The sequence below is a fragment of the Ranitomeya imitator genome, chromosome 3 (assembly GCF_032444005.1).
Source record: "Ranitomeya imitator isolate aRanImi1 chromosome 3, aRanImi1.pri, whole genome shotgun sequence".
In the NCBI taxonomy this organism is placed as follows: domain Eukaryota; kingdom Metazoa; phylum Chordata; class Amphibia; order Anura; family Dendrobatidae; genus Ranitomeya; species Ranitomeya imitator.
In genome coordinates this window covers 814,092,134-814,236,312 of record NC_091284.1, presented here as the reverse complement: position 1 = coordinate 814,236,312, position 144,179 = coordinate 814,092,134, and the positions used below count along the sequence as shown (strand labels likewise).

The 144,179-nt window shown below is 47.0% G+C and overlaps 2 protein-coding genes across 2 annotated transcripts; one reads left to right on the top strand and one right to left on the bottom strand.

Annotated features, from left to right (window-relative positions):
- Nucleotides 1–26,020: 26,020 nt before the first annotated feature.
- Nucleotides 26,021–54,298, top strand: ANKRD42 (ankyrin repeat domain 42). Its single transcript, XM_069759335.1, has 12 exons — nt 26,021–26,121; nt 30,797–30,963; nt 42,132–42,239; nt 42,368–42,487; nt 42,586–42,721; nt 45,291–45,491; nt 47,204–47,329; nt 47,430–47,535; nt 47,619–47,788; nt 47,989–48,115; nt 49,014–49,155; nt 54,042–54,298. Exons 1-12 carry the CDS (start codon nt 26,100–26,102, stop codon nt 54,141–54,143), a joined length of 1,527 nt encoding a protein of 508 aa, XP_069615436.1. The 5' UTR covers nt 26,021–26,099; the 3' UTR covers nt 54,144–54,298.
- CCDC90B (coiled-coil domain containing 90B) lies at nt 54,245–117,220 on the bottom strand. Its single transcript, XM_069759336.1, has 9 exons — nt 117,077–117,220; nt 111,829–111,951; nt 82,686–82,789; nt 71,520–71,621; nt 70,251–70,292; nt 68,880–68,951; nt 66,011–66,064; nt 63,386–63,500; nt 54,245–54,792 (listed from the first exon to the last, which is right to left on the bottom strand). Exons 1-9 carry the CDS (start codon nt 117,141–117,143, stop codon nt 54,737–54,739), a joined length of 735 nt encoding a protein of 244 aa, XP_069615437.1. The 5' UTR covers nt 117,144–117,220; the 3' UTR covers nt 54,245–54,736.
- Nucleotides 117,221–144,179: the final 26,959 nt, after the last annotated feature.

Sequence of the window (144,179 nt, the reverse complement as noted above, 5' to 3'; positions counted from 1 at the left end):
TACTAGCAGTATTCCTCTGCGTATCGTCATTTCTCTACCAGTATCATGACCTCATTATATAATAGCTCTTGCATATTTTATTTTGACATATTCTTGTATATACCTTTGTTCTTTTTTCTTTTTTTGTTGTATACTTATATGTTATTATATTTTTTTGTGTTCACGGTTTGTAGTTACTGATGAAGGTCCTGCTATATTGGACCGAAACGTTTATGAGTACTACATTAAAATTTCACCAGAGCATCTAAGTTGAGTGCAAGGTTTTTTTCTTTATATACTCCAAAGGTGTGGGAGCCTACCTTAGCACCTCTCACAGCTGTGCACACGCGCTTTATTGGTTACCCTAAATAATCGCAGACCTCAGACCAGACCCCTAAATAAACACAGACCTCAGACCAGACTCCTAAATAAACGCAGACCTCAGACCAGACCCCTAAATAAACGCAGACCTCAGACCAAACCCCTAAATAAACGCAGGCCTCAGACCAGACCCCTAAATAAACGCAGGCCTCAGACCAGACCCCTAAATAAACACAGACCTCAGACCAGACCCCTAAATAAACGCAGGCCTCAGACCAGACCCCTAAATAAACACAGACCTCAGACCAGACCCCTAAATAAATGCAGACCTCAGACCAGGCCCCTAAATAAACGCAGACCTCAGACCAGACCCCTAAATAAACACAGACCTAATACTAGACCCCTAAATAAACGCAGACCTCAGACCAGACCCCTAAATAAACGCAGGCCTCAGACCAGACCCCTAAATAAATACAGACCTCAGACCAGACCCCTAAATAAACGCAGGCCTCAGACCGGACCCCTAAATAAACGCAGGCCTCAGACCAGACCCCTAAATAAACACAGACCTCAGACCAGACCCCTAAATAAACGCAGACCTCAGAGCAGACCCCCTAAATAAATGCAGACCTCAGACCAGACCCCCTTCGTATAAGGGAGCTGTGGGTACATCATACTATGTATAAGGGAGCTGTATATGGAGGGACTCAAGGGACATTTGCTCTGACCAAACTTTCTAATGACTTTCAGACAATTCTCTGTGCGGCTCCTAGACCTGTCCTCTGCCCTCCACACAGTAGATCACGTCCGCCGACTACAGATCCGCTCTTCCCATGTCGTCAGAGCCCTCACCGTCTCCTGGATCTCCTCAAACCTCAGGACCGGAGCGTGCGGTACATGTATTTGTATGTAGGTGAACGCTCCGGTCCCGAGGGCCGGCGGCAGTGCCAGGTATTGAGGCGCGAGTTTCTCGCATTGCACTCACAAGTGTGACACCGGCCTAACCGCACAGTTACCGTCCTCCACGCTCACCCTACTGCCCCATCCTGCCCTCACTGTTCATGTGCCTCAAGACTCTGTCCTAGGACCCTCCTCTCCTGGATATAGATATACCTTCGGCCTGGGACAACTCATAAGGTCCTATGTCTTCCAGAACCATCTATATGCTGATGACACTCAGATCTCCCCCTCCGGCCCAGACGTCACCTCTCTGTCCAGAGTCCCTGAGTACCATCAGCCATGTCCTCCTTCTCATCACACTTCCTAAACGGAACTCCTCATCTTTCCTCCTTCTCCTCTAACCCCCTACCTGATCTATCACAGTATTGGAGCCCCTGACTCTGCCTTCTCCTTCACACTGACATTCTCGCTCTCGCCACTCCCTGCCGACAACAACTCAACCATATCTCCAGAATCCGTCCTTAGAAAACCTCAATCTGCTAAACTATTAGTGTGTTCCCTCATCATCTCCCGCCTCGAATACTGTAACCTCCTTTTCTGTGGCCTCCCCTCTAAGGCCGACGTCACACTCAGCGTAGGGAAATACGGTCCATATTTTATAGGCGTCATACGCAGAAATGATCCCAAAACAGTGTTCCGTATGTCATCCGTAGGGCTCATACTCACTTGCGAGCAAAACGGACGAGTGCAATATGATAAAAAATCGGATTGCACTTGGACCAATAATAGTCAATAGGGGACATCTCATTTTTTTTCTCAGCCGAAATCTGGCTGAGAAAAAAATCACATCATGCTGCGATCTGCTGTGAGTCTCGGACGAGACTCGCCAATGTAAGTCAATGGGTGCAAGAAAAAAATTGCACGGAATACGGACCATGCGAGTGCTGTCCGATTTTTACACATTGGTGTTCATTGAAAAGCCGTTAATTCAGTGCGGTGTACAGTAAAATAACACTGACAGGTTAGAATAGAATAGGTAGAATAAATGTCTACACATAGTATAGGGGTATACTGTATATATATATATATATATATATATATATATATATATATATATGTATTTATATGTCAGTGGGACACACAATATATATATATTAACCCCTTCATGACCCAGCCTATTTTGACCTTAATGACCTGGCCGTTTTTTGCAATTCTGACCAGTGTCCCTTTATGAGGTAATAACTCAGGAACGCTTCAACGGATCCTAGCAGTTCTGAGATTGTTTTTTCGTGACATATTGGGCTTCATGTTAGTGGTAAATTTAGGTCAATAAATTCTGCGTTTATTTGTGATAAAAATGGAAATTTGGCGAAAATTTTGAAAATTTTGCAATTTTCACATTTTGAATTTTTATTCTGTTAAACCAGAGAGATATGTGACACAAAATAGTTAATAAATAACATTTCCCACATGTTTACTTTACATCAGCACAATTTTGGAAACAAACCACTGTTTGGGCACATGGTAAGGCTCGGAAGGGAAGGAGCGCCATTTGACTTTTTGAATGAAAAATTATTTCCATCGTTAGCGGACACCATGTCACGTTTGGATAGCTCCCGTGTGCCTAAACATTGGCGCTCCCCCACAAGTGACCCCATTTTGGAAACTAGACCCCCCAAGGAACTTATCTAGATGCATAGTGAGCACTTTAAACCCTCAGGTGCTTCACAAATTGATCTGTAAAAATGAAAAAGCACTTTTTTTTCACAAAAAAATTCTTTTCGCCTCAATTTTTTCATTTTCACATGGGCAGTAGGATAAAATGGATCATAAAATTTGTTGGGCAATTTCTCCCGAGTACACTGATATCTCATATGTGGGGGTAAACCACTGTTTGGGCACTCGGCAGGGCTCGGAAGGGAAGGCGCGCCATTTGACTTTTTGAATGGAAAATTAGCTCCAATTGTTAGCGGACACCATGTCGCATTTGGAGAGCCCCTGTGTGCCTAAACATTGGAGGTCCCCCACAAGTGACCCCATTTTGGAAACTAGACCCCCCAAGGAACTTATCTAGATGCATATTGAGCACTTTAAACCCCCAGGTGCATCACAGAAGTTTATAGCGCAGAGCCATGAAAATAAAAAATAATTTTTCTTTCCTCAAAAATGATTTTTTAGCCTGGAATTTCCTATTTTGCCAAGGATAATAGGAGAAATTGGACCCCAAATATTGTTGTCCAGTTTGTCCTGAGTACGCTGATACCCCATATGTGGGGGTAAACCACTGTTTGGGCGCACGGCAGGGCTCGGAAGGGATGGCACGCCATTTGGCTTTTTAAATGGAAAATTAGCTCCAATCATTAGCGGACACCATGTCACGTTTGGAGAGCCCCTGTGTGCCTAAACATTGGAGATCCCTCAGAAATGACCCCATTTTGGAAACTAGACCCCCAAAGGAACTAATCTAGATGTGTGGTGAGGACTTTGAACCCCCAAGTGCTTCACAGAAGTTTATAACGCAGAGCCATGAAAATAAAAAAAAAAATTATTTTCTCAAAAATGATCTTTTAGCCTGCAATTTTTTATTTTCCCAAGGGTAACAGGAGAAATTTGACCCCAAAAGTTGTTGTCCAGTTTCTCCTGAGTACGGTGATACCCCATATGTGGGGGTAAACCACTGTTTGGGCACATGCCGGGGCTCGGAAGTGAAGTAGTGACGTTTTGAAATGCAGACTTTGATGGAATGCTCTGTGGGCGTCACGTTGCGTTTGCAGAGCTCCTGATGTGGCTTAACAGTAGAAACCCCCCACAAGTGACCCCATTTTGGAAACTAGACCCCGAAAGGAACTTATCTAGATGTATGGTGAGCACTTTGAACCCCCAAGTGCTTCATAGAAGTTTATAATGCAGAGCCATGAAAATAATAAATACATTTTCTTTCCTCAAAAATAATTATTTAGCCCAGAATTTTTTAATTTTCCCAAGGGTAACAGGAGAAATTTGACCCCAATATTTGTTGTCCAGTTTCTCCTGAGTACGCTGATACCCCATGTGTGGGGGTAAACCACTGTTTGGGCACACGTCGGGGCTCAGAAGGGAAGTAGTGACTTTTGAAATGCAGACTTTGATGGAATGGTCTGCGGGCGTCACATTGCGTTTGCAGAGCCCCTGGTGTGCCTAAACAGTAGAAACCCCCCACAAGTGACCCCATTTTAGAAACTAGACCCCCAAGGAACTTATCTAGATATGTGGTGAGCACTTTGAACCCCCAAGTGCTTCACAGACGTTTACAACGCAGAGCCGTGAAAAGAAAAAATCATTTTTCTTTCCTCAAAAATGATGTTTTAGCAAGCATTTTTTTAGATTCACAAGGGTAACAGGAGAAATTGGACCCCAGTAATTGTTGCGCAGTTTATCCTGAGTATGCTGGTACCCCATATGTGGGGGTAAACCACTGTTTGGGCACACGTCAGGGCTCGGAATTGAGGGAGCACCATTTGACTTTTTGAATACGAGATTGGCTGGAATCAATGGTGGCGCCATGTTGCGTTTGGAGACCCCTGATGTGCCTAAACAGTGGTAACCCCTCAATTCTACCTCCAACACTAACCCCAACACACCCCTAACCCTAATCCCAACTGTAGCCATAACCCTAATCACAACCCTAACCGCAACACACCCCTAACCACAACCCTAACCCCAACACACCCCTAACCATAACCACAACCCTAATTCCAACCCAACCCTAGCCCTAAGGCTATGTGCCCACGTTGCGGATTCGTGTGAGATTTTTCAGCATCATTTTAGAAAATTTTCCAGTTTTCCAGTGTTTTTTGTGCGGATTTCACCTGCGGATTCCTATTGAGGAACAGGTGTAAAACGCTGCGGAATCCGCACAAAGAATTGACATGCTGCGGAAAATACAACGCAGCGTTTCCGCGCGGTATTTTCCGCACCATGGGCACAGCGGATTTGGTTTTTCATATGTTTACATGGTACTGTAAACCTGATGGAACACTGCTGCGAATCCGCAGCCAAATCCGCACCGTGTGCACATAGCCTAATTCTAAAGGTATGTGCACACGCTGCGGAAAACGCTGCGGATCCGCAGCAGTTTCCCATGAGTTTACAGTTCAATGTAAACCTGCGGGAAACAAAAATCGCTGTACACACGCTGCGGAAAAACTGCACGGAAACGCAGCGGTTTACATTCCGCAGCATGTCACTTCTTTCTGCGGATTCCACAGCGGTTTTACAACTGCTCCAATAGAAAATCGCAATTGTAAAACCGCAGTAAAATGCGCAGAAAAAAACGCGGTAAATCCGCCATAAATCCGCAGCGGTTTAGCACTGCGGATTTATCAAATCCGCAGCGGAAAAATCCGCAGAGGACCAGAATACGTGTGCACATACCGAAACCCTAACCCTAGCCCTAACCCTAACCCTAGCCCTAACCTTACCCCTAACCCTACCCCTAACCACCCTAACCCTACCTCTACCCCTAACCCTAACCCTACTCCTAACCCTACCCCTAACCCTACCCCTACCCCTAACCCTACCCCTACCCCTAACCCTACCCCTAGCCCTAACCCTAACCCTACCCCTAACCCTACCCCTAACCCTACCCCTACCCCTAACCCTAACCCTACCCCTAACCCTATTCTAACATTAGTGGAAAAAAAAAAATTCTTTATTTTTTTATTGTCCCTACCTATGGGGGTGACAAAGGGGGGGGGGGTCATTTATTATTTTTTTTTATTTTGATCACTGAGATATAATCTATCTCAGTGATCAAAATGCACTTTGGAACGAATCTGCCGGCCGGCAGATTCGGCGGGCGCACTACGCATGCGCCCGCCATTTTGGAAGATGGCGGCGCCCAGGGAGAAGACGGACGGAGCCCGGCAGGATCGGTAAGTATGATGGGGTGGGGGGGAGCACGGGGGGGGATCGGAGCACGGGGGGGGGATCGGAGCATGGGGGTGGAATCGGAGCGCGGCAGGCGTGGAACGGAGCACGGGGGGCGTGGAACGGAGCACGGGGGGGCTGGAACGGAGCACGGGGGGGTGGAACGGAGCACGGGGGGGGGTGGATCGGAGTGCAGGGGGGGTGATTGGAGCACGGGGGGGTGATTGGAGCACGGGGGGAGCGGACAAGAGCACGGGGGGGAGCGGAGCACTGGACGGAGGGGAGCCGGAGCAGTGTACCGGCCTGATCGGGGGGCTGGGGGTGGCGATCGGTGGGGTGGGGTGGGGTCACATTAGTGTTTCCAGCCATGGCCGATGATATTGCAGCATTGGCCATGGCTGGATTGTAATATTTCACCAGTTATAATAGGTGAAATATTACAAATCGCTCTGATTGGCAGTTTCACTTTCAACAGCCAATCAGAGCGATCGTAGCCACGAGGGGGTGAAGCCACCCCCCCTGGGCTAAACTACCACTCCCCCTGTCCCTGCAGATCGGGTGAAATGGGAGTTAACCCTTTCACCCGATCTGCAGGGACGCGATCTTTCCATGACGCCACATAGGCGTCATGGGTCGGATTGGCACCGACTCTCATGACGCCTACGTGGCGTCATGGGTTGGGAAGGGGTTAATATTTCATACAGCGCTAGATAGTAATTCAATTGTTGGCTTTTCCTATCTCCTTATCAAACCCGACATGATATGAGACATGGTTTACATACAGTAAATCAATTCATATTCCTTATTTTTTTTACATATTCCTCACTAATAATGTTACAAGTGTCTGTGTGTAAAAGTTGGGGGCTCTAGCTGTTAAAATAAAGGGTTAATTCACAGAAAAAACTGGCGTGGGCTCCTGTGCAATTTTATCCACCAGAATGGTAAAGCCGGTGACTGAGGGCAGATATTAATAGCCTGGAGAGGGTCCATGGTTATTGCCCTCCCCCCGGCTAAAAACATCTGCCCCCAGCCACCCCAGAAAAGGCACATCTGGAAGATGCGCCTATTCTGGCACTTGGCCACTCTCTTCCCACACCCCTGTACTGGTGGGATATGGGGTAATAATGGGTTAATGTCACCTTGCTATTGTAAGGTGACATTAAGCCTGGTTAATAATGGAGAGGGTCAATTATGACACCTATCCATTATTAATCCAATAGTAATAAAAGGTTAATAATACACACACTCAATAAGAAACAAGTATGTTAATGAAATAAATACACAGGGTGTTGTAATATGTTTATTATACGCTCAATCCAAATGACAACAATAGTCTTCTGTAAAAAAGGTAAAAAAACAAACAAACAAACAACAATATCCCATACCTCTCTGCCACTACAGTCTTGTCCCACGCTGTAAATCCATCTGAAGGGGTTAAATATGAACTCTAGCGTGGGAATTTTTCAGAATATTTTCTCACGCTAGAGTTCATATGAGGTTATGCCAGCAGGGGGTGCAGCACCGCAAGTCTATGATGCTACGTTCCCCTGCTTTCCATTCATTCCCCAGTTTTTACAGGCAGGAGCACAGCTGCATCAGCACCGCTCCTGACTGTAAAATTATTTAACCCCTTCAGATGGATTTACAGTGTGGGACATAACTGCACGCCAGAGAGGCATGGGATATTGTTGCTTTTTTATTTTTATTCTTTTACAGAACGAGGGTCTTCAGGTGGATTAAGTGTATAATAAAGATTTTACAACCCCATGTGCTTTTATTTCAATAAAATACTTTATTCATAATGTGTGTGTATTATTAACCCTTTAATATTATTGGAATAATAATGGACAGGTGTCTTATTGACACCTCTTCATTATTAACCAGGCTTAATGTCACCTTACAATAGCAAGGTGACATTAACCCTTTATTACCCCATATCCCACCGCTACACGGGAGTGGGAAGAGAGGCTAAGTGCCAGAATAGGCGCATCTTCCAGATGTGCCTTTTCTGGGGTGGCTGGGGGCAGATGTTTTTGGCCGGGGGGGGGGGTGGGCAATAACCATGGACGCTCTCCAGGCTATTAATATCTGCCCTCAGTCACTGGCTTTACCATTCTGGTGGAGAAAATTGCGCGGGAGCCCGGTGTGATGAGGGAGCCGCCGCCATCTTGGACGGGCATACTAACAGATTGGCGTGACTCCATTTTGTCTCCTGGTCACAGGTCTGCAGAGAGGAACGCTCCTGGCCCCCCCCCCTTTTCTCATGAATAAAGTTCCTTTTAGCATGGTAATGAAGTTAAGCTCAGTGTAGCAGGCAGAAGGTACTTCAAAGCCAATGGGGAAGCCACACCAGCAGGGGACAAGAAGGTGCCTGGGGCCTTAATTAAAGCACGCATGTCAAGTGGCCACAGGATATACGTCTATTGTGGCCTTCCAGTCGAACCGTCTCCAACATGGAATCATGAATTATGGACGCATCGTCCGAGGTACAGGCTCATAAAAAATATCCCCCTCACCCTAAAGAAATTGCGCATCTGTCAGTGCAATTCCCGAGTCTGTGGGAGTTCTGAAACCTGAGATATGGAGATCAGCCTCCCACAGCGAACGAATGGGTCCGGGTTTGGTCCCTGGGCGACCGGCAGAACCAACCTTGTGCGCTGGTACCGCCCGTGTACTGATCCGACCACCATGAGAGCAGTTATCCCATTTATTAGATATTGGAATAAATCTTGCAGGGAGGCGGAGGTGTGGAGAATGCTAGCCCACCCAGTTTTAGGGGGGGAGGGACATGGAAGGTTTAAGAGCAGAGGACACTTGGAGAGAGGGAGAACAGAAGAAGATGATGATAAACTAAGGAACAGGGTATGCCAGCCAGAGGGGAGCAAGCACACGCTTTCTGGGGGCTGCCCGGCAACTAAGTCTTGGACCTGCGGAACGCTGAGCCCCCCGGCTTCCACAAGCGACCTTCAACCTGGTAAATTGACCTCCAGCTGTATACCTTTAAGCCCTGTATTGTGATTGTTATATTTTACTCTGACTGTAATTCTTGATATATTTTGTCTGTATATTACCTGTAATTACCTAGTGCGCCCTTAAGGCAATTAAATCATAAATTAATTTTGGGCTGATCCTTTTACTCTGATTGCGAATCTTAGAATACCCAGCGTGGGTAACAGGGCAGTCTCCCCGACGGTCATTTGCTCTAGGTGCAGTTCCCTTATTGACCTGAGAGACAAAGGGGGCGCCGGAGAGCTGTGCCTGTGTAGTGACATCACGGATTTGTGACGTGGGAGGAACCAGGGTTTCCTTCACATTGGTGGCAGCGGTGGGATCAGAGTAATAGTGTGCGTGGGACCTCTACTCTCAGACACTAAATACTACCAGCGGTAACTTTCACTGCTGGGGTCTTAAAGGGACTCTGTCACCTGAATTTGGAGGGAACAATCTTCAGCCATAGAGGCGGCGTTTTCGGGTGTTTGATTCACCCTTTCCTTACTCGCTGGCTGCATGCTGGCTGCAATATTGGATTGAAGTTCATTCTCTGTCTTCCATAGTACACGCCTGCGCAAGGCAAGATTACCTTGCGCAGGCGTGTACTACGGAGGACAGAGAATGAACTTCAATTCAATATTGCAGCCAGCATGCAGCCAGCGGGTAAGGAAAGGGTGAATCAAACACCCGAAAACCCCGCCTCCATGGCTGAAAATTGTTCCCTCCAAATTCAGGTGACAGAGTCCCTTTAAGGTCAGCACTATTCGGTCAGAGTGTAGATATAATAAGTTGTGTGCAAGGTCAGGTTTACAGCTGTGTCAGTAACCAGAGGTTCCAAAGATGGCGGATGGCACCAGGAGTGCAGTGAGGGCGCAGGCCAGTGCTATGGTCTATGAGGAGGTGGTGGTGGACGGTACTGTTCAAGGCGAGGGGGAGCTCAGCCCGGACTCCCCAAGGAGCCAGCCACCCATCCTTAGTCCGGCAAGGGACTACCCACCACCTACCCTCCCCAGCCTGTCCACATCAGAGGCCCTTGTTGCAGCGGCAGTGGCACGTCTCAAGGCGGGTAATGAAGACGCCTATCCGTGACGTTACTACACAGGCACAGCTCTCCGGCGCCCCCTTTGTCTCTCAGGTCAATAAGGGAACTGCACCTAGAGCAAATGGCCGCCGGGGAGACTGCCCTGTTACCCACGCTGGGTATTCTAAGATTCGCAATCAGAGTAAAAGGATCAGCCCAAAATTTATTTATGATTTAATTGCCTTAAGGGCGCACTAGGTAATTACAGGTAATATACAGACAAAATATATCAAAAATTACAGTCAGAGTAAAATATAACAATCACAATACAGGGCTTAATGGTATACAGCTGGAGGTCAATTTACCAGGTTGAAGGTCGCTTGTGAAAGTCGGGGGGCTCAGCGTTCCGCAGGTCCAAGACTTAGTTGCCGGGCAGCCCCCAGAAAGCGTGTGCTTGCTCCCCTCTGGCTGGCATACCCTGTGTTAAGGACCGGCGGAACGCACCAAGTATAGATGATATGAAACTAGGTGCGTTTGCAGTCCGAGGTCCACGACCCTGCTGCTAGTAAGACGGACTATATGGCGGTACTAAGTATACACACATGGGTTAACTTCACCCTGCGTGAACAAAGCGATACTGTTGCGTCACAGGAGCGCAGTACCGCACATAGAGCGCAAGAAGTCAGCGAACTCAACCCCTACACAGGATTGAAGTCCGATTAGACACTTGCTGGCACAACACTGCAACTGGGTGTGTAAAGAAACTAATAAATAGAATTTATAGGCACGAGAGTGCGTGCGGTGCCGCACTGACGGACGCCACTAACCACCCAGGCTTGGGTAAGGAAAGCGCAGAGGAAGCGCACGGCGCCGTACTGGCGGACACAGCAACAGGACGCTGTGATGTGTGTTACGTGCAGATGGCTAGTCGGGCGCTAGATAGCTACCATCATCCGCGAGCAGTCAACAACTCTAGGGAGGGATACTTAGGAGCTTTCATCCATCGACATACATCCATCTACACACACACATAATATCAAGACAATACTAGCGCATGGCCGTGCGGTCATGCGCAGTTTATATAGTTGCTGCACAGGAAGCAGCTACAGAAGTTTTGCCCTTTCAGGACCTGCCAAGAGGACCAATGGGATGTGCTGCAGTGCCTGAGCATGTGACCCTCGATCTCCAACGGGAGATCTTGCCCTGGGCATGCTCAGTGTGTGCAAATAAGGACTTAGTCCCAGAGAAGCCCGCTCGCCGCAGATCAGTGCAGGGTACAACAGGAGAGCCAGAAAAGGCAGCAGTAACCCCCTGCACAGAATCAGTCCCAGCAAGACGCTGGGAGCGACGCCTCCGCTGAGCAGAGCCCACTGCGGCCGAAGCAGAATGGGAGACCGCAGCAGACACAGATCAAGATTCCCCCTGTGCAGCAGAGGAAACTCGACTCCTAACATTACCCCCCCTCCTAGGGCCCCCCCCTCCTTGGGCCTCGCTACGCTCGAAGGCAGCAATAAGCTGCGGAGCCCGAATGTGCTCAGCAGGCTCCCAGGACCTATCCTCAAGACCGCAACCCTTCCAGTCCACCCAAAAATTTTTTTTCACACGTACCACCTTGCACCCCAAGATAGCGTTCACCTCGTAATCGTCCGTAGACGAACCCGATGTCTCGGCAGATGACTCAGAAAACCGGGACATGTATACGGGCTTAAGAAGGGACACATGAAAGGTGTCGGTGATACCAAGGCGTGGAGGAAGGGCCAGACGGTAGACCACAGGATTAACCTGTTCGAGGACCTTGAAGGGGCCCAAGTAGCGAGGAGCAAACTTAGTGGACTCAACACGCAGCCTGATGTTGCGGGCGGAGAGCCACACTAAGTCGCCAGGAGCAAAGGTCGGAGCGGGGCGCCGATGAGCATCGGCGGAGGACCTCATTCTCTCCTTAGAGGCCCGAATGGCATCCTGAGTGCGGTCCCAAATATCCCGTGCCTCCACAGCCCAGTCTGCCACCCTGGAGTCTGCGGAAGACACGGGCATAGGCACAGGTACCCGTGGATGCTGACCATAGTTGAGGAGGAATGGGGTTTGTCCAGTGGAGTCGGCAACGGCGTTGTTCAGCGCAAACTCTGCCCATGATAGCAAGGATGCCCAGTCATCCTGCCTGGCTGAAACAAAATGTCGCAGGTATGTGACCAAGGTCTGGTTGGCCCTCTCTACCAACCCATTCGTCTCGGGATGATAAGCGGAAGAGAGATTCAACTCAATACTGAGAAGACGACACAGCTCTCTCCAGAACCGAGACGCAAACTGGGGACCCCGGTCACTGACAATTTTGTCTGGCATACCATGTAGGCGGAAGATGTGTTTTATGAACAACGCTGCCAAGGCCCGTGCAGAAGGTAATCGTGGTAGCGGCACCAAATGCACCATTTTTGAGAAATGATCGGTGATAACCCAAATGATGGTACAGCCGCGAGACTTGGGTAAACCCACGACAAAGTCCATCCCGACCATCTCCCAGGGCCTATCTGCCACCGGCAAGGGATAGAGCAACCCAGCTGGCCTTTGACGCGGAGATTTATTTTTGGTGCAGGAGACACACGCCAGAATATAATCCCTGACATCCCGGACCATATGCGGCCACCAGTACGTCCTCGCCAGTAGCTCAGATGTCCTTTTTGTCCCAAAGTGTCCACCCACCCTGGACGAATGAGCCCAAGAGAGAACCTCCGGTCGCAAATTAATGGGCACAAAAGTCTTGCCCGGAGGCACAGACTCTAGCGAAACCGGCGCGACGGTTCTCAGGCTCTCAGAAGGGACAATAAGCCGAGGCTCCTCTTCCTCCTCCTCAGTTGACATAAGGGAGCGAGAGAGAGCGTCGGCACGAATATTCTTCTCCCCGGCGAGATAATGCAGAGTAAAATGGAACCGGGAGAAAAATAAGGACCATCTGGCCTGACGAGAATTCAGCCGCTGGGCTGTGTGTAAATACACCAAATTTTTGTGGTCCGTGAAAACCTGGAAGGGAAACCGTGCACCTTCCAGAAGATGTCTCCACTCTGAAAAGGCCAACTTCATTGCTAGCAACTCCCTATCCCCGATGGAGTAATTTCTCTCCGCTGATATGAAGGTGTGAAGGATTACCCCTTCCTACCACGTCACCAATCCGTGACGTCACTACACAGGCACAGCTCTCCGGCGCCCCCTTTGTCTCTCAGGCCAGTAAAGGGACTGCACCTAGAGCAAATGGCCGCCGGGGAGACTGCCCTGTTACCCACCCTGGGTATTCTAAGATTCGCAATCAGAGTAAAAGGATCAGCCCAAAATTAATTTATGATTTAATTGCCTTAAGGGCGCACTAGATAATTACAAGAAATATACAATCACAATATATCAAGAGTTACAGTCAGAGTACAATATAACAACAATAATACAAGGCTTAAAGGTATAAAGCTGGAGGTCAATTTACCAGGTCGAAGGTCGCTTGTGGAAGCCGGGGGCATAGCATTCCGCAGGTCCAAAAACTTAGTTGCCGGGCAGCCCCCAGAAAGCATGTGCTTGCTCCCCTCTGGCTGGCATACCCTGTTCCTTAAGATGTCATCATCATCATCTTCTTCTGTGGAGTGAGACCCTCCCAGTGACCTCAGCTTCTTCTTGTACCTGGCTGAGCCCCCCTGCCTGCAGCTGGGTGGGCTTAGCAATCTCCACCCCCTCTGTCTCCCTGCAAGATTTATTCCAATATCTAATAAATGGGATAACTTCTCTCAGGATGATCGGATCAGCACACGGGCAGTACCAGCGCCTGTGGTTTGTTCTGCCGGTCGTACTGGGATCAAACCTGGACCCATTCGGTCCCTGTGGGAGGCTGATCCCTATATCTCGGGTTTCAGACCTCCCACCGCCACGGGAATCGCACTATTAGATGCACCATTTCTTTAGGGTAAGGAGAATATTTTTTATGAGCCTGTACCTCGGACGATGCGTCCATAATTCACAATTCCATGTTGGAGACGGTTTGGCTGGGCTGCCATAATAGATGTGTATCCAGTGGCCACTTGGCATGCGTGTTTTAATTAAGCCCCCAAGCATTTCCAAGCCCCCTGGTGGCGTGGTTTCCTCATGGGGCTTTGAACTACCGTCTACAGTTTACCCTGAGCTCAGCCCGTTAGCATACTAATAGGAACTCTATTCATTAGCAAAGGTGGGGGTCCAGGAGCACTCCTGTGTCCAGGAGACAAAATGGAGTCACGCCAATCTGATAGCATGCCTGTTCCAAGATGGCGGCTGTTCCCTCATCACACCTCCCTGCTTTAGAGGGCGCTAGGGGGCATCACATTCCTGTGTTCCCCCATGCGCCCTTCCACACCTTCTCCTTGCCGGGACAACCCATCAGCATTACCATGGTCTCTGCCACTTCTGTGGCGGATGCTGAAGTGATACTGCTGGAGAGCCAGGCTCCAGCGTAGCAACCTCCCATTCGTCCCAGAGACCGAGTGTAACCAGCTGAGGGGGTTGTGGTCTGTTTCCACGGTGAAGTGGCGTCCGTACAAGTATGGCTGCAGACGTTGCAGGGCCCATACAATTGCCAGACATTCCTTCTCCATCGTGGAATAGGCCACTTCCCTCGGCAGGAGCTTCCGGCTCAGGTACAAAACGGGGTGTTCATGTCCCGTAGTGTCGACCTGGCTGAGCACAGCACCGAGGCCAAAGTCACTGGCGTCGGTCTGTACTACGAACGGCCGCGTGAAGTCGGCTGCCTGTAGTACAGGAGAGCTAGACAAGGCGGTTTTGAGCGCCTGGAAAGCTGTCTCGCAGGCGACTGTCCAGTCGACTGCGACGGGCAGCTTCTTCTTGGTGAGGTCCGTCAGGGGCTTGGCCAGGGTGCTATAGTGTGGAACAAACCTCCTATAGTACCCGGCCGTCCCCAAGAAGGACATCACCTGCTTCTTGGTCCTGGGGGAGGGCCAGGAGGTGATGGCATCCACCTTCCCGGGCTCTGGCTTCAGAGCTCCCCCACCTACCCGGTGTCCCAGGTACTGGACCTCACTCATACCCAGCTGGCACTTTTCCGGCTTAATGGTCAACCCTGCCCTCTGGATCCTCCCCAACACCTGCGCCAGGTGCTGTAGGTGATCTTCCCAGGTGGGACTGAAGATGGCAATGTCATCCAGGTACGCAGTCGCATACCCTTCCAGACCCTTGAGCAGCGTGTTGACCATCCGCTGAAAAGTGGCAGGGGCATTCTTCATGCCGAAGGGCATCACCGTGGACTCGTACAGTCCAAATGGGGTGATAAAGGCAGAGCGTTCCCGTGCCTTAGGGGTCAGGGGAATCTGCCAATATCCCCTGCTCAGATCCATGATGGTCAGGTACTTGGCCCCGGCCAGCTGATCGAGCAGGTCATCGATGCGCGGCATTGGGTACGCATCGGTGACCGTCACAGCGTTGAGCCCCCGGTAGTCCACGCAGAACCGCGTAGTCCGGTCCTTTTTAGGGACGAGGACTACCGGCGAAGCCCACGCGCTGTTGGATGCTTGGATCACCCCCAGCTTCAGCATCTCGTCTATCTCTTGGCGCATGTGCTGCTGCACCTCGAGAGAGACCCGATATGCTGAACGCCGGATCGGGGGGTGATTGCCGGTGTCCACATCGTGGACGGCTGCCTCAGTCCTTCCGGGCAGGCTGCTAAACAGCTCCCGAAAGGGGTGTAGGGTGACCCCCAGCTGGGAACGTTGGTCCTCCGAAAGCTGGTGGCCAACCTCCACATCCTCGATGGATCCACCCGCCTTGACTTGGGTAAGCAGATCCAGGAGGGTTTCTACCTCCCCTTCCTCCGGGAGGTTGCACACTGGGTGGGCACAAGCCTCCCGCTCATGATGTGCTTTCATCATGTTCACGTGGAAGGCCTTCCTCCTTCCACGGGCGTGGTCCAGGGTGACCAGATAGGTGACGGCGTTGAGCTGCTGGTGCACGAGGTATGGACCCTCCCAGGCTGCCTGAAGCTTGTTTTGTGGGACGGGGACCAGTACCCACACCTTTTGACCCACCTGGTAGGTCCTCTCACAAGCATTCTGGTCGTACCACCGCTTCTGGTCAGCTTGGGCCTGGGCCATATTGTCATGCACCAGCTGCGTCAAGGCCGTCATTCTGTCCCGGAAGCGCACAACATACTCAATGGCCGACACTCCAGGGGTGGCCAAATCTCCTTCCCACGCTTCCTTCACCAGAGCAAGGGGCCCCCGTACACGTCGCCCATACAGGAGCTCAAAGGGGGAGAACCCCGTTGAGGCCTGTGGAACCTCCCGGTAGGCAAATAGAAGGTGTGGGAGATACCGCTCCCAATCTCTCCCGTGGGAGTCGACCAACATCTTAAGCATCTGCTTTAAGGTGCCGTTGAACCGCTCACACAGGCCATTGGTCTGTGGGTGATACGGGCTGGCTACCAGATGTTGCACCTGGATCTGCTTACAGAGAGACTCCATCAGCTGGGACATGAACTGGGTCCCTCGGTCGGTGAGCATTTCCTGGGGAAACCCCACTCTGGAGAAGATCTCCAGTAAGGCAGTGGCCACTTTGTCAGCCCGAATGGATGACAAAGCGACCGCCTCCGGGTACCGAGTGGCATAGTCCACTACCGTTAATATGAAGCATTTCCCGGAGCGACTGGGAGTGGACAGAGGTCCAATGAGATCCACAGCCACCCTCGAGAAAGGCTCTTCAATGATGGGCAGAGTTACCAGTGGGGCTTTGGGGCGCCGCCCCGCCTTCCCCACCCTCTGGCAGGTGTCACACGAACGGCAGTAGGCAATTACCTCGGTCCTCATTCCAGGCCAGTAGAAATGCTGCGCTAGCCTGGCCCTGGTCTTAGCGATCCCTAGGTGTCCGGCCATGGGAATCTCGTGGGCTATCCGCAACAATTCCGCCCTGAACGGATAGGGTACCACTAACTGTCGGTCCCTGGGCCACGCCTCCGGTGAACCCTGCTGGACCGATACCCGGTACAGCCGTCCCTGGTCCCAGACCACCCGCTCGCGGTCCGACTCCCCAGGAGGCTGTGCCGCCTGCTCCTTGAGAGCTTTCAGGCTAGCATCGGCTTCCAACGCTGCCTGAAATCCCTGACTCGATGTGGCGAGAATGGACGACACCGCCACATCCGCTGTCAGCTCCCCGGGATCTGTCTCCTGGCCGCTGTCTGACTCGGCAGCCACTTGGTCAGAGAGGGGGAAGCCGTCGGACCTCTGCAAGGCTCCTTGGGCTCCGGCGCTCCCACTCCGGGTGACAGCGGCCACGACCGCTGTGCCCATGGGTAGCACCTGCTTCCCCCCGGCCCCTGACCAAGTCGCCGGGTCAGGCAGACTTTCCTGCCCTCCTGACATCCCGGGGGTGGGGAACTCCTGCCCTGGGGTCTTACCTGGTGGCTCCTCTCCCGGGACGCCTCCTCCCCCCATGGCCTGTTCCTCTTCCTGCAGGGGCCCTAGACTCAGCAGGCTGGATTCACTTAGGGGCCCTACACTGCCCGTAGCAGCCCCTCCCTCCACCTCTGAGCTCTCCCCTACAGTCTCCTCACCTGTCCTCCCCGTGAGCCCCGTGTGTGTGGTGTCAGTGTATGGAGTACCCTCAGGTTTCACTCCCTCCCCCACTGTTGGAGGCACATTCAACACATCAACATTCACAGTAGAGTCATGACATTCTTGGGGAGCCGAACTTGGGGGTTCAGTGCCACATACTGAGACACTAGCCGCCCCAAATCGGTCCCAAGTAATACATTAGCAGGAATATTTGACGTTACTCCCACCTCCCGCATTCCCCTCCCGGCGCCCCAGTCCAAAAACACCTTTGCGACAGGCAGCGCCGGTTCCACGCCTCCAATTCCGGAGACGGAAAGGGTTTTCCCCGGTACCAAGTCTTGAGGGGACACCACCTCAGGACGTACTAGGGTTCGTTCAGCGCCTGTGTCCCGCAGTCCCATGACCGCTGAGCGGCCGATAGTGACGGGTTGGTAATTGTCCAGGGACCTCCCACCACCCCCTCCCACACATAAAACAGTGGACGGTTTCGGGGACATGGATGGGGCCTTAAGACGCTGGGGACATGCTGTCTTGAAGTGCCCCAGCTGGTTGCAGTGATGACAACGTCTGGGTTCTGCGCCTGGCCTGGAGAGGGCAGCAGGGGGGTACACCCCTTGCACTCTGGGGGCTGGGGAAACAGGGGCAGGATTGGGCTTACCCCCTCTCCAGGTGCTGCTGGCAGGCTTCTTCGGCTCAGGCGCCCTGTTATTGGCATACTCATCTGCCAGGGCGGCTGTAGCAGAAGCCCCCTTCGGTTTCCGGTCACGGAGGAACTGCTGGAGGTCCTCTGGGCAGTTCCACAAGAACTGCTCCATGACGAACAGTTCCTGGACCTCCTGGCGGGTGGTGAGCGCTAGACCCGAGGTCCAGTGCTCTGCAGCTCTCAGCAACGCCCGCATGTGGTCGGTCCAGGTGTCCTTTGGGCCCCGCTGCAGGCTCCGGAACTTCTTGCGGTAGGACTCTGGGGTGAGGTTGTAGTGCTGGATCAGCGCCCGCTTGATGCTGCTGTAGTCCTGCTCCGCCCCGGCAGGTAAGTCCCCCAAAACTTCCAGGGACTTACCCCTCAAACGGGGGGTCAGGTATCTTGCCCACTGATCCGGGGCCAGATGGTGTTGAAGGCAGGTCCTTTCAAAGGCCAGCAAGAAGGAATCCAGGTCTCCATCCTTCTCAAGCAGAGGGAAGTCCTCGGCCCGGACTTTGGAAACCCTGGACTCTGGCGGTGCTGGGGCGTCCAGCGGGAGCCCGCGTTGAGCCATCTCCAGTCGGTGCTGGCGCTCCGCTGCTCTCTCTGCCGCTGCCCGCTCAGCAGCTCTCTCTGCCCGCTCCGCTGCCTCACGGCGTTCTGCACGCTCGGCCTCCGCTGCTTTCTCTGCAGCTGCCATGAGTCTCATATAGGCGTCTTCATTACCCGCCTCGAGACGTGCTACTGCCGCTGCAACAAGGGCCGCTGATGTGGACAGGCTGGGGCGGGTAGGTGGTGGGTAGTCCCTTGCCGGACTAAGCACGGGTGGCTGGCTCCTTGGGGAGTCTGGGCTGAGCTCCCCCTCGCCTGGAACAGTACCGTCCACCACCACCTCCTCATAAGCCATAGCACTGGCCTGCGCCCTCACTGCACTCCTGGTGCCCTCCGCCATCTTTGAAACCTCTGGTTACTGACACAGCTGTACCCCTGACCTTGCACACAACTTATTATATCTACACTCTGACCGTCTAGTGCTGGGCTGACCTTAAGACCCCAGCAGTGAAAGTTACCACTGGTAGTCTTTAGTGTCTGGGAGTAGGGGTCCCATGCACACTATTACTCTGATCCCACGTACGCTGCCACCACTGTGAAGGATTACCCCTTCCTACCACGTCACCAATCCGTGACGTCACTACACAGGCACAGCTCTCCGGCGCCCCCTTTGTCTCTCAGGCCAGTAAAGGGACTGCACCTAGAGCAAATGGCCGCCGGGGAGACTGCCCTGTTACCCACCCTGGGTATTCTAAGATTCGCAATCAGAGTAAAAGGATCAGCCCAAAATTAATTTATGATTTAATTGCCTTAAGGGCGCACTAGATAATTACAAGAAATATACAATCACAATATATCAAGAGTTACAGTCAGAGTACAATATAACAACAATAATACAAGGCTTAAAGGTATAAAGCTGGAGGTCAATTTACCAGGTCGAAGGTCGCTTGTGGAAGCCGGGGGCATAGCATTCCGCAGGTCCAAAAACTTAGTTGCCGGGCAGCCCCCAGAAAGCATGTGCTTGCTCCCCTCTGGCTGGCATACCCTGTTCCTTAAGATGTCATCATCATCATCTTCTTCTGTGGAGTGAGACCCTCCCAGTGACCTCAGCTTCTTCTTGTACCTGGCTGAGCCCCCCTGCCTGCAGCTGGGTGGGCTTAGCAATCTCCACCCCCTCTGTCTCCCTGCAAGATTTATTCCAATATCTAATAAATGGGATAACTTCTCTCAGGATGATCGGATCAGCACACGGGCAGTACCAGCGCCTGTGGTTTGTTCTGCCGGTCGTACTGGGATCAAACCTGGACCCATTCGGTCCCTGTGGGAGGCTGATCCCTATATCTCGGGTTTCAGACCTCCCACCGCCACGGGAATCGCACTATTAGATGCACCATTTCTTTAGGGTAAGGAGAATATTTTTTATGAGCCTGTACCTCGGACGATGCGTCCATAATTCACAATTCCATGTTGGAGACGGTTTGGCTGGGCTGCCATAATAGATGTGTATCCAGTGGCCACTTGGCATGCGTGTTTTAATTAAGCCCCCAAGCATTTCCAAGCCCCCTGGTGGCGTGGTTTCCTCATGGGGCTTTGAACTACCGTCTACAGTTTACCCTGAGCTCAGCCCGTTAGCATACTAATAGGAACTCTATTCATTAGCAAAGGTGGGGGTCCAGGAGCACTCCTGTGTCCAGGAGACAAAATGGAGTCACGCCAATCTGATAGCATGCCTGTTCCAAGATGGCGGCTGTTCCCTCATCACAGAAGGTCTTAGAGAAGAAGAAGCATGGATGCTTTCGACCTTGAGCGTCCTTTTGATAGAGGACTGCTCCAGCACCAACGGACGAGGCATCCACCTCCATTAGGAATGGCTTATCCACATCGGGGCGATGTAAGATGGGAGCGCTAGCAAAATGAGACTTAACAGAAGTGAAGGCCTTGGAGACCTCTTCCGACCACAATTTGGGATTCGCTCCCTTCTTGGTGAGGGCCACCAAGGGAGCTACCAGAGTTGAGAAGTGGGGAATGAACTGGCGGTAATAATTAATGAACCCCATAAAGCGCTGCACCGCCTTAAGAGAATGGGGTTCTTGCCAGTCCATCACAGCCTGTAGTTTGGCAGGATCCATAGCCAATCCCTGGGCGGAGATGATATAGCCCAGGAACGGTAAAGACTCCTGCTCAAACATACACTTCTCCAACTTTGCATAGAGAGAGTTTGCCCGTAAGAGGTCGAAGACTCTGCCAACATCTCTCCGGTGGGAGTCAATATCTGGAGAAAAGATGAGAATATCATCCAGATAGACTACAACCGAGGAGGAAAGCATATCCCGGAAGATGTCGTTGACAAAGTCTTGGAAAACGGCTGGGGCATTACAGAGCCCGAAGGGCATCACCAGATACTCATAGTGCCCATCTCTGGTGTTAAACGCCGCTTTCCATTCGTCCCCCTCACGGATGCGAATCAGGTTGTAAGCACCCCGCAGATCTAATTTAGTAAACACTCTAGCTCCCCGAAGCCTATCGAAAAGCTCAGATATCAAGGGCAAAGGGTACTTATTCTTAACGGTGATGGCGTTAAGACCCCTGTAGTCTATGCATGGACGTAGTTCCCCATTCTTCTTCTGCACGAAAAAGAACCCTGCCCCAGCAGGTGACACTGACTTCCTGATGAACCCTCTTGCCAGATTCTCTTGTATGTACTGAGACATTTCCTCCGTTTCCGGGAGAGATAATGGATAGACTCGACCCCGGGGAGGCTCAGCACCAGGCAAGAGATCAATAGGACAGTCATAGGGGCGATGGGGCGGAAGGGTCTCCGCCGCCTTTTTGGAGAACACGTCTGCATAAGACCAGTATTGCTTGGGGAGAGAGGATAGATCTGCGGGTACCTCAGTAGTAGCAACCTGAACACACTCTCGGTGACACCTACCCCCACATGATTCACCCCATCCCAGAATTCTGCCTGAGGACCACTCGATATGAGGAGAGTGGTACCGTAGCCAAGGTATTCCCAACAGGACCTCATCAATTCCCTCAGGAATGACGAGCAGAGATATAATCTCCTGATGAGATGGCGACATGAACAAAGTAAAAGGGATGGTCTGGTGTGTTATCTGTGAGGGCAGTGTCGACCCATTCACCACTCGTACCGTTACTGGTTGAGGTAGCATAACCAGGGGTATTGCGTGACGTTGGGCGAAGGCAGAAGACATAAAATTGCCTTCCGCCCCAGAATCCACGCAGAGCTCTACTGAGTGGGAGGATGAGCCAAAAGTTATTGTCCCCTTAAAGGACAATTTGGAGGCAAACATCGCCGTGTCTAGTGCACCTCCACCTACTACCACTAGACGCTGACGTTTCCTCGACCGCTGGAGACATCTGGAGGCAAGATGTCCTGACTGTTGGCAAACATGGCAAATCTGGAGTGCACAAGCGGTCCGGGACTTAGATCCTGCTCGAGACTCTACCACAGGTTCATGGGACTCAGGAGCCTGGACTGGAGATTCCAAAGGTTTGGCGAAGGTGGGAGCCAGCCGAAACCTCTGCCTACACTGGGCTCGCTCTAACCTCCGCTCGTGAAAACGGAGGTCAATACGAGTAGACACTGTTATTAATTCTTCCAGTGTGGCGGGAATCTCCCTAGTGGCCAGGGCGTCCTTAACGTGGTCAGCCAGCCCCCTCCAAAATATAGGAATAAGAGGTTTATCCGACCACTCCAGCTCAGATGCTAGAGTGCGGAAGCGGACGGCAAAATGGCTGACCAAGGACGAGCCCTGAGTCAATGCCAACAGTTGGAGCGCCGTATCATGGGTGACACGAGGTCCTAAAAAGACCTGTTTCAGAGTGCTCAGGAATAACGGAGCACTCTGCACCACATGATCGCCACGCTCCCACAGCGGCGTAGCCCACTGCAACGCCCTGTCCGACAGTAAAGATACGATAAAGCCCACCTTAGCCCGCTCTGTAGGGAAACGAGAGGCCAGAAGCTCGAGATGTATTGAGCACTGACTCACGAAAACCCCTACAGGACTTACTGTCACCAGAAAATTTCTCTGGTAGCGGGAGGCGAGATAGCGTCGGTACAGGGGCGGCAGTGGACAAGGTAGCTGCAGCCACACTTGCAGCCTGAACAGCGACAGCAGTAACATCCACAGCTGAACGCTCTAGAGCCGCCAACCTTCCCTCCAGCTGCTGGATGTACCGCTGTAAACGCTGATCGTCCGTCATTACTAGCCAGACCTTGGCGCTAGTATTATATTAAGGACCGGCGGAACGCACCAAGTATAGATGATATGAAACTAGGTGCGTTCGCAGTCCGAGGTCCACCGTGCAGGTAAAAGACCCTGCTGCTAGTAAGACGGACTATATGGCGGTACTAAGTATACACACATGGGTTAACTTCACCCTGCATGAACGAAGCGATCCTGTTGCGTCACAGGACCGCGGTACCGCACATAGAGCGCGAGCAAGAAGTCAGCGAACTCAACACTTACACAGGATTGAAGTCCGATTAGACACTTGCTGGCACAACACCGCAACTGGGTGTATAAGGAAACTTATTAAATAGAATTTATAGGCACGAGAGTGCGTGCAGTGCCGCACTGATGGACGCCACTAACCACCCAGGCTTGGGTAAGGAAAGCGCAGAGGAAGCGCACGGCGCCGTACTGGCGGACACAGCAACAGGACGCTGTGATGTGTGTTACGTGCAGATGGCTAGTCGGGCGCTAGATAGCTACCAACATCTGCGAGCAGTCAACAACTCTAGGGAGGGATACTTAGGAGCTTTCATCCATCGACATACATCCATCTACACACACACATTATCAAGACAATACTAGCGCATGGCCGTGCGGTCATGCGCAGTTTATATAGTTGCTGCACAGGAAGCAGCTACAGAAGTTTAGCCCTTTCAGGATCTGCCAAAAGGACCAATGGGATGTGCTGCAGCACCTGAGTATGTGACCCTCGATCTCCAACGGGAGATCTTGCCCTGGGCATGCTCAGTGTGTGCAAATAAGGACTTAGTCCCAGAGAAGCCAGCTCGCCGCAGATCAGTGCAGGGTACAACAGGAGAGCCAGAAAAGGCAGCAGTAACCCCCTGCACAGAATCAGTCCCAGCAAGACGCTGGGAGCGACGCCTCCGCTGAGCAGAACCCACTGCGGCCGAAGCAGAATGGGAGACCACAGCAGACACGGATCGAGATTCCCCCTGTGCAGCAGAGGAAACTCGACTCCTAACACCCTGTTCCTTAGTTCATCATCTTCTTCTGTTCTCCCTCTCTCCAAGTGTCCTCTGCTCTTAAACCTTCCATGTCCCTCCCCCCTAAAACTGGGTGGGCTAGCATTCTCCACACCTCCCTGCAAGATTTATTCCAATATCTAATAAATGGAATAACTGCTCTCAGGGTGGTCGGATCAGTACACGGGCGGTACCAGCGCACAAGGTTGGTTCTGCCGGTCGCCCAGGGACCAAACCTGGACCCATTCGGTCGCTGTGGGAGACTGATCTCCATATCTCAGATTTCAGAACTCCCACAGACTCGGGAATTGCACTGACAGATGCGCAATTTCTTTAGGGCGAGGGGGATATTTTTTATTAGCCTGTACCTCGGACGATGCGTCCATAATTCACGATTCAATGTTGGAGACGGTTCGACTGGAAGGCCACAATAGACGTATATCCTGTGGCCACTTGACATGCGTGCTTTAATTAAGGCCCCAGGCACCTTCTTGTCCCCTGCTGGTGTGGCTTCCCCATTGGCTTTGAAGTACCTTCCGCCTGCTACACTGAGCTTAACTTCATTACCATGCTAAAAGGAACTTTATTCATGAGAAAAGGTGGGGGCCAGGAGCGTTCCTCTCTGCAGACCTGTGACCAGGAGACAAAATGGAGTCACGCCAATCTCTGTTAGTATGCCCGTCCAAGATGGCGGCGGCTCCCTCATCACACCCAGGCCAGTTTTCTACATGATTTAACCCTTTATTTTCATAGCTAGAGCCCCCAAAATTTGACACAAAGACACTTCTTACATTACTAAAGAGGAATATGTAATAAAAGAAGGGATATGAGATGTACTGTATGTAAACCATGTCTCATATCATGTCGGGTTTGATAAGGAGATGGGAAAAGCCGGCAATTCAATTACTGGCTTTTAAGCTATCTCGCGCTGTATGAAATATAAATACTGTATATATATATATATATATATGTGTCTCACTGACATATATATATATATATATATATATATATATATATAGACTGTATATATGTTTTCATGACTATTTGAGACCATGGATCCATTCTATGTCCATTTTACAAACGGGTGAGAAAATCTCGCAGTACGGATGCCATACGGATTACATACGGAGGTTTACATGCGTAAAATACGCTGACACACCCTGCCTACGGAGGAGATACGGACCACTGTTTTGGGATCATTTCTGCGTATTACAGCCGTAAAAAACGGACCGTATTTCCCTACGCTGAGTGTGACCCCGGCCAAAGAGTTAAAACACTGGCTGTAATAATGAGGTCACTGATGGATCCTCAGTTAACTCATTCCGTGGCCAGCAATGGATAATAAGACGGCAAACACAGAGGATAAATAAGACAGGAAACAGTGTAAAAAAATGTAATGAACCCCGACTACAAAAATGATTTTTTAGCCAAGAATACAAGTTACAAAGAAAAAGTCGTCCCCCCTTTAAAGAGTGGATGAACCCTTTGGTTCTGGTTATCGGCATCCTTAGTGATCGTTTTATATGTTTTCAGAAAGGCTAAAGTAAATAATAGAAAATAAATAAGCCCAAGAGCGCCCCCTATGGCCTCAGAGTGGGACATTTCAGCCTCTGTAACCTATAAACTAAAAGTCCCAGCATTCCCTGCAGCATCACAGACTGCAGCCTCTCCCACACGCTGAGCAGCCCGTCCCTCCCTCCCTCCGTCCTTCCCTGCGGCTGCCAGATGCCCTTTATTATCAAGGTCGCAACAGACTGGAAGCCACAGATCTGTGCAACGTCTCTGCCAGCTTCCAAGATGGCGTCATCCCGCCATGTCTTTACGTCGTAGTGGAAGTGACGTCACCGCCTCCGCCTGCAGTTTCCATAGGAACCACCTCGCTTCCCGGAAGTTGCTGGTAACATCGCCAAATTGTTGATTCACAGAAATTGAACTATGCCGGCGGTGTCCTCAGAAGGTGAGAGGCCTAATGGTGGAGAACCACAAGTGCCAGCGGGCCCACCCCTTTTAGGCTGTATTAAATGTCTTTTTTTCCATTTTTCTTGCTCTGGTTTTCAGCCTTTTTTAGATGGATGCAGCAAAATAAGTAGGGAAAAGTAAAATAACCTGGGTTTAGAGTTTTCACTCCTGTTTTCTGCACAGGATTTCAAGGATTTTTTATACTATGTTTCTTAAAGGGGTTGTCACACTGCAGAAATCCCCTTTAATATGAGACCCTGTTCTAATGATTTTTTTGAGCAAAAAGTTTCTGACTTGATTTATATTATTTATTGCCATTTTTCGATGAGTGTAAATGGCTTTTCCCAGACTTTAAAGGCAATGGACACCATCAACACCGGGAAATAAATCTGCACCGAGCTTCAGTCTGTAATCTTTATTCCTTCATTTCACACCCCCTCATTTATACAGATTATAGCCTAATTCACATTTCAGATTTTTTTTTTCCTGCTGGAGTGTCTCTCCCAGTAATATAGGCTGGATATGAGGTCTGTGTGTCTCTCCCAGTAATATAGACTGGATGTGAGGTCTGTGTCTCTCCCAGTAATATAGGCTGGATGTGAGATCAATGTGTCTCTCCCAGTAATATAGGCTGGATGTGAGGTCTGTGTGTCTCTCCCAGTAATATAGGCTGGATGTGAGGTCTGTGTGTCTCTCCCAGTAATATAGGCTGGTTGTGAGGTCTGTGTGTCTCTCCCAGTAATATAGGCTGGATATGAGGTCTGTGTGTCTCTCCCAGTAATATAGACTGGATGTGAGGTCTGTGTCTCTCCCAGTAATATAGGCTGGATGTGAGATCAATGTGTCTCTCCCAGTAATATAGGCTGGATGTGAGGTCTGTGTGTCTCTCCCAGTAATATAGGCTGGATGTGAGATCAATGTGTCTCTCCCAGTAATATAGGCTGGATGTGAGGTCTGTGTGTCTCTCCTAGTAATATAGGCTGGATATGAGCTCTGTGTGTCTCTCCTAGTAATATAGGCTGGATGTGAGGTCTGTGTGTCTCTCCCAGTAATATAGGCTGGATGTGAGGTCTGTGTGTCTCTCCCAGTAATATAGGCTGGATATGAGGTCTGTGTGTCTCTCCCAGTAATATAGACTGGATGTGAGGTCTGTGTCTCTCCCAGTAATATAGGCTGGATGTGAGATCAATGTGTCTCTCCCAGTAATATAGGCTGGATGTGAGGTCTGTGTGTCTCTCCCAGTAATATAGGCTGGATGTGAGGTCTGTGTGTCTCTCCCAGTAATATAGGCTGGTTGTGAGGTCTGTGTGTCTCTCCCAGTAATATAGGCTGGATGTGAGATCAATGTGTCTCCCAGTAATATAGGCTGGATGTGAGGTCTGTGTGTCTCTCCCAGTAATATAGGCTGGATGTGAGATCAATGTGTCTCCCAGTAATATAGGCTGGATGTGAGGTTTGTGTGTCTCTCACAGTAATATAGGCTGGATGTGAGCTCTGTGTGTCTCTCCCAGTAATATAGGCTGGATGTGAGATCTCCCAGTAATATAGGCTGGATGTGAGGTCTGTGTCTCTCCCAGTAATATAGGCTGGATGTGAGATCTCCCAGTAATATAGGCTGGATGTGAGGTCTGTGTCTCTCCCAGTAATATAGGCTGGATGTGAGGTCTGTGTGTCTCTCCCAGTAATATAGGCTGGATGTGAGATCAATGTGTCTCCCAGTAATATAGGCTGGATGTGAGGTCTGTGTGTCTCTCCCAGTAATATAGGCTGGATGTGAGGTTTGTGTGTCTCTCACAGTAATATAGGCTGGATGTGAGCTCTGTGTGTCTCTCCCAGTAATATAGGCTGGATGTGAGGTCTGTGTGTCTCTCCCAGTAATATAGGCTGGATGTGAGCTCTGTGTGTGTGCCCCAGAAATATAGGCTGGATGTGAGGTCTGGGTGTCTCTCCTAGTAATATAGGCTGGATGTGAGCTCTGTGTGTCTCTCCTAGTAATATAGGCTGGATGTGAGGTCTGTGTGTCTCTCCCTGTAATATAGGCTGGATGTGAGGTCTGTGTGTCTCTCCCAGTAATATAGGCTGGATGTGAGCTCTGTGTGTCTCTCCCAGTAATATAGGCTGGATGTGAGGTCTGTGTGTCTCTCCCAGTAATATAGGCTGGATGTGAGCTCTGTGTGTCTCTCCCAGTAATATAGGCTGGATGTGAGGTCTGTGTGTCTCTCCCAGTAATATAGGCTGGATGTGAGATCTGTGTGTCTCTCCAAGTAATATAGCCTGGATGTGAGGTATGTGTCTCTCCCAGTAACATAGGCTGGATGTGAGGTTTCTGTGTCTCTCCCAGTAATATAGGCTGGATGTGAGGTCTGTGTCTCTCCCAGTAATATCAGTAATATAGCCTGGATGTGAGGTCTGTGTGTCTCTCCCAGTAATATACGCTGGATGTGAGGTCTGTGTCTCTCCCAGTAATATAGGCTGGATGTGAGGTCTGTGTGTCTCTCCCAGTAATATAGGCTGGATGTGAGGTCTGTGTGTCTCTCCCAGTAATATAGGCTGGATGTGAGGTCTGTGTCTCTCTCCCAGTAATATAGGCTGGATGTGAGCTCTGTGTGTGTGCCCCAGAAATATAGGCTGGATGTGAGGTCTGGGTGTCTCTCCTAGTAATATAGGCTGGATGTGAGCTCTGTGTGTCTCTCCTAGTAATATAGGCTGGATATGAGCTCTGTGTGTCTCTCCTAGTAATATAGGCTGGATGTGAGGTCTGTGTGTCTCTCCCAGTAATATAGGCTGGATGTGAGGTCTGTGTGTCTCTCCCAGTAATATAGGCTGGATGTGAGGTCTGTGTGTCTCTCCCAGTAATATAGGCTGGATGTGAGCTCTGTGTGTCTCTCCCAGTAATATAGGCTGGATGTGAGCTCTGTGTGTCTCTCCCAGTAATATAGGCTGGATGTGAGCTCTGTGTGTCTCTCCCAGTAATATAGGCTGGATGTGAGCTCTGTGTGTCTCTCCCAGTAATATAGGCTGGATGTGAGGTCTGTGTGTGTGCCCCAGAAATATAGGCTGGATGTGAGGTCTGGGTGTCTCTCCCAGTAATATAGGCTGGATGTGAGATCTGGGTGTCTCTCCCAGTAATATAGGCTGGATGTGAGCTCTGTGTGTCTCTCCCAGTAATATAGGCTGGATGTGAGGTCTGTGTGTCTCTCTCAGTAATATAGGCTGGATGTGAGATCTGGTGTGTCTCTCCCAGTAATATAGGCTGGATGTGAGATCTGTGTGTCTCTCCAAGTAATATAGCCTGGATGTGAGGTCTGGGTGTCTCTCCCAGTAATATAGGCTGGATGTGAGGTCTGTGTGTCTCTCCCAGTAACATAGGCTGGATGTGAGGTCTCTGTGTCTCTCCCAGTAATATAGCCTGGATGTGAGGTCTGTGTGTCTCTCCCAGTAATATACGCTGGATGTGAGGTCTGTGTCTCTCCCAGTAATATAGGCTGGATGTGAGGTCTGTGTGTCTCTCCCAGTAATATAGGCTGGATGTGAGGTCTGTGTGTCTCTCCCAGTAATATAGGCTGGATGTGAGGTCTGTGTGTCTCTCCCAGTATTATAGGCTGGATGTGAGGTCTGTGTGTCTCTCCCAGTAATATAGGCTGGATGTGAGGTCTGTGTGTCTCTCCCAGTAATATAGGCTGGATGTGAGGTCTGTGTGTCTCTCCCAGTAATATAGGCTGGATGTGAGCTCTGTGTGTCTCTCCCAGTAATATAGGCTGGATGGGAGATCTGTGTGTCTCTACCAGTAATATAGGCTGGATATGAGCTCTGTGTCTCTCCCAGTAATATAGGCTGGATGTGAGGTCTGTGTGTCTCTCCCAGTAATATAGCCTGGATGTGAGGTCTGGGTGTCTCTCCCAGTAATATAGGCTGGATGTGAGGTCTGTGTGTCTCTCCCAGTAATATAGCCTGGATGTGAGGTCTGGGTGTCTCTCCCAGTAATATAGGCTGGATGTGAGCTCTTCAACAACTAGATCCCACAAAATATATATGTGAGAACAAGAAGAGATCCCAAAATCATTAAAAACCAGTATTTATTGGTAATTAGTTTAAAATACATACATATAAAAGACAAAAACACATATGCAACAATACAGGTATGTTGTATCGCTAAACACAGCAAATGGTGCATATAAAGCAATTAAACAAGGGATGCCAAAAAGTGTAAAGTTTGTCTTCTGTGCCTTCTAAGTCTCATGGATTAGTCTGGAGACGGCTTGCAGTACCGTTCACGACCATTCCACAATGTACGGCGCTGTGCTGATTCCAGTGCTTAGCAGCAAATTTAACCGCTGGCCAATTTTTGTTTTTTTTGTTCCCCTTCTTACAAGAGCCATAACTTTTTTTTACTGTTTCCGTCCACACAGCCGTGTGAGGGCTTGTTTTTTGCAGGATGAATTGTACTTTTGAACAACACCATTTATTTTATCATGCGATGCCCTGGAAAGCGTAAAAAAAAAAAGTCCAAGTGCATTTTACTTAAATCAGCCTTTGTCTGGTAGGAAAGATGCAACATTTGACGTATCTGTATTTCTTGTGTCGTTAAGGGGTTAAGACCCCGATCCTGTCAACCCCTTTATGACGCTGTAACCTTAAGTAACCCGTGTGTTTGATGTGACCGTCTGCCGTAGCCGCGCTGCAGAGGAGGAGGGATCACGGCACCATCCACGAGGCAGTGAGGTGCGGACATGTCGAAGAGCTGGCCGCCATCGTGAAGAACGGGACCGGTGTGAACGATGTGGATCCCGTGCATAAGTTTACACCCCTGCACTGGGCGGCACATTCTGGGAGTCTGGAGGTAACTGACCAATGACCACCACTGGTCAAATACTGGGGGGATGGGGGGTGGTAAAAATGAGGCTTAGTCTGCACCATGTGCCAAATTATTATGCAAATTGGATTTAAGTGTCATAAAGATTTAATTGTTTTGTTTTTCAAATAAACTCGTGGATGGTATTGTGTCTCAGGGCTCAATGGATCACTGAAATCAATCTTAAACACATGTGATAATTAGTTTTCCAGGTGATTCTAATTAAAGGAAAACTACTTAGAAATTATGTTCCACATTATTAAGCAGGCCACAGGTTTCAAGCAATATGGGAAATAAAAAGGATCTCTCTGCTGCTGAAAAGCGTTAAATAGTGCAATGCCTTGGCCAAGGGATGAAAACATTAGATATTTCATGAAAACTTAAGAGTGATCATCATACTGTGAAGAGATTTGTGGCCGATTCTGAGCACAGACAGAGTTCATGCAGATAAAGGCATAATGAGGAAGGTTTCTGCCACACAAATTAATTGGATTAAGAGAGCAGCTGTTAAAATACCATTACAAAGCAGCAAACAGTTATTTGAAGCTGCTGGTGCCTCTGGAGTCCCTAGAACCTCAAGGTGTATGATACTTCAAAGGCTTGCTGTGGTGCATAAACCTACTATTTGGCCACCCCTAAACAGTGTTCACAAGCAGAAACGGTTGCAGTGGGCCCAGACATACATGAAGACTAATTTCCAAACAGTCTTGTTTACTGATGAGTGTCGAGCAACCCTGGATGGTCCACATGGATGGATTAGTGGATGGTTGGAGGATGGCCACCATGTCCCAACAAGGCTGCGACGCCAGCAAGGAGGTGGATGAGTCATGTTTTGGGCCGGAATCATGGAGAAACAGCTGGTAGGACGCTTTAAGGTTTCTGAAGTTGTGAAAATGACCTCTGCAAAGTATTTAGAGTTTCTGACTGACAACTTTCTTCCATGGTATATAAAGCAGAAACGTGCCTTCAGGAGCAAAATCATCTTCATGCTGACAATGCCCCATCTCATGCTGCAAAGAAACCTCTGAGTCATTGGCTGCTATGGGCATAAAAGGAGATAAACTCATGGTGCGGCCGCCATCTTCCCCTGACCTCAACCCTATAGAGAACCTTTGGAGGATCATCCAGCACAAAATCTATGAGGGTGGGAGGCCATTCACATCAAAACAGCAGCTCTGGGAGGGAAGAAATACAAGCAGAAACTCTCCAGAAACTCAAGAATGCAAGAATTGTGAAGGTGATATCAAAGAAGGCTCCTATGTTACCATGTAACTTGGCCTGTTAGGAGGCTTTGGAGTTAAATAGCTTTTTTGTTCAGTGAATGTGACCTAATGCTGCAAATTCCACAAATTAGACTTTTCAGTTCTTTAAAACGGATCAAATGTTTAGAAATTCTACTGTGCCTAATAATTTGGAACAGCGCATTGTGAAGTTTTATTCATGTTGGAGATTATACTGTTGCCATTGGGAGGTTTCTTCAATAAAATTCGATGTATAATCTAACGGGTGATGACTTTTATTAGACTGACTGTCAATTGCACCGACCATTTAGGAAAATCCGAGAAAAATACCATTTGCATAATAATTTGGAACACGGTGTATGTATAAAGGATAAGTTTTACAACTTTCTTCTTAGTTTCAAGATCTCTGCTTGCTGTCAGTGATGGAGAACAATCGTATCCAGTGTGGACAATGCTCTGCGAGCGGCACAGATCCCTCTGCTGGGTTGTTACACTGTATCAGCTCACAGAGCATTGTCTAGACCAGATACAATTCTTTCCACTTCTTCTTGCCTGACGGGATCCCTCCACTTGGCACTTTAGTGGTTAAGCAGAGCTGCTGTAAGAGGCAGATGCTTGCTGTATGATACTTGGCCGCTCCATACACCCGCACCTATATATACATGAAAAATGGCAGGATGGGGTTAATTACCCTGGAGTTTTCGTCCTGGTTTCTCTCCAGTGAAACAAATGGAATTAAATAGGATATAGAACACAAGATCCAGGACTCTGAAAGGGTGAATTGTAGCGCATTCTCACCGCCACTAGAGGGAGCTCACCGCATACAGGATTACTATTGTGTTACAAAGATAAACCGTATGCTCTGAACTCTCTCTAGTGGTGACTGCAGGAAGCCAGAATTGTGTTACATTCATGTAGAGGATTCTCAGCTCTGTATCAGGAAAAAAAACAACTGATGTAAAGATTTATTAAGAGATTAATGGGAATATATCTGTTTACCAATTATATATTTCTTGATATGCACGGACAGATAGGATCCCTGTGCCTTTCATGACCAAGATGCTGCTGCCACTTTTTATACACCACAATAGCAGCGACACTCGACTCGGCCGCCCCCCCCTCATTAATAGCAAAACTTGTACAATCAACAGGCAGCCTTGGCTGACCGGCCTGACCAAAGAACAGAGACGGGCTTCCAGGGTCGCTGAGCGGAGATGGAAGTGACCCCGTTCTGCTGACCACTTTATCACATACAAGGAGTCCCTCGCCAGCTTCAAGTCCACGCTCACTGCCGCAAAACAAACTTATTTCTTATCTCTCATATCCTCCCTGTCTCACAACCCTAAACAGCTTTTCAACACTTTCAATTCTCTACTCAGTCCCCCAGCACCTCTTCCCTCCCCACTCATCTCAGCCAAAGACTTTGCCTCTTTAAGCAGAAGATTGATGCGATCAGAGAAAGCTTTGGCCCACGGCACCCACTGCCCCTCTTAGCTGCTCAACCCTGTTCCTCCAAAACCAGCTTCTCCACCATGACAGAAGATCAGCTCTCCACCCTCCTGTCAAGATCACAGCTCACCACTTGCACGCTTGATCCGCTCCGGTCCCACCTCATCCCTAACCTCGCCACAATCTTCATCCCAACCCTAACCCACCTCTTCAACCTCTCACTCACAACTGGTGTCTTCCCCTCATCCTTCAAACATCCCATGATCACATCTATCCTCAAAAAGCCCTCCCTCGACCCTTCCTGTGGGTCCAGCTATCGCCCCAATATCACTGCCTCAAAACTTCTGGAACAGCATGTCCATCTTGATCTGTCCTCTCACCTCTCTTCCTGCTCCCTCTTTGACCGATTACAATCTGGCTTCCGACCCCCATCACTCAACTGAAACTGCCTTAACTAAAGTCACCAACGACCTACTAACCGCAAAGAGCAAGCGACACTACTCTGTCCTCCTCCTGGACCTGTCTTCTAGCTTCGACACTGTGGACCACTCCCTCCTGCTACAGATTCTCTCATCTCTTGGCATCACAGACTTGGCCCTATCCTGGATCTCGTCATATCTAACAGACCGGACATTCAGTGTCTCCCTCACCCACCATCTCCTCACTTTGCCCCTTGTCTGTCGATGTTCCTCAAGGCTCAGTTCTAGGACCCCTACTCTTCTCCATCTACACCTTCAGCCTAGGACAGCTCATAGAATCCCACGGTAAGCATTATCTCTACACCGATGACACGCAGATCTACCTATCTGGACCTGAACTCACCTCCTTAGTTACCAAAATCCCACACTGTGTCTGCTATCTCAGCTTTATTCGGTCGTCCATGACAGCACTACGGAGAGAGGGGATCCGCCCTTCAGGAACAGAAAACCTACAGATATATAAGGGCAGCACCTCTCCCACGCATCAGTTGGTTTCCTGTTCCTGGAGGACAGGATTCCCTACAGATCTATCTTCAGTTCTCCTATCAAGCACCCAGGCCGGCTGTCCGACCCAGGTAGCTAGGGGGTCTCCTACCTCGGGCAGTGCGGGTCCCTGGAAGCGCCACAGTGGGCCCGGGTAGGGCTCCACGGCAGTGAGCGGTGCAGAGGGGAGCAGCGTCCGGAGGAGGTCTGTCTCTGGGGTCAGCGTGGTAAGTATGTTCCCCCCTCCCCCCGGGTCCGTTTGCTCTCCCGTGCCCTGTCTCCCTACCTCTGGTCCTATCCGGGCGGCGCAGGCTTCCTGGATCGCCCCTCCGCACTCCTTTGGGATCGGGGCGGATCCGGGTGTCGGCTTCCGCCGCGATCGCCGCTGTGCTGGGGCCACGTGCGGCGTTGGTATGGCGGTGTGCGGCTGGAGGATCCGGCGTCGCCGTCCCCGGCTTCCGGGAGCGTCTCTGACCGCTCTAGCCGTTTCCGGAAGTGATGCGGCGGGGGGGGGGGCGGAGCCAGGACCGGAAGTCGGACGCCGGTCGGCTTCAGCTGGAAATGCCGCGTCCTGCTTGTGATGGGAGCGGCGGGGGGGGGGGGAAGCGTTCAGGGGCGGGGGAGGATGGAGCAGGGTCCGGTGCAGGGGGGAGACTAATTACTGACCATTCACACCTGCACATGTTCCGGCGGGGGAAGGCTATTTATAGCTGATTAGATTGCTGCAGAGCTGCTTATGGCATCTGCAGCTATGGATGTGCCAGGAGCTGCTGGTGATCTGCTGGAGCAGGAGCAGGACAGATCCTCGGAGACCCTTGCAAAACCCCAGCAGAAGACCCGCGGACGCAGTAATCAGGCCAGTCGCAGATCAAGGCAAAAGGATCTGGACCGACCCCCCAGTGATCCGGTACCTACCGCTACTGCCTGGGTAAGAGATCTTCGTGAATGTACCCTGATGCAGTCTTTTCCTATGTTTATTTCCGTAGGGGAAAAAAAGCGCTGGTAAATCAAAAAACAAGGAGTGCGCGCTATGCGCTTGCCCTTTGCCAGACGCCTACCTGTTGTGAATTCTGTGGCAGAGTTCACTCCTGTGGTCACAAGTGGGACTTCGGCTGATTCTCTCTGGGATCTTCCGTTTGTGGAGGAAAGTGGTACTGCAGCTTCTGAGTTTCCTCCCTCAGGTGATCTGGTGAGCTCGTTAGCTTCTTCTCTACTTAACTCCACCTGATGCTTTGATCTATGCTTCCTGTCAATGTTTCAGTGTGGGACTTGTTTTTTCCCTGGATCATTCCTGTGGCCTGCTGCTCTGCAGAGCTAAGTTTTGCTTATGTTATTTTGTTGCTATTTTTCTGTCCAGCTTGCTTTATTGGTTTTTCTCGCCTGCTGGAAGCTCTGAGACGCAGAGGGACCACCTCCGTACCGTTAGTCGGTGCGGAGGGTCTTTTTGTCCCCTCTGCGTGGTTTTTTATAGGTTTTTGTGCTGACCGCAAAGTTATCTTCCCTATCCTCGTTCTGTTCAGCTAGTCGGGCCTCACTTTGCTAAATCTGTTTCATCTCTATGTTTGTGTTTTCATCTTACTCACAGTCATTATATGTGGGGGGCTGCCTTTTCCTTTGGGGAATTTCTCTGAGGCAAGGTAGGCTTATTTTTCTATCTTCAGGATTAGCTAGTTTCTCAGGCTGTGACGAGGCGCCTAGGTTCTGGTCAGGAGCGCTCCACGGCTACCTTTAGTGTGGTTTGATAGGCTTAGGGATTGCGGTCTGCAGAGTTCCCACGTCTCAGAGCTCGTTCTATTATTTTGGGTTATTGTCAGTTCACTGTATGTGCTCTGACCTCCATGTCCATTGTGATTCTGAATTGCCTTTCATAACACCTACCCTAAAAGACTTTGTCAGTCGTGTGTGCGGCAGACGGTAGGAAATAGTTGTATAGGATACTGTATAGCGGTAGCACCGGATAAGTGACATAGCCTTTTCTCCGCTCCCATAGGTGGCGGAGAAGTCTCCCGATTTTACTTCAAATCTTAGGGAGATTATCAGGAAGGAGGTGAAGGATTCCCTGAAATCCCTATCCCGGGCAGAACCTTCCAAGAGAAGAAGGGAGCCTAGCGCCTCAAATTCAGATTCGTCCGCTGGGCCAAGTAGGGAGATTGATTCAGACGCCTCTGTCTCCTCAGCGTCCTCTTCGGAAGAAGAGTCTAACCGTTTCTGTTTCCCGTTGGACCAAATGGACAAACTAATTAAATCAGTTAGATCCACCATGGGGGTGGCGGACGAAAGGCCAGAACGTTCAACGCAGGACCTAATGTTTGGCGGTTTAGACCCTAAAAAAAGTAGGTCTTTTCCGCTCAATGACAGGGTGCAGAACCTCATCAAAAGAGAAGGGAAGAAGCCGGAGAAAAAAGGCTCTTTTCCACCGGCCTTTAAACGAAGATACCCCTTTGAGGACCCCATGGTGAACACCTGGGATAAGGCGCCAAAATTAGACGCGGCGGTGTCTAAGGCATCTAAGAGATCGTCTATCCCCTTTGATGACATGGCTTCCCTAAAGGATCCTCTAGATAAAAAGGCTGATTCGTTCCTTAAAGGGACATGGGAGATGTCGGCTGGTGCCTTGAGACCTGCTGTGGCTGCGACATGCGCAGCCAGATCAATGATGGTCTGGCTGGATCAGCTAGGGTCTAAATTGGAAGGTGTTTCCAGAGATTCCATGTTGAAATTCCTGCCAACAATCCAAAATGCTGCTGCCTTTCTCGCAGACGCTTCTGCGGATTCGGCAAGAATGGCGGCTAGAGCGGCAGGATTATCGAACGCAGCGAGCAGGGCCCTATGGCTGAAATGTTGGCCGGGTGACCTTCAATCCAGTTCTCGTCTGTGCTCTATTCCATGCGAAGGGGAATACCTGTTTGGGCCAGTCCTAGATGAGTTGCTAGAGAAGGCCGGAGATGAGAAGAAGAAGTTTCCTAATCTACCAACCACTTCTTACAGGCGCCCCTTCGCAGGAAAAAGGTTCTTTCGGAAGAGACCAGCCAGAGACCAGAGCAGATGGGACGATAAAAAGAAGAGAGGTACTGGGTTCATGTTTGGTGGAGGACGTCAGGAGCCACCCCGTGAAATCAAAAAACCTCCCCAATGACTAGTCGCCCCGGTGGGAGGTAGACTATCTGCCTTCTACCCGGCCTGGTCCAAGATCTCCAGTAGTGATTGGATTTTGGGGTTGATAGCTATGGGTCTGCACAAGCGAAGAGAAAAGAAAGGACTTACCAAAAGGCTCGCACAACCATATACAATATGAAATACAAAAATGTTGTTGTTGCTGTGTTCCAGCTATGGGTCTGCGGCTAGAATTCTCCTCTATCCCTCAGAACTTCTTCAGAATCACCCCTCTTAGATCCTCTCCAGCGGAACAGGCGGCCCTGGAAGCGGAAGTTCACGATCTGCTCAATAAAAATGTCCTATCTGAGGTTCCGGAAGGAGAACAGGGTAGTGGATTCTACTCTCCTCTATTCCTAATAAGTAAACCAGACGGCTCCTTCAGAACAATCATTAACCTTAGAGCGCTGAATAATTTTCTGACCGTTCAACCATTTAAAATGGAAACTATTAACACCGCAATAAAGCTGCTGTTTAAAAACTGCTTTATGGTAGTATTGGATTTGAAGGACGCCTATTACCATATCCCTATTTATGCAGGTCACCAACGATACCTAAGGGTGGCGGTACGGTTGGATGGGGTAGTCAGACACTTCCAGTATAGGGCCCTTCCCTTTGGGATTTCGGTCGCCCCTCGGGTATTTACCAAAGTAGTGGAGGAAGTTATGGCACACCTGCATGAGTCCAACATTCTAATAATCCCCTACCTGGACGATCTCCTTATCGTAGGTAAAACGGCGGATCACTGTCTAGAACAGTTACATAAAGTGATGTCGGCTCTAGAGCGTCTGGGGTGGTTGCTAAACGTTAAAAAATCACGGTTACAGCCCATGACGGTGCAGCGATTTTTAGGCCTGACCCTGGATTCCCAGGTTCAGGAATGCCGTTTGCCTCAAGAAAAAACCCCACCATGTCCCTACGGAAAGCCATGTCTCTGCTAGGCTCTCTCTCGTCCTGTATTCCAGCGGTCCGATGGGCTCAGTATCATACGAGGATACTTCAGGGCGAGGTGCTGTTACATCAAAAAAGGTTGGGGGGATGTCTGGAGAGCCTGCTGACCCTATCCCAAGACGCTATTGTATCCCTCGGGTGGTGGTTAGAACAAGAGAATCTGTCCACAGGGGTCCCCTGGGAATATAATATAACTCGTATTGTCACCTCGGACGCTAGCCCTTCTGGGTGGGGGGCTCACATGGGGGATACATTGGTCCAAGGGCTTTGGGATCATGATCAGATGGAAATGTCTTCCAATCTAAAGGAGTTAACGGCTGTGGAGCAGGCGGTTAAAACACTCCTTGTCTATCTACAGGGCCACCACGTGCAGGTATTCTCGGACAATCGAGTCACCGTGGCATACATAAATCACCAAGGCGGGACTCGTTCCAGATCCCTGATGTGTGTAGCAGATCGTCTGTTTCATCTAGCAGAGCAACATCTTCTCTCGTTGACGGCTCTACACATAAAAGGGGCAGAAAACACTACAGCGGATTTCTTAAGTCGCAACACATTAAGGCAGGGAGAGTGGTCCCTGAACGGCACCATCTTCGACCTTATCGTGGAAAGGTGGGGACAACCAGAGGTAGACCTGTTTGCCACAAAAGAAAACAGGAAAGTGGCACAATTCTGCTCTCTGAACCCCAGAGAAAATCCCCTGTCAGTAGACGCCCTCCTCATAAACTGGGACTTCAGGCTAGCCTACGCCTTTCCTCCCCTGTCTCTACTTCCTCTGGCGGTGAGGAAAATCAGGAAGGACAAGGCCACAGTAATATTAATTGCCCCCTTCTGGCCCAGAAGGACGTGGTTTCCATGCCTGAGGGCTATGTCGATGTCCGATCCATGGGTCTTGCCAGACATCCCGGATCTCCTATCCCAGGGCCCAGTCTACCATCCTCGAGCGGTTGGCCTTCATCTGACGGCGTGGATTTTGAGCGGGCGCTGCTAAAAGATAGGGGGTTCTCGCCGGCCCTCATTAACACGCTGCTGAAAAGCAGGAAAGTGATAACCACAAAAATCTATGTCAGAATCTGGAAGAGATTTCTTCAGAACTCGGGGGTAATAGCTGGTCAGTCAATACCAATAGACCAGATCTTGGAATTCTTACAAAGGGGGTTAGATATGGGGTTATCCCCAAATACTCTTAAGGTGCAGGTATCAGCCTTGGGGGCCCTCTTTGGCTGCAACATCGCTGAGAATCACTGGGTCATCAGATTCATCAGGGCAACAAAACGGTCTAGGCCAATTGTGAAGAATAGAGTCATGCCTTGGGACCTAAACCTAGTCCTCTCAGCCTTGACAGAGGCCCCATTTGAGCCAATTACTTCAGCCTCTATTAAAAATCTATCCCTTAAAGTAGCCTTCCTGGTGGCCGTAACATCGGCGCGTAGGATAGGCGACATCCAAGCATTATCCAGGGTTCCCCCTTACATGCAGCTTAGGGATGATAGAGTGATACTATCCCCTGATCCAGCATATCTCCCTAAGGTAGTGTCCAGTTTCCACAGAACACAGGAAATAGTCCTTCCATCTTTCCTCCCCAATCCTACCAACGATAAGGAAAGGAAGTTACACACTTTAGATGTAAGAAGATGTATCCTGCAGTATCTAGTGGTAACTGATCCCTGGAAGTTAGATAACGCCTTATTCATGTCCTATCAGGGTAGTAGGAAAGGGCATAGAACATCAAAATCTACCTTAGCTAGGTGGATTAGGGAGGCTATCTCGCTGGCATACATCTCAAAGGGCAAGCCAGCGCCTGAAGGTCTTAAAGCGCATTCCACTAGAGCTATGGCGGCTTCGTGGGCGGAAAGATTGGAGGTGTCGATCGTCCAGATTTGTAAGGCTGCTACTTGGTCTTCTCCAAACACTTTCTATAACCATTATAGATTGAACCTGGGTGCCTCCTCTGACCTCTCTTTTGGTGTAAGGGTGCTGCAAGCTGTAGTCCCTCCCTAGTTAGTTACTCTCTGTAATTCTCTCCGTAGTGCTGTCATGGACGACCGAATAAAGTCTTAGTTACTCACCGGTTAACGGAGTTTTTCGGAGTCCATGACAGCACCTGTACATACCCTCCCGTCTTCTTAAGTTCTGGGTGTACACCTCTTCCTTCATTTATATATAATTCACGGGTAGTGAATAGTTTATTATTGTATTATTGTTTATTATGTATGCTATTAACCTTGGTGGTCCTCTTGTGCTCTGTAAACCAACTGATGCGTGGGAGAGGTGCCGCCCTTATATATCTGTAGGTTTCCTGTTCCTGAAGGGCGGATCCCCTCTCTCCGTAGTGCTGTCATGGACTCCGAAAAACACCATTAACCGGTGAGTAACTAAGACTTTCTTTTCAGCTCGCTTTCTAAAACGGAACATGGACAAAACAGAATTCATCATCTTTTCCCCATCTCACTCTACCCCTCCACCAGACCTATCCATCAATGTCAGTGGCTGCTCACTTTCCCCAGTCCTGCATGCTCGGTGCCTTGGGGTGATCCTCGACTCTACTCTCTCTCAAGCCACATATCCAAGCCCTTGCCTCCTCCTGCCGTCTCAAACTCAAAAATATTTCCTGGATCCGTACATTCCTTGACCGCGACACCGCAAAAACACTAGTGCACACCCTTATCATCTCCCGCCTTGACTACTGCAACCTCCTACTCTCTGGCCTCCCCTCTAGCACTCTGGCACCACTCCAATCCATCCTACATGCTGCTGCCCGACTAATCTACCTGTCTCCTCGCTATTCCTCAGCCTCGCCCCTATGCCAAGCCCTTCACTGGCTTCCTATTGCCCAGAGACTCCAGTTCAAAACCCTCACAATGACAAACAAAGCCATCCACAACCTGTCTCCTCCATACATCTGTAACATGGTCTCCCGGTACTTACCTACACGCAACCTCCGATCCTCACAAGATCTCCTACTCTACTCCCCTCTCATCTCCTCTTCCCACAACCGCATCCAAGACTTCTCTCGTGCTTCCCCCATATTCTGGAACCCTCTACCCCAACACATCAGACTCTCGCCTACCATAGAAACCTTCAAAAAGAACCTGAAGACTCACCTCTTCCAACAAGCCTACAACCTGCAGTGGTCCTCAACCTACTGAACCACCGCACAACCAGCTCTACCCTCTCCTAGTGTATCCTCACCCATCCCCTGCAGACTGTGAGCCCTCGTGGGCAGGGTCCTCCCTCCTTATGTACCTGTGTGCCTTGTTTTTGCTCATGTTTATTGTATTTGTCTATATTTGCCTCCTTTCACACGTAAAGTTCCATGGAATAAATGGCGCTATAAAAATGTATAATAATAATAATAATTATGATCATGCTTATCTCCAGTTTGTCTATTATCTTGCAGTGTCTTCACTGGTTACTGTGGCACGGGGCCGATATCACTAATGTCACCAGCAGAGGATGGACAGCAGCTCATATAGCTGCTATAAAAGGGCAAGATGCCTGCATGCAGGTACCCAGCAAACATCTATCTATCTATCTATCTATCTATCTATCTATCTATCATCTATTATCTATCTATCTATCATCTATTATCTATCTATCTATCTCATTATATCCATGTCTTGCTCTTGACCACAGGCCTTGATTCTCAGTGGAGCAAACCTATCAGCTAAAGATGACCGGCAGTGCTCCCCGTCACACCTGGCTGCTTCCCATGGGCACTCATTCACCCTACAGACCATTCTGCGCAGTGTAGCGGTGAGCAAAGGCGAATATACCGATTATTACATGACAGACGGTCTTCATGTATTAAGGCATTAATCTATATACCGTAATTAAGGTAATATTCATTACAGGATACAGGCAGCGCAGATATTAAAGGATGGACACCAGTTCATTATGCTGCATTTCATGGCCGACTCGGCTGTTTACAGCTTCTTGTTAGATGGGGCGCTTCCGTGGAAGAAATCGATCATGATGGAAACTCACCAGGTAGATATACTATTACCGGTATATTCATGTTTAACGTATAAAACTGCCCCCTATGTGCATGAATATAACTACTATAATACTGCTCCCTATGTACAAGAATATAACTACTATAATACTGCTCCTATGTACAAGAATATAACTACTATAATACTGCTCCCTATGTACAAAAATATAACTACTATAATACTGCTCCTATGTACAAGAATATAACTACTATAATACTGCCCCTGTATACAAGAATATAACTACTATAATACTGCCCCTATGTACAAGAATATAACTACTATAATACTGCCCCTATGTACAAGAATATAACTACTATAATACTGCTCCTATGTACAAGAATATAACTACTATAATACTGCTCCTATGTACAAGAATATAACTACTATAATACTGCTCCTATGTACAAGAATATAACTACTATAATACTGCTCCTATGTACAAGAATATAACTACTATAATACTGCTCCTATGTACAAGAATATAACTACTATAATACTGCTCCTATGTACAAGAATATAACTACTATAATACTGCCCCCTATGTACAATAATATAACTACTATAATACTGCCCCCTATGTATAAGAATATAACTACTATAATGCTGCCCCCTATGTACAAGAATATAACTACTATAATACTGCTCCTATGTACAAGAATATAACCACTATAATACTTCCCCCTATGTACAAGAATATAACTACTATAATACTGCTCCTATGTACAAGAATATAACTACTATAATACTGCTCCTATGTACAATAATATAACTACTATAATACTGCCCCCTATGTATAAGAATATAACTACTATAATGCTGCCCCCTATGTACAAGAATATAACTACTATAATACTGCTCCTATGTACAAGAATATAACCACTATAATACTTCCCCCTATGTACAAGAATATAACTACTATAATACTGCTCCTATGTACAAGAATATAACTACTATAATACTGCTCCTATGTACAATAATATAACTACTATAATACTGCTCCTATGTACAAGAATATAACTACTATAATACTGCTCCTATGTACAAGAATATAACTACTGTAATACTGCTCCTATGTACAATAATATAACTACTATAATACTGCCCCCTATGTATAAGAATATAACTACTATAATGCTGCCCCCTATGTACAAGAATATAACTACTATAATACTGCTCCTATGTACAAGAATATAACCACTATAATACTTCCCCCTATGTACAAGAATATAACTACTATAATACTGCCCCTATGTACAAGAATATAACCACTATAATACTTCCCCCTATGTACAAGAATATAACCACTATAATACTTCCCCCTATGTACAATAATATAACTACTATAATACTGCCCCTATGTACAAGAATATAACTACTATAATACTGCCCCTATGTACAAGAATATAACTACTATAATACTGCTCCTATGTACAAGAATATAACTACTATAATACTGCTCCTATGTACAAGAATATAACCACTATAATACTTCCCCCTATGTACAAGAATATAACTACTATAATACTTCCCCCTATGTACAAGAATATAACTACTATAATACTTCCCCCTATGTACAAGAATATAACTACTATAATACTGCCCCTATGTACAAGAATATAAATACTATAATACTACTCCTATGTACAAGAATATAACTACTATAATACTGCTCCTATGTACAATAATATAACTACTATAATACTGCTCCTATGTACAAGAATATAACTACTATAATACTGCCCCTATGTACAAGAATATAACTACTATAATACTGCTCCTATGTACAATAATATAACTACTATAATACTGCCCCCTATGTATAAGAATATAACTACTATAATGCTGCCCCCTATGTACAAGAATATAACTACTATAATACTGCTCCTATGTACAAGAATATAACCACTATAATACTTCCCCCTATGTACAAGAATATAACTACTATAATACTGCTCCTATGTACAAGAATATAACTACTATAATACTGCTCCTATGTACAAGAATATAACCACTATAATACTTCCCCCTATGTACAAGAATATAACTACTATAATACTGCCCCTATGTACAAGAATATAAATACTATAATACTACTCCTATGTACAGGAATATAACTACTATAATACTGCCCCCTATGTACAAGAATATAACTACTATAATACTGCCCCTATGTACAAGAATATAACTACTATAATACTGCCCCTATTAACAAGAATATAACTACTATAATACTGCCCCTATTAACAAGAATATAACTACTATAATACTGCCCCTATGTACAAGAAGATAACTACTATAATACTGCCCCTATTAACAAGAATATAACTACTATAATACTGCTCCTATGTACAAGAATATAACTACTATAATACTGCCCCTATTAACAAGAATATACCGTAACTACTATAATGCTGACCCCTATGGGTGAGATTATGAATCTGAGTTGGAAATGTATTTTTACATTGGAAATGATTCCCCCTGTTGTTGTCTATGTACATTATATATTGATGCTGTATAATATATATTACAGGATATATTTTTTTTGTCTATCATATTCTTATAAGTGCATTTAGCCGCCATGGAGGGACATCTGCATTGTTTAAAATTTCTGCTCAGTAAACTCCCCAGCTTCACCCGTGCACTGGAGGCAAGAAACAATAAGGGAGACAACCCAAAGGACCTGGCGAGAAGATTTTATAAGGAGAAAGTCATTCAGTATATAGACGGTGTAGAGTATGAGAGGGATCACCCAGAGGAGATGGAGAGTGAGTATACCAAAGAGCCGACATGTTTTGTACCATAGATGCTAATGAAATCTACGCTGCGGTTTACTGGTATGGAACTTTTCCTGCTCCCTTCCTGTAGCCATAGATGTAAATGATCACCACTAGGGGGAGCTCACTGCACACAGATCCACACAACCCTCATAGGGTTCAATACTGTAATTGTCTTCAGTGAGCTCCCCCTAGTGGCAGCCAGAATCTTATGTTTCTCTTTGTTTGTGTCAAAATCTGTTTTTTTCAATTTACAGTGGTTTGCGAAAGTATTCACCCCCTTGGCTTTTTACCTATTTTTGTACATTACAACCTGTGTTTAAATACTTTTGCAATCCGATTTGTGTATGATGCATCAGCATTAAATAGTCTAAGTTGGTGAAGTGAGAAAAATGTAGGCATAAATTAAATTTATGGGATCAAATAACTAAAAAATTGGCGTGTGCATATGAATTCACCCCTTTTGTTTTAAAGCCCCTAATAATTTGAGTTGCAATCAATTACCTTCATAAGTCCCATGCTTAGTGATTGGACATCGCCATGTGTGCAATCTAAGTGTCATATGTCTGTCAGTATATACACTTTACCTTTTCTGAAAGGTCACAGAGGCTGCAACACCATTAGCAAGAGGCACTACTGACCAAACACCATGAAGACCAAGGAGATCTCCAAACACCACCACGAAGACCAAGGAGATCCCCAAACAACACCATGAAGGCCAAGGAGATCTCCAAGCGACACCATGAAGACCAAGGAGATCTCCAAACACCACCACAAAGACCAAGGAGATCTCCAAACACTACCACGAAGACCAAGGAGATCTCCAAACACCACCACGAAGACCAAGGAGATCTCCAAACACCACCATGAAGACCAAGGAGATCTCCAAACACCACCACGAAGGCCAAGGAGATCTCCAAACACCACCACGAAGACCAAGGAGATCTCCAAACACCACCACGAAGACCAAGGAGATCTCCAAACACCACCATGAAGGCCAAGGAGATCTCCAAACAAGTCAGGGACAAAGTAGTTGAGAAGTCGAAGTCAGGCTTGGGTTCTAAACAAAAAAAAATATCCCAATCTCTGATGATCTCCCGGAGCACCATCAAATCCATTATCATCAAATGGAAAGAACATGGTACCACAACAAACTACCATGAGAGGGCAACCCATCAAAACTGACAGCCTGGGCAAGGAGGGCATTAATCAGAGAGGCAGCACAGAGACCAAAGGTAACCCCCATGAAGCTGCAAAGTTCCCAAGTAGAGACTGGAGGATCTGTCCATATGACCACAATAACCCGTGCACTCCATAGAGGTGGCCTACATGGAAAAGTGGGCAGAGAAAAGCCTTTAAGACAGAGTAAGGTGCTGTGGTCAGAAGAGACCAAAATTTAACTTTTTGGCCACCTTGGTAAAAGCTATGTCTGGCAACAAACCAACACAACTCATCATTCCTAGAACACCATCCCCACAGTGAAACATGATGGTGGCCGCATCATGCTGTGAGGATGTTTTTCGGCAGCAGGGACAATGGTTTGAGTTGAGAGGAAGATGGATGATGTGAACTACAGGGATATTCTTGAACAAAACCTATTTCAGTCTGTCAGTAATTTGAGACTGGGACGGAGGTTCACCATCCAACAAGACAATGATCTATCTATCTAGCCTTTTAATTATGGTTATTCTGTTCTTCGTTAGATTTGGCGTTCCCGGCTCACGTCGCTGCCTATAAAGGTGATCTGTTAGCTCTTCGAAAACTGGTAGAGAGTGGAATAATTAACATTAACGAGCGAGACGATAAAGGCTCCACCCCCTTACACAAAGGTGAGAATCATAAAAATAAATGGGACAAGCCCGACTAAGGGAACGTCTTACAGTTCTACGGGGCGATCCATGCGATGTAACCGGGTGTTGTGCTCCTCAGCCGCGAGTCATGGTCAGCTGGAGTGTATACAGTGGCTGCTGGAAATGGGGGCGGACTACAACATCACCACCGAGGCCGGGGAGACCCCAAAAGATGTGGCGAAAAGGTAGGAGGATAATTTCCCATGTGCCGTCTTGGATTCTGGCCTGGACTACTCGCTGTTGACCTGTTTCTGTGTGTCGGTGGCAGGTCCGCACATCCGGCTGCTGTAAAGCTCTTGGGGGGCAGAGCCGATGAAGATTCAGGGGAGGAGGTAGAAGAAGACGACCCCTTGTTTTTCGAGAGGCACGGCGTGGAAGGAAGCACCGATCAACAAGAAGACATAAACCTGAGCGCCGGCGAAAAAAAGAAGGCCCGCGGTACGTAGAGAAAAATAAAGGGGGGGGGATGTAGGGAGCAGGTCTGAGGTCTTCTTCCTGGACTGGTGCCGACCTCAAAATAAGGGTCTCCAACCTGTACGTGCTGGGAGTTGTAGTTCTCAAACTAGCTGCAGTGACAGATTGGAAGCCAGTGGTCTAGTATTATTGGAAATATCAGTGTTACATTGTCTTTCTTCCAGCGAGAGCCCACGACAAGATGAAAGAACTCGAGAAGTTACTGGAGATCGCAAAAAGCAATTTCAAGCACCTGGGCGGCATCCTGGAAGAAGACAATAGGAGGAAAAAAGAGCAGAAAGAATCTGAGAAGTAAAGGTTTAGCATTAAAGGGATTGTCCAGGACTTTAACATTGACGGCCCATCCTCAGTGTCTGAGAGGTGGGGGTGCTATAGAGCCGCACAGCTCCATCAGCTGCATAGTGGCCATGGCCAGTACTGCACATCTGCCCCTTATTGATTTGAATAGGGGGCAGATAGCAGCAAAAAGTGATCAATAAATCATATCGCTCCCCCCAAAAAAATAAGCTCTTGTTCCAGTAATTGGCTCATACCAACGTTTTTTTCTTTTACTGTTATAATGGTTGCAAAATAAGGAAAATCAGTATAAAAAATTTAAATATTTATCAATGTAATCGTACTGACCTGGATAATCAGGTCTCCCTAACACATTATGTGGTCTCTCACGGTCCGCCAGTGACATATAACTTAAAGGGGTATTCCGATCTCCAAGATCCTATCCCAATATGTAGTAGGTTTAATCTTATTAGCAAATACCTCTGATGAGAAATGTAGTACAGTTCTTCCGATTAGCTATGTTGCTTAACCCATGTGCAGGGGCATTAGCTTAGGTGTCCATGTTTACGACCACTAATAACTGTCACTGTATGGGTGGTTGTAAACATGGACACCTAAGCTACCCTAATGCCCTGCTCATGGGTTAAGCAATATATCTAATCAGAAGAACTATGCTACATTTCTAATTAGAGGTATTTGCTAATATTATTATTATTACACCTACTACATATTGGAAAAGGATCTTGAAGATGAATAACTAAGCTACTGCAATGCCTTTCACATGCAATATAGCTAATCAGAAGAACTATACTACATTTTTACTTGGAGGCATTTGCTAATATTATTATCATACCTATTAGGATAGGATCTTGGAGATGGGAATACCCCTTCTAAGGCCCGGTTTTCTCCGTAGGGTGATCAGAGATTTGGAGGCACAGCTGGAGTACGAGCGTCTGCGCCGGGAGAAGATGGAGGTCCAGCTTGATGACTACAGGGTGCAGATCTCTCAGCTCAGCAGCTGCCTGCAGCAGACGAAACCTCCTCCCAGACCCAGCGTGAGCGGCTCATATACCGTAGAGCGGTAGCAATGTCTTATTACAGGGAGACTTAGATTTCTTTATCAGCAGCACAGAGTATTTAAGGAAGGGAGTAAAGCTGCTTTTCGTCAGGGACTAAGTCCCAGATGCGACGTCTGTGTAGGAACGAGACGGGAGAAGGGGCAACCAAGAGGCTACAACGTGGAAAGTTAGAGCAGTAAATGGCGGCTGAGCTGGAACAGTTTTTTTTTATTTCCCATTGAAGTAAATGGAGCGAGCTGCAGACTTGTAGGCCGGGGACTGTGACCATGGAAAGTAACGGCAGCCATAATAGTTGGTTCCTCCAAGGCACACGAATAGGACTTACCTTTGAGGTGTTAGGGGGCAGGAAGCAGCGAGCCGGACCGCGGATGAGGCGGTAGAGGCCGCCTTACTGACTATTCAGGCAAGATTGTGCAGTTCATTTGACAAGTGGGCGTGGCTTAAAACTTCTGCTGTGTACTCGTAATGACCCGTTATATGAATTGTGGTGTGAGGGTAGAGAGGCCCTGGAACTACATAATAATAATATCCGACCACTCTACAAGCCGCTGCTTGTGCTCCAGCCAAAATCAGTGGAGCCGGTCCGTATACATAGAAATCATGGCGCCCCATGTATTACGGCAGGTAAACTAATTCTGCCCAGACTGAAGCCCCTTAGTGTTCTCACCCACTATTATATCCCTTATTTAGTACTAGATGGCGGCCTGATTCTAACGCATCGGGTATTCTAGAATATGTATGTACAGTGGGGCAAAAAAGTATTTAGTCAGTCAGCAATAGTGCAAGTTCCACCACTTAAAAAGATGAGAGGCGTCTGTAATTTACATCATAGGTAGACCTCAACTATGGGAGACAAACTGAGAAATAAAAATCCAGAAAATCACATTGTCTGTTTTTTTATCATTTTTTTTGCATTTTATGGTGGAAAATAAGTATTTGGTCAGAAACAAACAATCAAGATTTCTGGCTCTCACAGACGTGTAACTTCTTCTTTAAGAGTCTCCTCTTTCCTCCACTCATTACCTGTAGTAATGGCACCTGTTTAAACTTGTTATCAGTATAAAAAGACACCTGTGCACACCCTCAAACAGTCTGACTCCAAACTCCACTATGGTGAAGACCAAAGAGCTGTCAAAGGACCCCAGAAACAAAATTGTAGCCCTGCACCAGGCTGGGAAGACTGAATCTGCAATAGTCAACCAGCTTGGAGTGAAGAAATCAACAGTGGGAGCAATAATTAGAAAATGGAAGACATACAAGACCACTGATAATCTCCCTCGATCTGGGGCTCCACGCAAAATCCCACCCCGTGGGGTCAGAATGATCACAAGAACGGTGAGCAAAAATCCCAGAACCACGCGGGGGGACCTAGTGAATGAACTGCAGAGAGCTGGGACCAATGTAACAAGGCCTACCATAAGTAACACACTATGCCACCATGGACTCAGATCCTGCAGTGCCAGACGTGTCCCACTGCTTAAGCCAGTACATGTCCGGGCCTGTCTGAAGTTTGCTAGAGAGCATTTGGATGATCCAGAGGAGTTTTGGGAGAATGTCCAATGGTCTGATGAAACCAAACTGGAACTGTTTGGTAGAAACACAACTTGTCGTGTTTGGAGGAAAAAGAATACTGAGTTGCATCCATCAAACACCATACCTACTGTAAAGCATGGTGGTGGAAACATCATGCTTTGGGGCTGTTTCTCTGCAAAGGGGCCAGGACGACTGATCCGGGTACATGAAATCATGAATGGGGCCATGTATCGTGAGATTTTGAGTGCAATCCTCCTTCCATCAGCAAGGGCATTGAAGATGAAACGTGGCTGGGTCTTTCAACATGACAATGATCCAAAGCACACCGCCAGGGCAACGAAGGAGTGGCTTCGTAAGAAGCATTTCAAGGTCCTGGAGTGGCCTAGCCAGTCTCCAGATCTCAACCCTATAGAAAACCTTTGGAGGGAGTTGAAAGTCCGTGTTGCCAAGCGAAAAGCCAAAAACATCACTGCTCTAGAGGAGATCTGCATGGAGGAATGGGCCAACATACCAACAACAGTGTGTGGCAACCTTGTGAAGACTTACAGAAAACGTTTGACCTCTGTCATTGCCAACAAAGTATATATTACAAAGTATTGAGATGAAATTTTGTTTCTGACCAAATACTTATTTTCCACCATAATATGCAAATAAAATGTTAAAAAAACAGACAATGTGATTTTCTGGATTTTTTTTTCTCAGTTTGTCTCCCATAGTTGAGGTCTACCTATGATGTAAATTACAGACGCCTCTCATCTTTTTAAGTGGTGGAACTTGCACTATTGCTGACTGACTAAATACTTTTTTGCCCCACTGTATGTATATAGCACAGGCCACGTAGTATAAAGGAGCCACGTAGTATATAACACAGCCCATGTAATGTATAGCAGACCACACAGTATATAACACAGCCCACGTAGTATATAGCACAGCCCACGTAATATATAGCAGAGCCCATGTAGTATACAGCAGTGTGGGCACCATATCCGTTAAAAATAATTAAAATAAAACACAGTGCTGCCGCCAGCTTCCGTTCCCAGAGATGCATTGCGAAATTACCCACATGGCTTAGTAGTCTCTCAATAGTAAAAAAAAGTTGGCCACACAGGGTTAATAGCAGCGTTAATGGAGTGCGTTATAACGCGGTCCGTTAACGCTGCCATTAACCCTGTGTGAGGGCTGACTGGGCAGAAGTAGGGAGGGACTAATTCTCGGCTGGGCTGTGCCCGTAGCAGCGCATGGGATTTCCGTGACAAACAGACAGACGGAAGTCCCCCTTAGACGATTATATAGAGTATAACGCCCCCCAGCACATTATGATGACAGCACAGTGCCTCCAGTATAGTGCCACCAGTTACCCCAACACAGTATAATTTCTCCCACAGCACGATGCCCCTAAAGTGCCCCCCACACAGTATGATGGCTTCACAGCCCCCTATACATAGCAAGGAGGCCCCACAGCCCCTTATCTATAGTAATGATGACCCCACAGCCCCTTATCTATAGTAATGATGGCCCCCACAGCCCCTTATCTATAGTAATGATGACCCCCCACAGCCCCTTATCTATAGTAATGATGGCCCCACAGCCCCTTATCTATAGTAATGATGACCCCACAGCCCCTTATCTATAGTAATGATGACCCCCCACAGCCCCTTATCTATAGTAATGATGGCCCCACAGCCCCTTATCTATAGTAATGATGACCCCCCACAGCCCCTTATCTATAGTAATGATGGCCCCCACAGCCCCTTATCTATAGTAATGATGACCCCCCACAGCCCCTTATCTATAGTAATGATGACCCCCCACAGCCCCTTATCTATAGTAATGATGACCCCCCACAGCCCCTTATCTATAGTAATGATGACCCCCACAGCCCCTTATCTATAGTAATGATGACCCCCACAGCCCCTTATCTATAGTAATGATGACCCCCCCACAGCCCCTTATCTATAGTAATGATGGCCCCCCACAGCCCCTTATCTATAGTAATGATGGCCCCACAGCCCCTTATCTATAGTAATGATGGCCCCCACAGCCCCTTATCTATAGTAATGATGACCCCCCACAGCCCCTTATCTATAGTAATGATGGCCCCCCACAGCCCCTTATCTATAGTAATGATGACCCCCACCGCCCCTTATCTATAGTAATGATGACCCCCCACAGCCCCTTATCTATAGTAATGATGACCCCCCACAGCCCCTTATCTATAGTAATGATGACCCCCACAGCCCCTTATCTATAGTAATGATGACCCCCACAGCCCCTTATCTATAGTAATGATAACCCCCACCGCCCCTTATCTATAGTAATGATGGCCCCCCACAGCCCCTTATCTATAGTAATGATGACCCCCCACAGCCCCTTATCTATAGTAATGATGGCCCCCACAGCCCCTTATCTATAGTAATGATGGCCCCCACAGCCCCTTATCTATAGTAATGATGACCCCCCACAGCCCCTTATCTATAGTAATGATGACCCCCACAGCCCCTTATCTATAGTAATGATGGCCCCACAGCTCCCCTATATATATCATGGAGGCCCCACAGCTCCGCTGTATATAGCAAGAAACGGTTGAAATAGTAATTACAGGTGAGGAGTTGGGCACTGATCCCCCTTCCCAGCTCACGAGGCTTCTAGATGCCTGTTGGTCTGCTGCTATGGCCGGTACACCCCTGTACAAGGCTCAATCCTTACGCCACGGACACCTTTTGCTTCCTCTTAGAGCCCCAAATCTCTTGCTGCTATCTGCAGCCACCACTAGGGGGAGCCCACAGCACACTATGTAATGGCGTATTCTGTACACAGTGTGCAGTGAGCGCCCTCGAGTGGTGGCTTCAGGTATCCAGCATTTTATCATTTCACTCTCTTTTTTTCTCTGCTGTAGATCAGGAAAATAAAGTTCCATCCAGCTGTAAAAACAGGATTATAAAGTGAAAGGAGTTTTCCCCAATTTGTCCTGGCATTGTTTAAAATACTAAAATCACATGTACTTGCCCTCCCCCGGTCCAGCGCTGCACCTCCACTGCTACTCTGGTGATTTGCTGCAGCCGGTACACAATCACCAGAGCAGCACTGGACCTGGGGAGGGTGAGCATGTGATGATTTTAGTATTTTTAGCAAGGCCAGGTTAAAACTTGTAAAAAAAAAAAAAATTTGACGTGTGAAATTTGGTTTAATCTGCACGGGGTGTATGAGGTTTTTGCCTTCAGTCAGTGCAGGCTGCAGTACCACACACAACCTGAAGACAGCTGTGGCGCCGTGTCTACAAGAAACCAATTTTGTTAACTCTTTTCTTACATGATTTATCCTTCCTCCAGAAACTGTCTGACGCGTACAAGGAGAAGAAAAGCGCGAAAAAGAAACCGGCTCCGCAGCAAAACCCTGGCGGCGTGTTTGTGAAGAGAGGAACGGAGAAGTAACGCAATGCATGCTGGGAGGTAGACTGTCGCGGGTCACCTGACCCTGGATTCGTTATCTATAGAAATCAAACTTTTCTAGATTTTATATCAAAATTGACTTCCGAAAAAATTGAATATTTTTTATTGAAAAAAGATTTATTAAAACTTTCTTTGGATTTTCCAGACTTTTCTGTTGTTTATAAAGCCGTGTGAGGAGTTGGCCACCCAGTGGTTGTCATGTGAATTGCAGCGGGTCAAAGGCTTTTTATTAGTGCATCATAACCCTTTATAAAACCTCAAAATGTGAAAAGAACGACACTCGCCACTCTGACCCGATCACAACCAACAAGCGGGGCGCAGACCCTGAACCAGCAGCGACGCACAATAGATTTAATATAACAATATAAAACCAGAAAATAAATGTCAGGGGACAAAACGGAGAAAAGGCACTTGGGGAAACATTCAGTGCGGTCCCAGAATAACCCGAGAAATGATGAATTGTGCGTGAGCCCTGAACGGCTACGAGTCCTGCCTGCGGGGAGCTGATGGTGATTGGCAGCAGCGGGGAGAGGATGAGCACGAGCTGCTGACAATCATACGCTGGCGGGTCTTCACTACTTCCAGAGGCGGTAAAATCCCAGAGCGATCGCCAGGCAGGTGAACACGGAGGCTGGAACGAGACAGAGAGGGAAGAATATATAAAGAAAAAAGTAATGGAGAACTGTGCACACCGACATCAGCATGTGAACTGCAGTCAATAATGTGGAGACATACACTACCGTTCCAAAGTTTAGGGTCACTTAGAAATCTCCTTATTTTTGAAAGAAAAGCACAGTTTTTTTCCAATGAAGCTAACATTAAATGATTCAGAAATACACTCTATACATTGTTAATGTGGTAAATGACTATTCTAGCTGCAAATGTCTGGTTTGTAATGCAATATCTTCACAGGTGTATAGAGGCCCATTTCCACCAACCATCACTCCAGTGTTCTTATGGTACTTTGTGTTCGCTAACTGTGTTAGAAGGCTAATGGATGGTTAGAATACCCTTGAAAACCCTTGTGCAAGTATGTTAGCACAGCTGAAAACAGTTTGGCTGATTAGAGGACCTATAAACCTGACCTTCCTTTGAACTAGTTGAGAATCTGGAGCATTACATTTGTTGGTTCCATTTAACTCTCAAATTGGCCAGAAAAAAAAGAACTTTCATGTGAAACTCGACAGTCTATTCTTGCTCTTAGAATTGAAGGCTATTCCATGCGAGAAATTGCCAAAAAAAATGAACATTTCCTACAACGGTGTGTACTACTCCCTTCAGAGGAGAGCACAAACAGGCTCTAACCAGAGTAGAAAGAAGTGGGAGGCCGCGCTGCACAACTGAGCAACAACACAAGTACATTAGAGTCTGTAGTTTGAGAAATCGACGCCTCACAGGTCCTCAACTGGCAGCTTCATTAAATGGTACACGCAAAACGCCAGTGTCAACGTCTACAGTGAAGAGGTGACTCCGGGATGCTGGCCTTCAGGGCAGAGTGGCAAAGAAAATAGAATTAGACTTACCGGTAATTTGGTTTCTAGGAACCTTCCACGACGGCATACGGAGGTTGCCTCTTTGCCCTAATGGGGAAGAGGAAATACGGAGAGGTTGAAAGGCCCTACCACCTCCCACTGACTTATAACTGAAAACTATAGCACCGGTTTACCTTGAATCCCAGATTTTTATCCAGGAGTATAGGGAGGGAATTAGCGCCGTCGTGGAAGGTTCCTAGAAACCGAATTACCGGTAAGTCTAATTCTATTTTCTCTAGTCACCTTCCACGACGGCATACGGAGGAATACCAACTAATTTGGCGCTAGGGAGGGACAACGGCCTGGAAAACTTTCCGGCTGAAGACTAAATCTTTGTTGGGCAATATGTCCAATCTATAATGTTTGGAGAAAGTATGCCAAGAAGAAGCACACGTAGCTGCCCTGCAGATCTGTTCCGCGGAGGCACCTGCTCTTTCTGCCCAGGAGACTGAAGTGGATCTGGTCGAGTGGGCCTTAATCCCCACTGGGGTTGTTTTGTTTTGAGCAAGATATGCTTCTGCTATAGCTTTCTTGATCCAGCTAGCAATAGTGCTTTTTGCTACTTTTTTCCCTTTATTTTGTCCGGAGGGATGGACAAATAGATTTTGATCAATTCTATAAGAGCTGGTTTGCTCTATGTAGTATAGTACAACATGTCTGACGTCAAGCGTATGAAAACTTTCTTCTTTTGGATTTGCTGGATTTTGGCAGAAGGAAGGTAGGACAATTTCCTGGGAGCGGTGGAATTCTGAGACTACTTTTGGAAGAAAGGAGGGGTCGAGATGTAGTACTATGGAGTCATCCCTAATAGACAAGTAGGGCTCGCTCATTGACATACTCCTACTCTTCTTGCCGAGGTTATAGCCACCAGAAAAATTGTCTTGTAAATGAGATTTTGTGGAGAACAGGAGGATAAAGGTTCAAAGGGTGGACCTGTAAGCCCCTGCAATACTACATTAAGGTCCCATAGGGGCACTAGCGATTGTGTTTTAGGGTTCATTCTGGAGGCTGACGTCATGAACCTCTTAATCCAGCGATGACCTGCCAGATCCTGGTCAAAAATAGAACTGAGGGCGGAGACCTGGACTTTTAAAGTGCTAGGCCTGAGGCCTATTTGTAAGCCTTTTTGTAGAAAATCTAGAATTTGCGATAAATTCGGATTGAGGGGATCTGGTAGCTTAGGGAGACAGAAAGGTGAATTTTTTTTCCAAACTTTATTGTATATAGCATTGGTTACTGGTTTTCTTGATTGTTGAAGTGTAGTAACTACTGAGTCTGATAGCCCTTTAGCTTTCAGCACCTGGGCTTCAGTAACCATGCCGCCAGATTCCATTTGTGAGGATCCAGGTGATGAATGGGTCCCTGTGAGAGAAGGTCGTTTCCTACTGGTAACTGGACCGGGTCGTCTACCCGTAGGTCGATAACCAGCTCCTTTTTGGCCACAACGGGGCTACCAATATAGTTGGTATTTGTTCTTCTCGGATTTTCCGTAAGACCTTTGCTAAAATTGGGATCGGTGGGAACGCATAGGCCAGGCGAAAACTCCACCTCTGGGCTAGAGCATCTACCCCTCTGGAGCTGTCCCTGGGGTTTAGGGAGAAGGCTTTGACCTGCGTGTTTTGGCGAGATGCGGAAAGGTCGATTTCTGGTAGACCCCACCTGTCTACGAGCATCTTGAAGCTCCGGTTGCTCAGGCTCCATTCTCCCGACTGTATATCCTGGCGACTCAGTCTGCCTGGGTGTTGGAAGAGCCTTTCAGGTGAACTGCCGTCAAAGACGGTAGGTATCTCTCTGCCCAGGAGCATATTCGGGTAGATATGTTCCTTAAGTTGTTGTTTTTCACACTGCCCTGGTGTCTGATGTGAGCAACTGCAGTCATATTGTCCGAATATATTCGAACGTGATGTCCCTTGATAAGTTGACCCCCTGCTAGAAGGGCCTCCTCTACAGCTTTTAGTTCTCTGCAGTTGGATGACTTCCTGCTTGTTGGCAGGTCCCAGAGTCCTTGGGAGGGAGTCTCGTTTATCATGGCTCCCCAGCCTCTCTTGCTGGCATCTGTTGTAATTGTAGTCAACGGGACCTGAGTCCAATTGACCCCTTTTTGAAGATTTTTCAGGTTTATCCACCATGCTAGGGAGGCTTTGACTCGACCCGGCGTGTGTAGTCTTTTGTTTAATGGGTTGGGATGGCCGTTCCAATTCTGAAGAATATGCGCCTGAAGGATTCTGGAGTGGGCCTGAGCCCAGGGTACTGATTGGATACAGGCTGTCATGGAACCTAGAAGAGACATGCCTTCCCTGAGCGTAGGCGATCTTATGTCTCTGAATGTCTTGACCTTTGTTACCAAGGTTAGACGGCGGTCCTCTGGAAGAAAAGACATTTGCTTTGCGGAGCTTAGGAGGACTCCCAGGAACTTCCTGGATTTGGAGGGCCGTAGCTGGGATTTCTTCAGATTCGGGACCCACCCTAGAGATGTTAGAGCATTGAGAGTCTTCGATACATGAGACTCCAGTATCGCTTTGGTGGAGGCTACCATTAGCAGGTCGTCCAGGTAAGGCACTATATAGACGCCTTGATTCCGGATAAAGGATACTACCTCCGCCATTATCTTGGAAAAAAACTCTTGGTGCAGAGGAGAGGAGATTCCAAATGGAAGGACGTTGAATTGATAATGTTCTATCAGACATTCCCTTTGTACCGCAAACTTGAGATATTTTCGGTGTTTTGGGTGAATCGGAATATGAAAGTATGCATCCTTTAGGTCGATAGTCAACATGAAGGAGTGAGGACTTATCAAAGGAATGGCAGTTTTTACCAATTCCATTTTGAACCTTCGGTATTTCACATGCTGGTTGAGTCCTTTCAGATTTATGAGGATACGAAACTCGCCTGAAGGTTTGGGAACCAGAAATAGTCGGGATTAATGTCCCAGACCTCATTCTGATTCCGGAACTCGAGATATCACATTTGATTTTGTTAAATCTCTGAGACCTGCTAGCAATATTGTTTGGTCTCTTAGGGAGGGAAGGGAGGTGACCTTTAGACCCAGTGGAGGGGAGGAAATTAACTCTATTAACAGGCCCTCATTGAGGACCCAGGGGCAACTGGTGATATTTTGCCACTGATGGAAAAAAAATTGCGAGTCCCCCCCCCACCGGGTCGAAGTCACCGCTTTTCCTATTGGGACTGCTGTTGTTGGGGGATAAGGATATTTTTCCCTCCGCCCTTTGGATAGCTCCACCTCCCAGACTTGCCTTTTCCTCTTTGAGAGGTTTGGGGCTGTGAGGGACGAAAAAACCTTTTCTTAGGGGTTTTTTGTTCTGGAAGAGCTTTTTTCTTATCTGTTGACTTTTCCAAGATTTCATCTAGAGAAGGCCCAAAGACATAGTCACCTTTAAATGGTATAGCACATAATTTGGCTTTGGAGGTGATATCCCCAGACCACACCTTGAGCCAAAGAGCTCTTCTAGCTGAATTAGTTGTTACTAGAGATCTAGGATTTTTTTCAATAGACTTTCGATTTTCCTGTCCGTTGGATCCTTCAGCTGTGAGGAATCTTCAAATGGAAGGGCTGTTCTTTTTGCAACTCTTGGCACTTGTGAGTCAACCTTTGGAATGTCCCATTTGACTGAATCCCCTTCTAAGGGGAACTTGTGCTTTATCTCAGAGGGAATGCCAAGGCGTTTTTCTGGCAGTTCCCACTCTTGATTAATCACGTCAGTTACCGGGAATCCTACACGTTTCCCCTTGGTTATTCCACCAAACATCTGGTCCTGAATGGACTGTGGTTCTGACTCCTCCTCCAGCCTCAATCCAATCCGAGGAAAACAGATATTTTCTGGTTCCAGAGGTTAAGGGAGACATGGGTTCCTCCCGTCTACCTGAGGATGAGGCATAGGAGAGGTCTGATTCAGACTCAGAATCCTCAACCTGAATCTTTCTTTTCTTTGCTGGAGAAAGTGGTGGTGGTGGTGGAGGGGTAAAGGCCGCCAGGGAAGACTGCACCTCTTGCTTAACTAGCGAGCGGATTTCTTCCAAGAGGAAGCCTGCTCTGCTCTATTTTGTCAGTACATGATTGGCAGAGTTTTTTATCCCATAACGAGGGCAATTTAATATTGCAGATGGCACATTTTTACTTTATAGAAATTTTAGGGGGTAGACTTATCTCCCTGGAACGAGAGGGAGAGTAGTGTCAGATAAACAAAAAAAAAACAAGATTATCTGTCTAAGGATCCCCATCCCTGCAACACTTACTGTGGCAGGGGCAGCGCTGGGCTCTCCAGGCGCAGGGCAGGTATTGCCGTCCATCAGGACAGTCTTAGGCTACGTTCACATTTGCGGTGCGTCGGGCGCAACCACGGCGACGCATGCGCCCCTATATTTAACATGGGGGCGCATGGACATGCGTTGTGTTGCGTTTTGTGACGCATGCGTTTTTTGGGTGCAAGCGTCAGGGCGCAGAGGACGCAGCAAGTTGCATTTTTTTTGCGCTATAAAAATAAACGCATGCGTCACAAAACGCAGCGTTTTGCATGCGTTTTTGCGTGCGTTGCGTCGCCGACGCAGCACACAACAACGCAAATGTGAACGTAGCCTTACCTGCAACGTTTTCAGGCAGGTTTTATACCGGATAGTAGGTCCCTGCCCCCAGTGAAAGTTAGTTCCCTCCTCCCCTCCTGGTCCTGGGGTAGAGGAACGGCGTCCTGCACGAGGCGCCGCCGGCGGAAGTGCTGCGATCAGCAGCAGATGAAACCGGAAGTGACGCGCGCGATCACTTCCTGGACGCCGGCAGAGCGCGCAGAGGGAGAGGAGAGCTCAGAGAGGACTCTGGTCGGGATCACTGGCCTGCTTTACCCTCGAGGGGGTGCGGGAAGGCCAGGAGGAGGTCCCGAGGACACCGCAGAGCGGAGCGACGCGAGCAGCAAGAAGGGGGAGGCGAGACACGACCCATGCTGCCCGGCTTTTAGCAGAGGCAAAGCCCAGTCAGGTCCTGTAGTCGCCGGCCATCACAGCGCACGGAACCTCTCTCTGTCCCATGGGGAACAGGAAAGACACTGGCAAGTGGGAGGTGGGAGAGCCTTTTAACCTCTCCGTATTTCCTGTTCCCCATTAGGGCAAAGAGGCAACATCCGTATGCCGTCGTGGAGGGTGACTAGAGAAAAAGCCATATCTGAGACTGGCTAATAAAAGGAAAAGATTAATATGGGCAAAAGAACACAGACATTGGACAGAGGAAGATTGGAGAAAACTGTTATGGACAGACAAATCCAAGTTTGAGGTGTTTGGATTACACAGAAGAACATTTGTGAGACGCAGAATAGCTGAAAATATGCTGGAAGAGTGTGACGCCATCTGTCAAGCATGGTGGAGGTCATGTGATGGTCTGGGGTTGCTTTTGTGCTGGTAAAGTGGGAGATTTGCACAAGACAAAAGGGATTTTGAATAAGGAAGGCTATCACTCCATTATGTAAAGCCATGCCATAACTTGTGGATAGCGCTTGATTGGAGCCAGTTTCATCCTACAACAGGACAGTGACCTAAAGCACACCTCTAAATTATGCAAGAACTATTTAGGGATGAAGGCGGCAGCTGGTATCTATCTGTAATGGAGTGGCCAGCACAGTCACCAGATCTCAGCCCCATTGAGCTGTTGTGGGAGCAGCTTGATCGTATGGTGCAAAAAGTGTCCATCAAGCCAAACCAACTTGTGGAGAGGCTTCTGGAAGCATGGGGGGAAATTTCTCCAGATTACCTCAGCAAATTAACTGCTAGAATGCCAAAGGTCTGCAATGCTGAAATTGATGCAAATTGAGCAAAGATTGAAGGAGAAAATTATTATTTCAAATAAAAATCTTTTTTTCGTACCTTGTCAATGTCTGGACTAGATTTTACATTCATTTGGCAACTCATTGGATTCATAAAAGTATGAGATTTCATGGAAAACACAAAATTGTCTGCGCTACCCTAAACTTTGGAACGGTAGTGTGTATATTAAACCTTTTCCGTTTTAGGACAATTAGGATTACCAGAATTATTAATATTTGCCAAATGACAGAATTAGAGAGAGAATGTTTAAGGCATTTTTATTACTTACTGCAAAGTCAAAAGTTTCCTTCCATTTCATTAGTATTTGGTACCATTGCCCTTAAACTGAATGACTTGGGTTACACGTTTGGGATTTCCTTCCTCAAGCTTCTCACAATAGTTGGTTGGAATTTGGGCCGATTCCTCCTGACAAAACTGGTGTCACTGATCCAGGTTTGTAGGTCGCTTTGCTCGCATCGGCCTTTTCAGCTTTGCCCATACATTTTCAATAGGAGTGAGATCAGGGCTTTGTGATGGCCGCTCCAAAACATTCCAATTTGGCAGTATGCTTCGGGTCATTGTCCATTTGGAAGACCCATTTCCGCCCAAGCTTTAACTCCCTGGCTGATGTGTTGAGATGTTTCTTCAGTATTGCCAGATAATCTTTTCATCTCTTCATGATGCCATCTATTTTGTGAAGTGCACCAATCCCTCCTGCAGCAAAACAACCGCACAACAAGATGCAGCCACCAACGTGTTTCACAGTTGGGATGGTGTTCTTAGGCTTCCAAGCGTCTCCCTTTTTCATGCAAACATAGATGGTCATTATGCCCAAAAAGCTCAATTTTAGTTTCATCAGATCATAGGACATGTCTCCAAAAATTAATATATTGGTTCCTGTGTACATTTGCAACCATTAATCTGCCTTTTTTATTTCTTATGGAGTAATGGCTTCTTCCTGGCAGAGTGGCCTTTCAGTCCATGTTGATACAGTACGCGTTTCACTGTGGATATTGACACAATCTTACCAGCTTCCGTCATCATCTTCACAAGGTCTTTTGCTTTTGTCCTTGGGTTGATATGCACATGTCGGACCAAAGCACGTTCATCTCTGGGACACAGAACTCGTCTCCTTCCTGAGCGGTATGATGACTGAACATTCCCATCTTGTTTATACTTGTGTATAATTGTTTGTACAGATGAACGAGGCACCTTCAGGTATCTTGTAATTGTACCAAAGGATGAGCCAGACTTGTGCAAGTCCACTATTCTCTTCCTGATATCTTGGCCGATTTCCCATGATGCTACACAAAGAAGCAGTGTGTTTCAGGTGTGCATTAAAAAAACAACCACAGGTGTGTCTCTAATTAACTCAGATGTTTCCAAAAACCTATCAGAAACTTCCAAACACATGACATCATCATATGGGCAGTCCAGAATTGTTTAAAGGCATAGTAGTCTTAGCGTATGTAAACATTTGACTTTGCACCAAGTAATAAAAATGATTTAAATCATTCTCTCATTATTCTGGCATTTGGCAAATATTAATAATTATGGTAATCCTAATTGGCCTAAAACAGGAAAGGTTTATTCTGATTGTGTGTCAGATATTGAGGAAAACCTGCAGATGGGTCTCTTTATATAGTGGATGGAAACTTCTGGTATATATATATATATATATATATATATATATATATATATATATATATATATATATATATATATATATATATATATATATAGTGCAAAAATATAGAATTAGCCATGGTGGAAAGGGTTAAAGCTGGGTTGAACAGAACACAATGCAGCAAGTGTTGTCATAGGGACACAAGCATAAAGAAGCCGTGCTGAGCACCCGTGATCCAATCCCCGAGATGTGACACTCACCGGCGAGGTAGCGGATGGTGTCCAGCTTATGTGACTCCATCAGAGTCTTCAAGGAGGCGATATCGATATCTATCTTCTTATTGATCTCCGTGATGGCGCCGTCCGTGGACATGTTCTACAGGGAAAGACTCGTTCAGTACACGAGGAGGAACAGAGCGGCCCGTTACCCCAGAGAGCACCGCTCTGTACCATAACATGGTCTCTAATGACTGCAGCTTAAAAGAGAAGGTGTCATCACAAAGTATCTCAAAATCAGATTACTATGGTAAAGGGGGTTGTCCACCACTACTGGGGGTCCTATTCTTACCTGTACCTCATTTAACATAATATAGACCTCCCCACAGCGCCGCTCCTCTGTGTGACATCGTGATTCCTGGCTGACACTCCACAACGTTATAGCATGTGACCACTGCAACAAATCAATGTCCGCTAATCGGCTGCAGCGGTCACTTAACATAACAGACAACTCTTTCAATTTTCACACCGGCTACGAGGTATAATATTAGGCTCATACTCCCTGTTCTTTACTGAAGACATTTCAGCAGTTTCATTATCATTACAGATATGGGTACACTGACTGATAACACAGTAGCCAGCAATCACAATAGGTGATATCACAGCTCACCACCTCCTCCTCCTGTACAATGACTGATAACACCTCTATATACAGTAGATAACATGGGATCCACCATTCACAATAGGTGATGTCACAGCTCACTTCCTCCTGTACAATGACTGATAACACCTCTATATATAGTAGATAACACAGGATCCACCATTCACAATAGGTGATGTCACAGCTCACTTCCTCCTGTACAATGACTGATAACACCTCTATATATAGTAGATAACACAGGATCCACCATTCACAATAGGTGATGTCACAGCTCACCTCCTCCTGTACAGTGACTGATAACACCTCTATTTACAGTAGATAAAACAGGATCCACCATTCACAATAGGTGATGTCACAGCTCACCTCCTCCTCCTGTACAATGACTGATAACACCTCTATATACAGTAGATAACATGGGATCCACCATTCACAATAGGTGATATCACAGCTCACCTCCTCCTCCTGTACAATGACTGATAACACCTCTATATACAGTAGATAACATGGGATCCACCATTCACAATAGGTGATGTCACAGCTCACTTCCTCCTGTACAATGACTGATAACACCTCTATATATAGTAGATAACACAGGATCCACCATTCACAATAGGTGATGTCACAGCTCACTTCCTCCTGTACAATGACTGATAACACCTCTATATATAGTAGATAACACAGGATCCACCATTCACAATAGGTGATGTCACAGCTCACCTCCTCCTGTACAGTGACTGATAACACCTCTATTTACAGTAGATAAAACAGGATCCACCATTCACAATAGGTGATGTCACAGCTCACCTCCTCCTCCTGTACAATGACTGATAACACCTCTATATACAGTAGATAACATGGGATCCACCATTCACAATAGGTGATGTCACAGCTCACCTCCTCCTCTTCCTGTACAGTGACTGACAACACCTCTATATACAGTAGATAACATGGGATCCACCAGTCAAAATAGGTGATGTCACAGCTCACCTCCACCTCCTCCTGTACAAAGACTGATAACACCTCTATATACAGTAGATAACACAGGATCCACCATTCACAATAGGTGATGTCACAGCTCACCTCCTCCTCCTGTACAATGACTGATAACACCTCTATATACAGTAGATAACACAGGATCCACCATTAACAATAGGTAATGTCACAGCTCACCTCCACTTCCTCCTGTACAATGACTGATAACACCTCTATATACAGTAGATAACACAGGATCCACCATTCACAATAGATGATGTCACAGCTCCCCTCCTCCTCCTCCTGTACAATGACTGATAACACCTCTATATACAGTAGATAACACAGGATCCACCATTCACAATAGGTGATGTCACAGCTCACCTCCTCCACATTCACTCAGGCTGAGATTGAGGTAAATAATCTCCAGCAATTACAATACAATAGGGAATGGTACAAAAGAAAGAAATAGCCACCATTGACCTCAAGTCCCCCGCTGTTGCCACCGCCCTGGTGGTCTACGCCAGTACTGCAGTGGTGATGTCCCTTCCATCATTCACATCATTCAGTGGTCACCTGACATAGATGGACATCACCGATCCTGCAGTGGAGACTACGGGAGTGATGGTGCTGGTAGAGCGGAGGTTCGGTGAGTAAGCAGCGGCTGATCTCACTGCTCCATTGCAACTTTTGAAAAATCTCAAGCAAAAATCACAACCTTAAAAAGTGGTTCTCTGCCGCCAATTCCCTCCGGATCAGCAGGTGAGGCGATGATGGCGTCGCCCGATACCCGATGTGATGTGTGCGCCATCACCGGGTGTTCAGGTCCGATGCACGGGGACCAGCAGGATGGGGGCAGCACAGACCCCGGAGAAAGGTTGTATTGACCGTTTACCAAGGAGGAAGTAAGAACTGGTGTGACTGCGGGCTGTGATATGTCAGGGCCGGCCTGCAGGGGGCGCCGTCTACAAGCAGGTTATATTCTACAGACACAGAAGGTATGGGGCATAAACCACAGCGTCATCGCACAGCGTCACCTTCTTATGGAACTCAGTGCTCGCCTCCATCAGCTTCTTCTCCTGTTCTGTGAACTGCAGGAAAGAATCAACAGAAAGAAGAAGCGTCAGGATGAGGGGGGCATCACCGACACAATCTGGGGGCTATAAGATGTCATCATCCTGTACCCCGAGTGTCATCATCCTGCACCCCGAGTGTCATCATCCTGCACCCCGAGTGTCATCATCCTGCACCCCGAGTGTCATCATCCTGCACCCCGAGTGTCATTATCCTGTACCCCGAGTGTCATTATCCTGTACCCCGAGTGTCATTATCCTGTACCCCGAGTGTCATTATCCTGTACCCCGAGTGTCAGTGTCATTATCCTGTACCCCGAGTGTCATTATCCTGTACCCCGAGTGTCATTATCCTGTACCCCGAGTGTCATTATCCTGTACCCCGAGTGTCATTATCCTGTACCCCGAGTGTCATTATCCTGTACCCCGAGTGTCATTATCCTGTACCCCGAGTGTCATTATCCTGTACCCCGAGTGTCATTATCCTGTACCCCGAGTGTCATCATCCTGCACCCCGAGTGTCATCATCCTGCACCCCGAGTGTCATCATCCTGCACCCCGAGTGTCATCATCCTGTACCCCGAGTGTCATTATCCTGTACCCCGAGTGTCATTATCCTGCACCCCGAGTGTCAGTGTCATTATCCTGCACCCCGAGTGTCAGTGTCATTATCCTGTACCCCGAGTGTCAGTGTCATTATCCTGTACCCCGAGTGTCAGTGTCATTATCCTGTACCCCGAGTGTCAGTGTCATCATCCTGTACCCCGAGTGTCAGTGTCATTATCCTGTACCCCGAGTGTCAGTGTCATTATCCTGTACCCCGAGTGTCAGTGTCATTATCCTGTACCCCGAGTATCAGTGTCATTATCCTGTACCCCCAGTGTCAGTGTCATTATCCTGTACCCCGAGTGTCAGTGTCATTATCCTGTACCCCGAGTGTCAGTGTCATTATCCTGTACCCCGAGTATCAGTGTCATTATCCTGTACCCCGAGTATCAGTGTCATTATCCTGTACCCCGAGTGTTATTGTCATTATCCTGTACCCCGAGTGTCAGTGTCATTATCCTGTACCCCGAGTGTCAGTGTCATTATCCTGTACCCCGAGTGTCAGTGTCATTATCCTGTACCCCGAGTGTCAGTGTCATTATCCTGTACCCCGAGTGTCATTATCCTGTACCCCGAGTGTCATTATCCTGTACCCCGAGTGTCATTATCCTGCACCCCGAGTGTCATTATCCTGTACCCCGAGTGTCAGTGTCATCATCCTGTACCCCGAGTGTCAGTGTCATCATCCTGTACCCCGAGTGTCAGTGTCATTATCCTGTACCCCGAGTGTCAGTGTCATTATCCTGTACCCCGAGTGTCATTATCCTGTACCCCGAGTGTCATTATCCTGTACCCCGAGTGTCATCATCCTGTACCCCGAGTGTCATCATCCTGTACCCCGAGTGTCAGTGTCATCATCCTGTACCCCGAGTGTCAGTGTCATCATCCTGTACCCCGAGTGTCAGTGTCATTATCCTGTACCCCGAGTGTCAGTGTCATTATCCTGTACCCCGAGTGTCAGTGTCATTATCCTGTACCCCGAGTGTCAGTGTCATCATCCTGTACCCCGAGTGTCAGTGTCATTATCCTGTACCCCGAGTGTCAGTGTCATTATCCTGTACCCCGAGTGTCAGTGTCATCATCCTGTACCCCGAGTGTCAGTGTCATTATCCTGTACCCCGAGTGTCAGTGTCATCATCCTGTACCCCGAGTGTCAGTGTCATTATCCTGTACCCCGAGTGTCAGTGTCATCATCCTGTACCCCGAGTGTCAGTGTCATCATCCTGTACCCCGAGTATCGGTGCCATTATCCTGTACCCCGAGTGTCATTATCCTGTACCCCGAGTGTCATTATCCTGTACCCCGAGTGTCAGTGTCATTATCCTGTACCCCGAGTGTCATTATCCTGTACCCCGAGTGTCATCATCCTGTACCCCGAGTGTCAGTGTCATTATCCTGTACCCCGAGTGTCAGTGTCATTATCCTGTCCCCCGAGTGTCAGTGTCATTATCCTGTACCCTGAGTGTCATTATCCTGTACCCCGAGTGTCAGTGTCATTATCCTGTACCCCGAGTGTCAGTGTCATTATCCTGTACCCCGAGTGTCATTATCCTGTACCCCGAGTGTCAGTGTCATTATCCTGCACCCCGAGTGTCATTATCCTGTACCCCGAGTGTCAGTGTCATTATCCTGTACCCCGAGTGTCAGTGTCATTATCCTGTACCCCGAGTATCGGTGCCATTATCCTGTACCCCGAGTGTCATTATCCTGTACCCCGAGTGTCATTATCCTGTACCCCGAGTGTCATTATCCTGTACCCCGAGTGTCAGTGTCATTATCCTGTACCCCGAGTGTCATTATCCTGTACCCCGAGTGTCATTATCCTGTACCCCGAGTGTCAGTGTCATTATCCTGTACCCCGAGTGTCAGTGTCATTATCCTGTACCCCGAGTGTCATTATCCTGTACCCCGAGTGTCATTATCCTGTACCCCGAGTGTCATTATCCTGTACCCCGAGTGTCATTATCCTGTACCCCGAGTGTCATTATCCTGTACCCCGAGTGTCAGCGTCATTATCCTGTACCCCGAGTGTCATTATCCTGTACCCCGAGTGTCAGCGTAATTATCCTGTATCCACAGTGTCACGATCCTACATCACACAGCTGCTTCCACCTCTATTGTCTTCCTGCTTTATCTGCCCATTACACGCAGCACTTCTGCAGGCTGTCACTTCCCCGTATCGGCCAGCAGGTGGCAGCACAGTCCCGCACCATCGGCCGGCTCTTACCATGTCGGTGAGGCGGCTCCTCTCCAGGTTGATGTCCAGCTTCGTGTCAGCGCGGATCTGATTTGTTTCATTCTTAAATTCCAAACGATATAAAATATACAGCGTGAGTAACGTATAGTACAGTATACACCGTTGGGAGCAGAGGCCTGTGCCCCCTCCACATTACTCCACAGGGGCTTTCCTTGTGCTCTGGGCACAGTCATGGGGGACAGAAGAGTCTTCCCCCAAACTGTTCCCACAGAGCTGAAGCTACAACTGTCCACAATGTCTTGTGCTGAAGATTAAGATTTCCCATCACTGGAGCTGAGGGTCCGAGGCCGCCCCCTGATAACAGCCCATAGAATTACCCTCCTCCACCATCTGTACAGGGGGCACAATGCAGTCAGGGGGGAACGTCCTCCTGGAATCACCAAACCCAGACTCCTCCATCAGACGCAGATAGAGCAGTGTGATCCGTCACTGCACAGAACACGTCTCCTCCAGAGTCCAGTATTGGCGGCTTTACACCACTGCATCCGACGCTCGGCATTGTGCTTGGTGATGTACGGCTGCAGATATTATCCACCAAGGAAAAGGAGGAACAAGGGGCTGGATGTTCTACACTGGGGGTGAGGGGCCGGATGCTCTACACTGGGGGTGAGGGGCCGGATATTATACACTGGGGGTGAGGGGCCGGATGTTCTACACTGGGGGCGAGGGGCCGGATATTATACACTGGGGGTGAGGGGCCGGATGTTATACACTGGGGGTGAGGGGCCGGATGCTCTACACTGGGGGTGAGGGGCCGGATATTATACACTGGGGGTGAGGGGCCGGATGTTCTACACTGGGGGCGAGGGGCCGGATATTATACACTGGGGGTGAGGGGCCGGATGTTATACACTGGGGGTGAGGGGCCGGATGTTCTACACTGGGGGTGAGGGGCCGGATGTTCTACACTGGGGGTGAGGGTCCGGATGTTCTACACTGGGGGTGAGGGGCCGGATATTATACACTGGGGGTGAGGGGCCGGATGTTATACACTGGGGGTGAGGGGCCGGATGCTCTACACTGGGGGTGAGGGGCCGGATATTATACACTGGGGGTGAGGGGCCGGATGTTCTACACTGGGGGTGAGGGGCCGGATATTATACACTGGGGGTGAGGGGCCGGATGTTATACACTGGGGGTGAGGGTCCGGATATTATACACTGGGGGTGAGGGGCCGGATATTATACACTGGGGGTGAGTAGCACATCAGTTTTTTTTAATGCTGCTCTGGAGGTGACTGGAGACGAATGCTATACGCGGCACATGGGACGCTATTTTACCATTCAGGACGCGGATTTATTTGTTGGTCATGCACTATGGGAGATGTCGGCCATCACTCACCTGCAGATGCTGTCTGACGTGACCGATTTCAATCTTCATTTTCTAAAATGCAAAAAGACAGAATCTAAATAAACCTTCACCTCCGACATAATCTGTATAAAGTATGTGACCCCCTATGTATCGTCTCAGCAAAATACATTTCTCCCCCCCCAGCCCTGCTGGGACAATCCTTCCGGTGATCTCCTTTATAAGGACCTTGTCACGCCCGACCTTCAATCCTGCGCAGTCCTCTATACAAACCAACTACAATGACGCCGCGGATTTTTGCTCCTTGGTATTTGGCGACATTAAAATGCTTCATTATCATCCACAATAGACCACAGCACATAAGTATGTGCCCCCTCACGATCCTGGACTTTAGAGAAATGTCAGACGGAGACATTGAGTCTTTTCAAAAAGGCAAAAAACGCCCAAATGCCACGCCGTGATTCGCATGATATTTCCATAATATTACACGCGGGTGATTGGGTAAGAAGTAACTTAAAGGGCGCAGGCAAATACATTTCTTTTCTACCTGGTGTAAACGCCGCTGTTTTCCTGAATCCGGCATCACTTTCCTTTTGTTCCTGCGCCTTTCCGTTCCTAAGATATGGCCCTTTTTTCACTCAAAAAAAAAAAGCTAGCCTTTTTAGCCAAGTGGGTGTGGTTCTCAAGAAAACAACCCCGAAGAAGAGTTTAAGACCACACCCACTTGTCTTAAAGGACTAGCTTTTCATAAATACATAGATGGCGATATCTCGGAGCAGGAGCAAAAAAAAAAAACATTGCCAATTCAGGAGAACAGCGGCATTTACGGCAGGTAAAAATAATATATATTTACGACAGGTGACAGCTCCGGATGCTGAGTGTTAACCATTAAAAGGGAAAGTATCATCAGAAAATGACCTATTGTTTAAATCAGCTTTTAATACAATTTTTTTTTTCTAATGCCATGTCACAATCTTTTTTGTAATATCTTGCAGTTCTCACAGCGGCCACTGGGGCTTTTTTTAGACACTAACTTCCTGTTATTACAGGAAATGCACATGAACATCAGCAGCAATGAATAGGCGGAGCTTATATTTTGTATTGAAGCATCTAATGAGCGTTTTTTTTTTTTTATATATAATGCATAATCCCGATTTCGGAAAATAGGTAATTTTTTGACTACACATTCCCTTTAAATATCTGACTGGCTGCTATTAATAAGTATATAACAAGCCAAAGGCAACATCTGTATCCAGTCGGTATGTCCTCCCACTGACCAATATACGTGCACGTCTTCCATACCTCATTCTCCGCCCTTAGCGTTGCAAATTCGCTTTTCTCCAGAATCACCATGTCTTTCCGTATGGAGTCCAGGTGCGCCATGATCTGCTGGAGGGTGATTTCCTACAGGGGAAAACGAGAGCGTGGTGTAACGGGGCAAACCATTTATATCTATTGAAAAAAAATGTCGCCAAAATTTTCACAAAGGTTTGGCAACGTAAATGCCTTGGTTTTGCAAAAAAAAATTGTGGCCAAAACGCATGAGCTGACCGTGACATGGTTCACTGCCCTAAATCCTGTGTCATGTACGGACCGTAGACACGGATATCCTTCACCAATATCACCCATGCCAACTGCTGAATGCCAAAGTAAGCGCAGGAACATTTCTTCAGGTTATCACCCCTGACACTGATATCTGACTACTAAACAACCTGTGATGAGCCAGGGTAGGGATTAAATGCAGGAACATTTCTTCAGGTTGTCACCCCTGACACTGATATCTGACTATTAAACAATCTCCGATGAGCCAGGATGTGGATTAGATGGAGGAACATTTCTTCAGGTTATCACCCGTGACACTGATATCTGACTATTAAACAATCTCCGATGAGCCAGGATGTGGATTAGATGCAGGAACATTTCTTCATGTTATCACCCCTGACACTGATATCTGACTATTGAACAACTCCGATGAGCCAGGATGTGGATTAGATGCAGGAACATTTCTTCAGGTTATCACCCCTGACATTGATGTCTCACTACTAAACAACTCCGATGAGCCAGGGTGTGGATGAGATGCCGGAACATTTCTTCAGGTTATCACCCCTGACACTGATATCTGACTACTAAACAACCTCCGATGAGCCAGGATGTGGATTAGATGCCGGAACATTTCTTCAGGTTATCACCCCTGACACTGATATCTGACTACTAAACAATCTCCGATGAGCCAGGATGTGGATTAGATGCAGGAACATTTCTTCAGGTTATCACCCCTGACACTGATATCTGACTATTAAACAATTCCGATGAGCCAGGATGTGGATTAGATACAGGAACATTTCTTCAGGTTTTCACCCCTGACACTGATATCTGACTACTAAACAATCTCCGATGAGCCAGGGTTTGGACTAGATGCCGGAACATTTCTTCAGGTTATCACCCTTGACACTGATATCTCACTATTAAACAATCTCCGATGAGTCAGGGTTTGGACTAGATGCCGGAACATTTCTTCAGGTTATCACCCCTGACACTGATATCTCACTATTAAACAATCTCCAATGAGCCAGGGTGGGGATTAGATGCAGGGACATCTTTTCAGGTTATCACCCCTATAAGCAGACCCCAGAAAAGTTCTACACACTGAAATGTTAATGATTCATTAGGTTTTATGCTGTCAGTGCAAAAAAAAAAAAAAAACTCTGCGATTTTTTGATACTCAATTTTTTTTTTTTTTTTTTTTAAACTAGACAAATCTGCCTCATTCAAGAAGAGAAACAGGAACTTTTCTTCAGATTATTAAACCAGGCAACTTAACTCTCCTCTGTACAACCACTGGTGATCAAATTGCAAATCTCAGTCTCTTCTGCCGTCACTTCCCCTTTAATCGTGGATGCCCCTATTAAAATTCTGCCCTCCTTTAAATAGGCCATAAGATATTCAGCCCTGTGTGGTCTGACTTTTATTCTTTACAAAAACTATGAATTTCTTTATTGTGTGATGGATGTCTGACAGGCGGCAAAATAAAATGACAGAATCCATTATGCTGCGATCATAAAATATCAGAACGTGCGAAGACTAATCATACGACGCTGACAAAAAAAAAAATAAAAAAAAATTGTCATATAAATTTGACGCGACGTTCAATCTGTTTACACGCGGCATCATCTCATATGGACGAATAATGGACGACAGCGGCGAATAATCAGGGAGAACGTATCAGTGTATTCTGTGCCGTATAAAATATGTAAGACTCTCCTGGAATCAGGAGTAAAAGAAGTGAATAAAACCTTCTCTTCTGTCTCATCAATCACTCAGAAAGAGCACACAAGGCAAAGAACATCACAGTTAATAGTGAAAACAAAGCTGCTCCTATGTACAAGAATATAACTACTATAATACTGCTCCTATGTACAAGAATATAATTACTATAATACTGCTCCTATGTACAAGAATATAACTACTATAATACTGCCCCCTATGTACAAGACTATAACTACTATAATACTGCCCCTATGTACAAGAATATAACTACTATAATACTGCTCCTATGTACAAGAATATAACTACTATAATACTGCCCCTATGTACAAGAATATAACTACTATAATACTGCTCCTATGTACAAGAATATAACTACTATAATACTGCCCCTATGTACAAGAATATAACTACTATAATACTGCTCCTATGTACAAGAATATAACTACTATAATACTGCCCCTATGTACAAGAATATAACTACTATAATACTGCTCCTATGTACAGGAATATAACTACTATAATACTGCTCCTATGTACAAGATTATAACACTATAACACTGCCCCTATGTACAAGAATATAACTACTATAATACTGCTCCTATGTACAAGAATATAACTACTATAATACTGCCCCTATGTACAAGAATATAACTACTATAATACTGCTCCTATGTACAAGACTATAACTACTATAATACTGCTCCTATGTACAAGAATATAACTACTATAATACTGCCCCTATGTACAAGAATATAACTACTATAATACTGCTCCTATGTACAAGAATATAACTACTATAATACTGCCCCTATGTACAAGAATATAACTACCGTACTATAATACTGCTCCTATGTACAAGAATATAACTACTATAATACTGCTCCTATGTACAAGAATATAACTACTATAATACTGCCCCTATGTACAAGAATATAACTACTATAATACTGCTCCTATGTACAAGAATATAACTACTATAATACTGCTCCTATGTACAAGAATATAACTACTATAATACTGCTCCTACGTACAAGAATATAACTACTATAATACTGCTCCTATTTACAAGAATATAACTACTATAATACTGCTCCTATGTACAAGAATATAACTACTATAATACTGCTCCTATTTACAAGAATATAACTACTATAATACTGCTCCTATGTACAAGAATATAACTACTATAATACTGCTCCTACGTACAAGAATATAACTACTATAATACTGCCCCCATGTACAAGACTATAACTACTATAATACTGCTCCTATGTAGAAGAATATAACTACTATAATACTGCTCCTATGTACAAGAATATAACTACTATAATACTGCCCCTATGTACAAGAATATAACTACTATAATACTGCTCCTATGTACAAGAATATAACTACTATAATACTGCTCCTATGTACAAGAATATAACTACTATAATACTGCTCCTATGTACAAGAATATAACTACTATAATACTGCTCCTATTTACAAGAATATAACTACTATAATACTGCCCCTATGTACAAGAATATAACTACTATAATACTGCCCCTATATACAAGAATATAACTTTTTTTTTTATTTAAATAGATTTTTATTAACAATATAAAGAAGAACATCAGAATGCCATTTACATTGCATTATATCACATACACATTTTCTTACTTTAATAAACCCCAACATTACCCCAACTACCCCCCTCCCCCCTACGACAGCTCAGTCTCAATCTTCACCCCACTGAGGCCTTCTCTGCCTCGTATAATTTATCCTCATCCAGGTCTTAGGAAACTCGACGACTATACTCCTCAATCCAAATCAAGCCAAGGAGACCATATTTTATTAAACATTTCTATTTTCCCCCTTTTTTTGTACACCCCCTTTTCCAATTTTAGACCATGTTGAACATATTGGAGAAATTCCCTTCTCACAGGTGGTTCCGCATTTATCCAATTTCGTGCTATTACTTTCCTGGCCATGTAGAGTAGCCTAGCGATTGCAATCTTCCAAGTATTGTCAACTCCAATTTCTTCCACATATCCCAGCACGCATACTATCGGGTCTCTAAGAACTCTACACTTATACGCTGCTTCAACCCGGCTCAAAACCACCACCCAAAAGGCAGCCAGTCTCGGACACGTCCACATCATGTGATATATTCCTGCCTTCTCACTCGCACACCTCGGACACCCAGAATTGGCACGCAATCCCGCTTTGTATAGCACTTCCGGAGATTTATATACCCTATGCAGAATGTATAGCTGCGAGAGCCTATATGGTTCACTCAAGGATAGTCGCGGAACCCACTCCATCACCGATTCCCAGGTTTCATTCTCCATCGGTCCCACTTCTCTCTCCCACTTAGCTCTCGCCTTTATAGGGAAATCTAGCAGGAACGTGTGCATAAGGTCCTTATACAGGGTGGAAATAACTCCCCTTGTAGTACCCTCACCACACACATACTCCAACACTATATCATCTTGAACCCTGATATCAACCTTCTTATTCTGAGCTCTAAAGGCATGTCTCATCTGCGCATACTGATATTCCCCTGTGGATCGCAAACCAAATTCTTCCTGCAATTGGGAGAAGGACTTCAGTTCCTGTCGCTGGATTATCTGGTGAACAAAGCAAATTCCCTTATTCTGCCATTCCAATAGTCCTCCCAGGGCCTCAAATTCCTTTAAATTGTTATTAGACCATATCGGTGTGAATTTAGTCAGCCCTTTAACCCCACGAATCTGCCTTAGTCTATTCCACAATTTACGAATCAGGAACAGGGTTGGGTATACTCTCCCCAAAGCGCCCAAGGAGCCATCCTCCAAACACCTGACCACCGGTCGTCGTTCCGTCACCTCTTCCATTAGATGTTGTACTGCACTGGATGACGCCCCTCGCGCCCAGCCCTTCAAATGCTGGCTCTGGGCCGCAAGGAAGTATATTTCCGGGTTGGGCAAAGCCAAACCACCATCTTCCTTGGGTCGCTGAAGCGTCTCCAGGCTAATACGTGGATATTGTCTTCCCCATATCAAACTTCTAAAAAGGGCGTTAATCTGCCTGAACTTCCCCCGCGGGATCCAAATTGGTGCGTTATGTAGAACATAAAGAATTTTAGGCATCAGGACCATTTTAATAAGATTTACCCTACCGACGACCGATAGATGTAGCTTATTCCAGGCATCTACCTTTGCCTTGAGTACCCCCATAACAGGATTCAAATTTCTTTGCAGGAACTCCGCAATTGGCACCGAAATCCATATTCCGAGGTATTTAAATTGGGAAACCACCTTCAGCCTCTCATCCCCAACATCCTCACTCACATTCTCTCCTACGTCATCCACCCTAAAAAGAACCAACTTATCCCAATTAATTGTTAGTCCCGACACAGTACCAAATCTCTCAACAATTTCAATGGCCCCTCTTAGTGAATCGTCTGGATCCGCCAGGAACAGCAAATCATCATCCGCATATAGCGCTATTTTTTCCTCTACTTTCCCATACCTAAACCCAGGGACCCCATCCGACTGCCGAATCTTAGCAGCAAGAGGTTCTACAGCCAGCGCGAACAGGAGGGGTGAGAGCGGGCATCCCTGCCTAGTCCCCCTAGCCAGCCCTATAGGTCGAGATAGCTCCCCATTTACTCTAATTCTGGCGGACGGTAATGAGTACAACAGCTGTATCCAGGCCACAAACTGCGGACCAAACCCCATACGTTCCAGCACCTGCCAGAGGTACCCCCATTCGACACTGTCAAACGCCTTATGTGCATCTAGCGATACAATCACTCTTCGACCACCGTTATCAGACTCTACCTGCAAATTTACATATAACCTCCGCAAATTGATCGCCGTTGATCTATCCGGCATAAAGCCAGATTGGTCCGAATGCACCAGACTCGCAATAACACTACAGAGGCGGAGAGCCAACACCTTGGCCAGAAGCTTGACATCAATAGTTAGTAAGGAAATTGGGCGGTACAACTCCGGTTTCCCCAAGTCCTTATCCTCCTTTGGAATGACCACTATTATGGCCTCTCTCATAGAGGCTGGCAAGCGCCCACAGGACCTAGCTTCCTCCAGAACCATTTTTAATCTAGGAATCAACACTTCTGCCAACCCTTTATAGATCTCAGCGGGTAGCCCATCGACCCCAGGCGCCTTCCCATTAGCCATAGACATCAATGCCCGACTCAATTCCTCCTCAGTGATAGGGGCCTCAAGGCTCTCCCTATCTGCCTCACTCAGTCTCGGCAGATCCAGACCCTCCAAGAAAGTCAGTGTGTCCTCGACCGATTCACCAACCCGAGAGGAATACAAATCTGCATAGAAGTCCGCGAAGGCCCTCAAGATTTCAGGCGTTTCCGTTATTTTACCTCCACTAGCAGAGTCCAAAGAGTGTATATATGAAGAACCTCTCTGAGCAGCAGCCACTACCGACAGCATATGTCCCACTGTTTCTCCCTCCTGATAGAACAATACCCTTTGGAAATCCCGCTTCCTCTCGGCTTTGCCTAACAGAATCTTTTCCAAATGATCTTGTGCGTTTTTCATCCTTCTCTCTGCCTCAGGGGTTCCCAGTGTGGCCATCCCGTCTTCTGCTTCCTTCAACTCCTCAACTGCCGCTTTTTCTGCCTCTCTCGTCCTCCGCTTACACCTACTAATGTCCCTAAACAGTAGTCCCTTCAGATACGCCTTCATTGCATCCCAAATCGTAAGAGCATCAGTACTTCCATCATTTAAGAGAACGAATTCCGCTACCTCCCGTCCTATACTTTCCAACTCAATACTCTGTAACCAATTAGGATGAATCTTCCATTCTCTCCCACTTAGTGAGCGAGCCCCCTCCAATCTAACCTCTACTTCAATTGGACTATGGTCCGACAAGGCCCTTGGCAGATATCTCACCTCCCCAACCAGTGTGTCCAAAATCCTGTTACCCAGAGCCATATCAATCCTAGAGAGGATGGCATGCGCCGGTAAATAACATGAGTACCCTCTCTCCCCAATATGTCTAACCCTCCAAAGATCAATCAAACCTATCTCCTGTATATAGGTGCCAAATGTTGTTATGTGTCCCTCCGACCTATTCTGAGTATTTTTATTTTTATCCCAATATTCATCACAGATGTTATTTAGATCTCCGATAATTATTAACGGTGTCGGCCCCCATCTTTCCACTCGCTCCATTACTTCTCTAATTTTCCTGCTAGAGTAGGGGGGCGGAATATACATCGCGGCAACACACAGCATCACTCCATACAGTATACACCGTATTAGTACATACTGTCCCTCCACATCCACATATACCTTCACCTCCTCATACTGAACTCCCGCTGGAACCAAGATTGAGACTCCTCTTGCATACGTGGAGAAGGTAGAGTGGTATCCCCTCTGGATCCATCGTCTATTCAGGACATCCACCTTTTCCCTTACCAAATGCGTCTCCAGCAAGCATATCATTGAGGCCCTTTGGTCTCTTGCATATTGCAAACACGCGGCACGTCTAGATTTCTCCCCTAGGCCTCTCACATTCCAGCACAAAATCTTAAAACGGGTCCCCATCACTTGGCTCATCTTCACTATAAGTTTCGTCAATTTTGAGCCCAAGCTGTCTAACTACCCTCCGCCCCCCCCCCCCTCCCACCCTTCCCCCCTCACATCTAACCATTCCACCTCTCTCCAAGAGTGGGGCATCATCGCCCATAGCGAACACTCCGTTTGGCATTACCTTCCCAACCCTCCTCCCACCACTGTACATAACAGGATTTCAGACATTTTGAAAAATAACGTTCTCAAAACATTTTAACGTAGAATTATTTACACACGCAAGAAACCTGCATACACTTAAAGTATGCCGTATACCCTTCCTCCCCCTTTCCCAGCAACCCAGCAACTTTAACTGAATATAATCCAGCTCCCTTCTTCACCCCCCACACCCCCTGAGTTGTCAATCACATGACTCTTTGCCAACTGACAGATAAGTAACCAAGATCAGACTCTTCCCACAGTTTCAGTCTCCTTTTCCTTTAAGCTTTTTAGCATTAATATCGATCCACTGGGTAGCGTCCTCCGGCTTCTGAAAAAAATGAATTTTATCAAACGCCACCACCCTCAGTCTTGCTGGAAACATCATGGAGTATTGCACTCCCAGCTCCCTCAGCCGTCTCTTGATACCCGTGAACATCATCCGTTGTTTCTGCACCAGAGTAGAATAGTCCGGGTATATAGCAATCTTTTGGCCTTCAACTGTCAGATCCGTCATGTCTCTGGCCTTCCTCAGTATAATGTCTCTGTCTCTATAGTTTAGAATTTTGGCGAGCATGGTACGGGGATTCGCTCCAGGGACAGGTGGTTTCGGCGGGACCCTATGCGCTCTTTCTACCGCGAACATTTTTGTTAGCGCCATATCTCCAAATGTTTCTAACAGCCATTTTTCAATATATTCCGTTGGATTCCTCCCTTCAGCTTTTTCAGGGATGCCCACTATGCGAATATTGTTTCTTCTGGACCTGTTCTCAAGGTCCTCATTTTTCGCAGCCAATTCAGCTATTGCTTGAGTGAACTTCTTCTCTGCTTTTTGCAGCTGCACTATATGGTCTTCTGCAGAGCTCACTCTCTCCTCTACCTCCCCCACACGTTTGTCAATCTTCTGCATGGCTGCGTTTATCTGGGCTGTGTCTCCCTTAACCTCCTGTATCTGTATGGTCAGAGATTGTTTACATGAAGAGACTAGCGCAAAAACGTCTCTTAGGGTAGGCTCAGCTTCTGGCGCCATTTCCTCGGGTCCCCCTTCTGCCACCGCCATTTTACTCTCCTTTCTCCCCTGTTGTACCTCATGTTCTCCTGCTGGGCTCTCCTCCTCCTCTTCGGTATCAGCTCCGGCTCCCTCCTCCGCGACCTCCGCTCTCGCAAACTGCTGGAGCTTTGCCGCTACCTCCATGCGCTTTCTACATGCGGCGTTCTCCTTGTCTGCCTTCTCCCTCGTGTCGGCGCCATCTTGGATTGCGCCTGCATCCCCGGCTCCCGCGTCCTTCTGCCGTCTCCTGGTCATGTTCGCCGGCTCCAGCACCACCGCTCAGCACCGCCAGACCCTCCAAGTCTCCCCGCAGCCGGTAAGCCCCCCGCAGGGACCAAACAGCAGCGGCTCTGCAGGATTTTAGAATGTACAGCGGCGGGAGCTCACAGCCGCACGTCCGCTCACATGAGCTCTCAGGCCACGCCCCATACAAGAATATAACTACTATAATACTGCTCCTATGTACAAGAATATAACTACTATAATACTGCTCCTATGTACAAGAATATAACTACTATAATACTGCTCCTATAAACAAGAATATAACTACTCTAATACTGCCGCTATGTACAAGAATATAACTACTATAATACTGCCCCTATGTACAAGAATATAACTACTATAATACTGCCCCTATGTACAATAATATAACTAGTATAATACTGCTCCTATGTACAAGAATATAACTACTATAATACTGCCCCTATGTACAAGAATATAACTACTATAATACTGCCCCTATGTACAATAATATAACTACTATAATACTGCCCCTATGTACAAGAATATAACTACTATAATACTGCTCCCTATGTACAAGAATATAACTACTATAATACTGCCCCTATGTACAAGAATATATCTACTATAATACTGCCCCATGTACAAGAATATAACTACTATAATACTGCCCCTATGTACAATAATATAACTACTATAATACTGCTCCTATGTACAAGAATAGAACTACTATAATACTGCTGATACGTACAAGAATATAACAACTATAATACTGCTGATACGTACAAGAATATAACAACTATAATACTGCTGCTACGTACAAGAATATAACTACTATAATACTGCTCCTAAGTACAAGAATATAACTACTATAATACTGCTCCTATGTACAAGAATATAACTATTATAATGCTGCTCCTATGTACAAGAATATAACTACTATAATACTGCTCCTATGTACAAGAATATAACTACTATAATACTGCCTCCTATGTACAAGAATATAACTACTATAATACTGCCGCTATGTACAAGAATATAACTACTATAATACTGCTGATACGTACAAGAATATAACAACTATAATACTGCTGATACGTACAAGAATATAACAACTATAATACTGCTGCTACGTACAAGAATATAACTACTATAATACTGCTCCTAAGTACAAGAATATAACTACTATAATACTGCTCCTATGTACAAGAATATAACTATTATAATGCTGCTCCTATGTACAAGAATATAACTACTATAATACTGCTCCTATATACAAGAATATAACTACTATAATACTGCCCCTATGTACAAGAATATAACTACTATAATACTGCTCCTATGTACAAGAATATAACTACTATAATGCTGCTCCTATGTACAAGAATATAACTACTATAATACTGCTGCTACGTACAAGAATATAACTACTATAATACTGCTCCTAAGTACAAGAATATAACAACTATAATACTGCTGCTACGTACAAGAATATAACTACTATAATACTGCTCCTAAGTACAAGAATATAACTACTATAATACTGCTGCTACGTACAAGAATATAACTACTATAATACTGCTCCTAAGTACAAGAATATAACTACTATAATACTGCTCCTATGTACAAGAATATAACTATTATAATGCTGCTCCTATGTACAAGAATATAACTACTATAATACTGCTCCTATATACAAGAATATAACTACTATAATACTGCCCCTATGTACAAGAATATAACTACTATAATACTGCTCCTATGTACAAGAATATAACTACTATAATGCTGCTCCTATGTACAAGAATATAACTACTATAATACTGTTCCTATGTACAAGAATATAACTACTATAATACTGCCCCTATGTACAAGAATATAACTACTATAATACTGCCCCTATGTACAAGAATATAACTACTATAATACTGCCCCATGTACAGGAATATAACTACTATAATACTGCCCCTATGTACAAGAATATAACTACTATAATACTGCCCCATGTACAGGAATATAACTACTATAATACTGCCCCCTATGTACAAGAATATAACTACTATAATACTGCTCCTATGTACAAGAATATAACTACTATAATACTGCCCCTATGTATAAGAGATGGAAACATTTATATCACACCATATGTGCAGTCATGGATGCTGTCTTTACCTGTTGGGCTCGGGTCACCATGTCCTTGTACACAGAGTCCAGGCTTGCATTGGTTAATGATGCCAGCGCTGTCACTACCACCTCAGACTGCTCTTTATTGAATCCTGTAAAACAAACAAACATCATTAATTTTTGCGATCTTCAGGTGTTCAGTGTTTGCAGGAGGGAGAATCCACGGTTTGGTGTAATTCTTAATACAGGGTGACATCATATACGGGAGGTTGTCACAGCTCCATCGGTCAGCACTTTCTGTGCCGCTCTGTTCATCTCCTGCATTTGGGGGAATAGTAAAAATACTGACCCCTAGAGGTTAGAAAAAGGTATTACCATAGTAAAAAAAAAAACGTAACTGAAGCTCCACCCTTAGAGCAATTATATACTTTATATTAGAAAGTTGCATAAATAACAATTCCCTCCTCCGCTGAAATTACGCTGCAGGTCTGTCACAGGTAGGTTATGGCTGGGTTACATTTGAACGCTGCCGTCCATAGGATTTGAAACTATTGAGCAGTTTTGCACAAATTTCCATATGAAAATTCAGAACCAAAATATGATCATACCGCACCCAAATGCTAAGGCAGACAGGTACATAATGTGACAGTCCTGTAACACGCTCATACAGGCAGCCAAGAATCAGGCTGATTCATGAACCCACAAGATGCCTTATACATGTACCCACATGTCCCTCACATACACAATATGCCCATACATGCACCCATAATAAATGCTGATTCCTGTAACACCAATGCCGGCGTCCCTGCATGGTTCCTCTTCCCCTTCATGCAGGGATGCCGACATACTTACCACCACAGCTGTGAGATCACCTCCACTTCTCAGCACGCCTCCCCGCTTCCTGTGCACTCTGTACAGGCTTCCCGGTGGCGCATCTAGGGCGCGTGCACTCCCCTGCTCGTACAGGGGCAGCATACTTAGTTTGAAGATGCCCCCAGATCTTGTATAAAAGGGCACCCTCCCCAATAAAGAAGTGCCTGAGCATCGTTCTCCTATTAGTGAGTGTTTATGCAACTAGCGAGTTGCCAGGTCCCAGTCCCTGTACCCGAGTCCTCTGGTCCTTGTGTGGCCAGAGCCTGAACCTGAGCTCCTGGTCCTTGTGTGGCCAGAGCCTGAACCTGAGCTCCTGGTCCTTGTGTGGCCAGAGCCTGAACCTGAGCTCCTGGTCCTTGTGTGGCCAGAGCCTGAACCTGAGCTCCTGGTCCTTGTGTGGCCAGAGCCTGAGCCTGAACCATAGATCCGTGTGTGGCCAGAGCCTGAACCTGAACCATAGATCCGTGTGTGGCCAGAGCCTGTGCCCCTGGTCCTTGTGTGGCCAGAGCCTGAACCCTTGGTCCTTGTGTGGCCAGAGCATGAACCTGAACCTTTGGTCCTTGTGTGACCAGAGCCTGACCTGAACCCTTAGCCCTTGTGTGGCCAGAGCCTGAACCTGAAGCATTGATCCTTGTATGGTCAGAGACTGAACCTGGACTCCTAGTCCTGGTGTGGCCAGAGACTAAACCCTTGGTCCTTGTGTGGCCAGAGCCTGAACCAGAACCCTTGTGCGGCCAGAGCCTGAACCAGAACCCTTGTGTGGCCAGAGCCTGAACCAGAACCCTTGATGCTTGTGTGGCCAGAGCCTGAACCATAGATCCTTGTGTGGCCAGAGCCTGCTCCCTTGGTCCTTGTGTGGCCAGAGTCTGGACTCCTGTCCCTTGTGTGGCCAGAGCCTGAATCCCTGGTCCTTCTATGGCCAGAGCCTGAACCCTTGTGTGGCCAGAGCCTGAACCCTTGGTCCTTGTGTGGCCAGAGCCTGAACCTGAACCATAGATCCTTGTGTGGCCAGAGCCTGCGCCCCTGGTCCTCGTGTGGCCAGAGCCTGAATCCCTGGTCCTTCTATGGCCAGAGTCTGAACTTGAACCCTTGGTCCTTGTGTGGCCAGAGCCTGAACCCTTGGCCCTTGTGTGGCCAGAGCCTGAACCATAGATCCTTGTGTGGCCAGAGCCTGCACCCCGGTCCTTATGTGGCCAGAGCGTGAATCTGAACCCCTGGTCCATTTTTGGCAGAAGCCTGAACCTGAACCCCTGGTCGTTGTGTGGCCAGAGCCGGAATCTGGACTCCTGGTCCTTGTGTGGCCAGAGCCTGAACTTGAACCTTTGTCCTTGTGTTGCCAAAGCCTGCGCCCCTGGTCCTTATGTGGCCAGAGCCTGAACCTGGATTCCTGGTCCTTATGTGGCCAGAGCCTGAACCTGAACCCTTGGCCCTTGTGTGGCCAGAGCCTGAACCCCCTGGTCCTTGTGTGGCCAGAGTCAGAGTCACATCAGTGACTGCTCTCAAAGTCATTAGGATCATCGTGGGACATTATGGATTATCTTCTTTGCGGACAGGTGAAGAATATTGTGGTTTATTATTTTATTGTTGTTGCAGGAGACATTGGCATCAGTGGATTAGGCGTTTGGTGAGCATGGTTTAATTTAGATTCAATAAAGAAGTCTGTCACTTTTTTCAATTAAAGGACTTTATTCTGGCTGTCTGTTTTTATAACATCACTATGGAGTCAGTAATGGGGGCGTCTTATAGACGTCTCTCCATTAATAACCTGTGGGCTTGATGTCACCTGACAATACAAAAGTGATATCAACCCCACAAATTATCACCCCACTTGCCACCACTACAGGGCAAGTGGAAAGAGCGAAGCTAAGCGTCAGACCTCAGCCATTGGCTTTCCCTCTACTGGTTAAGGAAATTAAGCGGGAGCCCATGCAATTTTTTTCTCTTTAACCCCTTAAGCCCCAAGGGTGGTTTGCACGTTAATGACCGGGCCAATTTTTACAATTCTGACCACTGTCCCTTTATGAGGTTCTAACTCTGGAACGCTTCAACGGATCCTGATGATTCTGAAAGTTTTCTCATGACATATTGTACTTTATGATAGTGGTAAAAAAAATTTGATATTACCTGCATTTATTTGTGAAAAAATGGAAATTTGGCGAAAATTTTTGAAAATTTCGCAATTTTCCAACTTTGAATTTTTATGCCCTTAAATCACAGAGGTATGTCACAAAAAATACTTAATAAGTAACATTTCCCACATGTCTACTTTACATCAGCACAATTTTGGAACAAAAATTTTTTTTTGTTAGAGAGTTATAAAGGTTAAAAGTTGACCAGCAATTTCTAATTTTTACAACACCATTCTTTTTTTAGGGGCCACATCTCATTTGAAGTCATTTTGAGGGGTCAATATGATAGAAAATACCCAAGTGTGACACCATTCTAAAAATTGCACCCCTCAAGGTGCTCAAAACCGCATTCAAAAAGTTTATTAACCCTTCAGGTGTTTCACAGGAATTTTTGGAATGTTTAAAAAAAATGAACATTTAAGTTTTTTTCCCAAAAAGCTTACTTCAGCTCCAATTTGTTTTATTTTACCAAGGGTAACAGGAGAAAATCGACCCCAAAAGTTGTTGTACAATTTGTCCTGAGGACGCCGATACTCCATATGTGGGGGTAAACCACTATTTGGGTGCATGGCATAGCTCGGAAGGGAAGGAGCGCCGTTTGACTTTTCAATGCAAAATTGACTGAAATTGAGATGGGACACCATGTTGCATTTGGAGAGCCACTGATGTGCCTAAACATTGAAACACTCCACAAGTGACACAATTTTGGAAAGTAGACCCCCTAAGGAACTTATCTAGATGTGTGTTGAGCACTTTGACCCACCAAGTGCTTCACAGAAGTTTATAATGCACAGCAAAAAAATAAAAAATCATATTTTTTCACAAAAATGATCTTTTCGCCCCCAATTGGACCCCAAAAGCTGTTAGGCAATTTGTCCGGAGTATGCTGATGCCCCATATGTGGGGGTAAACCACTGTTTGGGCGCATGGCAGAGCTCGGAAGGGAAGGAGTGCCGTTTAACTTTTCAATGGAAAATTGACAGGATTGGAGATGGGACGCCATGTTGCGATTGGGGAGCCCCTGATGTGCCTAAACATTGAAAGCCCCCACATGTGACATCATTTTGGAAAGTAGACCCCCTAAGGAACTTATCTAGATGTGTTGTGAGAGCTTTGAACCCCCAAGTGTTTCACTACAGTTTAAAATGCAGAGCCGTGAAAATAAAAATTCTATTTTTTTTTCCACAAAAATTATTTTTTAGCCCCAGCTTTGTATTTTGCAAAGGGTAACAGGAGAAATTGGACAACAAGCTTTGGGGTCCAATTTGTCCTGAGTAGGCTGATACCCCATATGTGGGGGGAGGGACACCGCTTGGGCGCATGGCAGAGCTTGGAAGGGAAGGAGCGCCATTTGGAATGCAGACTTAGATGGAATGGCGTGCAGGCGCCACATTGCGTTTGCAGAGCCCCTAATGTACCTAAACAGTAGAAACCCCCCACAAATGACCCCATATTGGAAACTAGACCCCTGAAGGAACTTATCTAGATGTGTTGTGAAAACTTTGAACCCCCAAGTGTTTCCCTTCAGTTTATAACGCAGAGCCGTGAAAATAAAAATCTTTTTTTTCCCCACTAAAATGTTTTTTAGCCCCCCAAATTTGTAATTTTCCCAAGGGTAACAAGAGAAATTGGACCCCAAAAGTTGTTGTCCAATTTGTCCGGAGTACGCCAATACTCCATATGTGGGGGTAAACCACTGTTTGGGTGCATGGCATAGCTCGGAAGGGAAGGAGCACTGTTTTACTTTTTCAACGCATAATTGGCTGGAATTGAGATCAGATGCCATGTCGCGTTTGGAGAGCCCCTGATATGCCTTAAGAGTGGAAACCCCCCAATTCTAACTGAAACCCTAACCCAACCACACCCCTAACCCCAACCACACCCCTAATTACAACCCTAACCACACTCCTAACTCCAACACACCCCTAACCCTAATCTCAACCATAACCCTAACCACACCCCTAACCCTAATCCCAACTGTAAATATAATCCAAACCCTAACTGTAGCCCTAACCCTAACCCTAACTTTAGCCCCAACCCTAACTTTAGCCCCAACCCTAACTTTAGCCCCAACCCTAACCCTAACGGGAAAAAGGAAATAAATACATTTTTTTAATTTTATGATTTTTCCCCAACTAAGAGGGTGATGAAAGGGGGTTTGATTTACTATTTATAGCGGGTATTTTAGCCGATTTTTATGATTGGCAGCCGTCACACACTAAAAGACGATTTTTATTGCAAAAATATTTTTTGCGTTACCCCATTTTGAGAGCTATAATTTTTCCATATTTTGGTCCACAGAGTCATGTGAGGTCGTTTTTTGCAGGACGAGTTGTCGTTTTTATTGGTAACATTTTCGGGCACGTGACATTTTTTGATCGCTTTTTATTCCAATTTTTGTGAGGCAGAATGACCAAAGACCAGCTATTCATGAATTTATTTGGGGGGGGGGGGGTGTTTATACCGTTCCACGTTTGGTAAAATTGATAAAGCAGTTTTATTCTTTGGGTCAGTATGATTACAGCGATACCTCATTTATATTTTTTTATGTTTTGGCGCTTTTATACAATAAAAACTAATTTTATAGAAAAAATAATTATTTTTGCATCGCTTTATTCTGAGGACTAACTTTTTTATTTTTTCACTGATGATGCTGTATGGCGGCTCGTTTTCTGCGGGACAAGATGACGTTTTCAGCGGTACCATGGTTATTTATATCCATCTTTTTGATCGCGTGTTATTCCGCTTTTTGTTCGGAGGTATGATAATAAAGCGTTGTTTTTTGCCTCTTTTTTTTTACGGCGTTCACTGAAGGGGTTAACTAGTGTGACAGTTTATAGGTGGGGTCGTTACGGACGCGGCGATACTACATATGTGAACTTTTTTTTTTATTATTTAGATAAAAAAAACGTATTTATGGGAATATATATATTTTTTATTTAGGGGTTTTTTTTTTTTTTTTTTACACATCTAAATTTTTTTTTTTTTTACTTTATAACGTTATCCCAGGGGGAACATCACATTATAGGGTCAGATCACTGATCTGAAACTTTGCACAGCACTGTGTCAGATCAGCGATCTGACAAGCAGGGCTGCAGGCTTACCAGCGCCTGCTTTGAGCAGGCACTTGTAAGCCACCTCCCTGCAGGACCTGGAAGAAGCCCCGCGGCCATTTTGGATCCGGGGCCTGCAGGGAGGAGATGCTTGGTACAAGGTGAGCACATCGCCTTGTACCGAGGGTCTCGGGAAAGCCCACAGGGAGCTCCCTCCCTGCGCGATGCTTCCCTTTACCGCCGGAACGCTGCGATCATGTTTGATCGCAGTGTTACGGGGGTTAATGTGCCAGGAGGGGGCGATGACCGCTCCTGGCACATAGTGCCGGATGTCAGCTGCGATAGTCAGCTGACACCCGGCCGTGATTGCATATGACGTACTATCCCGTCACTGGGAATTAAGTCCCAGGTCACCTCGACAGGATAGTACGTCATATGGGATTAAGGGGTTAAATTAAGAGATGCTGTTTGGTTACAGCCTAGGTAGGTTCATTCTGTTAACGCTCCTACATAGGCTGGTGACAGTGTGTGTGTGTGTGTGTGTGTGTGTGTGTGTGTGTGTGTGTGTGTGTGTGTGTGTGTGTGTGTGTGTGTGTGTTTTACTGTCCGGCTTACTAATGAGGATGTCGGGCTGACATCTTTTCATTACAAAGCCTAGGGCTAGGTGTCAATGACAGCTGCTGACACCAAACACTAATCACATTACCCTGATGCCACCACATCAGAATGAAAAAGGTGGTGTCGAACCAAGAAACTACATCACAAAATTTTTTTTTAAATATCTTGAGCTAAAAATAAAGCTTTCATTGCTGTTCAAAAACGCATGCAAAAACGCACCAAAAATCGAGTCAAAACACTCGTTTTTTGCCACAGCGTTTTTGCTGCCAAGAGATGCATAAACTTTGCAGAAATTTCTGCAAATACTCAACTGCTTCCACTTTGTCTTTCTTTAAAAATACAATTTTGATGCAAATTTGGCAGCAGATAAACCCGTCTTCACTGCGCTCTTCCCCGTACAAGAGATAACAGAGTGCATGATGCCATGTAACAATGCATGCTGTCAGAGCGGGCGGCGGCAGCTGACAGTATCAGTGTGTCCTTGCCGTCACCTTGTCCCTGTATATGTAAAGATGCAATGAAGATCGATCCAGCTGCCACCGCAGCAACCCAACCTGTGATCTGATCTACTCCAATCAATGCAGGTCACAGGCGGCAGATCTCACGATACCGAGACGGAAGACAGGAAAGTCTCATCCCAGAGAACGCGGCCCGGCCCCCGCAATCCGGAAAAAGTCCTTCCTGATAGTGATTTTGGGGGTTTTGTTTTTACAGTGTTCATTGTACGGTGACAATTACCGAGCACCAAGATTCTCTAGATCTGTACAATTATAGCAATACCAAACTACACACATAGATAGATAGATAGACACACCTACCTTTTCTTCTAAAAAAAAAAAAAAAACACCTAAGGATCAATCCAGAATCAGTAATGTAATGTATGTATACAGTGACTCCACCAGCAGAATAGTGAGTGCAGCTCTGGGGTATAATACAGGATGTAACTCAGGATCAGTAATGTAATGTATGTACACAGTGACTGCACCAGCAGAATAGTGAGTGCAGCTCTGGGGTAAAATACAGGATGTAACTCAGGATCAGTAATGTAATGTATGTACACTGACTGCACCAGCAGAATAGTGAGTGCAGCTCTGGGGTATAATACAGGTTGTAACTCAGGATCAGTACAGGATCAGTAGTGTAATGTATGTACACAGTGACTGCACCAGCAGAATAGTGAGTGCAGCTCTGGAGTATAATACAGGATGTAACTCAGGATCAGTAATGTATGTACACAGTGACTGCACCAGCAGAATAGTGAGTGCAGCTCTGGAGTATAATACAGGATGTAACTCAGGATCAGTAATGTAATGTATGTACACAGTGACTGCACCAGCAGAATAGTGAGTGCAGCTCTGGAATATAATACAAGATGTAACTTAGGATCAGTAATGTAATGTATGTACACCGTGACTGCACCAGCAGAATAGTGAGTGCAGCTCTGGAGCATAATACAGGATGTAACTCAGGATCAGTAATGTAATGTACGCTGTAACGCCGCTGGATTAATACCTTATTCTTCGGCGTTACTTTTGCATGTCTCTGCTTTAACCCTTGCTCCTCTCCCCCTAACTTGCAGGGATACTGTAGTCTGTTACCTGTATGGACGCTGCTCAGTTCCCTGCCACCGCTGCATAGCCGTACATGTGCTGTGATGTCTTTGCTCTGCTGCATGGCCACTCGCATGTGCAGTCCCTGGCTATCGTGGTGGAAGCTAGCCACGGCTTGCGAGGTCCTCTGCAGCTGTGCATGACTTTCCACGTGTGTCCAGGCTAGCAGTCGCTGCCAGGTGCCCTAGGCCAGAGGTCCCCAACCGCCGGTCCGCGGACCAAGACCAGGCTGTTGAGGTTTTTCAGCCGGTCCGCGGCACCGCTGACAGCTAGCTTCGCGGCCCTGCGCCTGGTCAGAGCACGCTCTGTGACAGCTCGCAGCTCCCGGCAGAGAACATTATGCAGGACGGGGCGGGGCGTCAGGCGGGTCTTAGTGACGCAGCCCTCCTGCGCAGCATGGTGTGTTCCTGATGGGGTGGGGCGGCAGGCTCTCCTCACTGACACGCCCAGTGGCGTATCTGGGGGGGGCAGCCGGGGCATTTGCCCCGGGCGCAGCCGGCAGGGAGGGGCGCAGTCGGGCCGCCTTGTTCGGCGGTCCGCAGTGTCTACCCCGGCGGCTGCATTCTGCCGCCCCCGGTCAGGGAGTCAGCTGTTCTCTGTGCCGACTGTCAAGCTGACAGCCGGCACAGAGAAGCTGCAGAGTTCCGGCTCCCAACGTGTGCAGAGGTGGAGGGGAGCCCCTGCAGGGTGGCTGCGACGGGCAGGGAGAAATCCCCGCAGCTCCGCTGCCCAGCGATCTGTCTTCCTGCTTCCTCTCACACAGACGCGCCGCTGGATGACGTCATCATTCAGCGGCCGGCTGTGTCAGAGGAAGGCAATGAGATGCTGTGGTAGAGTGCGAGGAGAGGTGAGAGGGGTGTGTGAATGTGTGTGTGAGAATGTGTGTGTGTGTGAATGTGTGTGTGTGAGAATGTGTGTGTGAGAATGTGTGTGTGAGAATGTGTGTGTGAGAATGTGTGTGTGTGTGTGTGTGTGTGTGTGTGAGAATGTGTGTGTGAGAATGTGTGTGTGTGAGAATGTGTGTGTGAATGTGTGTGTGTGTGAATGTGTGTGTGTGTGTGTGTGAGAATGTGTGTGTGTGTGAATGTGTGTGTGTGAATGTGTGTGTGTGTGAATGTGTGTGTGTGAATGTGTGTGTGTGTGTGTGTGTGTGTGTGTGAATGTGTGTGTGAATGTGTGTGTGTGAGAATGTGTGTGTGTGTGAATGTGTGTGTGTGAATGTGTGTGTGAGAATGTGTGAATCACATTCTCATTATAAATGTCATAATTACATGATAAGTATGCACTAAGCTCCACCCCTCCATAACCCCACCCCCATATGACCAGAGCCCCACCCCTGCCCCACCCCCACCCCACCGGGCCATGGAAAACTGGTCTTGCTTAAAGCCGGTCCCTGGTGCAAAAAAGGTTGGGGACCTCTGCCCTAGGCCACAGTTCCTGTGCAGACTGTGCTGTAATGGTATCTGTTTGCGCTTAGGGTGCGCGCGGCCACACCTACCCTGCTTTTATTAGGGTTTGAGTGTGCACCTGTGTTGCTTCCTCAGCCTATTGCTATATAAACTCCCTCTTTCCTATAGGGCGTTGCCAGAACATTGTGTTTCTGTGTTTTGCCTTGTGAGGTATCCAGCTCCCATTCTGTCTGCATTTTGTTCTGGGAGAGCTGATACCTGTTTTCCGCCTATCCTGGAGGCTGCATATCCAGATCTGTTTGTGTTTCGTTTTTCCGCCTGGTCTGGAGACAGAGTACCCAGACCCGCCTATCCTGGAGGCTGCATATCCAGTACCTGTTCCTGTCTGAACTGTGTCCGTTGTGCTATGTTCCTGAAGTCCTTTTGTGTCCGACACCCCGCACCCAGTGACTGAACTTTCAGGGCTCATCTTTTAAAGATGGAGTTCGGTGTTCTTGCTGAGCTCTTACTATTCTGTGCTCAGCCTTCCATGCGGTGCTAACCCCGTCTGGCTCAGTTCCAGTCCGGCGGTGCTTGTTCCATCACGCTTGAGTTCCTTCCTAGGTCCGATGCCCGGAGCCTGACGGCCGTAGCTATGAACCTGATGTCTACCGCTACCTGGTCCTGTGCCTTCCGTGTCCCAGCCGATGACCTGGGCTGCCACGCCAGTGTCCGATGTCCTGCCTGTGTCCGATGTCCTGCCTGTGACCCGATGTCCTGCCTGTGACCCGATGTTCCACCGGTTCCCTGGGGTCCACCCTGTGATGACGTCTGTCCTGGGTCTGTGTCTGATGTTCTCCTGCTGAGCCAGTGCTGTACCTGTGGCCTGAGAGAGAGGCCGTCCTTGTAAGCCCGTGCCAGATGACCCTGGACTGCATCAACCCATGATGACCCTTGCCATCGTCAGAGGTCCGTCTGAGGTCGGTGTCTGATGTTCTCCTGCTGAGCCTGTGCTGCGCACGAGGCGTGAGAGAGAGGCCATCCTAGCATGCCCGTGCCAGATAACCCTGGACTTCATCAACCCGTGATGTCCTCCTGCCTTCGTCTGTTACCCTGAGACGTGTACCCTTCCTAGACGTGTGGAATCGGGATCCTGACATCATTATGTTTTGTTGTGTACTGTGTTATCATTTAAGTAAACTTTGTTTCTTCATACTTGAAGTTGTGCGGTGTAGTCTAGTTCTGCATATCGTCATCTTGTTCACATGCTCAGCTGCCACAGACCCTGCTCACTGCCCTTCCCTAGTCTGGGTAGGTCCAGGTAACTATGTGGTCCAATGGGTCCACATTGCGTTCCTTTTTGGGATGCTCGCCCCACGTCGCTATGTCTGGCGACGTGGAGGCGTCGGCTCGGCCGCGTCTGCGGTCGTAGCCGTAACAGACGCACACAGTGACTGCACCAGCAGAATAGTGAGTGCAGCTCTGGGGTATAATACAGGATGTAACTCAGGACCAGTACAGGATCAGTAATGTATGTACACAGTGACTGCGGCAGCAGAATAGTGAGTGCAGCTCTGGGGTATAATACAGGATGTAACTCAGGATCAGTAATGTAGTGTATGTACACAGTGACTGCGGCAGCAGAATAGTGAGTGCAGCTCTGGGGTATAATACAGGATGTAACTCAGGATCAGAAATGTACGTATGTACACTGACTGCACCAGCAGAATAGTGAGTGCAGCTCTGGGGTATAATACAGGATGTAACTCAAGATCAGTACAGGATCAGTAATGTATGTACACAGTGACTGCGGCAGCAGAACAGTGAGTGCAGCTCTGGAGTATAATACAGGATGTAACTCAGAATCAGTAATGTAATGTATGTACACAGTGACTGCACCAGCAGAATAGTGAGTGCAGCTCTGGGGTATAATACAGGATGTAACTCAGGACCAGTACAGGATCAGTAATGTATGTACACAGTGACTGCGGCAGCAGAATAGTGAGTGCAGCTCTGGAGTATAATACAGGATGTAACTCAAGATCAGTAATGTAATGTATGTACACAGTGACTGCACCAGCAGAATAGTCAGTGCTGCTCTGGGGTATAATACAGGATGTAACTCAGGATCAGTAATGTAATGTATATACACAGTGACTGCACCAGCAGAATAGTGAGTGCAGCTCTGGAGTATAATACAGGATGTAACTCAGGATCAGTAATGTAATGTATGTACACAGTGACTGCACCAGCAGAATAGTCAGTGCTGCTCTGGAGTATAATACAGGATGTAACTCAGGATCAGTAATGTAATGTATATACACAGTGACTGCACCAGCAGAATAGTGAGTGCAGCTCTGGGGTATAATGCAGGCTGTAACTCAGGATCAGTAATGTAATGTTTGTACACAGTGACTGTGGCAGCAGAACAGTGAGTGCAGCTCTGGAGTATAATACAGGATGTAACTCAGGATCAGTAATGTAATGTATGTACACAGTGACTGTGGCAGCAGAACAGTGAGTGCAGCTCTGGAGTATAATACAGGATGTAACTCAGGATCAGTAATGTAATGTATGCACACAGGGACTGTACCAGCAGAATTGTGAGTGCAGCTCTGGGGTATAATACAGGATGTAACTATAGTGGACTGATAAGGGCCACACTCCCCCACCAGTTGTTCCCAAGGAAACGTGGGTATCTTCTGTAATCACGGGGACGCCATGGACCACCCCGTCGCCAGAGTTTCACTAAAACGAGCAGGGATACCGAGTCCCACTAGGTCAGGGTAGACAAACGCTTGCTACACCTCGTGATAATCGGGTGGGACTTCAGCCTGTTGTGGGACTTGTGGGGAAAGGCAGGGATACCAACTGACGCAGACAGGAGCCAACTCAACCCTGATGAAACCCCATCGCAGTCAGAGGTGGATGAGTTCCTCTTGTGTGTCCTGGCTGGTGACGATGATGAGACGGTGACCAGTGAGGCACAGATTCCTGAACTGAGGGTTTCTGGGGAAATTTGGGGACGGCTGAAATGTGGGATTTTACCCTAAAAGGGGCATTTGAAAGTGTGTCTGTGATAAATGGGTAGCCTAAGAGCCGGAGGCCGACACCAGGTTCCCTTACTTTGCAGTTAATGAGCAGTTGCTTTATCGGGAATCTATAGATGTAGGGTACTAGGCCTGGCTCATTCTCATTCTTGGGAGAGTGTCTAGGCATAGATAAAACCCAAAAGTGAGTCCTTTAGAGGTTCGACTGGCCTGGGTGTCACATGGACATTGTTAATTTCTGCTAATCCCACCCTACCTGTCAGCTAACTGCTCCCGTATCCCAGTCATTACACATAATAGATGTCCCATTTGATCGGATTTCCATGTTCCTTGTAGGACCCCTAGTTAAGTCCGCCAGAGGCCACCAATACATCTTGCTGGTCATGGATTATGCAACACGGCACCCGGAGGCAGAACCACTGATGAACTCCTCAGGCAGGAGTATAGCCCGAGAGCTAGTCCATATTTTCTCCAGGACGGGCCTGCCCAGGGAGATTCTGACGGACCAAAAAACACTGTTAATGTCCAAGGTAATGAGGGACTTGTGCAAGGCCCTCCGGATTATCTAACTCATGACATCTGTGTACCATCTGATGGACGGCCTCCTGGAAAGGTTTAACAAGACCTTGAAGTCAATGCTGAAGAAAGTCGTGGAGAAAGATGGCCGGGACTGGGATTGTATGTTGCCATACCTACTGTTCTCCAATAGAGAAGTCCCACAGGCCTCTATGGGGTTCTCGCTATTCAAGCTGTTATACGGACAGCATCCTTTGGGACTTCTGGACACTGCAAAGGAGACCTGGGAAGAAGAGGTAACAGCCCACCGAACCGTTATCGGACATGTGGCCCAGATGCAGGAAAGGATCGCGAGCATGATGCCGATTGTGAGGGATAGTCTCCTTCAAGCACCAGAGGCCCAGGCATGGGTCTACAAATCGGTCAGCAAGACAGACAGTTTAGCCCTGGAGACCGTGTGTTGGGAGTTGATCCCCACAGTGGAAAGTAAGTTCCTGGCCAAGTGGAAGGGCCAAACAAGGCGGTCGAAACGTTGAGTGACGTCAACTACAAGGTCCACCAATCAGGGAGAAGAAAGCCGCACCAGGTGTATCCCATAAACTTGCTGATACCGTGGCGAGAAAGGGCTCCGGTAGAAGCAACGTGCCTAGGGGCCAATCCTGAAGCCAGGTTCGAGGATGTCACAGTGGTAGAGACGCTGTCGCCGGTCCAGAAACAACATAGCCGCGAGATGATTCAGCGGAACCTGGACCTGTTTACAGAGTTACCAGGATGTACGCAGGTTGTAGAGCACGAAATCCTGACTAAACCGCATGTGAAAATGAACAAAAAACCGTATCACATTCCTGAAGCCTGCTGCGAGGTGATCTCATAGGAGGTGAGGGGAATGTTTAGCCTGGGAGCCATCAAGGAGTCAAAGAGAGGCTGGTCCTTACTGTCCTTGTGCCAAAGCCAGATGGAGAGTGGCGCTTCTGTAAGGACTACAAGAAGCTAAATGAGATGTCCAAGATCGACACATACCTGGGTCGATGAGCTCACTGAAAGACTAGGGTCAGCCATATATATCACCACCCTGGACCTAACGAAAGAGCACTGGCAAATTCTCCTGTCCCTAAGTGCCAAGGAGAAGACGACCTTCTCTACACCTGACGAGTGCTTTCAGTACACCAGGATGCTAGTCGGACTAAAATGAGCACCAGCTACCTTCCAGAGGGTCACAGACCTGATCCTAGCCTCTCATAAAAAGTATATCGATGCTTATTCGGACGACATTGTGATCTTCAGCCCGGATTGAAGGCGTCACCTGCAGAAGGTTCCAGCAGTACTGGATGCACTGGGAAGGATTTACCATAAACTCAAAGAAGTGGGGAAAGAAGAGGCAAAATACTTGTGTTACATCGTTGGGAGAGGCGAAATAAAGCAGCAAATAGATAAGGTGGGGGCAATCAAAAAGTGTTCACAATCGGTCCCAAAAAGCAGAAGTTGCTTGATGATTTATCCCAAATTTCGCCATGATAGCCGACCCCTGACAGATCTTCTCATGGGCACAAAGTCATCTGAAGCATAGATGGCATTTTAGGATTTGAAGCTAGCCCTGTGCAGACACCCAGTCCTGGTTGCAGAGGATTTCACTAATGAGTTCGCAGTCCAGACGGACGCCTCCAAAGTCTGGGTGGTATAGCTGTGCTGTCCCAGGAGATAGATGGGGGACGAACATTCAGACCTATACTTAAGTAGGAAACTCTTCTCCTGTGAAAAGAATTATGCCATCGTAGAAAAAGAGTGATTGGCCATCAAATGGGCAATTCACACCTTTAGATACTAACCTTTAGGCTGGAGTCACACCAGTGCATGGCATCGGATGGGAGAGCATTGGATGCAATATCGATATACTAATGACCCTTTGTGGAGACACGGGGGAGTGGGGGGGGAGGGGGCAGAGGGCGCCCTGGGTCCACTATCCGGAACCAAATGGCCAAGGGATCGTCCCGTCGAAAGCCTGCTCTCCCTTTAACGTGGTAGTAAGGCTACTTAGACAACACAGGGTGAAGGCAAAAGAGTGCGGCAATGCTTTATTGAACCACAAAACAGGCAGAGAACACATAGAACAGTCGCAGAACAGTACCCAAGATGGTGCATAATCCAGAGCCTCACCCTTCCGCTGACTCGCCGGGATAATAGCAGCTGTGACTTCAGATCTTCCAGGGTCGCTACCCCATCTGTGAACCGCAACAGAGAGGAGGTAACGACAAGAGTAAGAAGATAACAGTCCATTAGGTCTATACAAGGCCAGTTAATCCGAGAATCACAACCTGGCTTCTCCAAACATTTCCATGGAGCAAGACGACCGGTGGGCCAAAATCCTGGCTGTCTCCAAATGTATCCATGGCTCAGCGCTGGTCAATGAAGCAGATCTGTATTCTTACAACCGGAGCTGAAAACCCCTAGGTTGTTTCCTGTAGAATGATAGATCTGTGTCCCTCGTGTAGGAGGCATGATGAATTGGATGCTGTCCTGTCTCTGGTCCTTAGAATGTATGGATGTCTTGGCAGAATCTCTGGCTGTCTCTCTCTCAGTCTCTTTAAGCAGAGGCATGTAACCTATTTGTAGACTTAACAAGTGTTCCTCATTCAATATTTACATAAAAGGGTAAGAATGGAGATGAAAGTAGCATTTCTTGATTATTTAAACTATTTGCATACATTCTCCTCTCCTGTTTACAATTTAAACAATCTGGCAGGCAAGGACAATGCATTCAATTAACATATCAGCGCAAACATCATTGTTCAGTGACAATGCATTACTGTTTTACAAAGATAACAGAAAATAAACCATAGAAGATAATATTAGAGGTAAATATTCATCCTACAAGAAGAGTCAGTTTATGATTCTGGGCCTACACAATTTACATCTGGTTAATTGAGATATGAGGCTGCGACTGCACACCCTTGGCTCCTGCTCTGCCGTGAGAAGGAGCCGAATGTCATGCACTATAGTGTGCTCCAAGCCTCTCGCACAGAGAGGATCCGAGCACAGCTGCAGAGGAGACAGAGAAATTAATTTCTTCATCTCCTCTGCTGCCGGGGTCGGCGTATATCGCACCGCACTCGGGTGATTTATGAATGCTGTGTGTTGAGTCACTCGCACCAAAAGACTGGTAAGGTGCTGGAGGGGAGCAATTTTTAACTGCAGTTAATGGCTTCAGTGATGTAAAACCCAGAAGTTTTCCTCCAGCACATTAAGTGCAGCGAGAGGTTAACGCCAATTTGTTTAAAGTGCTGTTTTTTTTTTTTGTGGACAACCATAGAGCAGGTGGGAGGTTGTCCACCTTATCTCCACCCCAGGGTGTTGTCTGGGGCTTAAATAGCTGGCCTCCAGAGGCAGTAGGTGTTCAACTTCTGGAGAGGAACACTCCAGAGAAGTGTATTTGTGCATAAACCTGAACCAAGGGTCTGGTTAACCCTGAGCAGGCTGATCAATGCAAGAAGGACCGTGCAGTACATGTACACAGTGACTGCACCAGCAGAATAGTGAGTGCAGCTCTGGGGTACAATACAGGATGTAAGTCCGGATCAGTACTGTAATGTATGTACACAGTGACTGCACCAGCAGAATAGTGAGTGCAGCTCTGGGGTATAATACAGGATGTAACTCAGGATCAGTAATGTAATGTATGTACACAGTGACTGCACCAGCAGAATAGTGAGTGCAGCTCTGTGGTATAATACAGGATGTAACTCAGGATCAGTACTGTAATGTATGTACACAGTGACTGCACCAGCAGAATAGTGAGTGCAGCTCTGGAGTATAATACAGGATGTAACTCAGGATCAGTAATGTAATGTATGTACACAGTGACTGCACCAGCAGAATAGTGAGTGCAGCTCTGGAGTATAATACAGGATGTAACTCAGGATCAGTAATGTAATGTATGTACACAGTGACTGCACCAGCAGAATAGTGAGTGCAGCGCTGGAGTATAATACAGGATGTAACTCAGGATCAGTAATGTAATGTATGTACACAGTGACTGCACCAGCAGAATAGTGAGTGCAGCTCTGGAGTATAATACAGGAGGTAACTCAGGATCAGTAATGTAATGTATGTACACAGTGACTGCACCAGCAGAATAGTGAGTGCAGCTCTGGGGTATAATACAAGATGTAAGTCCGGATCAGTAATGTAATGTATGTACACAGTGACCGCACCAGCAGAACAGTGAGTGCAGCTCTGGAGTATAATACAGGATGTAACTCAGGATCAGTAATGTAATGTATGTACACAGTGACCGCACCAGCAGAATAGTGAGTGCAGCTCTGGAGTATAATACAGGATGTAACTCAGGATCAGTAATGTAATGTATGGACACAGTGACTGCACCAGCAGAATAGTGAGTGCAGCTCTGGAGTATAATACAGGATGTAACTCAGGATCAGTAATGTAATGTATGTACACAGTGACCGCACCAGCAGAATAGTGAGTGCAGCTCTGGAGTATAATACAGGATGTAACTCAGGATCAGTAATGTAATGTATGTACACAGCGACTGCACCAGCAGAACAGTGAGTGCAGCTCTGGAGTATAATACAGGATGTAACTCAGGATCAGTAATGTAATGTATGTACACAGTGACTGCACCTTCAGAGTAGTGAGTGCAGCTCAGCTGCTGCTCATTGTGTTGATTGTGGGTGCGGTCGCTGCTGAACCTGCTGTGTGCTCCTGAGCTCCAGAGAACCACCATCTCTCCACCCGGGGACCTGCTCTCTCTCTTACCCAGGGAGGGAGTGGGTTTCCTGGGATGAGTGAAGGAGCCAAGTCCCAGGCTTCTGCTTCCCGGACCAGGCTGGCGGGGGGCAGAAGGAACCAGCAACCAGCCTGCACATCAGAGGATTCGGGGGTGAGACGCTCCACCAGGAGTCGCAGCAATGTGGCTCCTACTCCCCCCAGGTCTGCAGAGACCCAGAGAAGCCGCAAGGCTTCCATGGAGGAGAAGCCTGCTAGCGTGCAAGATGGCAGCCCTTCCGGAGGAAAGCTGAGTGCTCACGGAGGTGAGGCCGACCTCACTGAGGAGGGTTGGGCGCTGCAGAGACCCCGGGAGTCTGTGTCCACCTATGCCTCCCGGGTCATGAGCCACCTTCGTGAGTATGAAGATGCTAGCAAGACCTTGAGAAGGCTCCGGGAGGAGCTGCGCTGCACAAGCGCTAAAGCTGCAGGCGCCTCCAGACCCAGGAAGACGCAACTCCAGGCGGAGGTAAAGATTCTGAAGCTTGAAATTAATGACCTGGAGGTAAGAAAAGCATTTATTCGAGAAAAAAGTGGACCATTTAAAGAAAAGCTTATAAATGAAGACAGATTCAGAGAAATGGCTGATAACAGAGAGCAAAGGCAGATGGGGCTGCAGCCTGAGTGCCAAGTGGATGATGATGATGATGAGGAGGAGGATGACCAGCAGAAAGCTCCACCTGGCAGCCCTCTTAGCCACTCAGAGGCCACGTGCAGCGAGCTCCCTGCTGGACAGGCGACAATGACATCTCGTCGCAGTTCTGCTGGCTCTGGGGAGGACAGTGACATCGGCCAGGGAGGGGCGCTAATGGCAGAGATCAAGCTGCTGGAGTCCCCAGTGTGCCTTCAGAACTTCCATCTTGGTGATGATTTACCAGAGGAGGCACCTGGGGGCCAGAAGAAAAAGGCAAAGAAAACCACCAAGCCAAAGCTGCAGGAAGCGGTAAGCTATGTATATGCCCCCCTCCCTGTACCCCCTGAGTCGGCTGCAGGGTCAGCTCGCTGTATAAGCCCCGTTGCCCAGCCCAGCCCGGGTTCTGCTGTGGATCCGGTGCAAAGGCGCGGGGAGATTACAGAGCACGGTAATGAGGCGCAGAGCTCCGTCTCTGCTTGTAGTAGCGGGGACGTAGCAGCAGGTGCATCAGCCGAAAGGCTGGACAGTGAGGGCGGCCCGGTGGCGGGCATACGATCAGGCCACGATACTGTGGTCCGCTCCTCAGTGGGAGGGGGGAGCGGCCCGGTGTCGGGGGCAGCTCCGGTAGCCTCGGTGCCCCTGAATACTGTTGCCGCTGATCACTTAGTTGAGGGGCGGCGGCAGTGTGAGGGGGTTACCGGGGCTGGGAGTTCCGGTCTTCCCAAAGTCCTATTTTGTGTTGGTGCCGCTGGTCAACAAGATCCTGATGCTAAGGATCAGCGGTGCCCCACAGCAGCTAAAGATCAACGACGCCTGGTAGCAACCATGAAGCAGCGGAAAATATTAACTAATGATGCGGAGGGCACACAAAAAACCAGGGGTGAGGTCACCTCCAGTTCTGTGGAGGAGACTCAGCCCCTTGTGCCTGATGATGCGGAGGCTAAAGTGTCACCCCCTGTTGTCACTGGTCCAGCAGGAGTGAATGTGGTGGTGGGTATGGATGCAGAAAACTCTTTGTCTAGTGGTGGTTGCTGGTTTGGTAGAGGGTGAGGGGGTTATGGAGGTGGGTAATGGTGATGCTGATGGTGTGGATGTGGTCACTGGTCCGGTTGCCCCCCCGGTGGTGGCAGCGCCTGTCAGGAGTTATGCCGCTGTCACCTCCGGGGGAAATAGGGCATCCTCCTCGTCTCCGGGCTCTGGGGACGGCATGTTGCAACGGCGTCTCCTGGAGGCTCTAAAGAGGGGGGAGAGATCACTAATAGTAGAGGGTCGAGAGGTTGATCTATCCTTCTGGATAGAGAGGCATGGCCTCGGGGGCCTTCCGAGAGCAAAGAGGGGGGGGATACAGTGTGGTCCCTCCCAACAGCCGGGCCGGGTAGTGTGCGTAGGAATGTGGTCCGTCTTCAGTGGAGGGGCAATGATGCGTGTCCTCCAAGGTCTAAAGTTGTGGAGCTCCTGCTGAGGATGGGCTTTAGTGCGATTGACATCTACGCCTTGATACATCCCTATTCCACACCTAATTTTGATGTCAGCTTTGTTCGGCCGGAGGGGCTTGAGCTCTTCTGGTCGAACTATGAGTTGACAAAAAATGAGCCCGGCTGGCGAGACTTTGCCGTTCAGGTGGTGTCTCGCCAAAACCAAGTCAAGAAAGTGACCGTGATGACTTGTAATGAGTCACTTTCTTGTTATGACATCATGACGTGGCTTGGCCGGTATGGAGAGGTGGTAGAAATGCCAAAGAAAAACCGTGACGAGTTTGGTATCTGGTCAGGGGCCTGGACGTTTATGGTAAAACTTAAGCGTTCAGGTGGTACGGTTGCCCACATACCATCATCTGCCTTCCTGGGTAGGGATCGTATCCTGGTCTTCTACCAGGGGCAACCGAAGCTCTGTCACAAGTGCGGCGACCCCACACACTTCAGCGCAAACTGCACTGTGCAGAAGTGTGCATTGTGTGGGGATATCGGCCATCTTGCTGCATCTTGTGTGGAGATTAGGTGTCACCTGTGTGGTGAGTTAGGTCACTCATTCAGCCGTTGTCCTCGCTCCTTCGCTAATGCAGTCGTGACCCCGGTGGGAGAAAGCCGTGAGGCTGATTCTGCTGGGGAAGGGACTAGCAGGGGTGAGGGAGCTGAGGGGCCAAGGAAGAAAAGCAATAAAAAGACGCCTGCACAGCTAAGGCGTCTAGACAAGCGCAGACAGGATAGGGAGCTGGGCGAGCCTCGTACTACTGGGGCGGCCCCTGTCCTGGATGCCAGTCTTGCTGCTGAGGCCCCGAGGGATGATGAGTTGGATGAGGAGGTCAGGAGGATCCACAGGGAGGAAAGTGCCACTGCCTCAGAGTCCTCCCATTATGAAAGTATGGATGAGGATAATAGGCAGTGGCTAGAGGACAAGCGTAAGCTCGGCACCAAAAAGAAGAGAAAGAAGGGAGATAAAACATCTTCTCCCGCTCTGACCAAGGTACCTAAGGAAGGAAAAACCGACTCCCCTCTGGTTGGTCTTTCTAACCGGTTCCAAGCCCTTGAAAACATCTCTTCCTCTGAGGAGGAAGCTGACGGTGAGGTTCTGGCTTCGGCGGGGCTCACAGGGGACGCCGAGTCTCCTCCTTCTGGGAATGTAAGATCCTTGGAAGGAGGGACTGGCCCAGAGTCCGGAGACGAGGACGAAAAAAATAAAAAACACGTGGGTATGGATACCTCATTGTCATTAAAGAGGGGGAAGGATTCCTCCTCTGAGGCAGAGGATAAGGGGAGTGGGAAAAAGAAAGCCATCTAACTCAATCACCAGTGATGGCGGTACCCACTCCGTTGACGCTGGCGTCCATTAATGTCGCCAGCATAAAGTCAAATACAGCTAGATTTGCGGCCTTTGATTTTCTCAGCCGGGTTGAAGCTGACATTTTCTTTTTGCAAGAGAGGTGGAATGCCGACGGGTTATTGAGTTAGAAATGGGGAGGTGCCTGATCTTAGATGTCCTCATGAAGGGACAAGAGCTCCGGCTCATCAACATTTATGGTCCCCAATCTAAGTGGGACCGGAAGTGTCTCTTTATGAGGATCAAGCCCTACCTTTTTACAAGTCGGCAGGTTGTCTTTGGAGGGGACTTCAATGCTGTCACGAGGCCCCGAGATAGAGGAGGTTCCAGAGACAAGCTGACTTATGATAGCGTCGCCCTTAATAGTATAGCTAGTGAGGCTCGCCTGGTGGATGTCCACATTCGGCACACCCCAGGCCACGAGGGGTTCACCTATCATAGAGGTAACTGTAGGTCCAGAATAGATAGGTTTTATTTAAAGGAGGAAGCTGTCTCTTCAGCAGTATCTGTTGTTGAGGTGGAGTTCTCCGACCACTGTTTAATTTTATTTTCTCTGAATGTTACAGAGACCCTCCGGATGGGAAGAGGCTTTTGGAGGCTCAATTCGTCTCTCTTGGAAGAAGCGGAGATAAGACAGACCTTTGAGGAATTTCTTCAGAGCCAGGTACCATTACTGGATCTTTGTAGTAGTAAGTCAGAGTGGTGGGAGATGTTTAAGGAAAGGGTGGCGAGATTCTTCCGCCAGCTCTCGAGCCTCAGGAGTCTGAACAGGTACCGTCTGTATCAGGGTCTGAGGAGGAAACTCGAGCATCTTGTCTCAACTGGAGGTAGCCGCGAGGAGATCTCCAGAGTGAAATCTTTGCTTATGAGGTGTCAGTACGATAGACACGCATCTTTGGTTTTTGAGAGGGATTACGGGAAGTACCGCTCGCCCGACCCTTACAGAAACTGCAGGATGTCAGTGAATAGTAAAGTGGTTACAGGACTGGTCGACACTGCGGGGTCCCTGAGACGATCCAGATCAGGGATCCTGGAGGTTGTCAGATCCTTCTACTCGCACCTCTTGGGGAAGAGGGATCTTGATTGGGATGAGATGTCGGCTTTCCTGGCTGAAGCTGTCCCCGAACCAGGGGTAGACCCCTCTCTTGACGTTTTGACAGAAATGATCAGGGAAGAGGAAGTTCAGTTGGCGATTGAAGGGCTTGCCCCCCAAAAAAAAAATCGCCTGGTCCAGATGGCTTAACATCTGAATTCTATAAGACCTTTAAGGACGTTTTGGTTCCCCTCTTGACTGAGGTATTCAATGAGTGTCTTTCCTCGGGCACTCTGCCGAAGTCAATGAGGAGGTCTGCTCTGATCATCTTGTCAAAGGGTAAGGACCCGTCTTGCATTGGGAACTGGCGTCCCATAGCGCTTCTCAATGCAGACAGGAAGGTTCTGGCAAAGGTGCTGTTTAATCGGCTGGTGAAATTTGCACCCCGACTCCTTTCGGGGGCCCAGCATTGCTCTGTTCCAGGCCGCAGCACATTTAGTGCTGTGCTCAGTGTCCGAGAGGCAGTGGAGCAGGGTAGGGCTGGTCACTGGAAGGGGTACATGCTGTCACTGGACCAGGCAAAAGCGTTTGATCGGGTTAATCATGAGTACCTCTGGTCCGTCCTTCTGAGATATGGCCTGCCCGGGGGGTTTGTTGATTGGCTTAAGACCTTGTACAGTGGGGCAGAGAGTTTCCCGCTTGTGAATGGTTGGATTGGCAGCTCTTTTGAGGTTGGGTCCGGTGTTCGCCAGGGTTGTCCCTTGAGCCCGCTGCTGTACGTGTTTGCGATTGACCCTCTTCTTAGGAGGGTGGAGCGTGGACCGTTGGCAGGGATCGGGATGGACCGGGCAGCACCGGAGGCCACTCTGAGGGTGGTGGCGTATGCCGATGATGTCACTGTGTTTGTTTCCTCTCATGAGGAGGCAGGGTGGCTGATGTCAGAGGTAGATCGCTACTCGGAGGCATCCGGGTCCAAGATCAACCGGGATAAGTGTGAGAGTCTCTGGCTGGGAGGAGGAGATCCTGGTTTTGATCTCCCGGACACCCTTCCAGGACCCAAAGTCTCTGCAAAAGTCCTTGGCATCGAATTTGGCCAGGGGGATTACCCCAAACAAAATTGGGACAGCAGGCTAGAGATCGCCACTCAGAAGGTGAACCAATGGAAGGGTTGGTCTTTGACCCTAAGGGAAAGGGTAAACCTGATCAAAACTTACCTGCTCCCTTTACTGATTTATCTGGGCAGTGTATGCATCTTGCCGGAATCTCTCTGGACTCGGGTCTACAGTTTGTTCTTCCAACTGTTATGGGGGAATAGACTGAACCTGGTCAAGAGGGAGGTTACTTACCGTACGAGGAGACTAGGAGGGTTGGGTATGGTCAACCCTGTGGTATTCCTTGTGGATACCTTCATTAAGATCAATATCGCAAACCTCTGGAAAGAGAGGGCTCCTCCGTGGGTATTCTCCTGTAGGGGATGGTTTCAGCCTTTCTTCCAGGAATGGGAGACAGGAGGGCAAGTGAAGGATCTTCGCACACCGCATGGACATCTTCCGGCTTACGCTACCTTGGTTCTGAAGGTAATTCGTCGGTGGGGTCTGGGAATGTGGGAGATCAGGACTCTGCCAAGGAAACTCCTTGACAATAGGGTTCTGTTGACCCATTTCCAGAGGCCTCTGGCGCTCAGGGACTGCCCAAGTCGGGATCTTGGGGTGGGTTTGCATCTTTTGAATTCTATCAGGATCCCCTCGAAGTTTTGGGACTTGGCTTGGCGCTGCTTCCATGGGAAACTGTGTGTGAGGGACAATCTGAAGTGTAGGAGCTCTGAGGACAGGAATTGTCCTCGGGAGCATTGTGGTACCTTGCTGGAAAGCATGGACCACTACCTGCTTCATTGTCCCTTCAACACAGAGGTGTACAACAGGGTGGGCGCCTTCATTGGCTGGTCTCGGCTGGCCGGTCTCTCCTATGCGGAATGGGCCTATGGAGCATTCGGAGACCTTGGTGGTCGGGACCGCTGCACCTTATTTCTAGTTAGCGCAGTGGTTAGGTATCACACGTGGAACGCACGGTGCTTAGTATCGACGCAACGAAAAATCCTCCCAGTGGAAGATGTGTTTAGGACCATACTCGGTGACCTGGTGAAGGTGCGCTCTCTGGAGTATGGGAGACTGGGCGCACGGAGGGCCGCTCTCCTCTGGAGGGGTTTTTCTTTTAGTGTGCCCTAGTCTGGTCATCTCCTTTCCTGGTGGTGGGCTGCTGCTGACACTGTAGATTTTTGTTTTGTTTGATCATTATACAGTGATGTAGGGCTGCAGGCGCCGAACTTGGGCTTCGTGATTTGTAATTATTGTGGTGTGTGCTGCTGTATATAATGTATATATTGTATATAGGGATATAGATTTGGGTGTAGCTGTTAGGTTGGGTGTGGGAAAAGGGGGGAGGTGGGATTATCTTGTGGGACTATGGGACACTGAGGGGACGGGAAGAAAAACATTAGACTTGAACAAAGACGACCCAGGAAAACATACTCAGAAGGGAGGTAAGAACATTTCTAAAACAATCCACAGTGAGGAGATTGGAACAAAACAAAATCCTCTAAACTGCATGCTCGCAAACGCCAGAAGCCTGACAAACAAGATGGAAGAACTAGAAGCAGAAATATCTACAGGTAACTTTGACATAGTGGGAATAACCGAGACATGGTTAGATGAAAGCTATGACTGGGCAGTTAACTTACAGGGTTACAGTCTGTTTAGAAAGGATCGTAAAAATCGGAGAGGAGGAGGGGTTTGTCTCTATGTAAAGTCTTGTCTAAAGTCCACTTTAAGGGAGGATATTAGCGAAGGGAATGAGGATGTTGAGTCCATATGGGTTGAAATTCATGGAGGGAAAAATGGTAACAAAATTCTCATTGGGGTCTGTTACAAACCCCCAAATATAACAGAAACCATGGAAAGTCTACTTCTAAAGCAGATAGATGAAGCTGCAACCCATAATGAGGTCCTGGTTATGGGGGACTTTAACTACCCGGATATTAACTGGGAAACAGAAACCTGTGAAACCCATAAAGGCAACAGGTTTCTGCTAATAACCAAGAAAAATTATCTTTCACAATTGGTGCAGAATCCAACCAGAGGAGCAGCACTTTTAGACCTAATACTATCTAATAGACCTGACAGAATAACAAATCTGCAGGTGGTTGGGCATCTAGGAAATAGCGACCACAATATTGTGCAGTTTCACCTGTCTTTCACTAGGGGGACTTGTCAGGGAGTCACAAAAACATTGAACTTTAGGAAGGCAAAGTTTGACCAGCTTAGAGATGCCCTTAATCTGGTAGACTGGGACAATATCCTCAGAAATAAGAATACAGATAATAAATGGGAAATGTTTAAGAACATCCTAAATAGGCAGTGTAAGCGGTTTATACCTTGTGGGAATAAAAGGACTAGAAATAGGAAAAACCCAATGTGGCTAAACAAAGAAGTAAGACAGGCAATTAACAGTAAAAAGAAAGCATTTGCACTACTAAAGCAGGATGGCACCATTGAAGCTCTAAAAAACTATAGGGAGAAAAATACTTTATCTAAAAAACTAATTAAAGCTGCCAAAAAGGAAACAGAGAAGCACATTGCTAAGGAGAGTAAAACTAATCCCAAACTGTTCTTCAACTATATCAATAGTAAAAGAATAAAAACTGAAAATGTAGGCCCCTTAAAAAATAGTGAGGAAAGAATGGTTGTAGATGACGAGGAAAAAGCTAACATATTAAACACCTTCTTCTCCACGGTATTCACGGTGGAAAATGAAATGCTAGGTGAAATCCCAAGAAACAATGAAAACCCTATATTAAGGGTCACCAATCTAACCCAAGAAGAGGTGCGAAACCGGCTAAATAAGATTAAAATAGATAAATCTCCGGGTCCGGATGGCATACACCCACGAGTACTAAGAGAACTAAGTAATGTAATAGATAAACCATTATTTCTTATTTTTAGTGACTCTATAGCGACAGGGTCTGTTCCGCAGGACTGGCGCATAGCAAATGTGGTGCCAATATTCAAAAAGGGCTCTAAAAGTGAACCTGGAAATTATAGGCCAGTAAGTCTAACCTCTATTGTTGGTAAAATATTTGAAGGGTTTCTGAGGGATGTTATTCTGGATTATCTCAATGAGAATAACTGTTTAACTCCATATCAGCATGGGTTTATGAGAAATCGCTCCTGTCAAACCAATCTAATCAGTTTTTATGAAGAGGTAAGCTATAGGCTGGACCACGGTGAGTCATTGGATGTGGTATATCTCGATTTTTCCAAAGCGTTTGATACCGTGCCGCACAAGAGGTTGGTACACAAAATGAGAATGCTTGGTCTGGGGGAAAATGTGTGTAAATGGGTTAGTAACTGGCTTAGTGATAGAAAGCAGAGGGTGGTTATAAATGGTATAGTCTCTAACTGGGTCGCTGTGACCAGTGGGGTACCGCAGGGGTCAGTATTGGGACCTGTTCTCTTCAACATATTCATTAATGATCTGGTAGAAGGTTTACACAGTAAAATATCGATATTTGCAGATGATACAAAACTATGTAAAGCAGTTAATACAAGAGAAGATAGTATTCTGCTACAGATGGATCTGGATAAGTTGGAAACTTGGGCTGAAAGGTGGCAGATGAGGTTTAACAATGATAAATGTAAGGTTATACACATGGGAAGAGGGAATCAATATCACCATTACACACTGAACGGGAAACCACTGGGTAAATCTGACAGGGAGAAGGACTTGGGGATCCTAGTTAATGATAAACTTACCTGGAGCAGCCAGTGCCAGGCAGCAGCTGCCAAGGCAAACAGGATCATGGGGTGCATTAAAAGAGGTCTGGATACACATGATGAGAGCATTATACTGCCTCTGTACAAATCCCTAGTTAGACCGCACATGGAGTACTGTGTCCAGTTTTGGGCACCGGTGCTCAGGAAGGATATAATGGAACTAGAGAGAGTACAAAGGAGGGCAACAAAATTAATAAAGGGGATGGGAGAACTACAATACCCAGATAGATTAGCGAAATTAGGATTATTTAGTCTAGAAAAAAAGACGACTGAGGGGCGATCTAATAACCATGTATAAGTATATAAGGGGACAATACAAATATCTCGCTGAGGATCTGTTTATACCAAGGAAGGTGACGGGCACAAGGGGGCATTCTTTGCGTCTGGAGGAGAGAAGGTTTTTCCACCAACATAGAAGAGGATTCTTTACTGTTAGGGCAGTGAGAATCTGGAATTGCTTGCCTGAGGAGGTGGTGATGGCGAACTCAGTCGAGGGGTTCAAGAGAGGCCTGGATGTCTTCCTGGAGCAGAACAATATTGTATCATACAATTATTAGGTTCTGTAGAAGGACGTAGATCTGGGGATTTATTATGATGGAATATAGGCTGAACTGGATGGACAAATGTCTTTTTTCGGCCTTACTAACTATGTTACTATGTTACTGTGTTTGGGGGAAAACTGTCACTGCCTGATCTGGCCTATGGATGTTGGACATGGACTGAGGCATGAGACGCAGGACCAGCTCTCAGGTCAGTGCGGGGGGTTGGGATTGAAGGATAGCTTAGTATTGTATATATTTGTAGTTATTTTATTTAAAAAAAAAAAAAAAAAAGTTCATGTATATAGTTTGTTTGCCATTGTTTATTTTATTTGTTATTATTATTTTTGTTTGGTGACCGGACCAGAAGGTCAAAGTAGTTATTCTGTATATACTGTATAATATGTGTGAGAGGAGAGAATGAGCGGCTGGACCAGTGTTCAGTATACGGTTTATTTTCTGGCTAATATTTTTGTTATGTTTTCTGCTATTATTATTGTTATGTTTTTCATTTTTATAATAAAAGATCTACAGGATGTAACTCAGGATCAGTACAGGATCAGTAATGTACCATATTTTTCGGACCATAAAACGCACCCCAAATTTTGGGGTGTAAAATAGCAGAAAAGAGATTTTTATAAGATGGGGGTCCGTCTTATTGTCCGAATTTGAGGGCAAGAGGTGGTACAGGGGGGTTACAGAAGGCAGGGCTCCTTCCTCAGGAGACCGGTAGTGGGGCAATGCTGCAGTCTCGGGGTGCGATGCTGCAGGTCCGGTGTCGGCGGTGAGGCAGACCTGGAGCAGAGTCCCTTCTTCAGGATGCCAGCAGCAGAAATAAGGCAACGCTGTGGCCCAGTGGGCAAGGTGAGCAGGGCCAAGTGCATCACCGATTTCTCTGCGGCCATTTTCCTGAAGCCGTGAGCCGCCGAGATTTCAATGTCCGCACGTGCGGCCTCTGCTGGCCATTTTCCTGAAGGCTCCGTGGCCCACGGCTTCAGGAAGATGCCTGCAGGGAAACCGGTGATGCAATTGGCTCTGCTCACCGTGGACACCAGGCCGCGGCGTCGCCACATTTCTATCGCCGGGATCCTGAAGAAGGGACCCTGCTCAGGTGCACTCCGCATCCCCCCCGGTAAGCCTGTGTTCGCACTATAAGATGCACCCCCCATTTTCCTCCCAAATTTTGGGGGAAAAATGAGTCTTATAGTCCGAAAAATAAGGTAATGTATGCACTCAGTGACTCCACCAGCTGAACAGTGAGCGCAGATCTGGGGTATAATACAGGATAAGTAATGTCATAGCCCGGTGTTGGGCGCTCACCGTGGGTCTCCAGCTCTCGCACCAGCGCGTGTGTGTCGAATGTCAGCCTCCGTTGCTCGGATGGGGTGATCTCCACCTGTCTGACATCATAATTAGAGAGGACGGAGGAAGAAGATCCAAAGCCTTGTAAGGAAACAGAGCAGTCACTATAAGCGCAGCACTCAGGAATGACACAACTTCTAGCAGCATTTTATGTCAGCAAAGCAGCACAGAGTATTTCAGATGGGCCGTGACCTGACGTTACAGGGGGGCCGTGACCTGACGTTACAGGGGGGCCGTGACCTGATGCTATAGGGGGGCCGTGACCTGATGCTATAGGGGGGCCGTGACCTGATGCTATAGGGGGGCCGTGACCTGATGTTATAGGGGGGCCGTGACCTGATGCTATAGGGGGGCCGTGACCTGATGCTATAGGGGGGCCGTGACCTGATGCTATAGGGGGGCCGTGACCTGATGTTATAGGGGGGCCGTGACCTGATGTTATAGGGGGGGCAGTGGCCTGATGTTATAGGGGGGGCAGTGGCCTGATGTTATAGGGGGGCAGTGACCTGATGTTATAGGGGGGGCAGTGACCTGATGTCATAGGGGGGCAGTGGCCTGATGTTATAGGGGGGCAGTGGCCTGATGCTATAGGGGGGGCAGTGACCTGATGTTATAGGGGGGGCAGTGACCTGATGTTATAGGGGGGGCAGTGGCCTGATGTTATAGGGGGGCTGTGACCTGATGTTATAGGGGGGGCCGTGACCTGATGTCATAGGGGGGCCGTGACCTGATGTCATAGGGGGGCCGTGACCTGATGCTATAGGGGGGCAGTGACCTGATGTTATAGGGGGGGCAGTGACCTGATGTTATAGGGGGGCAGTGACCTGATGTTATAGGGGGGGCAGTGACCTGATGTTATAGGGGGGGCAGTGACCTGATGTTATAGGGGGGCAGTGACCTGATGTTATAGGGGGGGCAGTGACCTGATGTTATAGGGGGGCAGTGACCTGATGTTATAGGGGGCAGTGACCTGATGTTATAGGGGGGGCAGTGACCTGATGTTACAGGGGGGCAGTGACCTGATGTTATAGGGGGGCAGTGACCTGATGTTATAGGGGGGCAGTGACCTGATGTTATAGGGGGGGCAGTGACCTGATGTTATAGGGGGGGCAGTGACCTGATGTTATAGGGGGGGCAGTGACCTGATGTTATAGGGGGGGCAGTGACCTGATGTTATAGGGGGGCAGTGACCTGATGTTATAGGGGGCAGTGACCTGATGTTATAGGGGGGGCAGTGACCTGATGTTACAGGGGGGCAGTGACCTGATGTTATAGGGGGGGCAGTGACCTGATGTTATAGGGGGGCAGTGACCTGATGTTATAGGGGGGGCAGTGACCTGATGTTATAGGGGGCAGTGACCTGATGTTATAGGGGGGGCAGTGACCTGATGTTATAGGGGGGGCAGTGACCTGATGTTATAGGGGGGGCAGTGACCTGATGTTATAGGGGGGGCAGTGACCTGATGTTATAGGGGGGGCAGTGACCTGATGTTATAGGGGGGGCAGTGACCTGATGTTATAGGGGGGGCAGTGACCTGATGTTATAGGGGGGGCAGTGACCTGATGTTATAGTAACATAGTAACATAGTAACATAGTTAGTAAGGCCGAAAAAAGACATTTGTCCATCCAGTTCAGCCTATATTCCATCATAATAAGTACCCAGATCTACGTCCTTCTACAGAACCTAATAATTGTATGATACAATATTGTTCTGCTCCAGGAAGACATCCAGGCCTCTCTTGAACCCCTCGACTGAGTTCGCCATCACCACCTCCTCAGGCAAGCAATTCCAGATTCTCACTGCCCTAACAGTAAAGAATCCTCTTCTATGTTGGTGGAAAAACCTTCTCTCCTCCAGACGCAAAGAATGCCCCCTTGTGCCCATCACCTTCCTTGGTATAAACAGATCCTCAGCGAGATATTTGTATTGTCCCCTTATATACTTATACATGGTTATTAGATCGCCCCTCAGTCGTCTTTTTTCTAGACTAAATAATCCTAATTTCGCTAATCTATCTGGGTATTGTAGTTCTCCCATCCCCTTTATTAATTTTGTTGCCCTCCTTTGTACTCTCTCTAGTTCCATTATATCCTTCCTGAGCACCGGTGCCCAAAACTGGACACAGTACTCCATGTGCGGTCTAACTAGGGATTTGTACAGAGGCAGTATAATGCTCTCATCATGTGTATCCAGACCTCTTTTAATGCACCCCATGATCCTGTTTGCCTTGGCAGCTGCTGCCTGGCACTGGCTGCTCCAGGTAAGTTTATCATTAACTAGGATCCCCAAGTCCTTCTCCCTGTCAGATTTACCCAGTGGTTTCCCGTTCAGTGTGTAATGGTGATATTGATTCCCTCTTCCCATGTGTATAACCTTACATTTATCATTGTTAAACCTCATCTGCCACCTTTCAGCCCAAGTTTCCAACTTATCCAGATCCATCTGTAGCAGAATACTATCTTCTCTTGTATTAACTGCTTTACATAGTTTTGTATCATCTGCAAATATCGATATTTTACTGTGTAAACCTTCTACCAGATCATTAATGAATATGTTGAAGAGAACAGGTCCCAATACTGACCCCTGCGGTACCCCACTGGTCACAGCGACCCAGTTAGAGACTATACCATTTATAACCACCCTCTGCTTTCTATCACTAAGCCAGTTACTAACCCATTTACACACATTTTCCCCCAGACCAAGCATTCTCATTTTGTGTACCAACCTCTTGTGCGGCACGGTATCAAACGCTTTGGAAAAATCGAGATATACCACGTCCAATGACTCACCGTGGTCCAGTCTATAGCTTACCTCTTCATAAAAACTGATTAGATTGGTTTGACAGGAGCGATTTCTCATAAACCCATGCTGATATGGAGTTAAACAGTTATTCTCATTGAGATAATCCAGAATAACATCCCTCAGAAACCCTTCAAATATTTTACCAACAATAGAGGTTAGACTTACTGGCCTATAATTTCCAGGTTCACTTTTAGAGCCCTTTTTGAATATTGGCACCACATTTGCTATGCGCCAGTCCTGCGGAACAGACCCTGTCGCTATAGAGTCACTAAAAATAAGAAATAATGGTTTATCTATTACATTACTTAGTTCTCTTAGTACTCGTGGGTGTATGCCATCCGGACCCGGAGATTTATCTATTTTAATCTTATTTAGCCGGTTTCGCACCTCTTCTTGGGTTAGATTGGTGACCCTTAATATAGGGTTTTCATTGTTTCTTGGGATTTCACCTAGCATTTCATTTTCCACCGTGAATACCGTGGAGAAGAAGGTGTTTAATATGTTAGCTTTTTCCTCGTCATCTACAACCATTCTTTCCTCACTATTTTTTAAGGGGCCTACATTTTCAGTTTTTATTCTTTTACTATTGATATAGTTGAAGAACAGTTTGGGATTAGTTTTACTCTCCTTAGCAATGTGCTTCTCTGTTTCCTTTTTGGCAGCTTTAATTAGTTTTTTAGATAAAGTATTTTTCTCCCTATAGTTTTTTAGAGCTTCAATGGTGCCATCCTGCTTTAGTAGTGCAAATGCTTTCTTTTTACTGTTAATTGCCTGTCTTACTTCTTTGTTTAGCCACATTGGGTTTTTCCTATTTCTAGTCCTTTTATTCCCACAAGGTATAAACCGCTTACACTGCCTATTTAGGATGTTCTTAAACATTTCCCATTTATTATCTGTATTCTCATTTCTGAGGATATTGTCCCAGTCTACCAGATTAAGGGCATTTCTAAGCTGTTCAAATTTTGCCTTCCTAAAGTTCAATGTTTTTGTGACTCCCTGACAAGTCCCCCTAGTGAAAGACAGGTGAAACTGCACAATATTGTGGTCGCTATTTCCTAAATGCCCAACCACCTGCAGATTTGTTATTCTGTCAGGTCTATTAGATAGTATTAGGTCTAAAAGTGCTGCTCCTCTGGTTGGATTCTGCACCAATTGTGAAAGATAATTTTTCTTGGTTATTAGCAGAAACCTGTTGCCTTTATGGGTTTCACAGGTTTCTGTTTCCCAGTTAATATCCGGGTAGTTAAAGTCCCCCATAACCAGGACCTCATTATGGGTTGCAGCTTCATCTATCTGCTTTAGAAGTAGACTTTCCATGCTTTCTGTTATATTTGGGGGTTTGTAACAGACCCCAATGAGAATTTTGTTACCATTTTTCCCTCCATGAATTTCAACCCATATGGACTCGACATCCTCATTCCCTTCGCTAATATCCTCCCTTAAAGTGGACTTTAGACAAGACTTTACATAGAGACAAACCCCTCCTCCTCTCCGATTTTTACGATCCTTTCTAAACAGACTGTAACCCTGTAAGTTAACTGCCCAGTCATAGCTTTCATCTAACCATGTCTCGGTTATTCCCACTATGTCAAAGTTACCTGTAGATATTTCTGCTTCTAGTTCTTCCATCTTGTTTGTCAGGCTTCTGGCGTTTGCGAGCATGCAGTTTAGAGGATTTTGTTTTGTTCCAATCTCCTCACTGTGGATTGTTTTAGAAATGTTCTTACCTCCCTTCTGAGTATGTTTTCCTGGGTCGTCTTTGTTCGAGTCTAATGTTTTTCTTCCCGTCCCCTCTTCTTCTAGTTTAACGCCCTATAGGGGGGCAGTGACCTGATGTTATAGGGGGCAGTGACCTGATGTTATAGGGGGGGCAGTGACCTGATGTTACAGGGGGGCAGTGACCTGATGTTATAGGGGGGGCAGTGACCTGATGTTATAGGGGGGCAGTGACCTGATGTTATAGGGGGGGCAGTGACCTGATGTTATAGGGGGGGCAGTGACCTGATGTTATAGGGGGGGCAGTGACCTGATGTTATAGGGGGGCAGTGACCTGATGTTATAGGGGGGGCAGTGACCTGATGTTATAGGGGGGGCAGTGACCTGATGTTATAGGGGGGGCAGTGACCTGATGTTATAGGGGGGCAGTGACCTGATGTTATAGGGGGGGCAGTGACCTGATGTTATAGGGGGGGCAGTGACCTGATGTTATAGGGGGGCAGTGACCTGATGTTATAGGGGGGGCAGTGACCTGATGTTATAGGGGGGGCAGTGACCTCTCGCCCATATGATGGTAGGAGCTGCCTGTGAGAAGTGGAAGGTCACACATAGGATCAGACAGTGCAGTTAATGTCGAGCTGCTAATAAAGTTATCTTAAAGCAACTTCTGCCCAGCGCCTCCTTACCCCTCCTGCAGCTCCTCTGTGCTTCTGTGAGCAGCCGGGCCGTCCATCTACACACTGCCCCTCTCATCCTCCTCACTCACTGACAGCCCCTCTGTATCACCGCCCTCCAATCCGGCCAGACGTTGGCTTCCCGCTGCGTCACTTCCGGAGCGGCGCTTTGCATTGTGGGGCGAGTAGTTTTTCCTGTGATAAGAGTAGCTAACCGGAAGTAGCTACTGATTATGCCGGGTTCGGCCCGGAGCTATGGTAACGGAGGATGTACTGTCTGCAGAAAAGTTATGTGACAGGCGATAGTGCCGCTATTATCAGTATTCGCCATCATTATCGGGGAAAATCAGTCACAAACACCTCCAACTGCTGTAGATGGGGAAAAAGGTCATCAGCAATGCCCCCATAATAACATCGATATCCACAGTGCCCCCATAATAACATCGATATCCACAGTGTCCCCATAATAACAGTGATATCCACAGTGCCCCCATAATAACAGTGATATCCACAGTGCCCCCATAATAACAGTGATATCCACAGTGTCCCATAATAACAGTGATATCCACAGTGCCCCCATAATAACATCGATATCCACAGTGCCCCCATAATAACAGCGATATCCACAGTGCCCCCATAATAACAGTGATATCCACAGTGCCCCCATAATAACAGCGATATCCACAGTGTCCCCATAATAACAGTGATATCCACAGTGCCCCATAATAACAGTGATATCCACAGTGCCCCCATAATAACAGTGATATCCACAGTGCCCCATAATAACAGTGATATCCACAGTGCCCCCATAATAACAGTGATATCCACAGTGTCCCCACAATAACAGTGATATCCACAGTGCCCCCATAATAACAGTGATATCCACAGTGCCCCATAATAACAGTGATATCCACAGTGCCCCATAATAACAGTGATATCCACAGTGTCCCCATAATAACAGTGATATCCACAGTGTCCCCATAATAACAGTGATATCCACAGTGCCCCCATAATAACAGTGATATCCACAGTGTCCCCATAATAACAGTGATATCCACAGTGCCCCATAATAACAGTGATATCCACAGTGCCCCCATAATAACAGTGATATCCACAGTGCCCCCATAATAACAGTGATATCCACAGTGCCCCATAATAACAGTGATATCCACAGTGTCCCCATAATAACAGTGATATCCACAGTGCCCCCATAATAACAGTGATATCCACAGTGCCCCATAATAACAGTGATATCCACAGTGTCCCCATAATAACAGTGATATCCACAGTGTCCCCATAAGGCTACGTTCACATTGGCGTTCCGCCAATGTGCGTCGCTGTTGCGCCGGCGACGCAGCGGCGACGCAGCGGCGACGCGCCCCTATGTTTAACATAGGGGACGCGTGCGTCGTTTTGGTGGCGTTTTTCGCCACGTGCGTCGTTTCCGACGCTAGCGTCGGACGCAAGAAAACGCTACATGTAGCATTTTCTGTGCGTCCGATTTTCGTCGGAAAACGACGCACGGCGGCGCAACGCTAATGTGAACGTAGCCTAATAACAGTGATATCCACAGTGTCCCCATAATAACAGTGATATCCACAGTGTCCCCATAATAACAGTGATATCCACAGTGTCCCCATAATAACAGTGATATCCACAGTGCCCCCATAATAACAGTGATATCCACAGTGCCCCCATAATAACAGTGATATCCACAGTGTCCCCATAAAAACAGTGATATCCACAGTGCCCCATAATAACAGTGATATCCACAGTGCCCCATAATAACAGTGATATCCACAGTGCCCCCATAATAACAGTGATATCCACAGTGTCCCATAATAACAGTGATATCCACAGTGCACCATAATAACAGTGATATCCACAGTGCCCCCATAATAACAGTGATATCCACAGTGCCCCCATAATAACAGTGATATCCACAGTGTCCCCATAATAACAGTGATATCCACAGTGTCCATAATAACAGTGATATCCACAGTGCCCCATAATAACAGTGATATCCACAGTGCCCCCATAATAACAGTGATATCCACAGTGTCCCATAATAACAGTGATATCCACAGTGCACCATAATAACAGTGATATCCACAGTGCCCCCATAATAACAGTGATATCCACAGTGCCCCCATAATAACAGTGATATCCACAGTGTCCCCATAATAACAGTGATATCCACAGTGCCCCATAATAACAGTGATATCCACAGTGTCCCCATAATAACAGTGATATCCACAGTGCCCCATAATAACAGTGATATCCACAGTGTCCCCATAATAACAGCGATATCCACAGTGTCCCCATAATAACAGCGATATCCACAGTGTCCCCATAATAACAGCGATATCCACAGTGCCCCCATAATAACAGCGATATCCACAGTGCCCCATAATAACAGCGATATCCACAGTGCCCCATAATAACAGTGATATCCACAGTGCCCCCATAATAACAGTGATATCCACAGTGCCCCCATAATAACAGTGATATCCACAGTGTCCCCATAATAACAGTGATATCCACAGTGCCCCCATAATAACAGTGATATCCACAGTGCCCCCATAATAACAGTGATATCCACAGTGCCCCATAATAACAGTGATATCCACAGTGCCCCATAATAACAGTGATATCCACAGTGCCCCCATAATAACAGTGATATCCACAGTGTCCCCATAATAACAGTGATATCCACAGTGCCCCCATAATAACAGTGATATCCACAGTGCCCCCATAATAACAGTGATATCCACTGTGCCCCCATAATAACAGTGATATCCACAGTACCCCCATAATAACAGTGATATCCACAGTGCCCCCATAATAACAGTGATATCCACAGTGCCCCATAATAACAGTGATATCCACAGTGTCCCCATAATAACAGTGATATCCACCGTGCCCCCATAATAACAGCGATATCCACAGTGCACATAATAACAGCGATATCCACAGTGTCCCCATAATAATAGTGATATCCACAGTGCCCCCATAATAACAGTGATATCCACAGTGCCCCATAATAACAGTGATATCCACAGTGCCCCCATAATAACAGTGATATCCACAGTTCCCCCATAATAACAGTGATATCCACAGTGTCCCATAATAACAGTGATATCCACAGTTCCCCCATAATAACAGTGATATCCACAGTGCCCCCATAATAACAGTGATATCCACAGTGCCCCATAATAACAGTGATATCCACAGTTCCCCCATAATAACAGTGATATCCACAGTTCCCCCATAATAACAGTGATATCCACAGTGCACATAATAACAGTGATATCCACAGTGCACATAATAACAGTGATATCCACAGTGCCCCATAATAACAGTGATATCCACAGTGTCCCCATAATAACAGTGATATCCACAGTGCCCCCATAATAATAGTGATATCCACAGTGTCTCCATAATAACAGTGATATCCACAGTGTCCCCATAATAACAGTGATATCCACAGTGCCCCCATAATAACAGTGATATCCACAGTGTCCCCATAATAACAGTGATATCCACAGTGCCCCCATAATAATAGTGATATCCACAGTGCCCCCATAATAACAGTGATATCCACAGTGCCCCATAATAACAGTGATATCCACAGTGCCCCCATAATAACAGTGATATCCACAGTGCCCCATAATAACAGTGATATCCACAGTGCCCCATAATAACAGCGATATCCACAGTGCACATAATAACAGTGATATCCACAGTGTCCCCATAATAACAGTGATATCCACAGTGCCCCATAATAACAGTGATATCCACAGTGCCCCATAATAACAGCGATATCCACAGTGCACATAATAACAGTGATATCCACAGTGCCCCCATAATAATAGTGATATCCACAGTGCCCCCATAATAACAGTGATATCCACAGTGCCCCATAATAACAGTGATATCCACAGTGCCCCCATAATAACAGTGATATCCACAGTGCCCCATAATAACAGTGATATCCACAGTGCCCCATAATAACAGCGATATCCACAGTGCACATAATAACAGTGATATCCACAGTGCCCCCATAATAACAGTGATATCCACAGTGTCCCCATAATAACAGTGATATCCACAGTGCCCCATAATAACAGTGATATCCACAGTGTCCCCATAATAACAGTGATATCCACAGTGCCCCCATAATAACAGTGATATCCACAGTGCCCCATAATAACAGTGATATCCACAGTGCACATAATAACAGTGATATCCACAGTGTCCCCATAATAACAGTGATATCCACAGTGTCCCCATAATAACAGTGATATCCACAGTGCCTCATAATAACAGTGATATCCACAGTGTCCCCATAATAACAGTGATATCCACAGTGTCCCCATAATAACAGTGATATCCACAGTGCCCCCATAATAACAGTGATATCCACAGTGTCCCATAATAACAGTGATATCCACAGTGCCCCCATAATAACAGTGATATCCACAGTGCCCCATAATAACAGTGATATCCACAGTGTCTCCATAATAACAGTGATATCCACAGTGTCCCATAATAACAGTGATATCCACAGTGCCCCCATAATAACAGTGATATCCACAGTGCACATAATAACAGTGATATCCACAGTGCCCCCATAATAACAGTGATATCCACAGTGCACATAATAACAGTGATATCCACAGTGCCCCCATAATAACAGTGATATCCACAGTGCCCCATAATAACAGTGATATCCACAGTGCCCCATAATAACAGTGATATCCACAGTGTCCCCATAATAACAGTGATATCCACAGTGCACATAATAACAGTGATATCCACAGTGCCCCCATAATAACAGTGATATCCACAGTGCCCCATAATAACAGTGATATCCACAGTGCCCCCATAATAACAGTGATATCCACAGTGTCCCCATAATAACAGTGATATCCACAGTGCACATAATAACAGTGATATCCACAGTGCCCCCATAATAACAGTGATATCCACAGTGCCCCCATAATAACAGTGATATCCACAGTGTCCCCATAATAACAGTGATATCCACAGTGTCCCCATAATAACAGTGATATCCACAGTGCACATAATAACAGTGATATCCACAGTGTCCCCATAATAACAGTGATATCCACAGTGCCCCCATAATAACAGTGATATCCACTGTGCCCCCATAATAACAGTGATATCCACAGTGCCCCCATAATAACAGTGATATCCACTGTGCCCCCATAATAACAGTGATATCCACAGTACCCCCATAATAACAGTGATATCCACAGTGTCCCCATAATAACAGTGATATCCACAGTGCCCCCATAATAACAGTGATATCCACAGTGCCCCCATAATAACAGTGATATCCACAGTGCCCCCATAATAACAGTGATATCCACAGTGCCCCCATAATAACAGTGATATCCACAGTGCCCCCATAATAACAGTGATATCCACAGTGTCCCCATAATAACAGTGATATCCACAGTGCCCCCATAATAACAGTGATATCCACAGTGCCCCCATAATAACAGTGATATCCACAGTGCCCCCATAATAACAGTGATATCCACAGTGCCCCATAATAACAGTGATATCCACAGTGTCCCCATAATAACAGTGATATCCACAGTGCCCCCATAATAACAGTGATATCCACAGTGCCCCCATAATAACAGTGATATCCACAGTGCCCCCATAATAACAGTGATATCCACAGTGCCCCATAATAACAGTGATATCCACAGTGCCCCCATAATAACAGTGATATCCACAGTGCCCCATAATAACAGTGATATCCACAGTGTCCCCATAATAACAGTGATATCCACAGTGCCCCATAATAACAGTGATATCCACAGTGTCCCCATAATAACAGTGATATCCACAGTGCCCCATAATAACAGTGATATCCACAGTGCCCCCATAATAACAGTGATATCCACAGTGCCCCCATAATAACAGTGATATCCACAGTGCCCCATAATAACAGTGATATCCACAGTGTCCCCATAATAACAGTGATATCCACAGTGCCCCCATAATAACAGTGATATCCACAGTGCCCCCATAATAACAGTGATATCCACAGTGCCCCCATAATAACAGTGATATCCACAGTGCCCCCATAATAACAGTGATATCCACAGTGCCCCCATAATAACAGTGATATCCACAGTGTCCCCATAATAACAGTGATATCCACAGTGCCCCCATAATAACAGTGATATCCACTGTGCCCCCATAATAACAGTGATATCCACAGTGCCCCCATAATAACAGTGATATCCACTGTGCCCCCATAATAACAGTGATATCCACAGTACCCCCATAATAACAGTGATATCCACAGTGTCCCCATAATAACAGTGATATCCACAGTGCCCCCATAATAACAGTGATATCCACAGTGCCCCCATAATAACAGTGATATCCACAGTGCCCCCATAATAACAGTGATATCCACAGTGCCCCATAATAACAGTGATATCCACAGTGTCCCCATAATAACAGTGATATCCACAGTGCCCCCATAATAACAGTGATATCCACAGTGCCCCCATAATAACAGTGATATCCACAGTGCCCCCATAATAACAGTGATATCCACAGTGCCCCATAATAACAGTGATATCCACAGTGTCCCCATAATAACAGTGATATCCACAGTGCCCCCATAATAACAGTGATATCCACAGTGCCCCCATAATAACAGTGATATCCACAGTGCCCCCATAATAACAGTGATATCCACAGTGCCCCATAATAACAGTGATATCCACAGTGCCCCCATAATAACAGTGATATCCACAGTGCCCCATAATAACAGTGATATCCACAGTGTCCCCATAATAACAGTGATATCCACAGTGCCCCCATAATAACAGTGATATCCACAGTGTCCCCATAATAACAGTGATATCCACAGTGCCCCCATAATAACAGTGATATCCACAGTGCCCCCATAATAACAGCGATATCCACAGTGCCCCCATAATAACAGTGATATCCACAGTGCCCCCATAATAACAGTGATATCCACAGTGTCCCCATAATAACAGTGATATCCACAGTGCCCCCATAATAACAGCGATATCCACAGTGCCCCCATAATAACAGCGATATCCACAGTGCCCCATAATAACAGTGATATCCACAGTGTCCCCATAATAACAGTGATATCCACAGTGCCCCCATAATAACAGTGATATCCACAGTGCCCCCATAATAACAGTGATATCCACAGTGCACATAATAACAGTGATATCCACAGTGCCCCCATAATAACAGTGATATCCACAGTGCCCCCATAATAACAGTGATATCCACAGTGCCCCATAATAACAGTGATATCCACAGTGCCCCCATAATAACAGTGATATCCACAGTGCCCCCATAATAACAGCGATATCCACAGTGTCCCCATAATAACAGTGATATCCACAGTGCCCCATAATAACAGTGATATCCACAGTGTCCCCATAATAACAGTGATATCCACAGTGCACATAATAACAGTGATATCCACAGTGCCCCCATAATAACAGTGATATCCACAGTGCCCCATAATAACAGTGATATCCACAGTGCCCCATAATAACAGTGATATCCACAGTGTCCCCATAATAACAGTGATATCCACAGTGCCCCATAATAACAGTGATATCCACAGTGCCCCATAATAACAGTGATATCCACAGTGCACATAATAACAGTGATATCCACAGTGCCCCCATAATAACAGTGATATCCACAGTGCCCCATAATAACAGTGATATCCACAGTGCCCCATAATAACAGTGATATCCACAGTGTCCCCATAATAACAGTGATATCCACAGTGACCCATAATAACAGTGATATCCACAGTGCACATAATAACAGTGATATCCACAGTGCCCCCATAATAACAGTGATATCCACAGTGTCCCCATAATAACAGTGATATCCACAGTGCACCCATAATAACAGTGATATCCACAGTGCCCCCATAATAACAGTGATATCCACAGTTCCCCCATAATAACAGTGATATCCACAGTGCACATAATAACAGTGATATCCACAGTGCCCCCATAATAACAGTGATATCCACAGTGCCCCATAATAACAGTGATATCCACAGTGCCCCATAATAACAGTGATATCCACAGTGTCCCATAATAACAGTGATATCCACAGTGTCTCCATAATAACAGTGATATCCACAGTGTCCCCATAATAACAGTGATATCCACAGTGTCCCCATAATAACAGTGATATCCACAGTGCCCCATAATAACAGTGATATCGACAGTGTCCCATAATAACAGTGATATCCACAGTGTCCCCATAATAACAGTGATATCCACAGTGCCCCCATAATAACAGTGATATCCACAGTGTCCCCATAATAACAGTGATATCCACAGTGCCCCATAATAACAGTGATATCCACAGTGTCCCCATAATAACAGTGATATCCACAGTGCCCCATAATAACAGTGATATCCACAGTGCCCCATAATAACAGCGATATCCACAGTGCCCCATAATAACAGTGATATCCACAGTGTCCCCATAATAACAGTGATATCCACAGTGCACATAATAACAGTGATATCCACAGTGTCCCCATAATAACAGTGATATCCACAGTGCACATAATAACAGTGATATCCACAGTGTCCCCATAATAACAGTGATATCCACAGTGCCCCCATAATAACAGTGATATCCACAGTGCCCCCATAATAACAGTGATATCCACAGTGCCCCATAATAACAGTGATATCCACAGTGCCCCATAATAACAGTGATATCCACAGTGCCCCATAATAACAGTGATATCCACAGTGCCCCCATAATAACAGTGATATCCACAGTGTCCCATAATAACAGTGATATCCACAGTTCCCCCATAATAACAGTGATATCCACAGTGCCCCATAATAACAGTGATATCCACAGTGCCCCATAATAACAGTGATATCCACAGTGCCCCATAATAACAGTGATATCCACAGTGCCCCATAATAACAGTGATATCCACAGTGCCCCCATAATAACAGTGATATCCACAGTGTCCCATAATAACAGTGATATCCACAGTTCCCCCATAATAACAGTGATATCCACAGTGCACATAATAACAGTGATATCCACAGTGCCCCCATAATAACAGTGATATCCACAGTGTCTCCATAATAACAGTGATATCCACAGTGTCCCCATAATAACAGTGATATCCACAGTGCACATAACAGTGATATCCACAGTGCCCCATAATAACAGTGATATCCACAGTGCCCCCATAATAACAGTGATATCCACAGTGTCCCATAATAACAGTGATATCCACAGTGTCCCCATAATAACAGTGATATCCACAGTGCCCCCATAATAACAGTGATATCCACAGTGTCCCCATAATAACAGTGATATCCACAGTGCCCCCATAATAACAGTGATATCCACAGTGTCCCATAATAACAGTGATATCCACAGTTCCCCCATAATAACAGTGATATCCACAGTGCACATAATAACAGTGATATCCACAGTGCCCCCATAATAACAGTGATATCCACAGTGTCTCCATAGTAACAGTGATATCCACAGTGCCCCCATAATAACAGCGATATCCACAGTGCCCCCATAATAACAGTGATATCCACAGTGCACATAACAGTGATATCCACAGTGCCTCCATAATAACAGTGATATCCACAGTGTCCCATAATAACAGTGATATCCACAGTGTCCCATAATAACAGTGATATCCACAGTGCCCCCATAATAACAGTGATATCCACAGTGCCCCCATAATAACAGTGATATCCACAGTGTCTCCATAATAACAGTGATATCCACAGTGTCCCCATAATAACAGTGATATCCACAGTGCACATAACAGTGATATCCACAGTGCCCCATAATAACAGTGATATCCACAGTGCCCCCATAATAACAGTGATATCCACAGTGTCCCATAATAACAGTGATATCCACAGTGTCCCCATAATAACAGTGATATCCACAGTGCCCCCATAATAACAGTGATATCCACAGTGTCCCCATAATAACAGTGATATCCACAGTGCCCCCATAATAACAGTGATATCCACAGTGTCCCATAATAACAGTGATATCCACAGTTCCCCCATAATAACAGTGATATCCACAGTGCACATAATAACAGTGATATCCACAGTGCCCCCATAATAACAGTGATATCCACAGTGTCTCCATAGTAACAGTGATATCCACAGTGCCCCCATAATAACAGCGATATCCACAGTGCCCCCATAATAACAGTGATATCCACAGTGCACATAACAGTGATATCCACAGTGCCTCCATAATAACAGTGATATCCACAGTGTCCCATAATAACAGTGATATCCACAGTGTCCCATAATAACAGTGATATCCACAGTGTCCCATAATAACAGTGATATCCACAGTGCCCCCATAATAACAGTGATATCCACAGTGTCCCCATAATAACAGTGATATCCACAGTGCACATAATAACAGTGATATCCACAGTGCCCCCATAATAACAGTGATATCCACAGTTCCCCCATAATAACAGTGATATCCACAGTGCACATAATAACAGTGATATCCACAGTGCACCCATAATAACAGTGATATCCACAGTGTCCCCATAATAACAGTGATATCCACAGTTCCCCCATAATAACAGTGATATCCACAGTGCACATAATAACAGTGATATCCACAGTGCCCCATAATAACAGTGATATCCACAGTGCACATAATAACAGTGATATCCACAGTGTCCCCATAATAACAGTGATATCCACAGTGCCCCCATAATAACAGTGATATCCACAGTGTCTCCATAATAACAGTGATATCCACAGTGCCCCCATAATAACAGTGATATCCACAGTGTCCCCATAATAACAGTGATATCCACAGTGCCCCCATAATAACAGTGATATCCACAGTGCACATAATAACAGTGATATCCACAGTGCCCCATAATAACAGTGATATCCACAGTGTCCCATAATAACAGTGATATCCACAGTGCACATAATAACAGTGATATCCACAGTGTCCCCATAATAACAGTGATATCCACAGTGCCCCCATAATAACAGTGATATCCACAGTGTCTCCATAATAACAGTGATATCCACAGTGTCCCATAATAACAGTGATATCCACAGTGCACATAATAACAGTGATATCCACAGTGTCCCCATAATAACAGTGATATCCACAGTGCCCCCATAATAACAGTGATATCCACAGTGTCTCCATAATAACAGTGATATCCACAGTGTCCCCATAATAACAGTGATATCCACAGTGCCCCCATAATAACAGTGATATCCACAGTGCCCCATAATAACAGTGATATCCACAGTGCCCCATAATAACAGTGATATCCACAGTGCCCCATAATAACAGTGATATCCACAGTGTCCCATAATAACAGTGATATCCACAGTTCCCCCATAATAACAGTGATATCCACAGTGCCCCCATAATAACAGTGATATCCACAGTTCCCCCATAATAACAGTGATATCCACAGTGCCCCCATAATAACAGTGATATCCACAGTGCACATAATAACAGTGATATCCACAGTGCCCCCATAATAACAGTGATATCCACAGTGTCTCCATAATAACAGTGATATCCACAGTGTCCCATAATAACAGTGATATCCACAGTGCCCCATAATAACAGTGATATCCACAGTGTCCCATAATAACAGTGATATCCACAGTGCCCCCATAATAACAGTGATATCCACAGTGCACATAATAACAGTGATATCCACAGTGCCCCATAATAACAGTGATATCCACAGTGTCCCATAATAACAGTGATATCCACAGTGCCCCCATAATAACAGTGATATCCACAGTGCCCCCATAATAACAGTGATATCCACAGTGCCCCCATAATAACAGTGATATCCACAGTGTCCCCATAATAACAGTGATATCCACAGTGTCCCATGATAACAGTGATATCCACGGTGCCCCCATAATAACAGTGATATCCACGGTGTCCCCATAATAACAGCGATATCCACAGTGTCCCCATAATAACAGTGATATCCACAGTGTCTCCATAATAACAGTGATATCCACAGTGTCCCCATAATAACAGTGATATCCACAGTGTCCCCATAATAACAGTGATATCCACAGTGCCCCCATAATAACAGTGATATCCACAGTGTCTCCATAATAACAGTGATATCCACAGTGCCCCCATAATAACAGTGATATCCACAGTGCCCCATAATAACAGTGATATCCACAGTGCCCCCATAATAACAGTGTCACGATTCCCCTGACCGCTGTCACCAATGGGTCAAGATTCACACCGTGACCGTCACCCCTACGTCACGGATTGAGGTGACTTTAGGCCAACAGACGGCTATCACATGTGCAGGGGGGCTTATCTTAGTTATCCCTCCACTCCACGATGTGATGAAAAACCACACACAAGGCTATTGACCTCTTAGTTTACAGCAGGGGCTTATTCTAGGTATCCCACTGCTTTTCTATATACCACGAACTGCAGGGATTTATGTATATCCCGCTTACAGTTCCACTTAACACTTGCAGCTCTCTGGCGCCCCCCTTACTCTCAGGTCAGATTAGGTACTGCACCCTGGGTAATTAGTCGCCAGAAAGGCTGCCTGCTATGTACTGGCTATTGGGCACGCTGCAGCGACACGATAACTACTCCCACTCAGGCAGGAACAATAATTATCAAACCCGCAGTTGCTTCAGCATAATCCAACAGTCAGCACACTTTCGCTGCCACCAGCTTCGATTAAACGGGTCCGAAGCTAACCCAACTCAACAGTAACAGTAGCGTTTTCCCTTCAGAAGACTTAGGGTACGGTTTTTAGAGCATGGAGAAGAACTAACATATAATAGTATATCCCATTAAAAATTAGGCAGTGCGTTATCAAAAATATTTTATAAAGATGTTACAAGTGAGACAATTGCAAATATGTACATGGGTAATTATAACATAAAGGGAATAAATGAGAAAAGCAACACTCACATGTTTAAAGCATGACAGGCATCCAGGCTAGTGGAGTTTTTCCATATGTCCCAGCTCATTTGGACATGCTGCTGGCTTCAGAAGACAAGCAGTCCAGAAGGAGACATCAGCAGAAGAGAGTGAGCTGGGGCTCCTGCCACAAACTTAATACCTTAAGGCTTTGACATCACAGAAGGGCTGGCTTATCCAGACCCTCCTCTCTCTACATTCTGCCTAAACTTTAAACTATTTTCTCTGATTTCTATAACTTCACTACAAAACACGCCAGAGTCCTAACATACTCATAATTCATCTCGGATTAACGTGAGCATTCTAATGAGATCAAATACATCCTATCTGGGATACATATTTACAGAGAAAACCCTACTTCTTTACCAGATGGAGTTAGAAGCCCGAGATTCATGGGATGTGTAGATACACCGAGTGAGACTAAGAATATATATTTTCATGTTCCTAGCTTAAATCGTTTGCCTAATATCTAACAAAAACTAAACAAAGAATCTTTCATGGATTCTTGAAGTTTCTACTTCCCTTATAGCTGAACAAGAGCTTACACAGGAAATGCTAGTCGTAAATTCCATTCGGCAATAAAACCGCTCTTCCCCCATACTCTCAGAGAAGGAAAGCCAGGAATTTGCAGCTCAAACTGTGCTCCAAGAAGGGGGCTTAGCCCATGCAGGCTAGCAAGAGAACTACTTATGATATTTCATACCATATCGTGACACCTCCCCCTTTTGGTGTGCGCTAGGGAGGCAGTACCCCACGGTATGCCTCCATGGGCACCTCAGTAGGTTCACTCTGGCGGGAGAGTCCATCTGCATTCCCATGCTCTTTGCCCGTTTTATGTTCAATGGTGAAGTCAAACTGCTGAAGGGCAAGGCTCCAGCGTAGCAACCTGCCGTTGGTTCCACACATGGCGTTTAGCCAGCGCAGAGGGTTGTGGTCGGTCACCACAGTGAAAGTGTGACCATACAAGTAGGGCTGCAAGCGCTGCAGGGCCCAGACTATGGCCAGGCACTCCTCAATTGTGGAGTAGGCCACTTCCCTCGGCAAAAGTTTCCGGCTCAGGTATAACACGGGGTGCTCTTGGTCCTCCGAGTCAACCTGGCTGAGCACAGCACCAAGGCTAAACTCGCTGGCGTCGGTCTGCACCAAGAACGGTCGACTGCTGTCGACTGCTTTCAACACAGGGGCGTTGCACTGTGCGGTTTTCAACGCCTGGAAGGCCCCCTCACAGCCATCTGTCCAGTTGACAATGTGAGGTAGCTTCTTCCTGGTGAGGTCCGTCAAAGGTTTTGCCAGGCTACTATAGTGCTTTACGAAGCGCCTATAGTACCCTGCAGTGCCCATGAAGGACATCACCTGTTTCTTGGTCACGGGAGTGGGCCAGTTCACGATCACTCCCACTTTGTCAGGCTCTGGCTTCAGGGTGTTCCCGCCTACCCGGTGCCCCAGGTAGTGAACCTCCCTCATGCCCATCTGACACTTTCCTGGCTTGATAGTCAGTCCTGCTTGGTGAATTCGCCTGAGCACCTCCTCGAGATGCTGCAGGTGTTCCTTCCAGGAGGGACTGAAGATGGCAATGTCTTCCAGTCCCTGAAGCAGGAGGTTGACCATCCGCTGGAAAGTGGCAGGGGCATTCTTCATGCCGAAGGGCATGACCGTGGACTCGTACAGTCCAAAGGGTGTGATAAAGGCGGACTTTTCCTGCGCCTCGGGGCTCAGGGGAATCTGCCAGTATCCTCGACTCAGATCCATTATTGTTAGGTAATCTGCGCCAGCTAACTTCTCAAGCAGCTCCTCCATGCGCGGCATTGGGTGCGCATCCGGGGCTGTGATGGCGTTGAGCCCCCTGTAGTCCACGCAGAACCGGGTGGTCCGGTCCTTCTTTGGCACGAGAACTACAGGTGATGCCCACGCGCTCTTTGACCGTCGAATCACCCCCAGCTGTAACATCTCATCGATCTCTTGGCGCATAGTCTGCTGCACCTGGTCAGAGATTCGATAGGGTGTTCGCCGTAGTGGGGCGTGATTCCCGGTGTCCACCTCGTGGACTGCTAACTCAGTCCTCCCAGGTCGGTTGGAGAATACGACCCGGAAGGGTTCCAGTGTGGTTTGCAACTGCACCCGCTGGGGTTCAGTTAACAAGGCGCTTACCTCCACATCCTCGATGGACCCATTGGCCTTGGCTTGGGCCAGCAAGTCCAGGAGGGTGTCTTCCTCCCCGTCTTCGGGTAAGCTGCAGACCGGTAGGACGAAAGGTTCACGTTCGTGATGAGCCTTCATCATGTTGACGTGAAAGGCCTTTCGCCTACCCCGAGCTTGGTCAAGCGTGACCACGTACGTGACCGGGTTGAGCTGTTGGTGGACGACGTACGGGCCCTCCCAGGCTGCCTGAAGCTTATCCGTTGGTACAGGGACCAGCACCCACACCTTTTGACCCACGTGGTAGGTCCGCTCCCGGGCGTTCTGGTCGTACCAGTGCTTCTGATCAGCCTGAGCCTGCGTCATGTTGTCATGCACCAACTGCGTCAAGGTCTGCATCTTGTCACGGAAGCGCATGACATACTCCACTATGGACACTTCAGAAGGGTTCAGCTCCTCTTCCCAGGATTCTCTTACCAACCCAAGGGGTCCCCGGACTCGCCTGCCATACAGGAGCTCGAAGGGGGAGAACCCCGTCGAGGCCTGCGGAACCTCTCGGTAAGCGAACAGCAGGTGTGGGAGGTACCGCTCCCAGTCGCGCCCTTGGGTCTCAACCAGCATGCGTAGCATCTGTTTGAGGGTACCATTGAAGCGTTCACACAGGCCATTGGTCTGTGGGTGATACGCACTCGATACCAGGTGCTTCACCTGCATTCTCTTACAGAGAGCCTCCATTAGGCGAGACATAAATTGGGTCCCTTGATCAGTAAGCATTTCCCTGGGAAACCCTACACGTGAAAAGATGGCCAACAGGGCATCCGCCACCTTATCTGCCCTAGTTGACGACAGAGCTACTGCCTCTGGGTACCGGGTAGCATAGTCTACCACAGTAAGGATGTATTGCTTTCCAGAGCTGCTGGGGACGGCCAGCGGGCCCACAATGTCCACCGCGATCCTCTGGAAAGGCTCCTCTATCACTGGCAAAGGGATCAGGGGAGCCTTAATAGCAGGTCCCGCCTTCCCCACTCTTTGACAAGTGATACAGGAGCGGCAGTAGTTTGACACATCTGTCCCCATCTTAGGCCAATAGAAGTGTTGAGACAGCCGGGCCTTAGTTTTGCTGATCCCCAAGTGTCCAGCTAGCGGGATCTCATGGGCAATCCGCAACAACTCACCCCGGAATTGCTGTGGGACGACCAGCTGTCTTTCCCTCAACCACTCCTTTTGTGATTCTCCGGGTACTGTCTCCCGGTACAACCTTCCTTGTTCCCAGAACACCTTCTCCTTATCAGTCTCGGAGAAGGGCGTCCCGGCAAGTTGTCTCAAACTCTCTAGGCTCGCATCTGTGTGCAGAGCGGCCTGAAACTCCTGGCTAGGGGAAGCCAGAAGCGACGTCAGGGTCCCTTCCCCACGGGAACCCTCTTGGACCTGCTCTGGGTCCACCTCTGGTTCAGTCACAGTGATGACTGAGGAGGGTCCGGAAGGCTGACAGTTATCTGCGTTCCGGGCACTCTGACTGCGGGTGACAGCAGCTACGTAGGCTGTCTCCCCGGGGATTTCTACAGGCCCATCAGCCGGCGCTGCTATGGGCTCTACCTCCCCATCCACCCCCAACACTCCAGGGGCAGTGCTACTTATGGGCCAGTTACCTTCCTCGGTGGCACTGGTCACTTTCATGGCGTCACCTTCCTCACGGTTCCCATGCATCTCCCCATTTCCTGTAGCACCGACACTTGCCCCTGTTAGGGGTTCCTCAGCCGTCTCACTCCGCAGAGCGACGTGGCTGGGCACGCCTGTACCTATGGACACATTAACCTTCACAGAAAAATCATTATCAGGTTCAGCTGGCACAGGTACAACATTTTCACCATCAATCCTAGGGAAAAAATGGTTCTTAGATGCATCATTACAAGATAAAGCATGGTCAGGTAACACATGCGATTTCCCATCATCATCATCATCAGGGTTAACTGTACCCTTATTAGTAGATTGGGGAGGGGTGTCAGGGACGTAGTATGCAACCATCCTCCCCAAATCAGTCCCCAACAAAACATCAGTGGGCAAATTATCAGACAGCCCCACTTCCTTCACCCCGCTCCCGGCACCCCAATCAATAAAAACCCGGGCCATCGGTAAGGGACAGCTGATGCCCCCAATCCCAGTGACAGTTAGGGTTTTCCCCGGAATGATTTCTTCAGGGGCCGCCAGTCCGGGTCGGATGAGGGTTCGTTCAGCCCCGGTGTCCTTGAGGCCTGTAGCAACATGGCCTCCCACAGTGACGTGCTGTACGTTGTCACACACCCTCCCAACCACACCACCCACCAAAAGAACTGCTGCATTAGGCCCTGGGGCCTTGGCTTGGGTGTTCTTCTGCTTGGTTGGGAAGGAGAGACTCATATGACCAGTCTGATGGCAGGTGTAACATGTGCGAGGTTCGGTGGTCGGTCTGGTGCTGTTGGCCACGGGGCCAGGACCTCTGGTGTGTTGGCTGGCAGGGGTACTGGCGTTGGTTGCAGGCTTACCCCCTCTCCAGCTGGTGGTGACTGGCTTCCGCCCTTCCGATCTACGGTTGGCCTCATAGGCATCGGCAATCTGGGCTGCTTTCGTCACGTCTTTGGGTTCTCTGTCCATCACGAACTGTCGCACCTCAGCTGGGCAAAGATGAAAGAACTGGTCTTTGATCATCAGGTCTCGCAGCTGTGCAAAGGTGGTCACTGACAGTCCTTGGGTCCACTGGTCAAAGTGGGTCCCCAGTCCATGCACCACATCACTGTAACTGTCGTGTGGGCCACGTTGGAGGGTCCGGAACTTTCTACGGTACACCTCGGGTGTAAGCTGGTACTTGGCTATCAAAGCCTTTTTGATGGCCTCATAGTCACCATCTTGTTCTTGAGGGAGGGCAGCAAACGCCTCCAGCGCTTTACCTCTCAGCCCTGGTGTCAGGTATCGGGCCCATTCATCTGTAGGTAGCTGGTACTGTCTGCAGGCTTTCTCAAAGGCCCGCAGAAAAGTGTCCAAGTCCCCGTCCTTCTCTATAACAGGGAAGTGATCGGGCCGGGGCTTAGGTATCTGAGCGTTGCTGGGCTCACGTCTCTCGGCGGTGGAAGGCATCCCCCCCTGCCGGAGCATCTCCAGTTCATGAGCTCGCTGGGCTTGGTGCTCGGCTCTCTCAGCCTCCCGCTCGGCTCGGGCCTCTCTCTCGGCTCGCTCCTGGTATTGCTGGATCAGCTGCAGACGTCTCTCTAGGTCATCTGCGGAGCATTGTTGCAGAGCCAGCTGCAGGAGGAGGTCTGCACCCCCCTGGTTGCCAGTAGGGCCCGTATTCAGTGGTTGGACCTCTGCTGCAGCACCATGTTCGCTTGTGCTGGCTTCTGCGGCCTCTGGGCTCTGTGACCTGGCTTGGTCTGCTTCAAATTGCACCAGTTCAGCGACCATTTGTATCTTGGTCTTGCCCTGGGGGTTCAGGCCATGGTACGTGCATATCCCAGCAAGAATGTCCTTCTTCTGCTGGTTGTACCAGGCTTCCCCTTTCACAGCCATGGTTGCCAAATAAAAGATAGGATAGAAAAATGAAGAGGAAGGGAAGGGATAATTACCCGTACACAATTGTCTCACAACTAAAAAGCACTGAGTTCGTTCTCCAAACTTATTTGCGCAGAGTCCTCGCAAGAACTTTCTGCAAGTTTTTAGTGAGAGGAATGATTACTCAAACCAAATCACTAATGCTCTAAGATATCCCACCGCTTTGCCACCAATTGTCACGACTCCCCTGACCGCTTACAGTTTCACTTAACACTTGCAGCTCTCTGGCGCCCCCCTTACTCTCAGGTCAGATTAGGTACTGCACCCTGGGTAATTAGTCGCCAGAAAGGCTGCCTGCTATGTACTGGCTATTGGGCACGCTGCAGCGACACGATAACTACTCCCACTCAGGCAGGAACAATAATTATCAAACCCGCAGTTGCTTCAGCATAATCCAACAGTCAGCACACTTTCGCTGCCACCAGCTTCGATTAAACGGGTCCGAAGCTAACCCAACTCAACAGTAACAGTAGCGTTTTCCCTTCAGAAGACTTAGGGTACGGTTTTTAGAGCATGGAGAAGAACTAACATATAATAGTATATCCCATTAAAAATTAGGCAGTGCGTTATCAAAAATATTTTATAAAGATGTTACAAGTGAGACAATTGCAAATATGTACATGGGTAATTATAACATAAAGGGAATAAATGAGAAAAGCAACACTCACATGTTTAAAGCATGACAGGCATCCAGGCTAGTGGAGTTTTTCCATATGTCCCAGCTCATTTGGACGTGGTGCTGGCTTCAGAAGACAAGCAGTCCAGAAGGAGACATCAGCAGAAGAGAGTGAGTTGGGGCTCCTGCCACAAACTTAATACCTTATCCAGACCCTCCTCTCTCTACATTCTGCCTAAACTTTAAACTATTTTCTCTGATTTCTATAACTTCACTACAAAACACGCCAGAGTCCTAACATACTCATAATTCATCTCGGATTAACGTGAGCATTCTAATGAGATCAAATACATCCTATCTGGGATACATATTTACAGAGAAAACCCTACTTCTTTACCAGATGGAGTTAGAAGCCCGAGATTCATGGGATGTGTAGATACACCGAGTGAGACTAAGAATATATATTTTCATGTTCCTAGCTTAAATCGTTTGCCTAATATCTAACAAAAACTAAACAAAGAATCTTTCATGGATTCTTTAAGTTTCTACTTCCCTTATAGCTGAACAAGAGCTTACACAGGAAATGCTAGTCGTAAATTCCATTCGGCAATAAAACCGCTCTTCCCCCATACTCTCAGAGAAGGAAAGCCAGGAATTTGCAGCTCAAACTGTGCTCCAAGAAGGGGGCTTAGCCCATGCAGGCTAGCAAGAGAACTACTTATGATATTTCATACCATATCGTGACAAACAGTGATATCCACAGTGCCCCCATAATAACAGTGATATCCACAGTGCCCCATAATAACAGTGATATCCACAGTGCCCCATAATAACAGTGATATCCACAGTGTCCCCATAATAACAGTGATATCCACAGTGTCCCCATAATAACAGTGATATCCACAGTGCCCCCATAATAACAGTGATATCCACAGTGTCCCCATAATAACAGTGATATCCACAGTGCCCCATAATAACAGTGATATCCACAGTGCCCCCATAATAACAGTGATATCCACAGTGCCCCCATAATAACAGTGATATCCACAGTGCCCCCATAATAACAGTAATATCCACAGTGCCCCCATAATAAGTGATATCCACAGTGTCCCCATAATAACAGTGATATCCACCGTGCCCCCATAATAACAGTGATATCCACAGTGCCCCCATAATAACAGTGATATCCACAGTGCCCCATAATAACAGTGATATCCACAGTGCCCCATAATAACAGTGATATCCACAGTGCCCCCATAATAACAGTGATATCCACAGTGCCCCATAATAACAGCGATATCCACAGTGCACATAATAACAGTGATATCCACAGTGTCCCCATAATAGCAGCGATATCCACAGTGCCCCATAATAACAGTGATATCCACAGTGCCCCATAATAACAGTGATATCCACAGTGTCCCATAATAACAGTGATATCCACAGTGCCCATAATAACAGTGATATCCACAGTGCCCCCATAATAAGAGTGATATCCACAGTGCCCCCATAATAACAGTGATATCCACAGTGCCCCCATAATAACAGTGATATCCACAGTGCCCCCATAATAACAGTGATATCCACAGTGTCCCCATAATAACAGTGATATCCACAGTGTCCCCATAATAACAGTGATATCCACAGTGCCCCATAATAACAGTGATATCCACAGTGCCCCATAATAACAGTGATATCCACAGTGCCCCATAATAACAGTGATATCCACATTGTCCCCATAATAACAGTGATATCCACATTGTCCCCATAATAACAGTGATATCCACAGTGTCCCCATAATAACAGTGATATCCACAGTGTCCCCATAATAACAGTGATATCCACAGTGCCCCCATAATAACAGTGATATCCACAGTGCCCCATAATAACAGTGATATCCACAGTGTCCCATAATAACAGTGATATCCACAGTGTCCCCATAATAACAGTGATATCCACAGTGCACATAATAACAGTGATATCCACAGTGCCCCCAATAACAGTGATATCCACAGTGTCCCCATAATAACAGTGATATCCACAGTGCCCCCATAATAACAGTGATATCCACAGTGCCCCATAATAACAGTGATATCCACAGTGCCCCATAATAACAGTGATATCCACAGTGCCCCATAATAACAGTGATATCCACAGTGCCCCATAATAACAGTGATATCCACAGTGCCTCATAATAACAGTGATATCCACAGTGCCCCATAATAACAGTGATATCCACAGTGCCCCCATAATAACAGTGATATCCACAGTGCCCCCATAATAACAGTGATATCCACAGTGCCCCCATAATAACAGTGATATCCACAGTGTCCCATAATAACAGTGATATCCACAGTGTCCCCATAATAACAGTGATATCCACAGTGCCCCATTATAACAGTGATATCCACAGTGTCCCATAATAACAGTGATATCCACAGTGCCCCCATAATAACAGTGATATCCACAGTGTCCCATAATAACAGTGATATCCACAGTGTCCCCATAATAACAGTGATATCCACAGTGCCCCCATAATAACAGTGATATCCACAGTGTCCCATAATAACAGTGATATCCACAGTGTCCCCATAATAACAGTGATATCCACAGTGCCTCATAATAACAGTGATATCCACAGTGCCCCATAATAACAGTGATATCCACCGTGCCCCCATAATAACAGTGATATCCACAGTGCCCCCATAATAACAGTGATATCCACAGTGTCCCCATAATAACAGTGATATCCACAGTGTCCCCATAATAACAGTGATATCCACAGTGCCCCCATAATAACAGTGATATCCACAGTGCCCCATAATAACAGTGATATCCACAGTGTCCCCATAATAACAGTGATATCCACAGTGCACATAATAACAGTGATATCCACAGTGCCCCCATAATAACAGTGATATCCACAGTGTCCCCATAATAACAGTGATATCCACAGTGCACCCATAATAACAGTGATATCCACAGTGTCCCCATAATAACAGTGATATCCACAGTTCCCCCATAATAACAGTGATATCCACAGTGCACATAATAACAGTGATATCCACAGCGCCCCATAATAACAGTGATATCCACAGTGTCCCATAATAACAGCGATATCCACAGTGCCCCCATAATAACAGTGATATCCACAGTGTCCCCATAATAACAGTGATATCCACAGTGTCCCCATAATAACAGCGATATCCACAGTGTCCCATGATAACAGTGATATCCACGGTGCCCCCATAATAACAGTGATATCCACGGTGCCCCCATAATAACAGCGATATCCACAGTGTCCCCATAATAACAGTGATATCCACAGTGTCTCCATAATAACAGTGATATCCACAGTGTCCCCATAATAACAGTGATATCCACAGTGCCCCCATAATAACAGTGATATCCACAGTGTCCCCATAACAGTGATATCCACAGTGTCCCATGATAACAGTGATATCCACGGTGCCCCCATAATAACAGTGATATCCACGGTGCCCCCATAATAACAGCGATATCCACAGTGTCCCCATAATAACAGTGATATCCACAGTGTCTCCATAATAACAGTGATATCCACAGTGTCCCCATAATAACAGTGATATCCACAGTGTCCCCATAATAACAGTTATATCCACAGTGCCCCCATAATAACAGTGATATCCACAGTGTCTCCATAATAACAGTGATATCCACAGTGCCCCCATAATAACAGTGATATCCACAGTGCCCCATAATAACAGTGATATCCACAGTGCCCCCATAATAACAGTGTCACGATTCCCCTGACCGCTGTCACCAATGGGTCAAGATTCACACCGTGACCGTTACCCCTACGTCACGGATTGAGGTGACTTTAGGCCAACAGATGGCTATCACATGTGCAGGGGGGCTTATCTTAGTTATCCCTCCACTCCACGATGTGATGAAAAACCACACACAAGGCTATTGACCTCTTAGTTTACAGCAGGGGCTTATTCTAGGTATCCCACTGCTTTTCTATATACCACGAACTGCAGGGATTTATGTATATCCCGCTTACAGTTCCACTTAACACTTGCAGCTCTCTGGCGCCCCCCTTACCCTCAGGTCAGATTAGGTACTGCACCCTGGGTAATTAGTCGCCAGAAAGGCTGCCTGCTATGTACTGGCTATTGGGCACGCTGCAGCGACACGATAACTACTCCCACTCAGGCAGGAACAATAATTATCAAACCCGCAGTTGCTTCAGCATAATCCAACAGTCAGCACACTTTCGCTGCCACCAGCTTCGATTAAACGGGTCCGAAGCTAACCCAACTCAACAGTAACAGTAGCGTTTTCCCTTCAGAAGACTTAGGGTACGGTTTTTAGAGCATGGAGAAGAACTAACATATAATAGTATATCCCATTAAAAATTAGGCAGTGCGTTATCAAAAATATTTTATAAAGATGTTACAAGTGAGACAATTGCAAATATGTACATGGGTAATTATAACATAAAGGGAATAAATGAGAAAAGCAACACTCACATGTTTAAAGCATGACAGGCATCCAGGCTAGTGGAGTTTTTCCATATGTCCCAGCTCATTTGGACATGCTGCTGGCTTCAGAAGACAAGCAGTCCAGAAGGAGACATCAGCAGAAGAGAGTGAGCTGGGGCTCCTGCCACAAACTTAATACCTTAAGGCTTTGACATCACAGAAGGGCTGGCTTATCCAGACCCTCCTCTCTCTACATTCTGCCTAAACTTTAAACTATTTTCTCTGATTTCTATAACTTCACTACAAAACACGCCAGAGTCCTAACATACTCATAATTCATCTCGGATTAACGTGAGCATTCTAATGAGATCAAATACATCCTATCTGGGATACATATTTACAGAGAAAACCCTACTTCTTTACCAGATGGAGTTAGAAGCCCGAGATTCATGGGATGTGTAGATACACCGAGTGAGACTAAGAATATATATTTTCATGTTCCTAGCTTAAATCGTTTGCCTAATATCTAACAAAAACTAAACAAAGAATCTTTCATGGATTCTTGAAGTTTCTACTTCCCTTATAGCTGAACAAGAGCTTACACAGGAAATGCTAGTCGTAAATTCCATTCGGCAATAAAACCGCTCTTCCCCCATACTCTCAGAGAAGGAAAGCCAGGAATTTGCAGCTCAAACTGTGCTCCAAGAAGGGGGCTTAGCCCATGCAGGCTAGCAAGAGAACTACTTATGATATTTCATACCATATCGTGACAAACAGTGATATCCACAGTGCCCCCATAATAACAGTGATATCCACAGTGCCCCATAATAACAGTGATATCCACAGTGCCCCATAATAACAGCGATATCCACAGTGCCCCATAATAACAGCGCCCCATAATAACAGCGATATCCACAGTGCCCCATAATAACAGCGATATCCACAGTGCCCCCATAATAACATTGATATCCACAGTGTCCTATAATAACAGTGATATCCACAGTGTCCCCATAATAACAGTGATATCCACAGTGCCCCATAATAACAGTGATATCCACAGTGCCCCCATAATAACAGTGATATCCACAGTGCCCCATAATAACAGTGATATCCACAGTGCCTCCATAATAACAGTGATATCCACAGTGCCTCCATAATAACAGTGATATCCACAGTGTCCCATAATAACAGTGATATCCACAGTGCCTCCATAATAACAGTGATATCCACAGTGCCTCCATAATAACAGTGATATCCACAGTGCCCCCATAATAACAGTGATATCCACAGTGCCCCCATAATAACAGTGATATCCACAGTGCCTCATAATAACAGTGATATCCACAGTGCCCCATAATAACAGTGATATCCACAGTGCCCCCATAATAACAGTGATATCCACAGTGCCCCCATAATAACAGTGATATCCACAGTGTCCCATTATAACAGTGATATCCACAGTGTCCCCATAATAACAGTGATATCCACAGTGCCCCATAATAACAGTGATATCCACAGTGTCCCATAATAACAGTGATATCCACAGTGCCCCCATAATAACAGTGATATCCACAGTGTCCCATAATAACAGTGATATCCACAGTGTCCCCATAATAACAGTGATATCCACAGTGCCCCCATAATAACAGCGATATCCACAGTGCCCCATAATAACAGCGATATCCACAGTGCCCCATAATAACAGCGCCCCATAATAACAGCGATATCCACAGTGCCCCATAATAACAGCGATATCCACAGTGCCCCCATAATAACAGTGATATCCACAGTGTCCCCATAATAACAGTGATATCCACAGTGCCCCATAATAACAGTGATATCCACAGTGCCCCATAATAACAGTGATATCCACAGTGCACCATAATAACAGTGATATCCACAGTGCCCCCATAATAACAGTGATATCCACAGTGTCCCCATAATAACAGTGATATCCACAGTGCCCCCATAATAACAGTGATATCCACAGTGCCCCATAATAACAGTGATATCCACAGTGCCCCATAATAACAGTGATATCCACAGTGTCCCCATAATAACAGTGATATCCACAGTGCCCCATAATAACAGTGATATCCACAGTGCCCCATAATAACAGTGATATCCACAGTGCACATAATAACAGTGATATCCACAGTGCCCCCATAATAACAGTGATATCCACAGTGCCCCCATAATAACAGTGATATCCACAGTGCCCCCATAATAACAGTGATATCCACTGTGCCCCCATAATAACAGTGATATCCACAGTGCCCCCATAATAACAGTGATATCCACAGTGCCCCCATAATAACAGTGATATCCACTGTGCCCCCATAATAACAGTGATATCCACAGTACCCCATAATAACAGTGATATCCACAGTACCCCATAATAACAGTGATATCCACTGTGCCCCCATAATAACAGCGATATCCACAGTGCCCCATAATAACAGCGATATCCACAGTGCCCCCATAATAACAGTGATATCCACAGTGCCCCATAATAACAGTGATATCCACAGTGCCCCCATAATAACAGTGATATCCACAGTGCCCCCATAATAACAGTGATATCCACAGTGCACCCATAATAACAGTGATATCCACAGTGCCCCATAATAACAGTGATATCCACAGTGTCCCATAATAACAGTGATATCCACAGTGTCCCATAATAACAGTGATATCCACAGTTCCCCCATAATAACAGTGATATCCACAGTGCACATAATAACAGTGATATCCACAGTGCCCCATAATAACAGTGATATCCACAGTGTCCCATAATAACAGTGATATCCAGTGTCCCCATAATAACAGTGATATCCACAGTGCACATAATAACAGTGATATCCACAGTGCCCCCATAATAACAGTGATATCCACAGTGTCCCCATAATAACAGTGATATCCACAGTTCCCCCATAATAACAGTGATATCCACAGTGCACATAATAACAGTGATATCCAGTGTCCCCATAATAACAGTGATATCCACAGTGCACATAATAACAGTGATATCCACAGTGCCCCCATAATAACAGTGATATCCACAGTGTCCCCATAATAACAGTGATATCCACAGTGCCCCATAATAACAGTGATATCCACAGTACCCCCATAATAACAGTGATATCCACAGTGCCCCATAATAACAGTGATATCCACAGTGTCCCATAATAACAGTGATATCCACAGTACCCCCATAATAACAGTGATATCCACAGTGCCCCATAATAACAGTGAT

Excerpts from the sequence above, each read along its gene's own strand:
- ANKRD42 (XM_069759335.1), top strand. The coding sequence starts at position 26,100 with ATGCCGGCGGTGTCCTCAGAAG. Across the intron at positions 42,240-42,367 it reads GGCAAGATGCCTGCATGCAG|GCCTTGATTCTCAGTGGAGC; the intron begins GTACCCAGCAAA and ends TCTTGACCACAG. Across the intron at positions 42,488-42,585 it reads CCATTCTGCGCAGTGTAGCG|GATACAGGCAGCGCAGATAT; the intron begins GTGAGCAAAGGC and ends TATTCATTACAG.
- CCDC90B (XM_069759336.1), bottom strand. The coding sequence starts at position 117,143 with ATGAGAGGGGCAGTGTGTAGATGGACGGCCCGGCTGCTCACAGAAGCA. Across the intron at positions 111,952-117,076 it reads ACAGAGGAGCTGCAGGAGGG|GCTTTGGATCTTCTTCCTCC; the intron begins GTAAGGAGGCGC and ends TTTCCTTACAAG. Across the intron at positions 70,293-71,519 it reads CGCTAAGGGCGGAGAATGAG|AAAATGAAGATTGAAATCGG; the intron begins GTATGGAAGACG and ends TTTGCATTTTAG.